This window comes from Amblyomma mixtum, chromosome 6 (assembly GCF_055824585.1).
Source record: "Amblyomma mixtum isolate Tamu chromosome 6, ASM5582458v1, whole genome shotgun sequence".
In the NCBI taxonomy this organism is placed as follows: Eukaryota; Metazoa; Arthropoda; class Arachnida; order Ixodida; family Ixodidae; genus Amblyomma; species Amblyomma mixtum.
Genome location: NC_143017.1, coordinates 65,341,432 through 65,485,610, shown reverse-complemented (window position 1 = coordinate 65,485,610; position 144,179 = coordinate 65,341,432). Strand labels below are relative to the sequence as shown.

General features: G+C 47.8%; 2 protein-coding genes and 1 long non-coding RNA gene across 4 annotated transcripts in view; 2 read left to right on the top strand and 1 right to left on the bottom strand.

The window, feature by feature from the left end:
• Positions 1–7,353, top strand: part of LOC149339256 (phospholipid-transporting ATPase ABCA3-like) — a 22,192-nt gene extending 14,839 nt beyond the window's left edge. Inside the window, exons 9-11 of the mRNA XM_089550904.1 lie at positions 3,554–3,736; positions 5,403–5,843; positions 6,266–7,353. Of these exons, the coding sequence (XP_089407030.1) occupies positions 3,554–3,736; positions 5,403–5,843; positions 6,266–6,866 (1,225 nt within the window). The 3' untranslated portion in view covers positions 6,867–7,353. The remainder of the gene's footprint in view (positions 1–3,553; positions 3,737–5,402; positions 5,844–6,265) is intronic.
• Positions 7,354–48,351: 40,998 nt separating this feature from the next.
• LOC149339254 (uncharacterized) lies at positions 48,352–135,680 on the bottom strand. Of its 2 annotated transcripts, XM_089548002.1 has the most exons (25): positions 135,453–135,673; positions 134,701–134,752; positions 133,229–133,329; positions 132,385–132,446; positions 130,444–130,516; positions 128,762–128,806; positions 126,172–126,233; positions 124,325–124,486; positions 122,084–122,234; positions 117,396–117,530; positions 110,756–111,508; positions 104,308–104,546; positions 100,110–100,382; positions 97,197–97,344; positions 95,371–95,504; positions 94,447–94,661; positions 89,947–90,156; positions 87,740–87,827; positions 75,765–75,965; positions 72,155–72,362; positions 67,525–67,601; positions 61,242–61,366; positions 59,927–60,015; positions 54,169–54,316; positions 48,352–48,514 (listed from the first exon to the last, which is right to left on the bottom strand). In XM_089548002.1, exons 4-25 carry the CDS (start codon positions 132,388–132,390, stop codon positions 48,472–48,474), a joined length of 3,585 nt encoding a protein of 1,194 aa, XP_089404128.1. In that variant the 5' UTR covers positions 132,391–132,446; positions 133,229–133,329; positions 134,701–134,752; positions 135,453–135,673; the 3' UTR covers positions 48,352–48,471. The 2 variants fall into 2 exon arrangements, with proteins under 2 accessions (XP_089404128.1, XP_089404127.1); XM_089548001.1 differs by lacking the exon at positions 134,701–134,752 and having other exon boundaries at positions 135,453–135,680.
• On the top strand, positions 82,205–83,290 carry LOC149339255 (uncharacterized). The gene is made up of 2 exons (XR_016283499.1): positions 82,205–82,529; positions 83,147–83,290. It is a non-coding gene; the product is annotated as an uncharacterized LOC149339255 (long non-coding RNA).
• Positions 135,681–144,179: the final 8,499 nt, after the last annotated feature.

Genomic DNA, 144,179 nt, shown 5'->3' with positions numbered 1-144,179 from the left:
ATCTTCTGGCGGGCTAGTTGGTCTGAATCGTTCATATTTAAAACTGCGCGAACAAAACAAGGACCGAGCAAGAACACAGAAACACACACAAGCGCAGTTTTTTTTTTTTTTACCGGACTTGTCTCCAGCATTCTGATTTCAAAACCTTGCTCACCCGCCTGGTGTGACCCCAAGAAGGTTCAGGTGTGCCGAAAATGGCCAACACTTGCGGCGGGACGATCTTCTTTCTCAAGCAGTAGCTAAGAACGCGGGACTTGCACGTGGAGGCAGCAATGAGGGATGCACACAATGGTTGCTGCTTTGTCATTCGGCATGTTACATAGAAAAGAGCCCAGGGTAGGAGAAATATAGTTCAAAAGTATCTTCTGGCGGGCTAGTTGGTCTGAATCGTTAATATTTAAACACAACACACACTGCGCTTGTGTGTGTTTTTGTGTTCTTGCTCGGTCCTTGTTTTGTTCGCGCAGGTTTAAATATGAACGATCTTCGAATCTGGTGCTTTTTCGACTGCATAAAAAGTGTGCGGAAGCTCCGTACTTCAGCTGTTTGCAGTTTTACGAGCAGGAAGGTGCCTCCCATAGCACAGCGTCTAATATGTGGTGACCTTCAGTCTTTGTGAAACCATCGCTTGTTGCAGAGTTAGTATGACACTTCCATGCCTACAGGCAACAAGCACTGCTGAAGAAAACAACGTAGCTCTCTCTTGTGTCCTCTTTGCTTCGGACAGATCCGCTGCGATATGTAACTACGGCCACTGTAGTCTATAACTGAATACCAGTTCAAACGAGCTTCGATCCGAACCGTAGTGTGAGCAAGAATGTAAGATATAGCTTGCCTTGCAAGGTTTTCGCATTTCCTGCTGAGAGCAAGCTGCAGGCCTCCACTCCAATACGGTCGGTTCAGTTAAAAAGTGAATGTAACTGCCTTGGAGCCTCTTAGGATGCCTGTATACCTACCCTGCTAATAAATGCGGACCTTGCAGATCGGCGGTAAATTTTATAGCGGCAGCGCGAAGGGCAGGCAGGCGACGCCCGAAGTCTGTAGAAGGATGTTTATAAGCGTGCGAAGAGTGTCACATAAGAATAGCACAACTCATGTTGTGGGAACTCAACGTATACATGCAACTCATCGTCTTTACATCAGCAGCTATAGAAACATCCTCTGACTGGCTGAAGGGTGTTATATTAGTCGTGTCTAGTATACCTAAAAATAATTCAAGATAATTACGTATTTTTCAGGCGGCCAGCTTTAAGACGCTCCCGTGCTCTCACCCTTATTTCCATCTCCATTTTTTTCTATAACGTGTACCAGTTACGATAGTGAGACGAAATTTATTTCAATAAACGTTTCAGGTGTCGCTATACTTTTTTAATCGAGAGTGGAGAACAGTTATATTAACGCTTAGAAGTGCCATAAAATTGACGTATCTTTTGTTGGACTGACTGATCTGTAATGCATGCAGCGATAACCTAGTGGCAAGGCATCCGCTTCACATACTGTGTGTTTCAAATTATTCAACATCGATTTTTGTCGAAAAGCTGTGAAAGATACGGCAGTGGCGTTCGCGCAGGTGGATACTACAATATGGCAGACATTATGTACCTGATACAGCTCGATAATTAATCTATTGATTAAATAAATTTACCTTATCAACCTTTTCTTTTTGATTTAAGGGGCAAGATTATAATGCTTTATTGAAGGCCGTCAACATTGAATGTGAACCCGGTTTTAAATTTTTTTCATTCGGCAGTGTGGTTGTTCAAAATATCAAGCCTAAAAAATACATATTTTAAAGCTCGTTGGCTTCCCCAAATTTCGCACATAAAACGGCGTCGCTCACATTTTTAATGCAGCAAATACAGACGCTGTTTTTTTTTTCATTTTGTAACGCCAAATCAATTAAAGGGAGTTCCTCGACAATACTAACGCAGCAACCCCATTTTATAACATTGCAATGTGGGAAAGCCAACTGAACCAGCTTTTAAATGCGCATTTTTGATGCTCGATATTTCGTGCCACATTGCCAATTTAAAAAAAAAATTAAAAACCGGCTCACCTTCGATGCTCACAACCTTCAATTTCGCAATATAATTTTTTCCCCTAAAATCAAAAACTAAAGAAAGTTGATAACCTAAATTTTGCGAATTATTTTTTAGATTACGGAGCTTCAACAGGTACATTTCTGCCTTGCTGTGGTATACACTTGTACAAACCGCGTTGTCGTGTCTCTGATTGTTTTTGAATTAAACATTTTGTATTGAATAATTTAAAACATCAGGCATACTTATACTAAGTTCGAATCCTGGCCGAAGCAGCTCAGTTTGAGCACAGCCGAAGATTCATCGGCTTTATAGGGGGCTTCCTCAGTGATGAAAAGATCGAGAAATGCGCTACATGCATACCGCTGACATTCTGCACTTAGAACCGCGAAGCCTACTGGTAAGCACCTGAGATTGTAGCGCTTGTTGTGACTTTGGGCATCCCACCGCTGTCACCAATGTTGTGACTTTGGGTATCCCACCGCTGTCACCAATGTTGTGCCATAGAGGTGGTCCCGTAGCGCTCGCCACCCGTTTCGTGGCTGTGCGCTGCCAGCTCTCTTGGCGGTAGCGAAGACTCCGAGTCCGGCGTCGGTGAGATCAAGAAAACGCTTTATACACTATGTACAGGGCATAATATAGTTCAACATCGGCACGGGGGCCGAGAGCTATACAACGCGACTGTTCTCGCACAGCGACGATCGGCGAGACACCAGCACGTCACACCATCCGACTCCACTCGTGAGCAGCACTCGACTCACGGTGGGTCGGTCACTCGGTCAGTTGTAGCTGCTATCCAAGCGGCAGCGGTGGCGCTTATATAGCCTCAGGAACGGTGGCCCCTCAGAACTGGCCAATCCAAAGGCAGCACTCGACGGCAGTCCGAAAGGACCAATCAGCGATCGCGCGGGCCAACCGCTTCAAATTTTGCCGCGCGCGGTGGCGTCCGGGAGAGAAGAAATCTGGCGCCTCGCTGTCTGGCACCCAGCGACGTGTCCAGGCACGTTGCTCGCCGATGCTTCTCCTTAGACACCGCTGACTTACGGCGCAGCATCGTGGCTTGTCAAGGGAGCGTTAGGGCGCGTTGCCTTGCGGCGCAGCACCAGGGCTTGTCAAAGGGACGTTCGCAGCAGAAAGTTTGCGACCTGCAGAATTGGAATCCGGGCGGGTTTCCCGGCATAACACGCTCCCGCTTGGCCACATTTGCGGCTACGGAGGCGGTGGCCTGTAAGCTTTACACCAAAATGCCTCTACTATTTTGGTTTCTCGTTAAGCGTTTGACCAGCGCAGCTGTTCGTGCTTTCGCGATTAAATGAAGAGACTCCGCCAAGACATGTGCTTAGCGCGCTTGGACGGCTCCTCGCTGTCGGTGACGTCACCTGTAACTTCACAGTGCTGGTCACGTGATGTTACGCCAACACACACAAGCCGATGTTCACGCCACAAGTGAGCCGCTAACGGCTTCGCTGTAGAACTTCACGGCTCATTCACCGCACTCTCGGTGGTCCGCGCAGAGACGGCATACTGGCCGAGCTGCTGGTGATGGTGGCCGAAGGGTGCATCCTGCTCCTGCTGTTGGCGCTGTTCGAGAAAGGCTTATTCCGTTTCTGGGCCCCTGGCAAGGCGGTTGACGCGCCGGCAGTGGCCACTCCACTGGACGAGAAAGAAATGGCCCCAGACGTGGTCGCTGAAGCTAGGTGAGTCGCTGCTTTGGCAGATGGATGGTTGTTCCTCCGCAAGAGCAATTTCCGTGAAAGAACGTTCTGAGTGTTCGGACCCATTCAGCTCGCCACAGCAGTAAACTCTAGTTTTCAGGTTAACCAGTTCAGTAGACGATGTGATCAATGTGACTTCTTTAGCAGCTATTGCTTGTGCCCTATCTGCTCTCCTCGTGCCTCTTATTGAGAGCAAATATTGAAACAATTAATATTTCGTTGGCGTTAAAGAACCCCAGGTGGTCGAAATTTCCGGAGCCCTCCACTACGGCGTCCCTCATAGCCTCAGTCGCTTTGGGACGTTAAACCCCATAAACCAAACCAAACCTAATATTCCGTTGGAAGAGGCTCGACTCCCCCTCCCTTTATTTCGGAACAATAGCTAAAAGTGCTGCCTGGCCGCAAGGACTCCGCGCGTTGAATGGACAGTTAGTTTTGGCACAATGAAATTGTGGGTGAGGAAAACCGAAACATAGAGCGCCCTGTCTAATGTTCCAGAACACAGTGGACGTGCTTGTTTTGTTACTGTATACGTACCGCGTTCTGCGTTGCTCCATAACCACTTCCAAGTACCGGCGCATTCAGCTAGCGCGTTTTAACTTTTGCGCGTTTTGGGAAGAACGTCAGAAGGCGGCGTTCTGCCTGGCGCACATGATTTTTAAACGCCACTAAAATGATAGGCTGACATACACTCTGTTCAGTGCCCTGGAGCGATATGCGTTCTTCCTTCTCATGATTAAGGTTTCTAAGTTTGTTTCATGTGTTCACTAGAACCCTGTACTGTTGTTTTGTATGCCTACCTACAAACATTTCTCCGATTTGACAGGATGGAAAACCGGTTTTCAAACAAAACTTGCAATCAACATAACTATTAAAATTGGCATCATCATGTTATGCTCTACTTAGAAATAAAGCCCATTTGATATATTTGTTCTCAAAATCATTTACTAGACGATTTCCCACTGCCATCCCACTTATTGTTGCAACTCTTGGGCTTCTACATTCAGAACACACTATACGCCTTCAAAAACGAGCACTACGCATTACGACATCTCCAACAGGTACCATCCAAGCCGTCCACTTTTTCAAGAAATTCGAATACTTCCATTCATGCTTGTGTTTCAAGTCAAGGTGTCAAATACAGTCTACAACATTGTGTCCAATAACCACCCACTCACAATCCATAATTTTGCTCTGCCTACCAGTAACACGAGGAATGGAAGCCATTTAAACTTTATCCCTTGAACACACACCCTTTATGGTCAGAGATTGCTACTGTTCTACGGTAACTCGGAATGACATCCCGCTTGGGAACAAATTATCTAGCAACTTTTAACACTCCTTAAAAAGATTTTTCCCCAGTATTATGTAGTAGTTACAAGCTGTATTTCTCATTTTGTTTGTTTTCTCTTTTTCGTGTTGTGAATGACATGCTTTTGCACTGTTTCAATTTCTAGTTTATTACTGTGCTGTCTTGAATGCGTGACTATGGGCCCAAACTAGCTCTGGCTATGGGCCCATCAAATTTTCATGTATGATTTATGTGTTCAAAATAGCAAAAATAAAAAAATTCAGCCAGGTAAACAACGGCAGCGGAAAAGCGGTAGCGGTATACATTGCCTTCCCGCCCGTTGTTCGGTTGATGCAGGCAAGTGGAGAAAGCAATCGCAGCACACGATCTAGCCAAGCCTGCGCTGTTGGTGCTGGACCTGAAAAAGAAGGTGTCGTCGCTTGACGTGCTGCGGGGCCTCTCCTTCCACGTGGAGCCCGGTGAGGCGTTCGCGGTGGCCGGTCTGCGCGGCTGCGGGAAGACCACGCTGCTCAACGTGCTCTCGGGCAGCACGATGCCCACCTCAGGCACGGCCCTCATCGGCGACGTGCCGCTGCAGAACCTGGCCGCGTGGGAGCAGCGCATCGGCGTCTGCCCCACGCACGACAGCGTGCTGGGTCGCCTCACGGTGCACCAGACGCTGCGGCTGTACGCCAACATTAGGGGCATCCGGCCGGAGGACATCGACCGGCTCCTCGAGCACCTGATCCTCCTCCTGAACCTCACGCAATCCGTGGAGAACACGGTGGATGAGTGCGGGTGAGCTGGAGTGCACGTAGACCCTGAAATTACAATCTTACCTGACGCCTTCCTATTTAGTATCCCGTCCAACTTTCAAGCTTGTAGCTATAATTTCTGGACCCCGGAAGAGCTCGCCCGCAGGGCACTTCTGTGTCAAGCCACGACGTGATGCAAGCTTCTATGAAATTGTTAGGACACCGACCATGTTCAGGCTGCAGTCATTGCTGACGCATTGCGCATGACTGTAAGGACGAACGTTTCGTGGTTGTTCAAATTAGTCATTAATTCTAAAGTTTCGAAGGGGAACGTTGCCATTGGGCTGGAATGGGACAGGCATCAGATATATACTTCTCTGCAGAGGCCTCGCCAGCGCAGTACCATATGGTGCCTGAAGCGCGTTTTTAGATGAACCTGTCTTTTCTGGAACCGTGTCGTCGCAGTGCCGTGACACGCCGCAAGCTGGCCGTGGCCATCGCCATCATCGGGCTCCCCCCTGTGGTCCTGATGGACGATCCAGCCACGGGGCTAGACCTGATGTCCAAGCGCAAGATCTACCGCACCATCTCCATGCTGCGGCAGCTCGTCAAGTCGGCCGTGTTCATCGTGACCCACAGCCTGAGCGACTGCGTCGTCATGTCGGACCGCATGGCGATCATGCTCGAAGGCCAGTTCCAGTGCGTGGGCACCGTGGCCGAGCTCCGAGATCGTCTTTGCGTCGGCACTGTGCTCCTCGTCAAGCTCAACCTGAGCAGCGCCTACGACGCGGAGGCGCTCAAGCTGCTGCACATGCTCGTCCTGAAGGCGTTCCCCAGCGCCGTCTACAACGGCAGACTGGGCCACTCGATCGAGTACACGGTGACGCCCTCCGCCCCCTGGAGCCAGCTAGTGCCCAGGGTACAGGAGCTGCAAGTGCAAATGGCCGCGTACGCCAGCGACGTCATCCTCACCGACATGACGCTTGAGCATGCACTGCTCAAGATCGTAAAGTACCAGAAGCCAAAGGCCGCCCCCACACCGGCCGCCGACGCCATCGCCTTGTAGCGCGTGATATGATCGAGCGCGACGCGATAGGCATGCCGCCCTGGGCTCCACCTAAGTACGCCATAAGTAGCAAAGGTACGCGTGCACCCATGCAGAATAAAATCAAACCGGCACGCTTAAAAACGAAATTTATGCTTTCTGACTCGTCACATGATCATGCTATTGCCTTCTTTATTTCCAATGTTTTCTTTGAGATAATCTCTTGTCTCATTTGTATTCCCAAAAGAAAATGGCAACAATACTGTACCATGCATAGCGTATTTATATCACAAACGCACAACGCAGATGATTTCTCGCCTTTTTTCGCATTATTTTCTTAAAGACCGCGCGTCAACCGTCCCGGCTTTCCCGAGTCTGTACGGCGGCTACACCGCAGAATTAAAAACAAACTCGAGAAACATGACAGTGCGATTACCGGCACTTCTGTGTACAATGTGATGGTATATCCGCGTGATAAATTTGTCCAGCAACGAAGTCTTTCGCATATCTTTGTACTGACCATGTGCTCCTGATATAAAAATGGCCTATACAAGAGTTTCGCCTCGCCAAGGTTGATTTCCTGCCCCTGGCACACATCTTTCAGCTGAGTGAAACTTTCATCACTGATGAAAAGACAGTGATCGAGTAAACACAAATACAGGTGTCAATCAGCCCACGCCACTGCATGAACTCGTTCTCTATTGCATTCTGTATGGAATACAAAGCGATCTCATTGATTCTCTTACATTCCTTTCCTTTCCCTCACTTTGCCTCCAGACCAAAGTTCCATGTTCCCCTTTCCTTGCTTGCAGACCGGCACGCTAAACAAAAAGTAAAAACTTTTAGAACACTGCAGTCTGCTGCATTGGAGAAATGCGAAAACCTTTGCGTTTGAACGTCAGCAACTTTTTGCAAGTCATCGTTGTCACGTGACACTTATCACGGTACCCTTGGTCGAGTTAAGCAACTTTTTTTGAAAGTTTTTTTTTTTTTGTCTAACGCCAGTACACATCCCCAACACACACTACCATCGCACACACAACAACTCGAGTAATGTTCAACATCTCGCAAGGGAACAGCATGGGATGCGTCTAATTAGGACAGGTAGTGGCCGCTGATCTGGATCATGCGAGGCTTAATAACTAAAATAAGAATGGGGTGGAGCGCATATGACAGGTTATCTCAGATCATGAGTGGCAGTTTTCCCTCAAGGGAAAAGTATACAACTGCAATGGGTCGGAACCGTGGAGGCTAGCTAAAAGAGTTCAGCTTAAGGACAAGGCAGCGTGCTATGGAAAGAAAACTGGTAGGTGTAACGTTAGGAGACCGGAAGCGGGAAGAGTGGGTGAGCGAACAAACGCGGGTTTGACATCCTAGTCGAAATCAAGGGGAAGAAATGGGCTTGGGCAGGGCATGTAATGTAATTCGGTAGCAAGGTAAGTGTTGGTCCTTAAGGGTAACGGAGTGGATTCCAAGAGAAGGCAAGCGTAGCAGGGGGCGGCAGAAAGTTAGGTGGGTGGATGAGGTTAAGAAGTTTGTCGGGATACGGTGGCCGCAGCGGGAAAAAAACAGGGTTAATTGGGTCGAGACATGGGAGACGCGTGAGCGTAGTCAGGCTGATGATGACACCACAAAGCGGTCACTTCGTGCCCCTCTAACACGCTTGAACCAACGACGCTTCGAAACAGGCAATAAAGAACGAAAAAAAAAAAACCTTCGTAGCATCCGCGTTCTGCACTCGCCTACCACTTACAGGGCCTGGTTTCGAACCCCTATGCCGGCGAATTTCGTTTTCGAACGTAGTCACGTGAGAGGTGACACATTTCCTGTGGACACATTTTGCGGACAACTTGCAGTGAAGCGTTTTCCTTTTCATGAGGCATATAATATTTCCGTACTAAAAAGCGTAACTATAATCTAGTCAAGCTGGTAGCCGCGCTGACCATTGCTGCTGTCGCGCGTTACGCAGCTTCTCCAAGCGCATATGTGAGTATTGAGATTTCGTCTTACGCAACTACAGTGCTTTAGCAAGACGGCGATAATATATTATAAATGCATGTCCACAAACACAGCTTTCAAAGCTGTGTGAGCATGTATGTGCGTTCGGTGGAGTTAGTGGCCTTTGACGGCAAGCCGAAAGAACCCACGCTGCCGCCACCTGTTGCGTGTGTTATGTCACGGGCTCGGAAAGTAAGGCCGTTCACTGTTTTGGATTGGTGGATGACTGCGGCCGTGTACCATCCCCCGTGGTGGGGGCCGGAGGCATCCACGTAGAATACGCCGGGTTTCGATCCATAGTGGCGGGCCAGGGCTTCCGCCCGCGCCAGGCGCCGGCCATTGTGGTCTTCACGGTTCATGTTCGCGGGAAGAGGGCGCACGTGGAGGGCGCATCTCCACTGGGATGGAATACGTACGCGCTCTTCCATAAGAGTGGTGTGTTGGATGTGCAGTCGGGCAAGCAGGCGGCGACCCGACGATGTCTTTGAGAGACGTGTGTATTGGTTGGTCAAGTGGGCTTCCCGGAGCTCCCGAAATGTGTTCACCATGCCCAGCCCCAGGAGGCGCTTGTTGGAGGTGTTCACGGGGAGGCCCAGAGCTCGCTTAATAATTTTGCGGAGGATGACTTCGAGTGAATCCTCGTCTTGCTTCCGCAGGTGGAGGTGACATAACACACGCGGAGGAGGTCGCCATTGCGTTGGCTGCATCTGATTCCAATTCAAAAACAATTATTTCCGACTCGCGAGGGGCATGTCGGAACGTCGAGCAGGGCTGGGTACCATATCTATCCTACCGCATTCTCCAAAACAGCGTCTACACCGGGGACCCCGCGCACCGGCGTATCGTTTGGGCTCCTGCTCACATGGGCCTTGAGGGAAATGAGGCAGCTGACGCCGCCGCCCGCGCGCTCTCTCACCGGACATTTCCCTCCGACCCCGACGATCAGGAACTCGAATTCACTCCCGCTTACTCCTTTAAAGACATTGTTTTACATTATCAATCTGGCCATGGTCTTTATCCCCGCCCGTGTAAAGGTCTCTCAAAGGCGGAGGAGCGGCTTTTGCTTCGCCTGTATACCAATACTTTGCTGTGCCCGGCAGCTCTCAAACACTTCGACCCTTCTTTCTCGGGCAGCTGTCCGCACTGTGCGGAGAAGTCTTCGGACATTTACCACATGGTGTGGGCCTGCCCCTCCAACCCCGCTATCCCCCCTCACCCCAACCCAACCCGGGAGGACTGGGAGGCGACCCTGCTCGGCTGCTCTGACCTGCAGGCCCAACGGGCCTTGGTCGCGCGAGCCCGGGCGGCGTCCGACGCCACTGGGGTCCCGAACTAGGGACCTCCACCTAGTACTTGTAAGGGCTGGCCCCCTCTGGGTCAGCTCATGCAATACCTCCAGTAGTGCATGTGTAAATAAATGTTTTCCACCACCACCACCACCACCTGTTGCGATACACAGTGAACCTGCTTCGGAGCAATAGCGAGCTAAGCGGTGCCTTTGACCCAGATTCCCCAAAGCTGGTCTCTTTACTATGCCGTAACGGCGAAGACGCAGTAATTGCGTACTTAACATCACAGATATTCAGACGCCCCTGTGTTAGCTTGTGGATTAATATAATAAGCAAAGACATCGTATCGACTAAGCAGACACGCCTGTACTGAATCGGGCGACTCCTAGCCCGAGGCTCCTGCCAAATGAAAAGTATTTGGGAGCATCAACTTTCAAAAGGATCGCCGTGGAACTAGCCATACCACGGATGATGTGTCATATGCCAACACGCCAAAAAAAAAAAAGGTGGGCTGAATTGGGTGCGTACTCACTAAATGACTGATAGTTTTAAGCACAACCACTCATTATCAGCTGGGGTGAGTTTAGGTGCATACTCAGTAAACGACTGATAATTTTAAGCACAACCACTCATTATCAGATGAGGTGAATTTTGGTGCGTACTCAGTAAACGAGTGATAATTTTAAGCACAACCGCTCATTATCAGCTGGGGTGAATTTTGGTGCATACTCAGTAAACGACTGATAATTTTGAGCACAACCACTCATTATCAGCTGAGGTGAATTTTGGTGCATACCCAGTAAACGACTGATACTTTTAAGCACAACCACTCATTATCAGCTGAGGTGAATTTTGATGCGTACTCAGTAAACGAGTGATAATTTTAAGCACAACCGCTCATTATCAGCTGGGGTGAATTTGGATGTAGCTGTAAACGACTTATAGTTTTTAGCATAACCGCTCATTATCAGCTACAGTTGCAAACACTGCAACCCTAACAACCCTAGAAGAACATAAAACAACCATGAAACATTAAGACAAACTTGGCCGAAGCATCCAAAAGGCCGCCGTCATCAATGCTAGACCTCAAATGAATACGCCCTACACACCTGCACCACGTGTCGAGCTGACAAAAATAAAGTTGCTTCCTCCACGCACGCTTCATTGTGGAAGGATTTCTACCATTATGAGTGCAACCGACGTAGTTACATTCCTTGAGTTTCTTGGTCCAACCATAAGTAGATCACCTAGCTTTTCTCTTTCAAGATGGTCGCACGGTAGCACATCATGCTGGACATTCAAATGTCTCCAGAGTCCAGCTTGTGGATGTAGGCTGTACGGGCAGAGGTTTTTTCGGTAAAGGTTAGGAAGCATCGGGGAATGTTCGGAAAGGACGTCCTTGCTTTTTGTTTGGTTCTGAGACCACGCACGCGGGACGTGCTTCTCTGCCACGACAAGACTATGAGCAAAACTTGCGATCACGAAGCCTGTCGTGTGTAACACTGCGGGTTCACTACCGCGGCTAGTGCGCAGCACTCTTCCTTGAGCCAGATAACAGGATGAAGTTGTCCTTGCATCCATCACATCTCCCACGGTCGCTGTGCTGTGCTGAAAATGGTGTTGTAGTTGCCTGCCTAATTGTCTGATTTGATGCTGCCTTCAGCACACGCCGTATTTTTTTTCCTGTGTTGAAAACGCGGAGAGAGAGAGAGAAACAACTTTATTGCCATAGATTGGTGGGATTTAGGGCAGGTGGGCTTGGTGTGGCCCCCAGGTGGGGGCGACTTCATGGGCCCACGAAATGAGTGCCAGTTGGATGCTCTTGTCTGGCCTTTTGAGGAGTTGGTTCCATCCTTCTTCGGAGGGAGCTGGCAGTAAGGTTCGAGGGGGCGGATTTCCAGCGCAACCCCAGAGGATGTGTGCCTGGGTGGCGATTTCTCCCTGGTAACAATTTTGGCAGACGGGGTCGTATTCCCCGTCTGTGATGAGTGAAAGTCTAGAATGGCTAAGGATGGAGTGCGTCTGCAACCTTCGGAGCAAGCTGGCTTGCGCTTGATTCAAGTCGGGAATGTTTAATGCATACACGAGGACGGTAATTTAGAGAGAACAACCTTGTGACGTGAAAATCGGAGCTCTAGGAGGAGCTGCGCATTCATGGCTTTTTGAAAGGGACCCCTGGCATGGCAGCGCATTCAAACTTTTGAATGTACTTTCAGACGAACAGCTGGCCTTGAAGAGGACATATCATTTAGTCGCCAGGTACGATAGGCAAGCGGCTCAAGTGGTCGCGGTGGAAGCGCATTCTAATGGCGCAGCTGAACTGAAGCTTATCCCCCAAGGGTACCTGCGCTGCTCGTAGTGTAGCTACCGGGCAGTCACACATTCGCTCACTGTATCCCGATTTGCCACGACAAGGGACCCCCTCCCAGCCAATGGCGTCGGCCGATTTCCATGAACCTGCTAGCGTGGCAATACAGGGAGACGACTATCCCCGACCATGGGAGGAGGGGATTGCTTATTCATAACGAACTACACAGCATAGGCCAGAAGCAAACCCCTCGGACTCTATACTTTTGACGAAAGCCGTACATTTAGCGTCATTGCATTTACCTCCCTGCTTTCTTGTCAATATTGTCACGTTGAAGTGACGGCAGTCCAGCGGCCAGAAACACAGCAACAAGGCTTGCAAACGAATCTCTTTATTTGGGCTGACTTGCGCCCGCAAAAGAACTGAATCACTCGGCGGCGGCGTAAGCAACAAACGTGCTCGTCAGTCGTCGAACTATGAATTCCCGCTGCTCGCGGCATCGTTGAATTTAAAGTCGGCAAGGAAACTTCGAGATAACAGGTCGAGATCATCTATATAGAGTAATCTGGAAACATGTAGATGCTGCTCGGCATGGCTCTGATCAATCGAGATTAGTTCGGTCGCTTCTCGCGTCACGAACACAAATGATAACACCCCTTTCCTGCGGCCTTGCGCGAACGAACGGACATTACAATGATACGTGGCAATATCTATTTAGCAGCAATACATTGTATATCCCTAACGTGTCCCTGTGTGCTCGATGCTGTAGCGGCACCCGGTGGGCTTTTTTTAAATTTCAGCGGCGACTATTTCCTCAATGGATGGAAAACTTTATTGAGCAAGTGAGTTTGGACCGTACAAGGTCTCAGGGCCACCGCACAGCCCTCACATTACGCGCATGTGTCCAGGCCACGTAGGGCCATGGCACTGGCACCCCGGTTCACACAGCGAAGTTGCGCGTCCGGGTCCTGCGACGCAAGGAGGGCCTCCCATTCCTCCCATGTACCGATGGCGGGCTGTCCCTGCGGGGGAGGATCGGCAGGGCAGCCGAAGAGGATGTGGTCTAGGGTGGCGTGCGGTTCTCCGCAGAGAGTGCACTCGGGGGAAACATGGCGGAAGTGGGATAGAAGCTGAGGGGTAGGAAGAGTTCGGGTCTGGAGTCGCCTCCAGAGGATTTGTTGGGAGTGGGATAGGCGGGGGTGGGGAGGGGGATATAGTCGACGGGCAAGGCGTGCTTGTTGAGTTAGTTCTGAGAACGTGTGTGCCCGCTCCCTCGAGAAATCCCGGCTGGGGTCGCCATTTGCTCGGCAAATAAGTCCTCGGGCTATGTTATCGGCGGCCTCATTTCCGGGATTGCCAGAGTGAGCCGGCACCCACACGAGCTCAATACGCCTATCGGGATTTAGGGTGCACATTCTCAATATCTGCCACGCAGGGGGATGGACGCGTCCGCGGGCGAAGTTAAGAATGGCTGTTTTGGAATCGCTTAGTATATAAGCCGCATTGGTTTGGGCAATGGCTATTGCTATAGCTGCTTCCTCTGCTTCTTCCGAGGTACAAGGTGGGTCTATGAAATGGGTAAATGGGGGGGCTGCTGGATGATAAGCCACAGCTACTGAACGGTCTGTACCACACGCGGCGTCCACCCAGCGCACATCCTCTAAAGTGCCATATTCTGTATGGAGAGCTTTGGCTCGCGCGACTCGGCGGGATTGATGGTATTCAGGGTGGACATTCTTAGGAAGGGGTTTCAGGATAAGCGCGGAGTGTATGGCGCGAGGGAGAGAGATGAAGTCTGTCGTGTGTGCCGGTATGCGAATTCCCAGAGAATCCAGTATATATCGTCCAGTTTCCGTGCCAGCCAGACGAAGGTACTGTGTGTAGCGATGTGCATCTATAAGTTCTTGTATAGTGTTGTGCATTCCTAATTTTAAGAGTCTGTCCGTGCTAGTGCTCTTTGGTAGGTTTAGCGCTGCTTTGGTAGCCATGCGGATAAGAGCATTGATCTTGTCTTTATCCGAACAGGATAGGTTTAGGTAAGGAGTGGCGTAAAGAATGCGGCTAAGCACAAACGCATGCAGCACCTTGAGTTTTCTGCTTCATCTAGACCGGCTCGTGAATGTGAAACCCTTCTAAGAAGATGGATGACGGAGTAGGTGGACTGTTTTAGTGCTTTCAATGTAAGGTTGTTTTTCCCCGTGTCCTGTAAATGCAGGCCAAGAATGCGGAGGGTAGGTGTTTGCGGTATGGGAGTGTCATGCAGGTAGATAGTGATGGGGGAGGTAGGGACGCGCCGCGGGCGGATTATGAGGAGTGCTGACTTTGTGGGGGAGCATTCAAGCCCAATGTTTGCCGCGTGAGTAGCGATAGTTGTAGCGGCTTCCTGAAAGGTCGATTCTATGTCGCCATCCGAGCCGTATGTGGTCCAAACCGTTATATCATCCGCGTAAAGTGTGTGTCCTAAGTGCGGGATGCGGCTGAGAGCCTTGGCCAGGGGGATGAGGGTGAGGTTGAAGAGGAAGGGAGATAACACCGCCCCTTGCGGGGTACCAATGTTACCAAGCGTGAAGGGGGGGGTCTGTATATCATCTATATGCAGTGAGGCTGTGCGACCGTTTAAGAAGGCCCGGATATAGTTGTAGGTCTTAGGCCCCAACTGCAGCTCTTGGATGCCCTGCAGGATGGCGCTGTGCGTAACTTTGTCGAATGCTTTGGTGAGGTCGACTGCCAGGATTGACACTAGTACAATAAAGTTTTTCATTCATTCATTCATTGTTCACCAGTAGCAGCTGCGCTGTTCGTGATGTAGCTACCGGATCGTTACTAAGCCAATCGTTGCATCTCGATAACCGCTTATCTCCAAGACTTGTGACACAATTAAGTGATTACATTCAAGTCCACTTGAGTTTAAAGCCTCTCTTTTCGTTGGATACCACGCGTTCGAATTCTGTAAAACAGGTTTCCTGCTATATATTAGCGTTTTCAATATACTTGGAAAGAACGAGCATTGTTCGCATGTTGGCTGCAGTGGCATCTTCTCCGTGTAATGCAACGTTGTAAATTGTAATGCAACGTTTATTTTTCCTATCTGCTCAAAAGTAATGGTGCTACTTTGCTCGGCCTGTGTTCCAATTTTCGTTCGACACTCCTACCTTCCTCCCTTCCCTTACGGCGCAGTTCAGGTGTACGCCGAGATATGTGAGACAGATACTGCGCCATTTGCTTTCCTCAAAAACCAATTTACCTAGCTGGAGCAGAGACTCTGACAACGATCACAAAGCCGTCTCCCACCAAAAAGCTAGACACCAGCAGAGCACGTCTCCTGAGCAACAAACCAGCAGCTGTAAAGTTGGGAATGCCCCTCGGCGCCGGGACATGGCTGGGGGGCTTGCTGGACTGCCACGGAGCTGCTGATATGTTACACATTGCTACTCCGCAAGCAACTTTGCTTTAATTTGTTTAAATGTTTTATGGGATTGAGAGTGTCTGGAGCAGGCTTTATTGCCACCCACAACAATGACGTTAGCAACGAAGACGATGGGAGATGATGAATACAGACAAATGAAGATGAGGGACGGATGGAAACAACTTTATTACACACAAACAAAAATCTTCCAGGGTGGTCCCCTACTGGTCCAGGAGTCCACGGGCTTGTGCTTCACGTAAAGCCCGATCCACTAGCCATTTCTGGCCGTTGGGCTGAGCAGGTCCGTAAAGCAGCCTCCCAGGAAGAATGAGTGGGATTGGGGATGGAGGGTACTGCCTTTGGGGAAGGACATTCCCAAAGGTAGTGGAAAAGCGTGGATCTGGGCACACCACAGGTGTTACAATCAGGAGGAAAGGTGGGGTGGAAACATGAGAGACGGTGGGGGGAAATAAAGCAGCCTGTCTGTAATTGTCGCCATGTGGCGCTGGATAAGGGCGACAAGGTACTGTGGGGTGGTGGCAGTGTCATGCGGCTGAATTTGTAAAATGTGGTGATTTGGTGATATGTAGAAAGGACCGATGGGGCTTCTTGTGCAAGGTTGGGTGCCTGATCATCCGTCACACACAATGCTTAGTTTTAGTAATTTTAGATCCAAAATCAACTGAGTTTACCTTTCTCTCTTCTTGCGATGTCAGTGCACGTTAAAGAATCCCAGGTAATCGAAATTTCCGGAGCCCTTTACTACGGCGTCTCTCATAGCCTAAGTCGCTTTGGGAAGTTAAACCCCATAAACCAACCAAACCAACCAAACCAACCATCTTCTTTCACTCCCACCTTCCTCCCTTCTCTTAAGGTAGTTTCAGGTGTCCATCGAGATATGAGAGACAGATATTGCGCCATTTCATTTCCTTTCCTCAAAAAATAAGTTGTCTCCTTTATCCCTTTCCTTAAGGCGCTGTTCAGGTGTCCACCAAGATGCGAGAGAGATACTGGACCTGTAAAGAGGAAGATGAGCAGCGGCGGCCGCCGGTCCGCTAGCGCGCGGCGCGAGATCGCTGGCTGGATGACCGAAGCTCGGACCGGCATTTTGGCTAGCTGTCGCTAAGTTACTTTCCCCGGAAATCCTGCTACAGACCATTTTCTTTCCCCCAAAACCAAGAATTTTTTTTTTCTAAAAATAAGAAGGTTAGTTTAGTTTAGTTTATGGGGTTTAACGTCCCAAAGCGACTAAGGCTATGAGAGACGCCGTAGTGGAGGGCTCCGGAAATTTCGACCACCTGGGGTTCTTTAACGTGCACTGACATCGCACAGTACACGGGATAACGGGGAGTGAGACAAGACACCATGAAAGAAATGCCGCAGGGGAGGGCTCCGGAATAATTTCGACCACTGACATCGCACAGCACATAATAATAATAATAATTGGTTGTTTGGGAAGGAAAACGGCGCAGTATCTGTCTCATATATCTCGATGGACACCTGAACCGCGCCTTAAGGGAAGGGACTGACAGAAAAATATTAGGCAGTGGCTTAGCTCTGGTTAAGCCTGGATATACAAGCGAAAAGCTGCAGTTGTGTTTGGTTTGACGTCATGGCTTTCGCAGTTGGCGCACAATGCACTGGGAGCACCACGATAACGGTGGAGGCGTTCGGCCGCCAACACACTGCCTGTACGGAGGCGGAGGAGGAGACGCGCGTGTAGTGAATACGGTGCTGTCTTAGAAGGTTGCTTTAGACACATGTACTGTGATGTCCATTCCTTTCGGGTGTGCACGAAGATATGAGAGACAGGCATTTCCTTTCTTTAAAACCAATTTTCATTTAATTTCACATCCCTCAAGGCCCTTACGGTGCGGTTCGGGTATCCACCCAGATATGAGAGAGACGTTTCCTTTCCTTAAAAGCAATTTTCTTTTCATTTTTCTTTCCTTACGGCGCAGTTCGGGTGTCCACCGAGATAGAGTTGCCTGGCGCACAGTTTGTCTTTTATTAATTTTTATTTGTGCCGCGTGTGATGTCACTCGGTTTAGCGCATGCGCAGCCTTGGCAAATCTTGGCTCCGACGGCTCACGAGAAGCGCGTCTGTAGTGCGGATAGTGAAGCTTTTCGCTTCAAAAAGGAAGGAAGAGGTGCCGTAGTGGAGGGCTCCCGAATAACTTCGACCACCTGGGGATTTTTAACGTGCACTGACATCGCACAGCACACGGGCGCCTTCTGCCTTTCGCCTACATCGAAACGCTACAGCATATGATCGCCATTTCCGTTTCGAGCGCCCCGCCGAAACATGGCTGTGTTCGAACCCAGGAGCTCCGGCTCAGTCGCCCAACGGCCCTGAGAAAAGGAAATTCGCCTAATCTCTTCAATGGGCGTACGCCACCGCGCCTACTCACAGCGCGACTGCCCATAAGAGAAGTTTATTTGGACCCTCGATCAAAAAGGGACCTCCGTCCCTCTACAAAAACAAAGATACATTGCGGCGACTGATGTCGTACTATGCACACACACTCTCACAGGGAACGTAAGTGTCCAAAAAAAAGTGTCCAAGAAAGTTCTAGTGGGTCCATACGCAGGGATGGTGGTGAAAACTTTTAATTACTGAAATTGAGTTTGGGAGCCACAGAGTGGCCCCGCTACATGGTCGGCGTCCCTAGTCCGGGACACCGCATGACAATGTCCCGTCTCTCGCCCGTTTCACCAGAGCCCTTTGGGACTCAAGCGAGGAGCAGTTGAGGAGGGCAGTCTCCCATGCCTCTCTGGAAGGGTAGGGGAAGGGGGGAGGTGGTGATTTTGAGTACATGCCCACCCATGTGGAAGATATCACAGGTCTCCCCACAGTGCGGGCATCGCCCATCCGCGTTAGGATCGTAATGCTTTAATATTGCAGGACAGAGTAGAGTACCTGTCTGCAGGCGCCTTAAAGTTCGCTCCTCCGTCTTACTCAGCCCCTTTGCAGGGGCCGGGAAAAGGCGGTGGATGTCGCTATAATGCGTTATAATTTCCCTGAATCGCAGCAGCGGCTGGTTAGTCTCCGAGCCAGAAGAGCTGGGATGAGGAGCCCGGTGAGTAAGCGCTCGGGCAGCCGCGTCAGCGGCCTCATTACCTCGTAAGCCCTGGTGGCCAGGAGCCCAAATGATTCTTTTGGGTGTTGGATCAGTGGCAGTCCGTCTTAGAATACAAGCAGCTAAGGGGGAGATCTCCCCTGCCAAGTAATGATCACATTCTTTTCGGGAGTCCGTAATGATGATTCTCGAATTGGCGTGGGCGGCAGCAAGCGCTATCGCTACTTCCTCGGTTCGCATTGAATTCGGGGCTCGAAAAGAGAGTCCATCAACGTGCATTTCCTGGTGAACGACAGCGGCCGTGTAAAATCCCGTGGGCGATGGCCCTGCTACGTTTACATAATATACACCAGGTCGGGAGCCGTGTTGTCTCTCAAGAGCCCGAGCCCGCGCTTGTCGCCTGTTTACGTGCATGTCGGTGTCCATGTTACGGGGGAGCGGGGAGACCCAGAGCATATGGCGCCACAGTACTGGGATACGCTCCGCCTCCTCTGGAGTGCAGTCGTGTTGGATGTGTAAGCGGTTTAGCAGGCGGCGCCCAGAAGCCGTCTGCATGAGCCGCGTATATTGGTTCACGAGGTGGGCCTCCCGCAGCTCCTGGTAGGAGTTTAGCACCCCCAATGCCTTGAATTTCGCATTAGAGGTAGCCACCGGGAGATCCAGGGCTCGCTTAGTTGCCTTGCGGATGATGGCGTCTATTCGCGCCTCGTCTTGCTTAGTAGTGCGGAGATATGGCACGGCGTAGAGGATCCGGCTAGTCACGAAGGCATAGACGAGCCGAAGCACGTCCCTGCCCCGCAGACCGCCCCACTTGTTGGAAACGCGGCGGATCATGCGCCCTACCTGTTCGCCTACTCTCTTGAGTTTCACAATGATGGAGTCCGGTCTGAGTCTGTGGTGAATGAAAAGGCCCAGAATACGGAGCACCTCCACCTCTCTAATAGGACCTCCAGACAGAGAGCTGTGAATTGCTGTCCTATCCTTTGGGTTCGCTCTGACATGCAGAAGCTCTGATTTCGCTGGAGCACATTGGAGCCCACAGTCAATAGCATACGCATCGATTATGGAAGCGGCCTGCTGAAGGCGGGCCTCCATGTCCCCAAGGCTCCCCTGAGTGATCCAAATTGTAATGTCATCTACATATAACGCGTGTTGAATGCCTTCCACCCGGGCCAGTTGGCTTGGGAGGCGCATCAAACGAGAGGGGAGACGCATACGCAGGGGAAGCACGCCGGGTTGAAAACTGCGCCCAAACAACGCGCACGAACAACCCACACGAAAGATCGTGCACGAACAACGCGCACGAAAGATCGCGCACGAACAACGCGCACCACACACGCGCGCCACACTTAATAGGCTGGGGCCGCACCGTAACACGGCCGCTGCCTACGACGATGAAGCGGGCAGACCAGCGCCGAAGGAACTGGTGCTCCTCCAGCGACGCGAGGTCCACGCACGCCTGGGCGAACATGCGCGCACGCACCCGCCGCAACATGGGGTACATGGCCCTCTGCGACCATCCTTGTAGACCCGCTGCACCTCTCTGGCGCCACAGTACGAACGCCCCGACACAAAGAAGCATATGCACAAAACGGTCGCGGAACCTTGAATTGGGGCCAAAGGTCGCCCCGAACATTCGTGAAGATTCCTGTGCAAGCTACTGCAAAAGGAGTTCGCTACTGCCGCTGACGCCCACCAAGCTACTGCATTCAGCGCAATAAATACTAACGGTCTAGCAAAGCTAGCTGCCAAAGTGACTTCAAAAGCAATTTGCAAACCTTGCCTGCAGCCATCGACGACGCTGTACTGCATGCGATGCTTCAAAGTGTTATTGAAAGAAACATTCTCTTCCAATGTCAGTGCTCATAACGCCGAAAGCACGCTTAACACGAACGCTCCAGTGCGTGTCCTGCACTGACAGATGGTTTATCGGGTTTAACGTCCCCCAGCTACTCGGAGGTGGTGGAGAAAACATTTATTAAGACGGGACAGGAGGTATGTTTGGATCCGCACATAAGGGACCGATCCTTACAAACACTAGGTGGGGTCCCTAGTACGGGACCCCAGTGGGTGGTGGTGGTGGTGGTGAAAACATTTATTCAGAAGTGAAAGGAGGTGTTTCGATCAGCCCGTATGGGACCGATCCTTACAAACACTAGCTGGAGGTCTATAGTTTGGGACCCCAGTGGCGGCAGACGCCGCCCGGGTGCGCCCGACTAAGGCTTGTTGGGCCTGTAGGTCATGGCAGCCGAACAGGGTCGCCTCCCAGTCCTCCCGAGTTGGGTTGGGGATGGCGGGAATGGCCGGGTTGGAGGGGCAGGCCCACACCATGTGATAGGTGTCCGAAGACACCGCACTACAGTGCGGGCAGTTGCCGCTAAAGGAGGGGTCGAAATGTTTCAGTGCTGCCGGGCACAGCAATGTATTGGTGAAAAGGCGGAGAAGGAGCCGCTCATCCGCCTTTTTGAGGCCTTTACATGGGCTAGGGTAAATGCGATGGCTGTCTTTATAGTAGGTTGTAATATCTTTGACCATATAGAACGGATTAAAATTAGGTTCCTGATCAGGTGGAGAGGAAAAAAAGCCCGGAGAGAGCGCGCGGGCGGCTCCGTGTGCTGACTTGTTGCCTGCCAACCCCTGATGATCAGGGGCCCATATAAGGTAATGGTGTGCGGGGTCCGTATCCCGTATGCAATGTTGGTAGATTCGAAAGGCTAGGAAGGGAGTGCAGCCTTGTTTGACGTTCCGACAGGCCCCTCGCGAGTCAGTGATTATGTATTTTGAATCGGAATGTGAGGCCGCGAGAGCAATCGTGACCTCTTCTGCTTGGGTTGCACTGCGGGCTCTGAAGGTGAGGCCGTTAACTGTGTTACTGTTGTGAACCACCGCGGCCATGTACCATCCCCCGTGGTGAGGACCGGAGGCGTCCACGTAGTATACACCTGTTTTGCTGCCATAATGTCGGGCTAGCGCTTCCCCTCGTGCCAGGCGCCGACCATTCTGGTCTTCATGTGACATGTTTGCTGGAAGAGGCCGCACGTGGAGGGCACGTCTCCACAGTTCAGGGATGCGAAACCTGTCTTCCATTGGAGGGGTGTGTTAAATATGGAGTCGAGCAAGAAGGCGGCGACCCGACTCCGTTAGCGACAAGCGCGTGTACTGGTTTCTAAGGTGCGCCTCCCGGAGCTCCCGAAAGTATTCACCACCCCTAGGGCCATAAGCCGACTGTTTGAAGTAGTGATGGGGAGGTCAAGGGCACGCTTAATAATTTTGCGAAGGAAGCCCTCAAGCGCATCCTCCTCTTGTTTCCGTAGGTGGAGGTAAGGAGTCGAATAGAGAATTCGACTGGTTACAAAGGCGCTTGCCAGCCGCAAGGCATCCTTACTTCGCAACCCCCCGCGTTTGTTGGAAACCCGGCGGATCATGCGGCCCACCTGGCCCCCCACCTTACGGAGTTTGGCCAATGTTGTGTCTGGCCGCCTGTGGTTGTGGAAGTAGAGTCCTAGTACCCGTATCTCGTCACTTTCGCGTATGGTACCACTCTCATGAGAAAGAGAGATTTTAGTTGTGCACTTCTGTGAGGGGCGGAGGTGAACAAATTCCGATTTTTGAGGGGAACATTGAAGACCGCAGAGACGGGCGTAGCGGTCTACTATCGTCGCCGCTGTTTGCAGGCTGGTTTCAATGTCCCCTGTGCTGCCCTGCGTGGCCCACAGAGTGATGTCATCGGCGTACAGGGCGTGCTGCACGCCGGCAACACACTCCAGCTGTGCCGGCAGGTGCATCATAGCCAGATTGAAGAGCAGCGGGGAAAGTACCGCCCCTTGGGGGTTCCGCGCGTGCCGAGTCGGTAGGGACCGTGCTCTGTATCTTGTATTCGGATGTAGGATAGACGATACATTAAAAATTGGCTTATGTATCGGAATGTGTTGAGACCACAGTCGGTCCGGCTTAGGTTAGTGAGTATGATCTCGTGTGTTACATTGTCAAATGCCCCTTTAAGATCCAAAGCGAGTACTACCCGGTCATTATGGGGGCATTCGAGGGGGTCAACGATTTCCCGATTAAGTTGCAGGAGGACATCCTGTGCGGATCTGTGTGGGCGGAATCCGAACATGGTGCTCGCAAAAACATATTTGTGTTCAAGATATGCAGATAACCTATCCCGCACCATCGACTCCATTAGTTTGCCCACACAAGAGGTGAGAGAGATGGGGCGAAGGTTATCTGTGTCAATTGGTTTGCCTGCTTTATGAATAAATGTGACCAGATCCGTTTTCCAGTCAATTGGCAGGGCGGGGCTGACGGCATCGACCATAAAACGTCATCATCTTCATCCTCGGTGAAGTCACCGCCCGGGAACAAGACTGCGCCCCCACCGCCAGCGCCCAGCGGCAGGGACGCTGGCCACTTCCCGGCCCTCAAGACAAATGGCGCTGCCGGCGCCCGGGCATCAGCGTCTCAACACGGCAAACAACAGGTGAGCAGCTGGGCAGAGATCGCCTCCTCCTCCTCCCATCCCCCCTCCTCCCCAGTTACAGTCTCCACACTCGACGCGGAATACAAAAAACAGATCGACGTGCTCCGGGCACAGAATGAGCTTTTGCTCAACAAAATTCAAAATTTAGAATCAAAATTGGCGTCCGCCGCTCCGAGCCCGCAGAACTCGGACGCAATGGAGAGCGACGCGGAGGTCTCGCCTGCCCTCGTGACAGCCATCTCCGCGATGGAGGAGAGCTTAACCTCTAAATTGCGATCTATGATCGAGACCGCCATGGACCATATCTCGACAAAGGTCAAATCTGCCATCCCCGCAGTGGTCTCAAAACACATCTCGTACAACCCCCGCCTCCTCCGTCGGACGGGGCCCATTAGGGACGTATCCCGTCCTTCAGAATTCAACCATCTGATTATTGATTCGCACAATGAGGACAGCTGCCCCGCTTCTTCCGTCATCACCCCTTTGATGGCGCAAGTAGCTGGCTCTGCGGCAGCCAATCCCTCCTCATCCCCCCAAAAATTTTAAATCATGGCGAGACACCTTAATCAAAGGAGTTCCGCCATCTCCAATTCGGCCGTATCAACTTCCATAACACAATGGAACTGTAGAGTATTTAAAGACCGCACTAAGCGGGCCAATTTCCTCCTCTACCTTGAAACCTTCGAGTCCCTACCGGCCGTGGTTGCCCTCCCAGGAGCCAGGCCTGGGCGCCACACTTTCAAATTACGCGACGTTCCAACAGGATGCCGCGTCTTGTCTCCTCGTTCACAAAGCCTACACAGCCAACTTAGTGGATCTCGACCTCCAGCTCGAGTATTCCTATGTAATGGTGACTATCCTACCACTCCGCCGCAGGGACCCGCCGTCGCATATACTCAACGTGTACTGCGCTCCCAAACTCAAGCGAGTGACTTTTGCGGATCTCTTTAGCCGCGCGTTAAGAGTAGCGGGTCGCGATCCCCTGCTGATTGTGGGCGACTTTAACACTCCCAGTAAGCTGGGGGGTATCGCAAGGAGGAGTCGCGCGGACGTATGCTGGCGCAGCTTGTGTCCACGTTGGGCCTCACCCTCCACACGGACCCCGTCCACCCAACACGGCTAGGAAACTCGATGACACGGGATACGTGCCCGGACTTAACCTTCACTCGCAACATACGACACGCAGACTGGCTCAACACCGAGGAGACCCTTGGTAGCGACCATTGCACAACACTACGTACACGCCCCCTCAACCGTCCCAGAACACAAGCCCGTATCCCAGATTGGACGAAATTCAAGCAAAATTTTAACTCACTTGATAATACACCTATTTCCGCGCAAGGATACCTAGCATGGTCCTAACAGCTGCTGACACACCTTTCCTCACATGAAACACACATCCAGCTCTCAGAGGCGGTCACGGACGTGGATAACCACCTTCTACACCTCTGGGAAGCCCGTCGCAGCCTCGTCCGCCGTTGGCGACGCCAGAAACACAATAGAAAGCTTAAAGCTCGAATTGCCGAGCTTACCCAGAAAGCGGCAGAGTACGCGGCCCAACTCGTCGACTCCAACTGGGTAGATAGATGCAACACGGCCGCGCGACAAATGTCCAGCCGAAACACGTGGCGTCTCTTTCGAGCCCTAATCGACCCAACCCAAACACGAACCGAAACACAAGAACATTTGCAGCGAGTCATGCACGCTTTTCCTGGCATCACGACTCAAGCGGCACAGAAACTTCGGGACCAGTATCTGTGTACAGCGCAAGACCCCCGTGGATCTGCCTACTCTTATGCAGGCAGAGAGAACACGGAGCTGGATCAACCCTTCCAGCTCCATGATCTACGGGCGGCTCTCGCCAAAATGAAACGGGGCACTGCGCCAGGACGGGATCAGGACAGCGTCAAGCTTTTGACGAACCTGCCCGACTTGGCATACCAGTCCCTCCTGGAATACGTCAATGCGATTTGGCGCGGGGACACCCCCCTGCCAATCGAATGGAAAACGGCTCTGGTCACTTTTATTCCTAAAGCTGGCAAACCAATTGACACAGATAACCTCCGCCCCATCTCCCTCACCTCCTGTGTGGGCAAACTAATGGAGACGATGGTGCGGGATCGGTTATCTACATATCTTGAACACAAACATGTCTTTGCGAGCACCATGTTCGGATTCCGCTCACACAGATCCGCACAGGCTGTCACCCTGCAACTCAATCGGGAAGTCCTTGACCACCTCGAATGCCCCCATAATGACTGGGTAGTACTCGCCTTGGGCATTTGGCAATGTAACACATGGCATCATACTCACTAACTTCAGCCACACCGTATGTGGCCTCAGCACATTCCGATACATAAGCCAATTTTTAATGGATCGTCAATCCTACATTCGAATACAAGATAGAGAGCATGGTCCTTACCTACTCGGCACGCGGTGGTGGTGGTGGTGAAAACTTTTTAATAAACAACAGGAGAGTTTGCAGAGCAAAAATGGCCCTTTACATAGGTGGAGTCCTTAGTCCAGGACCCCGCTGGACGAGGCCGCTACTCGCGCCCGTTGGACTAGAGCCCTTTGAGACTCCAGCCCCGAGCAGTTGAGCAGGGCTGCCTCCCATGCCTCTCGGGAAGGGGAAGGATTGGGGGGAAGGGAAGGATTCTTTTGACAGGCCCAAACCATGTGGAAGGTATCGGAAACTTCCCCACAGTGAGGGCAGCGCCCATCAATTTTGGGGTCGAAATGTTTTACTATTGCAGGACACAACAGAGTGTTGGTCTGCAAACCCCGCTGCTCTTCAATCTGGCCATGAAGCATCTGCCGGGCCAGCTGAGTGGTGTCGCCGGCGTGCAGCACGCCCCTGTACACCGATGACATCACTCTGCGGGCCACGCAGGGCAGCACAGAGGACATTGAAATCAGCCTGCAAACCGCGGCGACGATAGTAGACCGCTACGCCCGCCACTGCGGTCTTCAATGTTCCCCTCAAAAATCGGAATTTGTGCACCTCCGCCCCTTACAGAAGTGCGTAACTAAAATCTCTATTTCTCTTGAGCGTGGTCCCATAGGCGAAAGTGATGAGATACGGGTACTCGGACTCTACATCCACAAACACAGGCGCCCAGACACTACATTGGCCAAACTCCGTAAGGTGGGGGACCAGGTGGGCCGCATGGTCCGCCGAGTTTCCAACAAACGCGGAGGGTTACGAAGTAAGGATGCCTTGAGGCTGGCTAACGCCTTCGTAACTAGTCGAATTCTCTATTCGACTTCTTATCTCCACCTACGGAAACAAGAGGAGGACGCCCTTGAGGTCATCCTTCGCAATATTGTTAAACGTGCCCTTGACCTCCCCATCACTACTTCAAACAGCCGGCTTATGGCCCTTGGGGTGGTGAATACTTTCCAGGAGCTCCGGGAGGCGCACCTTACAAACCAGTACACGCGCTTGTCGCTAAAGGAGTCCAAAACAGGTGTATACTACGTGGACGCCTCCGGTCCTCACCACGGGGGATGGTACACGGCCGCGGTAGTTCACAACAGTAACACAGTTAACGGCCTCACCTTCAGAGCCCGCAGTGCAACCCAAGCAGAAGAGGTCACGATTGCTCTCGCGGCCTCACATTCCGATTCAAAATACATAATCACCGACTCGCGAGGGGCCTGTCGGAACGTCAAACAAGGCTGCACTCCCTTCCTAGCCTTTCGAATCTACCAACATTGCATACGGGATACGGACCCCGCACACCATTACCTTATATGGGCCCCTAGCTGCTCATCAGGGGTTGCCAGGAAACGAGGGTGGTGGTGGTGAAAACATTTATTACGAATGAACAGGAGGTATGTTTGGATCAGCCCGTAAGGGACCGATCCTTACAAACACTAGGTGGAGGTCCCTAGTATGGGACCCCAGTGGCGGTTGCCGCCGCGCGGGCGCGCCCGACTAATGCTTGTTGGGCCTGTAAGTCGTGGCAGCCGAGCAGGGTCGCCTCCCAGTCCTCCCGGGTTGGGTTGGGGATGGGGGGAATAGCGGGGTTGGAGGGGCAGGCCCACACCATGTGATAGGTGTCAGAAGACACTGCACTACAGTGTGGGCAGCTGCCGCTAAAGGAGGGGTCAAAATGTTTTAGCGCTGCCGGGCACACCAATGTATTTGGTGAGAAGGCGGAGAAGGAGCCGCTCATCTGCCTTCTTCAGGCCTTTACATGGGCTAGGGTAAAGGCGATGACAATTTTGATAATATGTTGTAATATCTTTGAATGTATAGACCGGATTAAAATCGAAATCGGGTTCCTGATCGGATGGGAAGGAGAAAACAGCCCGGTGAGAGAGCGCGCGGGCGGCTGCGTCTGCTGCCTCGTTTCCTGCCAACCCCTGATGAGCAGGGGCCCATGTGAGGTAACGGTGTGCGGGGTCCGTATCCCGTATGCAATTTTGGTATATTCGATAGGCTAGGAAGGGAGTGCAGCCTTGTTCGACGTTCCGACAGGCCCAGCAGACGCAGCCGCCCGCACGCTCTCTCACCGGGCTGTTTTCTCCTCCCCACCTGATCAGGAACCCGATTTTAATCTGGCCTATACGTACAAAGATATCACAACCCACTACCAAGGTAGCCATCGCTTTTACCCTAGCCCATGTAAAGGCCTCAAGAAGGCGGATGAGTGGCTCCTTCTCCGCCTCTTCACCAATATATTGCTGTGCCCGGCAGCACTAAAACATTTCGACCCCTCCTTTAGCGGCAACTGCCTGCGCTGCAGTGCGGTGTCTTCGGACACCTATCATATGGTGTGGGCCTGCCCCTCCAACCCGGCCATTCCCCCATCCCCAACCCAACCCGGGAGGACTGGGAGGTGACCCTGCTCGGCTGTAACGACTTACAGGCCCACAAAGCCTTAGTCGGGTGCGCCCGGACGAGGGCCACCGCCACTGGGGTCCCAAACTAGGGACCTCCACCTAGTGTTTGTAAGGATCGGTCCCTGATCCAAACATACCTCCTGTCCCTTCTGAATAAATGTTTTCACCACCACCCACCAAGACGCGGGATCCTGTTGGAACGTCGTGTAATTTGAAAGTGTGGCGCCCAGGCCTGGCTCCTGGAGGGCAACCACGGCCGGTAGGGACTCGAAGGTTTCAAGGTAGAGGAGGAAATTGGCCCGCTTAGTGCGGTCTTTAAATCCTCTACAGTTCTATTGTGTTATGGAAGTTGATACGGCCGAATTGGAGATGGCGGAACTCCTTTGATTAAGGTGCCTCGCCATGATTTAAATTTTTTAGGGGGGAGGAGGAGCGATTGGGTGCCCCAGAGCCAGCTACTTGTGCCATCAAGGAGGCGATGACGGAAGGAGCGGGGCAGCTGTCCTCATTGTCCGAATCAATAATGAGACGGTTGAATTTTGAAGGACGGGATACGTCCCTAATGGGCCCCGTCCGACGGAGGAGGCGGGGGTTGTACGAGATGTGTTTTGAGACCACTGCGGGGATGGCAGATTTGACCTTTGTCGAGATATGGTCCATGGCGGTCTCGATCATAGATCGCAATTTAGAGGTTAAGCGCTCCTCCATCGCGGAGATGGCTGTCACGAGAGCAGGCGAGATCTCCGCGTCGCTCTCCATTGCTTCCGAGTTCTGCGGCTCGGAACGGCGGACGCCAATTTTAGGGCGAAAGCCTTTAACGGCTCATACTGTCGTGACCAAGACCTGTTAGCAAATTTGTCCGCGTTTCAGATTGGTCGAAGTGGTCGTGACGTCACTGCGCGCGAATTTCGACGGGTGTCCACCGAAATATGTGAGATAGTTCCTGCGCAATTTCCTTTCCTCAAATACAAATTTCGACTGGTGTCCACCGAGATATGTGACAGTTACTGCGTAATTTCCTTTCCTCAAATACAATATTCATTTTCTTCATTACGGGCACTCTTTCTCTTTCTTCTTTCACTCCACTTCTTCCCTTCCTGTGCGGTGAGGTTCAGGTGTCCACCGAGATGACAGAGAATTACAGCGCCATTTCCTTTCCTCAAAAAGCGTTGCGTTCAAAGGGCAACGCATCACGCTGAACGGGTGGTGGTGTTCCGTGGACTCCCTGGTAGCGCGATGACACGCTGCCGCGTTCCACTCCTAAAGGCAAAGATTAAGCGTCATTAATTCGAAGTTAATTAACGCACCAACAGAATGAGAACAATCGCGTAGCAGAATGCAGTACTCAGGCTTTCGACTTTCACCACTTTAGCCGCTAAAGCTCCTCGTAATTTTGGCTCTAAATTTTGAATTTTGTTCAGCAAAAGCTCATTCTGTTGCCGGAGCACGCCTATGTGTTTTTATGCGAAGCATATTACTCGCACAACCGAGCTCTTCCTTGCTGCGCCGCGCACGGCCGCGTAGCTACCACTTGACCTTCATCGGCGCACCGCGTGATATGACGTCACAAGAGCTGTGAAAGCTGGGGCCTCGTGCGCTCGTTTGCGGACGCGAAGCCTCCGCCGGCGGCCTAACTCCCTCTCCTACCGCTAGGAGATACTGACGTCACGCAATTGTATAAAAGGCGACGCCAGGGAGAGGGCGGCTAAAAATATTAGTACGTGGATTTGAGGAGAGACCTGAGCGATTATCTGTTCTCGCTTCGGCGAGTGCGGCTTCGGCCGCTTATCTGTTTCTTTTTTTGAGCAGCGTCCGTTCCGGCGGACGCAGTTGTTGCTGCGACGCGTGTCTTTTCTTTCCTTCTTCTCTTTCCTCTTATCTTTTGACTCTCCTCTATCTGCACGAGGCAGCGGTGGTGGCTCGGCTCGAGCCAGTAGGCAGGCCCGTGCAATTTCCTTTTCATCCTTCTCTCAGTCACAACAACAACAGGACGGCTCGCCAGACCGCAAAGCGCAAGTTACAAAGAGCCACGGGAACGGGAGAAGAACGAGAAGTACGGCTTGCCAAGCGACGTGCACAGTTTGCAGCTAGACGGCAGCGTTCGACAACCGATGCCGAGGTGAAGGATGAAGCTTCGAGTACTTCTACTCGGTTCGAGCGGCGAAATGCTACCAAACGGAAAATGCGTGCTGAAGAAACTCCTGAACAGCGGGAACAGCGCCTTGTAAAGGAGCGTGCTTACCGGAAGAAGAAACGTGAGAAACGAAAGGAGCAGCGCGCAGAAGAAATGGTTTTACTGCAGACTCAAGAATGTCTCACCGATGCCGACTATGCTTCGCATCCTAGGCTTAACCATAAGCTAAGCCAGGCCATTTTTTGTATTCCGCGTCGAGTGTGGAGACGGTAACTGGGGGGGGGGGGGGGGGGGGGGGCGGAGGCGATCTCAGCCCAGCTGCTCACCTGTTGTTTGCGGCGTTGAGGCGCTGATGCCCAGGCGCCGGCAGCTCCATTTGTCTTGAGGACCGGGAAGTGGCCAGTGTCCGCTGGGCGGTGGAGGCGCCGTCTTCTTCCCGGGCGCTGACTTCACCGACGCTGGCATGGGCGTCCGGAGGGGGGGGGCAAGGGGGGGCGGCTGCACCCCCCTGGAAAATCACTCACTCGAACCGTGAGTGATGGCCGCACGCCAGGGGCGGTGGTGCGCTCAGTCAAAAGGGTAAAAGCAGCCCCGCATGGTCACATCTGCGAAATGCCGCGTCCGGGCGTGCGTCGTTCCGCCGTTTTCAAACCACGCCATCGTTAGCTCTACTGAAGGGCGACCTGTTCCAGACATACAGCGGCACCGGCGAGCATGTGTTTCGAGCCGCCTTGAGATGGGTGTCTGTTTCTTTGATCTCTAGAGAGATAGCGACACGGAGCAGACAGTGCACGGGGCATCTTGTTTTCGCCTATCGTTACGCCGGTCACCGATGAATTCTTAAGGAGGGAAGGTAAAATCAGCCGTGTCCACCCCCGCTTTGTCGGGCTGCTCAGGGGCAAGCGGGCGATGAGTTGGCGCCGCCGCCGCTCGCTGTCTCCTCCGATCCACGGGTAGCGCAGTTCGGTAGAAGCGCCGCTTTCAGAATCTCCGGCAAAGGGGATTAGCTGCTTTTGTTCACGGCGACGCAGTCTCCCGAGGCGCCCCCACACCAGCGTTCTTTGCGTCTTCTGCGAAAACCAGCGCCTTTGGTCAACGCAGCCCGATGGCGCCTGCCTGGCTCGCCTGTCACCTCTGGCTGGGCCTCAAATCACAACAGCGCCCATGTACTGTGCGTGTCAGTGCATGGTAAAGAGACCCAGGTGGTCGACATTACCCGGAACTCTGTACTACTCCATCCCTCATAGCCTGAGTCGTTTTGGGGCTCTGAACCCCATAAAAACACAAAAACAAATTTTCCGACTGGAGTGGCGAGTGTCCCTTCCCCTCGGAAGTTGCGCGGCGTTCCTTTCACCCCCAAAGTGCGCATTCGGGGATACTGCGGCAAGTAAGCCCTTGCACGTGTGCGCGCCTCTGTGTTTGTGCTTGGGTGTTTTTAGTGGCCGGTTGTCAGCGAAGCTGAGAACAACCAAGACAGCGGACGAGAAAACGACGAGCGGAGAGCAGTGTGTGTGCGGTTGCTCGACTGTGCGGATGCGCAAGCAAGATGGAGCGAGGTGTATGAAGCTGCGAGCGTGCATTTATCTTGTAAATAAGTTTTCGTTGTATATATAGTCATCTTTTGTTTTCAACGTACGCGTTCAACAGTTTTTCCAATCAATGTGTATGATGAGTGTGCACCGAGAGCGTGTAATGAAGCACAGAAGTGAATTTATCACACGTGTAATTACGCAATTCGCCCAGAAAAATCCGAGGCGCCTACAGTTGCTGTTCAAGGAAGACTGACTGAGTGACTGTAGTTGCGTGTTTGTGAACATATTGTGCTGTGTGCTGGTCATCAATCCGGGTGAGTCGAGAACCCGTATGCAGCAAGACTGAGCACTCTTCTCCACGAAGTGATATAGCATCTTTTTGCATTTTTATTAATTTTAATTGTTTCTTCGTTGATAAACTCCAATGTACCTCTCCTAGCCGCGCTTTAATTTGCTGTTTGTAATTTTTCTTTCATGTGTGCATTTTGTTTAATTTTTATTTATATATAAATAAATAAATTTACTCCGCAAATAGCGCCTTTCTGCTACGAACATACCCCCCCCCCCCCCCCCCCCGGGGCACCAACGGGGCCCCCCCCTGCAAAAAATTCTGCGGACGCCCTTGGACGCTGGAGATGCCGACGACGCTTTGTGGTCGGTGCTGTGAGCACCACGCGGCGTTCCGCCACTGGCACCTGAATTTGGGTGACGGCGGCTGCCAGGTCGCTGGTTTCCCGGGAGCTCTGGGCGTTTAGCCTTGTGGCCGGTCGCCTTGTGCTGCCGGAATTTTCCCGTGCAGTCGTGGGAGTTGGTCGCGTGGGCTTGTCCACAGACTGCACAGGACAGAGTACATTCATGCGGTGTCTTGACTTCGTCGACGGTTGGCCCCGTTTGGCCGCACAGGCCACACTTTCCATCCGGGCAGGGGCATGTGTTTGCCCGGTGGCTCACAGTGCCGCACTGCACGCAGGCCCGGATCGTTTTATTGCGTAAGCAATACTACTCGCACTTTCAAGCCTTCGCGTGACCCGACCGCAGTTACGTTTGACCTTTAGCGGAGTGAATATGGGCGACCAACTCGCTCTTTCAGATAGCCTGGCTGCAGTTACGGTGTGTGTTTGCTGCGCTGCGCACCTGAGGCGCTACTGCCGCTGTGACGTCATACCAGCTGTAGATTATGTTTTCTTTCTCTCAGCCGCAACAACATCAAAAACAAAATATAAAAAAATACCGAAGACGCTTTGAGTCGTCGCGCAGCTGCGGCCGGTAGCCACGCGTGACCTGTAGACGCGGCGCACTGCGTTCCTTCAGTTGGAGGCGCTGCGCTTTGGCTTTCGCAACTTACCAGGCTTAACCAAAGCTAAGCCCCCGCCAATTTTTATTGCGAAAGCAATACTACGCTAGGTTTTGAGCCGTCAGCGTGGTCCCGGCGGTAACCACGTTTGACCTTTAGACGACCCCCGTAGTGACGTCACCGTCACACCGAGCGGAGGAAAAATAGGAGACCAGCTCGGCTCGTCGGCGCGGTCCAGGGTAACCACGGCGCGCCGCGCATCTGCTGCGCGCCGCAGCCGCGAGGAGGCGCACGCTGTGGTGACATCCCACCAAGCGGAGAAAAAACTGGAGACCAGCTCGGCTTGTCGGCGCGGTCGCAGGTATCGCAGGGCACGGCCGGACTGAATGCAGCGGAGCGCGCTCTCTCTTGCGGCCTGCGCATTCGCCTGAAGGGCAAGAGAAAATATTCTCAGCGCCTCGCGCCCCCGCTCGCCGCGTGAGGGCGCGATGGGCCTACCCTCCGTCAGCTCCCCGCGTAGCCATCGGGCCATCGTAGCAACAGCGTGACGAGGCTTCAGCGCACGCTTGTTTGTTGCAAATTTCGAGTTTTTGAGTACTCCGAAAGTGACCGGTTTGTGCGTCACGAGCTTGGTGTACATTGACCCTTTTCCCTTCAGCGGCTATTCGTAGGCTTCTGAAGCGAATGCGTTGTACAGCGGGGGACAGAAGCTTGCGGCACATAGGACGTGATTGACCTATTCTGTATGTGATGCCTCACATACCGTAAACCAGTGCCTCGTTGAACTGTACATCGCGCGATGGGGTACTGCTGTGTTCCTTTTTGTAAGTCTCGGTCCGGTAAGAGTCCCGGAGTTTCTTTTGAACTGTGTGCTAAGTGGCAGAAGAACATTTCGAAGGAAAACCTGGTGATCAATGACAAATCTGCATCTACTGTAGTTTGCAGCAAGCACTTTCGTGAGAGTGACTATGATTCTAGGTGTCGCATTAGGAAACTGCTTCCAGGGGCTGTGCCTACTGTTTTTGAAGGGTACCCCTTGTACAAGGCACCATGCGCGAAGAAAGCTCGGAGAGATCCCACAGATCGAGAACCTGTGCCTCCGCGACGCCCAGTCAAGCGGAAAGCAGACACAGAAGATTCGGAGCATTATGTTCACAGCCCAGCCACCGATGCCCCTGAAAAGCGCACGATGCTCGATATAAGCACACAAACGAGGAACGATGCCACTGAGCGCGCAAGTCGATACCTCGCAATGATCGGGCGACTTCGCTCGCATGTTACTTATTACCGTTCAAGGTACACGAAGGTCTTGCGAGATCTTACAGCTGAAACGAAAGTGGTTGAGTACTACCGTGCCAGCAAAAGCCACTCTTCACTAAAGAAGATAGTGGCGAATGCGCAGGGAGGCGACAAAAAGGCATCATTTCTCCTGCACCAAGTGGAATGTTACGAAATGCAGACGCCATGTTACCCAGAGGAAATCATTCGCGAGTGTGTGATCTGGCGATTTCTTTCGCCAAAAGGCTATGACCACGCCCGAACGTCTGGCTTTTTAACGCTGCCAGCCAAATGCACGCTCCAGCGATACATGGGACCAACCCCAACGTCATCAGGGATAAGCTCTGCGGTTCAAGAGAGGCTGGTGCAGGAAGCTTCGATGCTCAGCAGCAAGCAGCACATGGCGTCTCTAATAATAGACGAGGCTGCTATAAAGCCCAAATGTCTTTATGACAGAAAGTCAGATACAGTCTTTGGCTTCAAAGACAGACCGAACGAAAACGTGCCATCCAACTCGAAGACAACTTTAGCAAACCGAGTATTGTGTTTTGTACTTCACGGTGTCACAAGCAACTATAAAATACCGTGCGCTTACTATTTCACCAGACAGCTCAGCGGAAGGGACTTGTTTGCATGGACTAAAGAGGTGATATCGGCTGTAGAGTCATGTGGATTCACTATTGTCCGCATTGTGACGGACAATTACTCTGCGAACACGACGATGTTCAAGCTATTTGCTATAGCAATGAGCAGTTTAGTGTTATGAAAGCATTATTCGCACTTAATCTGACGGCAAATTTTTGAAGCAGTAAGAGGGTGTTTAGCATTTAAAAACGTTAAAGAGTCGTGATCTTTCGCCAGCAAGCTCGCATGTAATACTAGATTTGTTGTGTCTTGCTGCGAAATTTTTGGTACCGTAAATAAAAGGTATCTTGCATTTTGATCGGTGCACTTTACTGAGTGAAATGTCAGAGCTTATTTTATTTACTATTAATATTGAGCGCACTGCTACCGTTTACCGGTAGCTTTACCGCACAGCGATGCAGTGAAATCCTTCAATGACCGAGAATGAAAAATTAGTTAAACGAACTCGCCAGAAATGCGTGGCGGAGTGGTTCTGTTACTATTTTTCCGCTCGCCAACTGCTCCTGTACGATCCTAGGAAGCGAAAGTCGATTATGGTACATTTCTGCACGCATGCTATCTCATGTCCGGCAATCGTAACGAGCCCGAGAAAGCCGCAGCATACGCGCGCATGCATTCCGAAGCGCGGCGGCGCAAGCGGAGGGGCAGGGCAGCAGCGCCGCCTCCAAGCTGCGGCCGCAGGCGGCAACTGCCCCCATCACGCAGGCCGGAAAGAGAGAGCGCGCTCCGCTGCATTCAGTCCGGCCGTGCGCAGGGTAACCACGCCGCGCCGCGCACCTGTGCTGCGCGCCGCAGCCGCGAGGAGGCGCTCGCTGTGGTGACGTCACACCAAGCGGAGAGAAAACTGGAGACCAGCTCGGCTCGTCGCCGCAGTCCCAGGGTAACCACGCCGCTGCTGCTCTCTCTCTATCCTTCCCTTCGTCTCTCTGAGAGAAGATTACGCGTGGATGTGTATATATAAGGTGTTTCGACCAAGGCCTCGTTTGCTTTCGCAACCTACCGGGCTTAACCAAGCTAAGCCTCTGCCAATTTTATGCGAAGCATATTACTAGAGCTACACTACAGCCCGTCGAGCGCGGCGGTGGAGCTACCATTGACCTTGAGCGTGACCACGTGACACCACGTGACAACATGACGTCACAGCAGAGGAGAGATGGGCTGCCGGCTCGCGCGGTCGGCCGCGGCGGTGGAGGCTCCACACCAGAGGCGCTGCAGCTGACCACGTGACGCTACAGCAGCAGTATAAAGCTGAGCTTGCCTCGCTATCCGGGCACTTACGAGGCGGCCAGGTGTTGGGATGCCGCCTAGAAGCAGGGCTGATTTGAACGAGAAGCAAAAGCTTCAGCGTGCCACAGAGACCGATGAAGAGCGGGATGAACGTCAACCAAGGAAAGCCGTGTATTACCAAGCCTAGCCATCAATATGCTTCGCATCTCACTAGGCTTAACCTTAGCTAAGCCTCAGCGATTTTTTCTTGTACGCACGCACAAGGGTGATTTCCGAGTTATAATGCACGTATCGCGGCACCACTTTGCCCACGAAGGTTAGCGCCGCGACGTCTGACTTGCCAAGCTTGCGGATATCGGCAAGCTCTCCAGCGCGCCACTGGATCTTGATTTTGTAGGGACTCACTGGTCTCGTGCTTGGCCACAGTGATGACGCCGCGGCACACGTCGCCAGTGAGTTTCAGCTGCCCGTTGTTGTGCTGGCGCCCACATTTCGCTGGCTGGCTTGTCTAAACCAGCGCTGCGCGCCCGCCGTCGCTCAAAGCAGGCCCAGACTTTCTCGGACATGTCGCGGCTTGCAGCGTGAATCATCCGCCACGCCGGCGCCGGGCACGGACCTGACCCGAAAGACGCGGGTTCGATCCCGGCCGCGGCGGTTGAATTTCTTTGGAGGAGAAATTCTAGAGGCCCGTGTACTGTGCGATGTCAGTGCACGTTAAAGAACCCCAGGTGGTCGAAATTTCCGGAGCCCTTCACTACGGCGTCCCTCATAGCCTGAGTCGCTTTGGGACGTTAAACCAAACCAAACCTTCCTCCTCCCCGCCCCTCCGTCGGTGCGAACTCCTTACGACGCTTCGCCGGCCGTCGCCTCTCGACCATTGGTCTAATTTGGACGGTGGCCAGTGCCGTGACCTGATTGGAGGATTTCAACTGCTGGCTGCCGCAACCGAGAGAGACAGAGAGAAACAGCTTTATTTGCTCGAGCTAAATACGACGCATGCTTAGACGCCGTCGATGGGAGTGGTTCCCTCTTCACGGGACCCATATGCATCCCTGGCCGCCGAGTTGGTCTTCCACGGCGGGGCTGGTTAGCAAGGTCTCCCATCGCTCGGTAAGGGAGGATGAGGGATGGGGTGGGATAGTGGGACAGGTAAGAGGTGGGGGGATCTCCTTGATGAATTTGCATACTCCAATGACATAAGTACTTTCTTCTGGGCGAGTTGGTTCATAATTTCCAAAGGTAAAACCTTGCGCAAACAGTAGAAGAAATTTTCTTCTACTGTTTGCGCAAGGTTTTACCTTTGGAAATCCAATGACATGTTGGAGCGTGCCTAACTCAGTCTTGCAGAAATCACATTCCTTCTGGTACCTTTCCGGGTACATCTTGTGTTGAAGGTAAGGGTGCGGGAAGGATACTGCCTGTATCTGCCTGTAGATCGCTTGCTAGTTCTCTGGTAAGCGATTTGTGAGGATCGGGGTAACGTCGCCTCTCCGTCTTGTAATAGTTCGTAATTTCCTTATAACTAATAATGGACTGCGGCTCACCTTCCTCTGCCCGGTGTTCCATCTCTCGTGCCGCAACCGACACCGGCGGCTTTAAAAACGGAGCCGCGCTGAGCCCGAGCAGCAGACGGGCAGCAGAAGAGCCATCACGCCGGAGCTACGCTCGCTGCCGGGGCCGCCCTTCTTTGTGCTAGCCCGTGGTGCTCTTGGCCCTTGTATCATGTAAAAGCTCTTGTACATACTGTACATAAAAGTCATTTGACTCACCGTCGCCTCGACCGTTTCCTGGCTCGGACACCCAGTCCCAACACCATGCATGGAGAACCGGCCCTTCGATGTTGTCAGTTCAAATTCGCGCAGAAGCTTGTCCGCGACGTGCGGCTCTCGGGTGCCTGCGACGATCAGGTTTTGCTCCCATTTGGGGAGCAGGCTGAGGGATGCGGCGGCCTTAGTGCCCAGGTAGGCCGCGAACCCTACCCCCAGCTCGCCATTTTGGTATACTCAGAGGTGCCGTTGTAAAGGACTCCGGAAATTTAGACCGCCACGGTTCTTCAACGTGCACTGACATCGCAGAGTACACGGGCCTATAGAATATCGCCTCCATCGAAATTCGACCGCTGCAGCCGGGCTCGCACCCACGTCTTTCAGGTAAGCAGCCAAGCACCATAACCACTGACACAGACATTAGAGCCGCTAAGCGCTGGGTGCAGGGTCCGGGACCATGCTGCGATATACGCTGATCCAAACATACCTCCTGTCCTTTCCTAATAAATTTTTTCACCACCACCGCCACCAGCAATGTAATTTCTTGAAGCGAAGGCTTCGCTACGGTAGGTAATGCCAAGGTCAGTGTATCTATAGAATCCACCTTCATTTGATCTTCAGATAAAGAAAATTTGAGGTGCATAACTGGCCTCCCTGGGACAGTGGACATATGTAATTTTTTGAAGCGAAGGCTTCGCTAGGGTAGGTAAAGCCAAGGTCAGCGTATCTGGAGAATCCACCTTCATTTGATCTTCAGACAAAGAATATTTGAGGTGCATAACTGGCCCCCCTGGGACTGTGGACATATGTAATTTTTTGAAGCGAAGGCTTCGCTACGGTAGGTAAAGCCAAGGTCAGCGTATCTGGAGAATCCACCTTCATTTAATCTTCAGATAAAGAAAATTTAAGGCGCATAACTGGCCCCCCTGGGACTGTGGACATATGTAATTTTTTGAAGCGAAGGCTTCGCTACGGTAGGTAAAGCCATGGTCAGCGTATCTGCAGAATCCACCTTCATTTGATCTTCAGATAAAGAAAATTTAAGGCGCATAACTGGCCCCCCTGGGACTGTGGACATATGTAATTTTTTGAAGCGAAGGCTTCGCTACGGTAGGTAAAGCCAAGGTCAGCGTATCTGGAGAATCCACCTTCATTTGATCTTTAGATAAAGAAAATTTAAGGCGCATAACTGGCCCCCCTGGGACTGTGGACATATGTAATTTTTTGAAGCGAAGGCTTCGCTACGGTAGGTAAAGCCAAGGTCAGCGTATCTGGAGAATCCACCTTCATTTGATCTTCAGATAAAGAAAATTTAAGGCGCATAACTGGCCCCCCTGGGACTGTGGACATATGTAATTTTTTGAAGCGAAGGCTTCGCTACGGTAGGTAAAGCCAAGGTCAGCGTATCTGGAGAATCCACCTTCATTTGATCTTCAGATAAAGAAAATTTAAGGCGCATAACTGGCCCCCCTGGGACTGTGGACATATGTAATTTTTTGAAGCGAAGGCTTCGCTACGGTAGGTAAAGCCAAGGTCAGCGTATCTGGAGAATCCACCTTCATTTGATCTTCAGATAAAGAAAATTTAAGGCGCATAACTGGCCCCCTGGGACAGTGGACACCTTAGTGGCGCTTTAAGCTACGAAACGATGAGGAGCGGGAGCTTCGAAAGCAGAGGAAAGGAGCATAACTGGCCCCTGGGACAGCGGACACCGCTTTTTTGTGGCGGTAGTGACAGATGTGCGCTGCATGCGTTGGCATTGACAGCGTTGTGCCAGAGGAGGAGGAGGATAAACTTTATTTTCGTCGACAAATGTATCTGATGGTGTGGGGTTACAGCCCCATCAAGTGGCCATGAGCCCGTGGCTTTCGGCGACTTCTAGGGCTTTTGTCACAACCCGGATCTGCGTGTCCGAGTCGGCACTGAGCAATGCGGCCTCCCACTGGTCTGGATTCGAGAGCTGCAAGCCTCGAGGGGGGGAGTCCCGATGTGGGATAGAGTGGCATGTTGGCCACACAGTGGACAGGAAGGGGAGTAGACCCCAGGGTATCTGCGGGCATATATCGCGAGGTTAGGGAAGGTGTTCGTTTGGAGTGGCCTCCACGCAACTTCTTGGGGTTTGGAGAGAACTATGTGCGGGGGGATATAGCTAGAAGTCTACCTAAGCGGTAGTGCATGGTTATGTCATGAAATGTAACCATAGACGGGCGACACCACATCCCGGTCGACGAATTCTCGGGCATAATTGTGGGCCGCCTCGTTCCCTGGATGCGATGAGTGCGCAGGGACCCAGATAAATTGGATTGGGCGGAGTTAAAGTTTGGTGGAGTGGAGGAGAGAGAGGGTGATAGGGGAGACCCGGCCTTTGGCGAAATTACGAATCGCAGATTTAGAATCGCTGAAGATGGTTTCTGCAGAGGTGGAGACCATCGCCAAGGCTATGGCCGCCTCCTCGGCCTCTTCAGGCGATCTGACGGGAATGGAGCACGCAACTAGCGGCCGTCCACAGCAGTTTACAACCGCAAGCGAAAAAGCTTCGTGGTCGGAATATTCGGCAACACCGCGCTTCGCGTGAGCCACCGCTTGGCGCCGCCGCGGCGCGCCCTTCCTCCTCCTCAGCACCCCTCCCTTCTCCTCCTCGCCACCTGTTTACCCTTCGCCGCTGCTAGCGGTTCTTATCGCGTTATCGCAAAACGTTGCGATAACGCCCCAGCGGCGGTGGCGGACATAAAAGAGGCCGCGCGCCGCGGCGCGCGCTCCATCGTCCTCTTTTCCTCCTCGCCACAGGCTTACCCCTTGCCGCTGCTGCGCGGTCTCCGCCGCCGTCGCAAGAGAAGGTTCTTTCGCAAGGCGTTGCGAGAACGCACGTGTGAGCGGCGGCGGCGGTCGTAGAAGAGGCGCAGACATTCGCCATGGAAGGAAGAAAAGAAGACCCAGAAGCGGTAGCGAGGGACTTGGCTCAAAATCTACACCGCTCTCGTGGTACTCCCAGTGGATTGTGCGCGAACTGCGACAGCCATGACGTCAAACAGAGCATAACTGCAGCTTTTCGCTTGTATATCCAGGCTTAACCAGAGCTAAGCCACTGCCAATTTTTTTGTGCAGAGATTTAGCCCTGTCCTTGCGGCGAGCGACATGATACTCTGGGTGCATATCTTTAGGAAGAGGGGTAACGATAAGGTTACTGCGGATATGGTGTGGAAGCTGGACCCTGTCGGGTGTGGTTGTTTCGAAGCGTATTCCAAGCTTGTCGAGTATGTGACGTCCCGCGGAGGTGTGAGTGAGACGCTCGTACTGAGAAGTGAGATGAGCTTCCGAGAGCTCCGTCACAGTGTTGTAGACCCCTAATGCCAGTAGTTTATACGTGGGGGTCCGGTGGGGGAGATGAAGAGCCGCCTTGTATGGCTGTCGGCAGCTAAGGTAGAGGTAAGGGAGGGTATATGTGAGGCGACTGATAACAAACGCCTGAACAAGACGTCGGAGGTATGCCTCTCGCATGCCTTTGTTTATTAGCAATGCGACGAATTAGACGAATGGTCTGCGATACAGAGACTGTAAGTTTAGCTATAGAGTGTCGGTGTTTTTCCGATTGCTCTGGATGAGGAGCCCCAATACCCTAATGGTGGATACTTCGCGTATGGGCTGACCACTAGCAGTAATGCAGATGGGAGGATGGCCGTGGAGGCCGGGTTGACCTCGGATGAGCAGCAGCTCGGACTTCTAAGGGGAGCACGAGAGGTCGGCTGCGGCTACATGGCGCTTAATGACATCGACCGCTTGTTGAAGTGCGGATTCAACCTCAGCATCGTTGCCTGTTGAAACCCAGAGGGTAATGTCGTCTGCGTATAAGGTATGGCATAGCCGCGGGATAGCGTCTAATTTAGAAGGTAGCGTGAGCAAGGCGACATTGAAGAGAAATTTCTCCAAGCCAGCACTAATTTGTTGCTTCTAATTTTTGTTTCATGTGCGCAGTTTAGACCGCAAATGGTTCCTTCTTGGCGCCAACCTACCGCCTACCCCATACCCGGCCATCGGGTGCACCCCCCTGGAAAAAGTTCTGCGGATGCGCTCGATTATACCCACATTAATCCACCATAACTTATAATTAATTCACTCTAATGCACCTTAATTCATCATAATTTACGTTGCTATAATTTGTTATTATTGTTTAGATTTCGATTAACTCCAAAGCCCCCATCGTTTCACCTCTGTATTCATTTCGGACATTCAAATTGTGCGCCGCGTGTAAACTCCACTTTTTCGGTCACGTGAGGGCGAGACGCGGTACACTTCCGGCGATTCAAATTTTGCGCTCGACTACGCCCACTTTTGGCCGTTTTTTTTTTGTTCTAACTAACTAATGATCTAATTGGCACAAAATATTTAGCCTGGCATCCTCCCACCCCCCTCAGATTATAACCACTTTTTAGACTGTATCTATTTATAGTTCTCCGCCACTACTGCTGACACGTTTTGCAGACATGAAATCGTTGACATAGCCAGGAAAGGTGTTCGTCCGCCTTAATAATTTCTACCAACTGGGGATCTTTTAATGTGCACTGACATCGCACAGCACACGGACACCTTTGCGTTTCACTTCCTTTGAAATGCAGCCAGGCTCGAACCCAGAACTCCGACTCAGTAGCCGTGCGCCCTTACCACTGAGCCACCACGGCGGGTTAGCCATCTTACCTACTGTGTGACCCCGTACGTGCCGCATGGAGTCGATGCCCCTTGAAATATAGGGACAGTGACACACTGGTTGGACGGATGGAAGATAGGAGCGTCCATTTTGAAAGGGGTGGTGGTAGTTGCCATGCTCGGATTTTTTATTTTTGTTTAATTGTTCTGTAAATTATTAAAATTCATTATTTTCTTTCAATACGGTTTCCTACACTTCTAACATAATGTTAACAAGGGCTTCCGAGTTCCCTATGGCCAGAGGATAATCAGTGTATAAACTTGACAGGTGTTGCTGAAAGTACTTGCCCAATGGGCACTGAAAGTCTCTTGGACGTCCTGAAGACATCCTGAACGTCCCCAGGACATCCAGGGGAGGTTCAATGGCCATTGGGTTGGAATGTTAAGTTGCCATGCACACTTTTAAGAGACAATGGCTTGAAAAGGGACTTGACCTTTATGTGTCTTGGCTGCAAAGAAAATTTCAAGGTGAAGATAGCTGGACCCGCTAACTTGCGCACGCAGCTTTTGCAGATTTAGTTTTGATAGAAGTGCAATTGCTTGTTTTTTAACCACTGTCTCTCTGACCGGATACTGCTCTGAAATTAAGAGGGCTACTGCTGGGGCTGGTTGGAAATACATTATTGAGGGTATTGGTGAGCACTTCGTCCTGTTTGTTCGTCCCAGGATATTAAAAAGAAAAAAATACCCCGGATATCACATGCATAACCACTGTCACATGGGACCCAGTCCTGCAAAAGTGGAAGGTAGCACTTTATGGCACTGTTCTCATGAAGACCTCCTGACTTCAGCATGTCTTCAGGACTGTAACCTGCTTGCATTATTTACAGCTATTCATCCTCTGGCACTCTCAATATCGCGTGTTGCGGAAATAAACGCGCCCCGTAAAATGCTTCTTCCAGCTAAACGGGCGCATAGTTCGAGCTCAAATTTCGCATAGAAATGGCATTTGATCGGCAGAATTGTTTAATATCACGTTTGCTTGGGGTACTTACCTGATTCGAACAGAATAAGTCGGATATTCACATCGTCTGCGGCGACGACGAAGGAAATTAAGCTGCTCTGTTAGCTATCGCACCGGTGGCGCCATCTTGTTTGTCGGTCGTGAAGAATCAGCAAAGGAGGGGGATTCGGAGGTTTGAAGACGCTCTTTCAACTGTTTTTTTAATGCTCACAAAAAACTTAACTTGCTGAAAACTTAGTTTTGCCAAGCTAAGTTTTCTGTGACCATTAAAAAACCAGTGACCATTAAAAAACCAGAGCGTCTTCAACCCCCCGAATCCCCCTCCTTTGCTGATTCTTCACGACCAACAAACGAGATGGCGCCACCGGTGCGATAGCTGACAGAGCAGCTTAATTTCCTTCGTCGTCGCCGCAGACGATGTGAATATCGGACTTATTCTGTTCGAATCAGGTAAGTACCCCAAGCAAACGTGGTATTAAACAATTCTGCCGACCAAATGCCATTTCTATGCGAAATTTGAGCTCGAACAATGCGCCCGTTTAGCTGAAAGAAGCATTTTACGGGGCGCATTTATTTCCACAAAAAACTTAACTTGCTGAAAACTTAGTTTTGCCAAGCTAAGTTTTCTGTGACCATTAAAAAACCAGTTGAAAGAGCATCTTCAAACCCCCGAATCCCCCTGCTTTGCTGATTCTTCACGATCAACTAACGAGATGGCGCCACCAGTGCGATAGCTGACAGAGCAGCTTAATTTCCTTCGTCGTCGCCGCAGATGATGTGAATATCCGACTTATTCTGTTCAAATCAGGTAAGTACCCCAAGCAAACGTGGTATTAAACAATTCTGCCGACCAAATGCCATTTCTATGCGAAATTTGAGCTCGAACAATGCGCCCGTTTAGCTGAGAGAAGCATTTTACGGGGCGCATTTATTTCCACAACACGCGATACAAACTGGCAGAAGATGGACGTGCTGCATCTACAGTATGTGCCCCACGCAGAACCGGATCTTGGTATGTGTACTAGAACTATTACGCATCTCATGAACCAGTGATGAGCTGCCTAATCACTGAATGAACACCAGCCCAAGTTTATACCACAAAAAGACATGCATTCCCTTCTATTCATATTGACCACAACACAACCTTGACAAAATCTCGTGAGCTTTATTAGCACGGAAGCACTGGAGTCACAGCCTTGAACTGTAACAGGTTGTCAGGGTGATTAAATAGTCAGACTAAACAGTTGTGTACAAAAACATGGAGCATCGAAGAATGTAAGCAAAACAATAAAATTTAAAAAGTTAAAAGCACATTACAAGTGGCAGTGATGCAGAATTACTGAAACACATAGGTAAGCATCTTCCAGCTAATACAGGAAGAAATAGAGATGAGTGAAAACTCAATCAAGAGCAGACACTGGTCTTGAAAAGAAAATTTTATTAATTTAGTCATAGCTATGAAATTTTCAGGGCACGTATTTTCGTGCGCTGATTCTAGATATGTCATTTAATTTCATGTAAAACAATTTATGCACTTTTTATGCAAGTATTTTGCAGAGAGTTTTGAAGAAAATTTGCTGCAGGAAACTCGCTGAAATGTATGCCATTGGGTTCTCTTGACACCAAGGAATACAATAAGAGTAAAATTATCATTCTGGCTCTCATAGAACTTGAGTAATAGGGTACTGAAGCTGCCACTTCAGAAACAGGAATACACACTTTCCTTCTCATTCCTGAAGTGACAACTTCAAAACTCTATAACTTAAGCTCTATGATGGCCAGGATGATAATTTTACCCTTATTGTATTCCTTGGTGTCAAGAGAACCCAATGGCATACATTTCAGCAAGTTTCCCGCAGCAAATTTTCTTCAAAACTCTCCGCAAAATACTAGCATAAAAAGTGCATAAGCACTCAATGAATTGTTTTAAATTAAATTAAATGACATATTTAGAATCGGCACACAAAAATACATATTCCCTGAAGATTTTGTAACTGTGACTTCATTAATAAAAATTTTTTTTAAGACCAGTGTCCCCCCTTAACTATGCTCCAAACAGCATGGAAAGATGCTGTTTGAAAGACACTAAGCACACCACGAGCACTTGTAGTGTCTTTTCCGTTTTGCTCCTCGTCTTTCCGCGCTGTTTGCACCACGGATCATGACCGACTCACCCAGCTATCAGTTCTTCAATTATAAACTTGTACAGTTGTACAGAGTCTCAAGAAAGCACCAACGGCAAACTTTTCTTTATGACCGCATTGCATCAGTGTGTTTCCCATGATCGCGCATACATAAGTAGGAACAGTGGCTACACAAACTTTGATGCCTTATCTTGGCAGAAAGTCAAGTGCTTGCCAGGCATGGGATGTCCAAAATGCACAACTGCCACTAACATTGTGATTTCACACATTTAGAAAAAGCACGAAAAATCGCGCAAAATACTTGTACCATTTCTTGTTCTTGGGCTTCAGCAGCATCAAAATAAAAACTTTTTGCTCACCCCCATGCATAGGTAAATTCATCAGGATAATTTTAGCAAACTGGCATAATATGAAGTAAAAACATTACCTACACCAGTTGTTAATAGCCACATGTCAACAATATTGTTCCAGCCCCAAATCCATTCATGGGCTATATTTTTTTTTTACCTTAGGCTATAGACTCACCAATTTTACTGCAAAATATAACATAAAACATTTACCTGCAAAATGCCAAATTACAGTACGCATCACCGGGCACAAGTGCAGTATTGAAGACCAAACTATAGGTGCATAGACAAAGCAATGCTCAACACCTGCTGCAGTATGCAGGGTGTCTCCCCTAAGACTTGACAGAATTTTTATAAATAGGCTTCTCGAGTTGGAAGAGCGTTTTTTTCGGCTTCGCGTTGTCAATGGTGTTAGTACGTCAGAATACAGCTAAGGCATGCTAAATATAGCAGGTTGGTTAACTAATATTGAATAGTTAACTTTTTAACTACTACTGTTAGGAACAATTAACTTCTTAACTATTTCTGTTAGGCTCCTTAATTACTGGGAGGCGCATAGCCCACCGTAAGTAATATCCATATCAGTTTTTAACCCTTGGTGCTGTGGCCCAATAAATTTTGTCTATTTCGACGGGATGCATGTACCGGTGAGGTTGCACTGCCTGCAAGCTTCTCCAAAGCGCATGTATATATTGGCGCGATACAGCCAAAATTTGTTGGGCCAAAGCACAGAGGGTAACGGCTTTTTTTCGAAATTCTAAAAACTGATATGGATAACGTGAGGAGCAAAGCCACAAAACAGGACGAGACAGAGGCAGGCGACAACAAAGGGCCCTGTGTTGTCGCCTGCCTCTGTCTCGTCTTGTTTTGTGGCTTTGCTCCTCAAGATGTACTACCAATTGGCCTATAACCACCTATAACCCCGTCCTTCTAAGTCGGATGTGGATAATACTTACGGTAGGTAGTCTGCACGACTCTCAATAATTAAGGAGCCTAACAGTAATAGTTAAAGGGACACTGAGGAGAAATTGAAGTTGACTTGCATCGACAGAATACCAGCTCCTGATTACAAAAACGCCATTCATACTGACAACAAAGCTCCTGTAACATAGAAAAGAGCAAGAACCAAAATACAGGTATCGCCGCCACAGGCCAAACTCGCAAGTACAAGCTTCATGGCGTCATAGCACAAAACAGTGTTGCTAGAACCAATAGTTCTAGCAACACTAGGACACGAGAAGCTACGAATCACTGAGGCGCAGCAAATGCATGCGCAAATCTCCTTGACGTCGCCAGATGGCGCCACGTACCGAATAGCTACGCGCGCTCCTGCAGCGCCGGGACCAATCAGCGCTTGCTCTCAGCGGTATGGCGGCTCCCGGTATTCCGCTAACGGTAACAAGGTACACGTACGGTATGCTAAAGGCGTCTATTTGCGAGAACTTCGTTGACGACTTCGAGAACGGGATCCATTGTAACGCTGGCAAAACGCCGGTGCAAATGCAAACGAAGCGACGGCCGCAATAGCCGATAGATGCCTTCAACGTGCGACCGGCGGTAGCTTTCTTGTCGGCTGCTGCTGGGCCGCACTGCTGGCCGCCAGAAATCACGGAGTCTGCGTTACGTCATGTGAATGTCATGTTTCACGTCACTTAGTTCTGTGTCGTCATAGCAGAATCCCAAGTTTGAATCAGAGCGGCGGGAAAAACTATTTCAACTTCGAATCCAAATTTCTTAGAAATAAATGCATCTTTCGCTGCCGGCCAAGGGGCAACAAAGGCATGAAATGCCGAACTATCGGATTTTGCTATAAAAAAAATATTAATAGAGCTCTCCTCAGTGTCCCTTTAAAGTTAACTACTCAACATTGATTAACCAGCCTGCTAGCTAACACGTCTTGGGTGTATTCTGATGTTCTAAACCGCTGACAATGGTATGCTGGCAAAAGCCCTTTTATTCAAAAACAAAAAGCCTATTTTTAAAAACTATGTAAAGTCTTAGGTGAAACACCCTCTGTGTGTGCTTTTGCTTTTTTGAGAACATTTAAGCACCAGAGAACAAATGACATAAAAAAAGTATTGTTTAATACAGGTGTTAAAACTTCCTGTAGCACTACACACCGCTGCGCTGCTTAGGACGATGACAAAGAATGTGGTCCCATAGCTGATTCTGGAGGAGCACACTATTCAGACATATCCAGCCAGCTAAGTCGGCCCAGTAGGGTCCTGCAAAGAACAAGAGAAAAAAAAAAGCAAACAAATTACAGGAAGAACAGTTGCTGGGCTACTTGGTATGTGGTTAGGAAAAAGATTGTGCCACAAAGTTGCCAAATTTGCATGTTGTCTCTTAATCTGGCTTGCCTAGGTTATGAAAGGGAGTCAAAGTAGACTGCATCAAGAAACAAGCCAAGCCCTATGATGATTGTGCTATGCAGGTGATCTGCGTGATTCCATTCAAAAGTCTTACAAAGGAAAAACTTTGATTCGATTCTAACAAGTACATTTTTTCCAGAAAAAATCCCCTCGTAATGATGTGTGCGTTAGAATTGAGTCAGAAAATGAAACTATGCCAGCAACATCAAATTGTCATCGACATCACAAATATGATGGCTGGGTATTCTTTGCAAATTGATATCACTACCTAGAAAAATTCGTTTCTGAGCTAGTTGGTGGAACAAGACCAGAAATACAGCCGACAAACAAATACCACACAGGAAGGACGTACACGAAGCTAACAACTGAGCTTTATGGATGCGAAATAGGTGCATGTATAGCACGATGAGGGGAAGAAGGAAAACAGAGGGAAAGGTATGCTGCGTAACGGTAGACGAACAGAAGTAGTCATGTCATCATGTCACAGGAAAATTCCGAAAGATATAAACCAACCAAAAAACCAACTAAAGACCAGCAATGTAAGGGCCGCTCCTTGAAAATACAGTAATCCCTCGTTATACCAAAATCGCTTTACTCGAAATATCGCTTTATTCGAAATTTCTTTCGGTCCCGACCCAAACGCATGCATTTTAAGCCGCATTACTCGAAGCGCACGAATAGCTTGACCCGCTTAAAGCGAAGTGGCAAGCGGAGGCATCGCCGCCGCCGTGTTGAGGAATCGCTGCCGTGGCGGCGACCCTTTGCGCATGCAGTGCCAAATTAATACCGCCGACGAATTAGACTCATACAGGCATAAAACAGGCCACAAAAGTACCAAACCCACGATCGATGACCTGCCTAGTAATGTGCACCAAGAGAGTGCCGAGTGTCCCCTGCTCAGCGAGGCCGAATTCCATGGTGCAGCGCGCCCGAACCGTTAATCTCGGTCGGAAGCGCATTCCTGGTGTTCCCCGTGACAGAATCCACACAAAAATAAAGTTCTCCTCGCGCTTTGCGATGCCAGAAAGCCGCGGTGTCTTGGATGCGGAAAAGTGACCAGTCATACTCGATTCGCGCCAATCAACAAGACAAACGGTCTAAATGCGTGGTAGGGTCACTGAATTTGGTTGTTACGGCGGGGACACATGTGCGAAAAGCGAGTGCGATTCACCGCGGCGAAGTTGCGAACGGCATCGCAGCGTCCGGTCGCATCTCGCCGCCTGCGCCATGTCATCGACGGGCCGCCCGCGGCAAATACAACGACGGAGCGGGAGCCAACGCAAGCGCGGAGAGCCGCAACGTCATGATGACGTAGGGCGCGCTCCTTTGAGCCGGGCCGTCCTGCCCACGGCCGATCTCGACGCGCTCGCTCGAGCGTGCGCGCCGAGACCGGCCGTGGCCTGCCAGCCTTGATGCTGGCCGCCGGCGTCTGAAAACGCGATAGTATTGTTTGTTCAAGTTCATAGCAAGCCCTGGGGGTAAAGGTGATGACTGCGATACAAGCAAATTTCATCCGCTTTGGTGCTGCTCCTGCCTGATGCGGTTCGCCTGCCGTCTGCTAGCTAGCTCCGTTGCTGAAGGCGTCGCGGAAATCTAAAGTTTCTTTTATTATGGGGCCGGTTGACAGTAAAGGGGTGCCGGGTGTAGCGCCTTTATTTGAGTGCTGGCAGGTCCCGAAGCACTAACAGCTGCGGCATCGATGCAAAACCGGCTAGGCTTAGCGGCGATAGGGCAGTCAGGGAGCAGCGCGCAGTTTGTCTGCCTGCGTTCCTGCAGGCGGCGTCGTTGCCGAAAGCTTCACTCTTGCACAGGCATGCTGTCGCTGCTCGAATTTAGGAGGCAGACTTTATGGCAGCATGGCTGCTTTGTATTTTTCTTGTGTGAAGTAAGCCGAGCCTGCCGGCCTGTCGATCAGCCTGGATCCCGTCTGGATCACAAAAATGAGCTAAAGCTTGTTCTTGATATAGATAATAAACTCTGGTATAAGAAATTTGAACTGTATCATCTTTGAGGATCGCTGACCAATACTGAGTTGCTGGGAGAAGTAACAAATGTGCTACGCGCAAGATTTGCAGCGAAAGCTACACTGGCCACGAACTTGCGATTTCGCTGTGGCAGTGCTCCGAGGAGGCACAGAGACCGACCTTGAGCCGTTGCCTAGCAACCGCCGCAGCTGGCGGACGCCGCGCGGCGTCATCCGCCAGCTTCCTCGCAGTTGTGGCGCAATTAAATCTCGACTGTTTTAGCTTTCTTTCGAGCGGTCACTTATATCGAATTATCGTTTATAACGAATTTTTTCGCCGTCCCGCTGACTTCGTTATAACGAGGGATTACTGTATACGAGCTAAAAACGTGTAAAAAGGCGAGAGCTAAAACCAGAGATTGACGTCAAAAAGTTAAAAACGCTCAACTGCAAGCACATGTCTGGGGGGTACAATGTACTGAATTAAAAATGGTAAAATTGGCCACGATAGAACTCTTTATCGGTAAGTGCAACAGACAGGGTGCTAACGCAAGCCTCCTTATGACTGGCAATGGCCACAGCTTCCAATACTGTGTGGTGTTTATTTGTTGGCTGTATTTCTGACCACTACCTAGCCTACTGAGGTCATGGATACTGAGAGGCCTCATGAGCATTTCAAGTGTCTTGCAAGCAAGGTTTCGAACTTGACTTGAGCCAACAGTGAAGCCAACAGTAAAGGTTGTTTTAAGCGAGAAGATTCATTTTTTTTTTGCCGAAGCATGAAAAAAGGGTGTGCATCACAATAAAGGGCGCCTAGAAATGAGCAAATATAGAAAGTCGCTTCATGAATGACTTGCATTGGAGTGTGCACTGACACTTAAAAATAAAAATGACAAACATCTGCCAGTCCACTGTACCGCCTGCGGTTGTGAGCCACTGTTTACTGTAGGCTATTGAGTTCTGCGTTTTAGCAAAATGCGAAAATATGCTATGTTGCGATCTTTCCCAAAGCATTTCTTAAGAGAGAAAAGAAGCTTGTAAAAAAACATTAACTTTTTACGATATGCAAAAAAGCTTTTCCCAAATCCTTGATGGCAGATAAACATGGATGAATGCCAATGTTTTCTACGTGCGCACGTTGTTAGGGTTTATGCTTATGAATGGTTTGCTGGCAAAGAATAACAGCTGGTACTAGTGCGTTCATTCTGTGTAGTCTTAAAAAGTATGCGTGTTATCCCTCTGCCAGAATCTTATCCCTGAACAGTATGGAACAAAGCACATGCCTCACAGTCTTCCACAGAGTGCACAAGATTTAGCTGCTTTTCACGACTTGCAGATTACATCTAGAGAGAAGGCTTTGACTACAGTAAAATCAAGATCTTAGAAATGTCCTTTGGTTCAGTGAACAAGACCCAGCATTCACCTGACAAGAAGTTAGTCGTTTTAATGTGACATCAAAAAACAAATGACAGAACATGGCCCAATAAAAGTGTGGCAGATGCAGAGAGGATAAACATTGCAGATTGAAAATGACCCAGACTAAAGCTCTCGTGCTCCGTGACACAGTATACACTGTGTGAGTGTATGGCACACTTAGCAAGCAATCAATCACACCACGGTTCAGAAAAAGTAAACACTGGGTGAGTGTATGGCACATTTAGCAAGCAATCAGTCACACCATGGTTGAGAGAGAGAGAGAGACTTCAATGAATAGAGGAGAGGTCAGTTGATCCTCAAACTATGCGAGCCAGATATGACTTGCAGGCAATTCTAAACAGTGGGGAGCCCTCGACCTGCCTTTGGCGTTCTGCGCAATGTCATCATCATCATTATCATCAGCCTGACTACGCCCACTGCAGGGCAAAGGCCTCTCCCATGTCTCTCCAATTAACTCTGTCCTTAGCCAGCTGCGTCCACCATATTCCCGCAAATTTCTTAATCTCATCCACCCACCTAATTTTCTGCCGCCCCCTGCTACGTTTGCCTTCTCTTGAAATCCACTCCTTTACCCTTAAAGACCAGTGGTTATATTGCCTTCGCATTACATGCCCTGTCCAAGCCCACTTCTTCCTCTTGATTTCAACTAGGATATCATTAACACGCGTTTGTTCTCTCACCCACTCCACCCGCTTCCGATCTCTTAACGCTACACCTATCATCTTTTTTTCCATAGCTCGCTGCGTAGTCCTTAACTTAAGCTGAACCCTCTTTGTTAGCCTCCACGTTTCTGCCCCATAGGTGAGTACCGGTCTTGAATGCTAAATGCATAGTATCCCCTCCCTTCCCTCTTTTCTCCTATTGCACTTTAGGCCAGTGAGCAATCCTTTCCATCCATCCATCCATTTATCAACTCAAGCCATTTGAAGGCCTAACATATGTTTCAAGGTCTCCTATCATTCAGGGAGCCCCAGAGGACAGAGTGAACATCAGCCCAGACAAGAGAGATTCAAAAGAAACGACAAGAGGTCTGTCTGGTAAGGAATGCAAATTCAATTCAAGCGAGAAATGAATGCCAACCAAGTTCTTGCAAGAAAACATGACATCTCGAAACCTACTCGGTTTCTTCATCAAGGTGAGAGTGCAGGCAAGCTGCAGCTTGGCTTTAAGCTAATGAATAGTAGTTGACCACTGGCTCAGCGAACTTAAACGGTGTGAGTAGGAAGAGGGGAGGGTTCCGAGGGAGCGATCGTTGCGTTTTCTAACTCGAACTAGCTTGGCGTTCATTTCTCACTAAAATTAAGGGGAGATGAGGGGATCGAAGGCAACTTTTTTGTTTTTCGACTTAGAGTGATGAAATTTTGCAGACGGGCTTAAAAAAGCATCAAACAAACAGATATAAAGTTTCACAATGACAGCTTTAGTAGTTTCCCTTTTATCATTGTTTACATGTTGTCCCCATGTTGCTTGCTTGTGGAAAGCCTAACATGAAAAAAAGAACAAGCTACAGGTCTGTAAATGCTTTTAATATTTACTAAGAAGTGTGGTGTAAATCAAGACTCTTAATTTATTTTTTTAATTTCTCTGCTCTTTTTTATAAAGGACACAATATGCACCTTCTTTTATGTTTAGAATGTATCATGCTCTAATTATCATGCAATAAAAACATGTGAGCCTAAATGGTAAATCTGAGACTGTCTTGACGCAGACCATAGTATTTGAGTGATCACAACAAAACAAACGGGGTAAAAATCCATGCACCCATTGCTGTGCTACGCTTTCCACAAACAAGGTATTAAGCTCAAATCAAACTTTTGAGAAAACAAGCCTGAAAGTTCTGAGCTGGCATGCACTGTCTATGTGTAGATGCCAACAAATATATTTATTTGTAGCGCTTAAAGTTTATTTTTGGGTAAAATATTTCAGTACAACATAGAAACAGTGTTGGAGATGCCAAAAAGTGTACTTTTCAAAAATCAACGTTTTTCGTGATTTTTGTGATCTGATCCCCACATCCCCCCTTAAAGACGAGAGAGATAACTCGAACTAGCTTGGCGTTCATTTCTCGCTAAAATCAAAGACGAGAGAGAGATGTTGGTCGGCTTACGGATCTTCCAGGGGTGCAAACGAGCAGGCAGAGGTGGACGCCTGGAGGAGTGTTGCTGCGCCCCCGGCGCTCACAATGACGGCCACGGCTGCTTGCGAAACAGTCTTCAGGAAGACCTCTTCAGCCAGGCTTCCCGACACTGGTAGGGCTGCCAGCAAACAAACGAGGTGCACAGCGATGAAAAAGGGGCACACAAGAGAAATGTGTGCGTGCTTTGGATTTGTGTGTTCATCCCTCCTTAAATGGCAAGTGATGATTGCGGCTAATTAGTTAACCACTTTCCCAGCCCAGCCAAGCTTCTCAAAATTTGTGCCTTTGTCTGCAAGTACGAACTATACAAAGAAATAACCAGCCCTTGAAGAAAGTGAAACTGTGAGCTGACCTTCACCTTTGTGATGTTATGATTGGATAGGGAAAATTTAAACCGCAGTTACCAAATGTCAAGGACTGATTGAAAAAAAAAAAAAATACAATAGACTTCATTCGATAGAAACTTTGAATAAAAAATTTTGAATAAGCAATAAGAAAAGGTCCAGTATACATGATTTTAGTTTCGATACCTGGGCGCCGCCATGTTTGTTTTACTCGAGCGCCGCCTACCGCCGACGCCATCTTGGGCTGATAATTTGCAGCCGGTGGGCTGCAGCCGAAGCAGCGTGCGATCTCTGAAAGTGTCATTCGCCCGTTTTATTCCTGCCAAGCCTAGAAATTTTGGATGAGCGTTCGCCTCGTGTCAATCCTCGTGTGTGCTATGCCATTAGCTCCTGCAATAACCAACTGGGAGCAAGCGACCATTCCTCGACGCAGCGAACGATCAGCATCGGTGAGTGCCATGCTCGCAGTTCACGCGTGCTTTTTTGTCGCCGGTTGCCTGTAGGGCAAACGTGGCACAGTGTTGCATGTTAGAAAAACGAAAGCAAAATGTGTTGAAACACAAGGTCGCGGAGGGCAATGATTATCTAGTTTTTCGTGGAGCGCAGTTTTTCATGAACGCTTTCGCTGCCTGCTCGGACATGGCGAGTGTGACAGTTTAGATGCTAGGCTTGCGACAGAGTACCCCGTTTACAAACTGAACATTTTGGAAACAGCGAGTACATGACCGAAACGAAACCACTTTGATGATTAGAATGCTTGTTTGCGGAGATACGCGCTATGAAATTGAAATTCGGCCCCTCCTGCCGCTTGCGTAGGGCTGTTCGTACTATGAAGCGATACAAGCCAGTTGACTGAAAGCGATTCGCATTCTCGCCTTCTCCGCTCCCGCCAGCACTTACTGGTGCACAAATACCAGAAAATGTGCAGTTACACGATCTAATAGGTTGGTACGCTAAGGAACGCTATTACCACTTACTGACAGGCAGAATCGCCGACCTGTGTTGAGAATTCCAATCTCAATCGGGTCGGGGCACTGCTCAAGTCGCTGCGTTTGTTGTATCTCTGGCACGGCTATGCATAGTGTGGATTTTTTTTTTTTACAGTGCATTCGATGCGATTTCAGGCGAATAATTTATTACAATGCATGGCAGAGTTTACCGTCCTGTGCATGCCGTGTATTTTTTAATCTTACGTTGCCATGGCTGCATTTTTTCTCACTTTGCAGTTGGGTAAAAGTTCATGTCGCCGCTTCTATTCATGCCATGCTGTGCAAATTAAATTAGTATTTTTGCACTAACGACATGTTTATTTTTTTCAGGTGGCGATCCCCACACCCTCCCGATATTGACGATCATGTGGGGCGGCGAAAAGAAGTTGTGGCCAAATTTGTGAAGTCCTCACATAGTGTACTACTGAATTAAAAAATAGCTCTGACAAGGCCGTCCAAATACTTGATCTCTTAAAATTATGCACAGATTATAGTTTGGTAACCCAGGCGCTGCGCTTCGTTCCGCGCCCGACATTAGGCACAGGCAGTGGGTTTGTTTTTGTCTGCATTTCGTTCACAAACTGCGCTAACGTTTAGCTTTTTGTTGGCGCAAGTATTTTTTGTTCACCAACTACGTCCACTGCCAATGCAACTCGGGACCGGCGGAAAAGCGGTGAAGAAATGGACACCGCAGATGTGATGAGACCTTCGCATAACATGATGCGCGTGCATACTGGCGGCGTTTGTTTTTTTCTACTTTCGTCGACTATTTCCGCAACCGACAATAAAACAGTGATGTCTAGAAGACGTTCGTGTTCCGTACAACATTGCTGCTTTTGTTGTACAGACGCAAACACGCTAAGCAGCCGCGGACGTTGCTCCGCGCGCCGGATTATCAGCCCAGGGGAGGACGGCAACCGTGGGGTGTCGCGCAGCGCACGTGTTTGAGAGTATTTCTCCCTCTCCTGCCCGCTCCTCGTAAAATGGTGTATACCAAAATTTTTACCATTAGTAATATTATTTCAGTGCATAGGTAAAATACAAAATGTATCACAAAATCCACCAATCTTTTCGATTATTAAGAGCCATTTTTTTTTTCTCTTGAGTGCCTGCCTGTTTGCAAGTGCATGGATTGCACAGCCCAATTCACAACGCAGCCCATGTGCACTAAAATCCCTTCGCAGAGCTCATTAGATAGCCTCTTCTGTCTAGTATACACCAGACAAGACATGCCACGTTTTGCTGTTTAGAATTACCTTTCTCTAAAATTTTCTCCGAAAACTGCCCCGCAGATTCTGTGTGGAACTATTGAGACTGAACAATTTCTCAATGCACCTAGTACAAAAATATAAGACTTCAAATTTAAAAAGCATTGAAATAATGTAATCCTCTATTTTCTTTCAGCAGTATCTGGGAACAAATCCTGCTGGTTTTAAAAGTGGTGTTGCACTCAATACGTAAAAATAACACTGGTCGGCGTCATGTAAACTGCTCAAATATGCACTCAAATATAAATTTAAAAATGCATTCAATAGCTTACGACTTCAAGCTAAGACAATTAAAAATACTAAAACTGATTTTCACCAATATGAGAGTGCAGCGCAGTAATTTTGCACGCTCCTTAGCACTTCCTCACAGCACATTTTGACTGTCAATGTTTCAAACAAGCCTTGCAATAGGAGAAGGCTTTAGCTGAATACACACACTAGGCAACGGCACTGATGAAGGAAAACCGTTGCCTACAAAGTATCAAGTCAGTAATACCGTATTTACTCGCATAATAGGCGCACTTTTTTTCCAGAAAATCCGGCTCAAAGTTCGGGGTGCGCCTATTACGCGGGGTAAAATGTCCGGATATTTTTCGACTCGCAAAATTGCGCACACCACGTAAACGCACTCGTGCACGCGCTGCACCCCGTTTTCGCGAAGAAAATGTAAAAAAAAAAAGGTCCGTGTAAGGGCCGCACCGAAACTTTCGGAATGCACGCGCCGAGGCCTCCGCGATCGGCTCCGGCTGCGCGCAACGGGCGCTTGATCGCGGAGGCCACACACGCGCACAGGAGCTTCCAGACACCGCCCAAGGCCAAGCTCATCATCATCATCATCGTTTTCCTCCGCCGCGAGCTTTCGCTATCTATATCGCCATCAGCATCTCCAGCTCATTTTTTTTTTTTTTTTGCTGTCAAGTGCCGGGATTTGCGGTAGCGCGATAGTTATCGTGGTTTATGGCTTTGCCGCGGAGCGTTGATGTTTTCGCTCGACGGGCAAGCACCTTAACAGCTACACGGCTGGGAGTTTGCTCTCGAACGCGGCAAGCGTGCGGCAGGTCGGAAAATACGACGTGGCCGAGAAGTGCGGCAGTTGCGACTGCGGCGTCCTAAATTTTTGTACGCGACTCCAAGCGCCGAGGTTTTCGCGGGCCTAAGTCGGGAACGTTTCCGGCTGGAGATGAAGCTTTCCGAACAGACGTTTAAAGTGAGCATCCCTGAAAACTGTGTGCGGCTGTTCTACGCGATGTCGTTGTACGCGCTGTGGGTCCGCAGCAGCTGCAACGGCAGCAGCACTAGTTGGGACTAGTAGTCAGTTCAGCAAAAACTTCGTTAAAATAAAGATTGGGAAACGGGGGGTGGCGAGGCGTCGGCTTGCAATCGTGTAAATACAGTATTGATCACAGTGCCAAGTTCGGGGTGCGCCTATTATGCGCGGAAATAAAAAAATCTGATTTTTCGTGCCCTAACTAGGGGTGCGCCTATTATGCGAGTGCGCCTATTACGCGAGTAAATACGGTATGTTTGACACCCTCTGATAACCTGAACCAAGCAAGCACTGAGAGAGAACATCACAGTAAAAGTAGTAAACAACCGGGCACGAAGGAGAGCCAGATTGGTGGGAAGTTCACGCCATAAGTGTGACAGCCCTAACTAAGCCATTCGGTTTTAAATATGCACAGGCCACTACAATCTCAAGCTGCAATAATGCTTTGGCATGATCTGAAGATTTCGAGAGTTGGGCAGAGAGTCACCAACGCACATCATGTACTTTGCATGTGTCAATGCATAGAATGCCCTGCAGTACTGATCCTGGCAAGCAAAACAGATGTGCAAATGGTACACATTAAAAAATTTCGTGCTGATTACATCGATGGTATTGCGGATGATCAGTGCTAGCTTGTGCACCTTGCACTTCTGCAATTGTGTTTTAGTTTTAGCACAGTTACAAGAGCTTTGTGGAGTAAAAATGTGTTGGCATGGACTGAGCATCTTGTCGTGCTGCCCGTTTACGCTCAGTCTTCCAATGTACTATCGCGCTCAATATGAGTTGCAACGCGCGGTCATCGACCGGGGCTCGTTCCGTGGTGTGCCTCCTCCAAACAGTCGCTCGGAATTCTGCGAGAAACCTTTTCCTTAGCGGGGGTGCTGTTGTTTCCTGGAACAGCAGTTTCTTCCAGAATTCCGAGCGACTGTTTGGAGGAGGCACACCACGGAACGAGCCCAGGTCGATGACCGCGCGTTGCAACTCATATTGAGCGCGATAGTACATGTGCCATGTTTCTGGCTCTTGCCTCCTGTTTACATGCAGCATTTTTTACGTTTTGTGCACTAACTTTCAAGTACATAATAAAATTGTCATATTTGGATAAAATTTTGCACACAGTCTCTTCAAAGTGTGTAGAATGTTGATATCTATTTTAATTTTCAATATCTGTTCTACATTTTTTTGAAAATATTCAGAATGTTAGACTCATAGTGCTCAAAATATACACTTTGGTGTTCCTGAATTTTTTTTACAATTATGGGATAATATGAATAAATTTGAAGTAGATATTGACATACCACATTACTACAGCAGCAAAATGAGCTACTGCAAGCTGCTGTAAACATATATTTACTTATAAAAAAGTGTGCACAAAAAGCCCTATATTGTAGTTTTGAGGACTCTCCTAAACAAAAACTAATAAAGCTACATATAAACTAAAAGCATATTTGGAATCAGCATCAAAAACTCTATCAGAGACCACAGTTTCATAACCTTGGTTATAGTATTAAAGAGAAAGTGTTTTCGAGGAGCATCTCCCCTTACGGTCAGTCTTCCAATGTACATGTGCCATGTTGCTGGCTCTTGCCTCCTGTTTACATGCAGTGTGCAGAGCAGTCCTTTCAGGATGTTACCTTGAGCGGCATTTCAGGGTGTCTGCTGAAATCTTGCTAGCATCACATACCTCATCTCATTAAAATTAAGTTATCGCGAGGCACAAGGTCCGGCTATGTGCATGGGGTGATTACGCTATTGTAGATGCCTTTAAGTGAGGAGCACAACAAACATATCGCTCTGCAAAAAAGATTGTGCCATAGAATGATGCACTTTATCATGACACAAATGACGCGAACAGCTCACCATCAATTTGGCCTTCATCTTCGAATGCTCCAAGAAACGGCTGCAGCTCTTTGCACGGCTGCCTCTTGCCTCCAGCCTTTGCAAATGACCTGCATGCAAGCACTCGTTAAATATGCTTCTACCTGTTGCAGCTTAGTGCTCGAATGACTGTACGCTGTACCATGCGTTATGGTGCGTTGTGCATACCATATTTTGCGGTGTATCAGACGCGGCTTTTTTTTCAAATATCTTGCTGGTGCGTCCTATACAAGGGAGCGTCTTATACGCAAATTTTTTTTTTGCGAGTTCAGAAATTACTGAGGTTCATGTTCAAGCTTTTTTCACCCAAATAATATCACTACCAATGACGCGGTTGTAACACGGTTAATACTTCAATATGGGGACTGCCATGCGCAACTTTTTTTAGGTGAACTTAATCATGAAACGGCGGGGATGACGACTTCCGGGATCACAAATACGCGACCGCTTCGGAGGCCCCAAGCAAAAGTAATGTGAAATGCCAAAAGATGGCAACAATCCCACATCTCGCCATTGTCAAGCCAAGACAATCCGGTGTTCTTTTTTAGCCACCCTTTGCAACTTTGCTCTGTGTACGTAGTACTTATGTATGTAGTATGAAGAGAATTTTTCAGCCGTGTTGCCTCAGAAATGGGCGAACTTTTTGATAGGGCATTAGAAGATGAAGACTTCGCAGCTTTTAAGTAGAAATAAAATGTTGTTATGGACATATGGGAGAGTTTTCATTTTTTTCTTTCGTTTTTTCTAAAACATGGGCGGGTATGGCATGAGTGTTGCCTTTTTCGATCACTTAGCATTGTTTAAGAATTTCTCACAAGTACGGTGAATGACAGCCAGCATATATGGCGGGTGTGTGTTATACACCGGAAAATACGGTAATAGCATTATACATAGCCTCGTCACACATTTACTGTCAAACGCATATCCAGTTGTCAGCAAAAGTTTACAGGATGCATGCATTCGGAAAAAAATTTCTCGTAGCGTTACTTCACGAAGCAGTCCCCCAAATATTAATCTTGCTTCATTCAGTATGTTACAACATGCAACCAGATAGAGCATGCACGTCTCCCTGTACTCATATGCATTTCAGGTGATCAGTTTGAGTGACGGCACCAAAACAATGCTTTCCTGCACGCCCGCATCTAGCAAACTTTTGTGTCCAAAAATAAGTACCCGACGTGACGAAAATGTATCTGAGCACAAAATTGCAGTACTTTCTAGTGCGCTGTCCAATCAAAAAATAACAAACACTGTTAAGCAGTACAAATGCAGGGGAGATAGGGGTAGAGAGACTTGCCTCTTGGCTGCTTGCCGGAGTGCCTCGAAGCCATGAAGCACTCTCATGTTCGCCACTGTTTTGATCTGATCTTCATCAAGTAGTTGAGAGCTGGTGGCCCCGAATCGGTACGTCAGTGTCACCACCTGCACCAAGCAAGCACAACATCCATGGCTCAATAGGTTCACATCTGATGATGAGAAGGTACTGCATGCGCCTTGAATCAACCTAAAATGTGTATTTACAGTTATTCTCTTATGAATATCCACAATAAAACCCACAAACTGCTGAGGGTGCCTATGCTCAATTCAAGAAACATACAAACAAGTACTAGAAAAAATATTAATATATTAGCACAAACCAGTGACTTAAATCCATGCAAATTTCAGGGAGGTACAGTCGGGGACAAAAGTCTCCGGACCACGTGTGCCTCAAACGAAGCTTATAGCTCTAACTATCAGACATCAGCTGGAGACTGCACTTGTGGAGATGAAAGAACAAAAATTTAACTTTTACCTCCACAAGTGTGGTCTCCAGCCGCCGACTAATAGCAGAGCTATCGGCTTCGTTAGAGGAACACGTGGTCCGGAGACTTTTGTCCCTGACTGTACATGGCGTTGTGCCACTTAAGCCTTCCAGTTCAGTGGTTGTGCTACCATAACAGCATTTAACCAGAATCTCTTTCTCACTCTGTAATCACAGCCTCCACGTTCCTTTATTTTTGGCTCCCAGGAAACGTGGGCCCAAGAAGAGACATTCACAATTTTCTAACCACACCGGCAGTTTTAAGAAATTGAATGGTGGCAGTAGACATTACTCAAAGTGTTGAACAAAGATGGCCAGCTGATATGAAGTAGCTTTATGCATGCCGCCAAGACAACAGTCACGTCTGCCAGCACCTGTCTCATGCACTGCTGAAATGTTTGCCAGGTCCGAACAAGAGAAAGACCCCACAGAAAGCTTTGAGGGTTTGTCCGGTGCAGACCCTTGAAAGCGCAGGACTACCCTTTAAAGGTGCAGTGAAGTGGAATCTGAACTCGTTTTTTTGCCGTGGGAACTCGATCTACACGGTCCGAGCATTCTTAGAAACTTCGATTTATTGCCCTGTGTGGCCGATTTTCCTAATTAAATCGAATTAACATCCGGCTCCCGCCTTCTTTTTTTTTTAATTCTCCCCGTACGGTGGGTGGAGCCGACAAACGTGTGGAGTGCCTTTCACCCAGTCCCGTGGTGGCTTGCCGCTCTGCCATTGGCGGAGTTATACGTAGTAATCCGTAGAAGCAAATAGTCCGCGCGTATTTTTATTTCTACGGGCTTATTTTGCGACTCTATTTATCTGCGAATGAAACAATTTATTCACGGAAACCTAAAAAACAAAATAAAGCGAAAGCAAAGCCTCAGAGGAGCTGGCTGAAAGGCACTCGATGCGTTGGTTGACTCCGCCCACCGTACGGGGAGAATTCAAAGAACAAAGACGGGAGCCGGACGTTAATTCGATTTAATTAGGGAAATCAGCCACACAGGGCAATAAGTCGCAGTTTCTAAGAGTGCTCGGGACGTGTAGATCGAGTTCCCGCGGCAAAAAGACGAGTTCAGATTCCTCTTCACTGCACCTTTAACATCTGTCTCACTCACAGATTGACTTGATGCCAGAAAAGCGGAGGCTTGAAGTTAAATTAAACACAACCACAGGACAGCACTGTTTTTGAACATCTGATTCTGCTGAGCCATTATGTGGAAGGGAAGAGGCCTCCTCGCTCCCCCGGCTTCTCCGCGTTGCGTGTGCTGCTCTAATCATTCAATACCGACCGAGTAGTCCGGGAAAGAATTTCACCTCCCCGTGCGCGATTTATGCCACTGGAACAAACAAACAACTGGGCTGTCATTGCAGGAGCCAGAAGATGGCGTGAAGTTCTTTCACATCAAAGAAGGTAAAAAATCATGAAGCTCTTCTTATTCAACCTTAATCTTTTTGCATGTAACGTAATTAAAGCTATACGGTATTTATTCGCATAATAGGCGCACTTTTTTTCCAGAAAATCTGGCTCAAAGTTTGGGGTGCGCCTATTACGTGGGATAAAATTTCCGGAAATTTTCGACTTGCAAAATTGAAGATCGCATAAACGCACCTGTGTACAGGCTGCACCCTGTTTTCCCGAAGGAAATATTAAAAAAAAAAAGATCCGAGTAAGGGCCGTACCGAAACTTTCCATGACCCACGCGGGAATAGCCTTCAAAATGCACGCGCCGAGGCCTCCGCGATCAGCTCCGGCTGTGCGCAACGGGCACTTGATAGCGGAGGCCACACACGCGCACAGGAGCTTATAGGTGCCGCCCAAGGAGGGCGCCCGAGGCCAAGCCTATCATCATCATCAACTTTTTCCTGCGCCGCGAGCTTTCGCTATCCATATCGGCATCAGCATCACCAGCTCCAATTTTTTTGTGGCTGCTAAAGTGCCATTATCTGTGATACGTGTTAGTTCATCGTAGTTGTGTCGTTGCCGTCGAGTTTTGGTGTTTTTGCACGATGGGCAAGCACCTTAATAGCTACACTGCTGGGAGTTTGCTCTCAAACACGGCAAGCGTGTGGCAGGCCTGAAATCCGACGTGGCCGAGAAGTGCGGCAGTTGAGACTGTGGCGTGCCTAAATTTTCGTAGGAGATTCCAAGCGCCGAGGTTTTTGCGGGCCTAAGTCGGGAACGTTTCCGGCTGGAGATGAAGCTTTCCAAACAGACGTTTAAAGTGAGCATCCCTGAAAACTGTGTGCGGCTGTTCCGTGCGATGTCGTTGTACGTGCTGTGGGTCCGCAGCAGCTGCAACGGCAGCAACACAAGTGAGGACTAGTAGTCAGTTCAGCAAAAACTTAAGATAAAGATTGGGGGGTGGGGGGAGGCATTGGCTTGCAATCGTGTAAATACAGTATTGATAACAGTGCCGAGTTCGAGGTGTGCCCATCATGCGCGGAAATAAAAAAAAATCAGATTTTTCGTGACAAAACTGGGGGTGCACATATTATGCAAGCAAATACGGTATGTACATGATGGAAGTTGCGCAGTCAAGATTATGCATTCACTACTTCGTGCAGTGTTCCAGCAATGCCAGGGGCTGTCTTGCCTTCTACTTTTGAAGGATGTAGTTACCCGCAGCGTAACTTTGACAGTGTTCCCCAGTGCCCTGTTCTTGTCTGCTCATAGAATAGTTCTTTGTTCTGGTAGTCTTGAGGCACACGACATGTAGAGGTCGTAGGTTCAACTCCCAGTGGTGGCATGCAGATGTCCTTTCTTCTAGTTTCCGCAAAATTATCTTCTGTTGGAGATTACTACTCAATGTGCTTCTCCAAAAAAATTACCACAAAGAACTGCAGTAACAATGCCTTGTGCTTCCCCTGGCTTCAGTTAACAAGCCCTTCATGCGTCCTACTCTTGTCTGCTAAAGCAAAGCTCTAGTTGTTGCTGCTCAGAACATTTATCAAAGCAAGCAAAACTTGAAAAAAAAAAAACAATACACAAATGCATAAAGGACACTTGAAGACACTCCTTTGGACAAAATATGAGCAAAAAGCAGTGCAGAAAACCATGCTGCAGTACTTACCTTCCACAAGACTCACATGAAAATAATACAGTGACCAGAGTGGGTACCTGCTTATATATGCGTTTCTTTTAAAAACCATCACAGTATATACGGTTGGTTCTCAATAATTTAAACTAATTTGTTCAAGTTAAGCATAGTTCGAAATAAAGCGAGCTACACTTGGGACAATAGTATAAGTTCCAATAAACCTGAATGTTCCAGTTAATGAGATTCACGCGCAAATAGCAAGCACTCGAATTAACAAATAATTTCCTCAGAGCCATTCAATCAACAAGAACAGATGCAGTGAAGGCTCCGATATAGGATATTTTAGATGGTCCAAGCTGCTTTACAAAGGTAGTTCGATAAGTGCAATAAAACTACAAGAGATGGCATCACAATTCACTTTTCTCCCAGGTGGCATGCACGGAATGGCCTTTATATGACGTCAGACCTTGTTTCTGCTGGCACTGACCGTTAGCAAGCTTTTGACATACATCTGAAATGAGCTCTGTCGTGATTCCCACCAAAATAAAAAAAGATGAATTTTGCGCAGGGATAAATTTTTATTTTAAACACTGAACGGTTGGCTGCTCACATTGAAGCCGAGTCGAATGGAGATATTGCACCATCGTTAGGGACCATTTACTGCTGGATTAATGAATTTGAATGTGGCCAAACATAGATTCAAGATGAAACATGTCCTGGACGTCCAGTGGAGGTCACTGTGCCAGAAATGCTATCAAAAATTCATGGTACTATTACGGAAGACCGTCAAGTGAAAGTGTGTGAGACAGCTGAGATTATAGACATTTTGTTTGACAAAGTACACAATACCCTTCATAAAAAATTAAACATGAAGAAGCTGTGTGCACAATGGGTGCAGCAATTTCTGACGATCGCACATAAGACAGACATTTCTGAGCGTTATTTACTGATGCCTGCTCATAATACACAGGACCATTAGTATGGATCTGTGACAGGACACGAGATGTGGATACATCATTACACACCGCAATCTAAACAGCAGTCAAAGCAGTGGACAAGGCTTGGTGAAAGTGCTCCAAAAAAGGCAAAGACTGCTTTGTTGGCTTCAAAGCTGATGGCCACTGTCTTATTGGATTCCCACGGAACAATTTTAAGACTGATTGAAAAATGTGAAATAATAACAGGACCATATTGCGCAACACTTCTGGATCAACGGAAAGAAGAATTGCATACTTAACGGCCAAGATTAACATAGAAAAAAATTCTTCACCACGACAGTGCTTTACCACATATACGTCGATTGTTGCACTGGCCAAAACACAAGAATCATGCTTCTAATTGTTGCCTCATCCAGTTTATTCTTTGGATTTGGCCCCATGAGACTTCTTACTGTTCCCAAAACAAAAGAATTGGCTGAGTGGGAACAAATTGTCAGCATATGAAGAGGCATTGTGAATGACTGCTTTGAGGGCTTCGAGACAGCCTTCTTTTGCGAGGGATAAGAAAGACAGAGGATTATGCTGAAAAAACAAACAATTTTCCCAAACCAAGGTATCTTAATGGGGTCGTAGCTTTGAAATCCAAAAATTGAACAAAAAATTGGCTTTTTGAAAACTGTTGTATATCTACTTGTGCGCCTCGTTATGCTCTCCCAAAGTTTCACAGCTGAAATCGACTGGGAAGTAGTCTAAAAAAATTGTTCTGGTTAAACGTGTTTTTTGAATGCGTTTTTTGAACTCTGCTTTGTGGGGAAACGCTTGATTAATGGGCGTTTTTCTCTGTTAAAATTTTTTGCATAGACACCAACCTTGCGCAGTAGATTTCATCCTGTCTAATTTATCTAATATTGATTCCGTCTGTCTCACTGCACTTTTAGGACCATACTGCAGTTGAAGACATTCTTTATTTTTCAAATTTGTGAATTTTAAATTTCTTGTATGAAATTTTCTCACTGCGAATATGTCAACCGCCCCTGGATTGGAAAAATTCAAAACTAAAATTTTTTGTGGAAAAAAAATTTAGGTTTTGAATTTTTCCAATCCAGGGGCGGTTCACATAACCGGAGTGAGAAAATTTCATGAAAAAAAAATTTAAAGAATGTTTTTATCATTAGCATGTCGGTAGGAATGTAACAAATGTTGAACCAGTCTTATGATGCATTTTCTTAGCTCTGCAGCCTTTTCATATTTAGAAAATAATTATCTGGAGATAAAACAATGAAAGTCTCAGAGTAGCAATAATTTGATTTTTAATATGCTCGAGATATTTCCCGTAAATATAAATGGTGAAATACAAAAATTCCTGCTGCAAGCCATGTCCCCTCTCAATTCTTTCTACGATAATTATTGAACGATCCTCAAACTAATTAGGGAAGTTGCTTTACTAAACTTTTTATTTTCACAACACACAAGGCAATATGCTCTTTTTTTCTTTTTCTGGCGATAACAAAACAATCCCTGCACCCCCAAAAAAAATACAAAGCAAGTTTCAGAATTTGTTTAACGAAGAGCATGATAGCAACTGGGGGCACCATTTGATGAGGAAGGCAGCTTGAGGTGCAAGCATGGTGCATGAATAAATGAGACTAGCCTTAAACAAGCTGTAATTGCATAAGTCTTCCCTCTTCTGCAACAGACATTTATAGAGCTCATTTACAGAGCATTTTCTAGAAAGGTTACAACATTTGCAAGTGCCTTCCATTCTGGCAAAAGCAACATTCCTTGAGATTAATGGAAGTGTGGCAAACCTTGGTCTGCTTCCGACGTAGCACCATGCTGGATGGAGACACCTGGAGCTCACCGTAGCCTGCTTCTTTTGTGGTTTCTGCATACAACAATAAATCAACTTCGGTCAGAAAGCATGGCAGTTATACGCAGCCAAACAACGTTTTATGAGCAGGGGAATTTTATGATGTGTGGACAGCCGCAATGGTAAAAAAAAACACGCACGACTACTAAACCATCACTAGATCTGTTTGCCTACAACCAGCATGCTAATTAGAATTTCACAATTAGCTATGAAATGACTTACAAGTCAGAAACATTAATGAGCATTGCCTGCAAGCGGCATCCGACTAGTTAACCAAAAAAAACACACAAAAATACCTAGGATTCGAGAGTGGAAAAAGTTGCTCATGGAAGTTTGCAGCTGATGTGTTTCTACCAAATGCTAAGGTAGTCCTGTTGTCTTTTAAAGACATCACAAGTGCACAAAAAATGGTATGGTACGGTGCGGAATATTATGTGAAGTTATAGATTTTTGATTTTATGGGGGTTTAACGTCCCGGAGAGACTCAGGCTATGAGGGATGCCGTAGTGGAGGGCTACGGAAATTTCGACCATCTGGAGTTCTTTAAAGGGGCTTTAAAAGGGGCTCTAATAAGGTTGCCTGGGATGTTAAAGCACTCTGCTTCAAGAATATTGTCCAGCAAGAATTTTTTTGAATGCGCTTTGCAGAGGCTCAGTTATCTGCAGCCAAAATTTGGATTTCTGTGTCTTCGCGTCTTTCCCTCTGCTCTCGTCACTTTTAGCACGCTGGAAGGTCGGCGCTCCTTGATCGGCCCCACCTCCGGGAGCGGATCTTCCTTACCCGCCGGAGCTACGCGGCTTATTGGCTGCAGCCATGGAAGCTGCCTGACGTCTAAAATAATCTAACCAATAGCCGCCTCTCAACTGGTATACACAGGTGCGAGTGACAGAGGAGGATGCGAGCATGAAAAGGTCGCCATGGAGGACTTGCCAACTTTCGCACCTGATTATGGGTCCTCTGCTGCATGTAGAGGTGTATTATTTGGCTCAGGCTTTCATGGCAACACAATGCAGTGATTGAACGATTTGATGTGCTCTCCTGGAGGGTATTTCAGAGCCCCTTTAACGTGCACTGACAGCGCACAGTACACGGGCCTCTAGCATTTAGTGAGCATTTTAACATCCAAGTAGACAGAAATCGTTGCTGGACATGCCTTGAAGCTTGCATCGCAGTGCACTGACAGTGGGTGTTGTTTATAACCCAATGCAAACACCGAGGAAAAGGAACCGTCTTTGACATGCCAGCATTGAAATGTATGAGGAGTGGTCAGTGCAGCCCCCCCCCCCCCCCCCTTTCCGATATGTACAGTCAAACCCGAATATAACGAACTCAGATAGAGCGAATTATTCCTTATAAAGAACACTCGAAGTTGTGCTATCGTTATCCATATGAAATGTATTTTTTATAGCGAATTACACACTAGATACAGCGAACTCTCAGCGCGTGCGATCGCTCGCCAAACGCCCGCCAACGCGCCTTTGTGCCCGCATCCAGTATCTCTAGGCAGCCATTTCCAGGCCGCAATCGGTGCCGCAATCGGTGCCGCAATCGCCGCGATCGCCACTATCGCTGGCAATCGGTCGTCAAACGACCGCCAACGCACTACTGCGCCGGTTCCATGTCGCGATGCCCCGCTGCCTGCCCCCGCGCCGCGCTTTCGTGAAATGCAGGGCAATCGGCCCGGGAGGCTCTTTCTGCAGTAGCTTAGGGGCTCCCTCCACTGCGCATGCGCGGCCTCGCGACGCTTTCCCGCTTCTTCTCAGCTTTCTTTGCTCGCGTTTGCAAGTCGTGCTGCTCGCTTCCGGACGTCCCTACTTTGTCGACACATTCCGCCGCTACATCCTGCAAGATGACGACGAAGCAGCGGTGTGCCGTGCCGCTTTCCGACAAACTTGAGATGATTCGCCGCGTTGAGCGCGGCGAAAAAAAGGCTGACGTTGCCGCGCACTTCAAGATTCCGAGGAGCACGTTAAGCACCATCTTGAAAAACAAGTCGGCCATCAGAGGAAATGTGCAGGAGCACCCAAACGCTGACGGCTATCTTCTTCGCAAGCCGGCTTACGAACAAGTAGAAAAGGCGCTGTACCAGTGGTTCTTGGACGTTCACGCGCGAAATCTGCCTGTATCTGGCCCCATGCTGCAACGAAAGGCAAAAGATTTCGCCTGCATCCTGGATGTCGAGGGGTTTACGGCGGGCTGTGGTTGGCTTCAGCGCTTCAAGGACCGCTACTCCATCACCGGAAAGGTGGTTGCAGGTGAGAGCCAAGCAGTGGACGCAAAAAGCGCTGAGAAGTGGGTGCAAGACGTGTGGCGTGCTGTGGCGGAGAAATACGAGCCGCGCAACATTTTTAACACTGACGAGACTGCCTTGTTTTGGCAGCTGCTGCCGAGTAGAACCTTGGCACTAAAAAGTGAAAAGTGCCATGGCGGTAAATTGAACAAGACCCGTGTCACCGTTCTTCTCACGACAAACATGGACGGATCATCGAAGCTCCGACCGCTTGTCATTGGCAAGTTCAAATCTCCTCTGTGCCTGCGAGGGTGCGCCTCGCTCCCGGTCACGTACAACTCCAACTCCAAGGCCTGGATGACTAGGGCGTTGTTTGAGCGCTGGCTGCTTGACTGGGACGAGGAACTTGCAACGAGCGGGCGCAAAATTTGCCTCCCCCTCGATAACTGTTCTGCGCACCACTGCGGCGTCTCGCTGAAGAACATCGACCTTTGCTTCCTGCCACCCAACGCAACAGCGGTTTTGCAGCCGCTCGATCAAGGGATCATCCGCGCTTTCAAGATGGGCTACAGGAAGCGCGTCGTTGAGCGGTTGTTGGTGAAATTGCGGGTTAACGAAGAGCTCAAGATTAATTTGCTGGCTGCAATAGAAATGATCAGCCGTGCCTGGCAAGACGTGACGCAATCCACAATCCGCAACTGCTTCCACCATGCTGGACTGTGTCGAGAGGATGCAGAAGTTGCCAGTACAGTGCACGCTGTGCAAGACGACAGTGACATTGCCACGCTGTGGGGAGAACTTGCTGATGTTCCGGACGCGGTGCCTGAAAACGTTGACCTCGAGGATTTTTTGGCTGTTGACGACAACGTAGCAGTGACAGCGAACCCATCGGACTCTGAAATTGTTGCTGACTTGCTGGCGCCTGGTCCCAACGAGGAGCCGCCGCCGGAAGACGATCGCCCCCGCCCGACGTTGCACGAAGCCCTCGCTGCTACCAATGTACTGCGCCGATACTGCTCCGGAATACAAGGAAGCGGACTGGAGTTCGTGGAAATGATGTCGCGCGTCGAAAATGTGATTCTCACTGATGCAGCTAAATGCAGTGTTCAGGCAAAAATCACTGCCTACTGCAACTAAGTGTCCATTCCTCTGCAATAAATTTCTTAATACCTTACTCATGGTGAGTGACGTTTTTTTTTCGTTAGCGCGTTTTCGCTCTGCCGTTCGGGACTTCGTGTATAACGAATTTGGTACTGAGGTTCGTTAAAGGTTCGTTAAAAGCGGGTTCGGTTATAGCGAAATACTTCATATAACGAACTATTCGCGTTAAATCACGCTATTCGTTATAACCGGGTTTGACTGTACTTGCCAATCTTGCCACCAGCGACATGGCCGTCACTGTGCTCAGCACCTAAAGAGATTTCTACAAAGACACTGCAGACAATATCATCCCTCTCCCCAAGGGTGCAGGAAATATGCACAGCCTCATTAATTCATTCCTGAGAAATGCCTTGAAGGCGATGGGCCACATTACGAACAATGTCATATAAAGAGATGCCCCCTAAATGCACAACAGCGGTGAAGAAACTGAATGTAAAATAATATTCAGCTTTCGATGTTTCACTCAACATGCATTCACTGCTCCATTTTTCCTCGACTCAGCCCCCAGGATTATCGCCCGCCTAGCCAAAACCGCAGCCACAGTCAGCACCCATGGTGACCCGATGCCTACACCTGTGTTCAGTGCAGTGGCACCCAAATAAGTGCAAGGTGGAGGGGGGGGGGGGGGGGGGGGGGAGTGGCTGCCAACTTCATTATTACACCATGACGACATGACAGAGAAGCTGAAAGGAAGAAATAAGCTCTCAGTTTAGCTCTCTGTAAGCACTGTGTGCTGTGTAACTAAGCTGAGATGTTTCGCAGCTGTGCAGTTGACCCTTTGAATGTGATAACATGTAAGATCAAGAGGGGATTGCAAGGGCCTCTTTAAGTTGTGTTTCTTGTAAAAATATAAGCCTAAGAAAAGAATGGAAATATACATCTAAGAATATGCCTAGGAATAAGAAAATATACGGCTAATGATAAGTATTTAGTACTGTAAAAAGAAATATGGTGAAATTGGACAAGGAGCTACACTCCTGGGATGCTAATAGACAAGACACCAAATCTAATATCTTTAGAGCCCGTTTGACACTTGGACCCAAAAAGCCAGGACTAAGCTGCAAAAACAGGACTGCTTTGGCCAAGACACGGCGCTTGGTTGCACCTGACCAGTCACAGAAGATAGCAAGCAAGAAACAGTATGATCTGCCAAGACCATCTCCAAAGGAGTCATCACCTGGTGAGTTGCCCAGGAATATGCTTCCGGGTGTGGCAATGTGCACACATGCGTCCCACTCGCTGCCATTGAACAGGGTGAGATTCCTTATCACTGTGCTCCCTTCGGGAAGGAGGGGACCAATGTCGGCCAGGTGGCGATGTGGGCCAAGTGGAAGTGTGTCATGCAGGTCCACCTGCAGCCTGCCGCTGAAAGCGTACAGCGCCACCTGCAGAAAAAAAAAAAAGAAAAAAAGAAGCGTGTCCTAACACAAGGAAGGCACAAAGCACAGAAACAGCCACAGGTGCATTACTTAGTTTATTTACATACCGTATTTTCCGGTGTATAAGATGCACTCGCCATATATGCAGGCTGTCATTGAAAAAGTTGGTATATAAGACGCACCCCAATTTACCCAGTTAGGCTAGTGAGGCTTAATTAAACATGCTTATGCGACCATCGCAAAATGCACCGTACGTGTGAGAAGTTCTTAAGCAACGCTACGTGATCGAAAAAGGCAACACTCACGCCATACCTGCCCACGTTTTAGCACAAAAGAAAAAAAAGCGAAATAACTCTCTTCATATCCATAACATTTTATTTTTACATAAAACCTTCAAAGTCTTCCTCTTCGGATGCGCTATCGAAAAGGCGACGTGCTGAAGCATTCTCTTCGCATTATACAACACTTCGCACTGTTTCTACAACAGGAGTTGTAGAAACAAATTATAGTATAAAACCTCGACAATTCAATATCGGATGATTTGAAATCCCAGAAAATTCTTAGAATTGCTGTGGTCCATCAATTCTAATGCAAATTTTGCACGATAGTTGGAGCCGGCAGCTTGCACCGGCTCAGTTAATTCAAAGCTCCGGGGTGTTATGCAGGGACGTTCAGATTTAACTGATAGTGCAGCGTTGCCCTGTTGCAATCTAGTGCAACAGATCGGTATAGGTCTTTGTGGGTATTCAGGTCAAATTTGAAAGCTCTGTGTGGGCGCTATAATTTAGAAATAATTTTTACAAAATCACTGCTCACAGTAGTTCACAACCAATTAGGGTGACACCTCACGGTGTGGCGTCCCCTACCCTGATGACGTCAGTGGGCACACTGGGCAAACAAAGCCCACAAACAGCTTTCAAATTTGACTCCAATACCAACAAAGACTGCCCATAGTGATCTGCTACACAAGAATATGCTTGTCGAAATAATTTCAGGGTCCCTTTAATAGAGCGACAAAGAAGACAAAGCTGGCAGTAGTGGGAGGCTGAGCTCTTGCCCTAGGCCAGTGGCCATTAAAATCATCTCTTGTCCATCATGGCAGCCAGCATTACACCAGCTTTCCATCTCTGTTGTACTGTCATCTCCAGCCCATCATCCTTTCGCGAACATCTTTGTCAGTGTCTTTCATTCACGATCGGGATGATCGCTCGGTCACTCCGGGTAATGTGACGAAGAAGAAGACGCTGGCAGTGGTACGAGAAGGAGCGCTCGCGCTAGGCCAGCAACTATTAAAAGCATCTTTTGTCCATCATTTATTGCACCTCGTTCTTCGGCTGACTGCCACGTAGCAACAGCAATAACTTCTGCATTTAAGTTTATTAAAGCAACACATTCCTTGTTAAGCTTCTAATACACGAATCTCTTTCCATGATCAAGGTTTCTTTCATCATACAATGATGCGTGCCACCCTCTAATCGAAGCTGGCAACTCTATGCAACTTCACCTCATAAGTAGTTTCAGTACTGTAGATACTACGGTGACCTGAGCGAATCAGGACGGTGCGTGCTCCATAAATGTGTTTCTCTGTGCTTGTATTCACCGACTGGTGGCTCCATCTCTGGGGAGGAAGGAGTACCAGTAGTCTGCTGCTCTATCTTCTGCACAAGTGGTGCTTGGCGTCCCTTAAGCTTTATTTTTCTTTTTGATGCGAAAGCGATTTCAGGACTTTCCAAGGCTAGATGCATCGCTTACTTGGGGAAACTGCACTTTTGATGTAGGGCACGCAGGAAACACGATCAAGTCAGAGGAATTCATGTTTGCAAAAATTCAGGGGGGCAATTTGTTGACCTAAAGTGCGGTGAGGCAAAAGCCTTATCCGCGTTGTTGCTGCTTGTGTCACTGATGTGTTGTTAAGATGTTAAGCTTCGCCTCTAAGAGTGAAACGCGACAGCGTCTTGACACGCCGCCAAGGAGTCCACAGAACGCCATCACCCGTTAGGTTCTACGCCTTGCTCATCAGTAAATTGGTTTTTGATGAAAGGAAATGTATCTGTCTCACATGTCTTGGTGGGCACCTGAACCTTGCCGTAATGGAAGGGAGGAAGATGGGAGTGAACGAAGACACCTATTCACTAGACGCGCCTTTGTTCATTCCAAACCATCGAGCTGGCATGGCGGAGTGGTTAGCATGCTGGTCTCGCACTCCGGAGACCGGGGTTCGATTCCCGAACTCAACCAATTTCCTGCTCGGTTTTATTTATTTATCTGGCCTGACTAGAAAGGTTAATCAGGCTAATTGGGTAATTAAGCAAGTAACTAATCTCAGTCCCACTTACATGGAGCATCCCTATACGATCCCTTTAATTGGTTGCATGGTTAGTAGCCAAAGTATAATTGGCCCCGTTTGAAATTCGCGCACTGTGACGTCACGACCGTTTCGACCAATTGAAAAGCGTGACATTTTCTGTCGACAGCTGCTGCTTACAACGATGAGGCATTAAAGGCTTCCGCCTTAATAGCAGTGCACCAGTTCACAGCAGGCTCCTGTAGAGCTGTGTCAGTGCGGGCTTTCTCTGTTCATTTAACCAGTGAATGAAACGCTCGCTGTATTGATCAAAAATAGTTCTACACTGTTCAGATATTCAGGGGACTATTTGTTGCCTTCCTGCAGCCTTGACAGTGCGAAAGAGCTGCAGGCTGCCAACCTACAGCAAACACTGCTGCAAACTACATCTGAGATGGATTATAGTATTGACTGGTTTCGTCCCAGTACCAGGGGAAAGTTTGCACCCAGTAAAGCTATCAAAAGAGCCTAAATCCACATTTGCAGTGACCTGAGCAAAGAGACACTAGCCACGCTAAACATAGGACAACATTGAAAACCAATGGAAAGAGTCCTTAAAATGAGTTGTGCACGACAGCTGAAAGTATAGCTATGAGATGAAAGTACGACAGCTGACAGTATAACTGTGGGCATGGCTGCCCCAAGCGTTATTCTTCCGTGGCATTTTTCTGGCAGTACAGAAGAAGCTATAGAACCGAAACACACACTCTCTTCCTACAAATTAGAATATAGTCCCTGCTCGCAGTTAATAGTTTTCCCTTAAATGCTGTCAATATTCGTTACTGAAGACACATTTCTAACACAACTGCCATCTTTCAATGTTGACACTCAAGGAAAAAAATTTTATTGATTATAACAAATTTTCTAGGCACGTCTAGTTCCACAAAGCTTCAACAGATGGTGCCAGCTGCTCCAGCGATGAAATGAAGCCACTGCAGGGAGAGCAACGCAGCAAGCTGCCAAACTAGCCAGGAGCACAGCCATTCGGCCTTAGAGGAATGGCCACTACTCCCCTGCAGCCTTTCTTTCACTGCGAGGAAAAGTTGCAGCCGAGAGCAACTCACACTTTTGGTGTCGGCGGCACGGCCGCAGCGACTCTTGATGATGAGCTTCGAGTGAATGAAATGGGCGGCTCCCTGTGCTGTTGTCCCTGCTGCCAGGCTAGCACGGCTGCTGTGTGTGACCTTCACCTCGACGCTCCCTCCAGCTTCCAGCAGTGTGCTGGCTGATGCGCCCTTGGTGTCCCTCGCTCCTGCCACCCTCGCCTGGAAGAAACACAAAGAGAACAAATGCTACAATGTTCCGAACAGCACCGCAGCACACGGTGCACAAAAGATGCTGCAGCGAGGAACCGTTTGCAAGTGTCCACAAATCTTGCTCCCGCTGTCAAATAAAGAAAAAAAGAACAAACCTTCACTAGAAGGGGCATGATGTAAACAAATATTGTACGGGTCTATATGCTTAAAAATAGCTCGATAAATAGATGGGAACAGCAAACTGCCATCAGAATAATGGATCTGGGCTGAACATGTTGCAACTTTGCACCATATGTGTCAGCCACATGAACATAATGGACAGAGCCTTGCTCATATGCTACTATAAGTATCAAATGAAACACAGACAAGACAACTAAAACGCGGACAAGAAGACAAGGTATTAAGTGAGAGAGACTGAATACTAGCACAGCTGATTCTCACTCTGACAGCATTACGCTCCTTACCTGGAAGTTGCAATGAACGCTGCCTATATTTCCTGTTTCGCAGCAATTTTTTTTGCATTTTATTGCTCACATTTCAGTTGCCCTGTTGTGGGAATCCTGGCTTTCCGCCGTTGCCTTTGCGCGGCTGCCGGCTTCCCGCGTTGTTTCTCCTCTTTCCCTTGCTCCCGCCTCAGGCGGTGGAGAGGCGGCTGGGTGACTAATCACTGTCATTTAGCCACAGCTCCGCCCCGGCTCCCCAAGGGCCTTTGCCATTGGCGCCTTTTGGCGGGAATTCGGGACCCCGCTTTGGGCGGCCGCGCGCCGCGCGACCGTCCGAGCGGGGCCCAGAGAGAGAGAGATCCCTCCGAGACAGCGTAAGGTGCGTACGTTACTGTTTGTCCGTGCCGGCCTTTGCCGTTCGGACCAGTGCTTACTCGAGCTCGCCCGCACGTGTCCTCTGACCTGCAGCGGCTCGAGCCTGTCCAGCGGGGTCCAGCGACCTCTGACAGGCGTACCTTGCGTTGAATGCCCACTCTCTCTCGCAACCGGCCCAACGGTCGACACGAGAGAGAGATCACAGCACTGCCGCGGGGACATTCTCCTGCAGCGGCGTGTTAGCGGCGCGCATTACTCTGGTCGCTTCGTGCGCGCAGCGGAGCCTTGCTCCTCGCGCGCCCCCGGGACGGGGTGACTATTGAGTGTTTGTGTACCTGCTGAAGGACGACGTGAATAAACGTCTCCTTTGTGAACTTGGAGGCCTATTTCTTTGCGGCGAATCGCTCTCCTCCCAGCGGAGGTTGAGTGCGCCGCATCAGTGTCCCAGTGTGTGTGGTGACGGCTGATCGGGGCCCTTGGCTCGCGCGAAGCTCGAACCTGCGGTGGGTGGTGGCCTGTGTCCACTTAGAAACCCACAACTGGCGCCCAACGTGCTAAGTCATTGGCGCTTACGCCTTTGATGACATATTAGCCGAGCAGGTCGCCTTGCCGATCACGCTTGCGCACCATGTCTACCCCCAGCGGGGCACTCGGAAGCTACATGTCGGCTCCCTACGGAGTTGTAGCGTCGTTTGATCCGCTGGCTGCTGTTCCTTCGAATAGCCAGACACCGTGGTTGGCCGCGGCCCCCATTGGGGTTTACGGCGACACAACCCAAAATGTCGACCACGCGGCTCCCATCGGAGCTGTATCGGAAGCACCCTGCGGTGCATCCGCTGGTCACATGCCTCAGCTGTGCACGCTTTCCGCCCAGTGCGAAAGCAGTTCGTGTCACGCTGCTGCAACCGGCAGTTTCGAACAGCAGCAGCCGTGCCCCGCGAGCAGTCAATTCTGCTCTGGGAACGGCGAGGCGCTGGCCCGGTTCCCTGCGGAAACCGCGCCGCTCATCGAACTAGGAGCCTTGCCTCCCTCGTTCGTGCAGCCCGCCCAAGCCTCCACTGAGGCCGGAGCGCAGGCTGTCAGTCGCTGATCCAGTCGCTGTCAGGGGCTGTTGGGACGCTTTTGGCCACGCCGAAGTTGTCTCACCCCACGGTCAAGTTGCCCATGCCAACATACCGCGGGTATGATGACCTACTCAGTGCCCGGGATTTCCTTGAGTCCCTCACCCATTATCAGAGAACTATGGGTCTTACTGAGCAGGTGGTGCTTGCACACATCATCCCCGCAGCGCTGAATGACACGGCAGCTCGGTGGCATCGGCTTTCCGGCCACCGGGCAGCGACTCTCGAGGAGTTCCGTGCAGCATTCCTGCGCGAATTCCTGCCCGCTGACTACGAGCGTAGGATGCGGCGAGAGCTGGAGCTCCGTACTCAGGCTCCGGATGAGTCGCTGCAAGAGTATGTTCGTGCGATGGAAGACCTTTTCTCAATCGCCGAGCCCAGAGCCTCGAACGAGGAGCGTGTCGAAAGGACGATCAGGCAGGCACATCCGACCTTTTCGGCTTACCTGCGCGGCGGCCGATTCCGAGATTTGGAGGAGCTGGCCGCCGAGGCAAAGCGCATTCAAGGCGACATTCTCGCCGCGCGCGCCTATCGTCCGCCACCGCCGGCAAGCGAGGCCCTTGAGCCACGTTGTGCATGGAGAGGGGCCTTGCCCTTACCCAACCGGCGACCACCCGCACAACCTGCCTTTGCAGCTGTTAGCGGGCAAAACGAGGCATGGGAGTTGAGCGACAGAGCTCTCGATCCCTACTCGTACGGGAGACGGGCAGCCTGCGCTGCACCGTTTTCTGAAGCGCGTGCTGAGGGGCGCCAAGCGCTCCAACGCACAGCGGAGGGGGAAACCCGACTCGGCCGACCCTTTGGTCGTGCAGCGGGCGGATCCAGGCAGGGAGAGGCGCCATTGTCCCGCGACCAAGCTCGCGGCGGTGTGCGCTGCTTCCGCTGCCAAGAGAGGGGCCACTTAGCAAGAGAATGCACCGTAGCCAGGCCTCCTGCGAGGCAGGGAAACGGCGGCGGGGGTTGGTCGTAAAGGGACCACCGGCCCAATCTCTGCTAATGCCCTCTGCGTACAGAGCAAGCTGCCTTGCTAATGCGCACGCGCCGTTTATTCCGGTCACCATTGCTGGCCGCGAATTTTCGGCGTTACTGGATACGGGAGCCAGCGCTTCCTTGTTCGGTGAAGAGGTGTTGTCCCACTTGCAAAAGCACTCTGTGTGCTTGCGGGACTGCCGTACGGCATTCAACCTTGCGAAAGGCGTAGCCCATTCGGCTGGCGCCGCGAGGCTGACTGTCAGGTGGGGAGAGCGGACGAGACGCACGCGTTTCATCCATCTCCCAGGGCTCAGTGTGCCCATGATTCTCGGACGGGACTTTCTCCTGAAAACCGGGATCGTGGTGGACATTGCGAATGGCGGCTATCGCGACGGACCATTTTCCCAGCTTAAGCCGTTCATTAGCCCACCGGCGTCAGTATCTGCCTGCGCAGTGAAGGCGTTCGGAGAGTGCCACGCTCAGCGGACAGGGCCACGCCCTTGTGTCGAGCGTTCCGTCGTTCAGCCTCCCCATTGGGACCGAGCGGCGCGGCACGACCAGGCACCACATCCGCTGGCTGCCAGTGCGGTAACGTTGGATGACACACAGAAGGCTCGTTTGACAGCGCTATTGCGTCAGTACGATGAGCTCTTCACGGATCAACCTGGCTGTACCACTTTAGTGAGCCACAAGATCCACACTGGAGACGCGCTTCCTTTGAAGTGCAACCCTAGACCCGTCAGCCTTGCGAAAAGGCAGGTGATTGATGGGTTGCTGGATGAGATGCTGTCGGCGGACATTATCCGCCGCTCGTCCAGCGCCTGGGCGTCTCCGGTGGTGTTGGTGCCTAAGAAAGATGGCAGCCACCGTTTGTGTGTGGATTATCGCCGTCTAAATGCGCTGACTCGCAAGGATGCCTATCCGCTCCCGACGATCAGCTCAATCGTAGGAAACCTGGGCAGCGCGCGGTACTTTTCCACGCTAGATGCCTCCAAAGGTTACCTACAGGTCCAGATGGCTGACACTGACCGGTCTAAGACCGCGTTCACGTGTCACAGAGGGCTGTTTGAGTTCACTCGTATGCCCTTTGGTCTCTGCAATGGTCCTGCGACTTTTCAGAGGCTCATGGACCGCGTCCTGGGGGAAGCGAAATGGTCCCACGCCATGTGCTACCTGGACGATATCGTGATTTATTCACGAACCTTCGATGAGCACTTAGGCCACATTGCCGACGTGCTCGAGAGGGTACGGGCTGCTGGGATGACTTTGAATCCTGCGAAAGCCCAAATAGCGCGGACCCGGGTTCAGTTACTAGGGTTCACGCTGGGCGAGGGCTCCATTGAGCCTGATGCGGAGAAACTTCGAGCCATACTCGAATTTCCCGCGCCCAAGGACGTACGCGGCCTCCGCCGCTTTCTGGGAATGGCCAATTTTTATCGGTCGTTCATCCCGTCCTGTGCCCGCGTGCAGGCACCCTTGACCAAGCTCTTGGGAAAGACTGCAGCGTGGCGATGGGGGCCCGAGCAAGAGCGATCCTTTCGCCTCCTGTCTAGTGCCATTGCCGAGACAGCGCAGCTCAGGCTACCCGACCTGACCAGACAGTTCGTAGTCCAGACTGACGCGAGCGATCTGGGTTTAGGAGCAGTTCTCCTACAGGAATTCGATGGCGTGCTGCAACCGCTGGCCTTTGCCAGCCGCTCCTTGCTGCCCTCGGAGAGGAATTATTCCGTGACCGAGAAGGAGTGCCTCGCCATCGTGTTTGCACTGCGTAAATTTGACGTCTACCTTGATGGAACGCAATTCGTGGTGCAGACAGACCACAGTGCGCTCAGTTGGCTGATGCGGCTCCGCGAGCCTGCGGGTCGGCTGGCGCGCTGGGCTCTCCTGATACAGCATTACGACTTTTCCGTGCAGTATCGAAAGGGGAGCACAAACGTGGTAGCTGACGCGCTATCCCTTGCCCCACTCGCCAGCGGCGCCTTGACGCCTGTAGGCGGAGGGGGCGAAACAGCGGACGAGCTGCCGGGTGGCGAGGAGGGAGAGCCCGCGAACGGGTTAACCCATTCCGCTAACCAGGCAAGCAGCGCTTCGCAAAGAGGACGAGAGGCGAAGCTCTTCGTGAGCGCCTCGGAGTTGCCGACGCGAACGGAAATTTTGGCTGCAAACCTGAGTGGGGACGAGACCACGCTCCCCTCTGGGATGACTGGAATCGTTTTCAGCCGTAAAGAGCTACTGAAAGCCCAGCAAAATGACCCCTTTTGTCGCGTAATGAGCGACGGTCTCAGGGAGACGGAGCGCCGTGACGCTACTTGTATTGTAGCGGGCGCAGGGGGGCAGAAGCCAGCGTGTGTCGCGGCGAACCCCGGGGATTCATATTTGCTGGACAATGACGGGCTCGTGCTGAAATACATAGCCACCGATGACGAGTCCATCGACCCGTTCAAGGTGGTTATCCCCAAAAGTCTGAGGGGTGCACTGTTGAGATTCTCTCATGACGAACCACTGGCCGGTCATCTGAGTGGCTCCAAAGTTTTTGCAAAACTGAGTCAATCGGTGACGTGGCCCGGCATGAAGCGTGACATTTTCCGCTATTGCCGTTCCTGCCATGTCTGTCAAGCGGTGAAGTCACGGGGCGGCAAGCCGCCTGGAATGATGAAACCGATTGACAGTGTGCGTCCGTGGCAGATGGCCACCTGCGATTTGATGGGGCCTTTCCCCAGGAGCAAGCAGGGGTTCATTTACCTGATGGTAGTCGCTGACCACTTTTCCAAATGGGTTGAGTTGTACCCCCTTCGGAAAGTGTCAGCACGAGCGGTGCTGGATAAACTCCAGGAACCCAAGCAACCACAGATATCCGTCGGACGTACGAGCTAGATCCGAACGTCCTTTGCCGAGATCGGACGTCCATCGGACGTACGAACGCAATCCGATTTCGGATATCCGTATTCGTACATCAGCCGGACGTACGGACAGTGTCCACTTTTGTATATCCGCATGAGAGACGAGGTGTACGTCCGAAGGATGTAAGGCTGAGTATTTTCCCAGGCCATGAGTATGGACGTTTTTTATTTCACAGAAAATTCGCGTCTTCCGTATATGTATACTGTTTTATTTACATCAGTTGGATGGTTTGACGCGAAGATGTTTGTAAATTGGTACGATTCCACTCCTACCTGCAGTGCAAGAGCCGCCAACGAGCTAAATTTATCTAAGAGGAGAAGCAGGTGCTGCAGAATTTTGCAAGAACTAATGACTAGTTTTATATTTATAAAACTTCTCCAAATTAGTGGAGTTGTGCGTATTGTCCACCGTTTTGCTAGCTAAACTTGCCATTGAAACCATTCGTAAGTATCAAAACTCCCGTGCATTCTGCTATCACCATCATCATAGATGTCAGTTCGCGGTCAGTCCAATCCAATCCATCAGTACGGCTCCGTAGCGCTGCGCTGTTGTTGATTTGCTGCGTAGTGCTGTCGCGCAGAGCTTTATAGCTCTGTTATTATAATGTGTGGCTTTGTTCGGTCTGTGGACGAAAGTAGCATGTAACTTAAGCAATTCGAAAGATACGGGAAGCGCCTGAAGCTCTTGTGGAACACCGGAATCCCGTACTGCGTCGACCTTGGTTTAAAGAAGGCTTAGTGCACATGGGATTGCCTACCAAAGTATGTATCCAGTACACTTCTTGGAACTTGCTTCTAGGACAATGCATGCTCATATAAAATTCGTTCACAGGACAGTGGGAGCAGTAAGCGCGAGGAGATGGCTTCCACAAGTGTGTGCTGTTCTCACACATTCGGGAGCCTACATCACACAGCTGCGGGAGCCCTCAACTCGCGCGGCTAATTCCCACTCCTCTTCAAAGTTGCGGGACGGAGTATTTTAGCATCTTGTTAATTTTTAGGGCATCGCTAGGTTCACTGTGCCTATATAAAGAGTGACAACGCGCGAAAGGCAGACCATAGGAAGCACGTGTAGTTCGCAGTGGTTCGCAACGGAAGCTTTGCGGCTTTCTGTGCACAGTCGCGTACAGTGCTGCGCAGGTTAGTGCCCTAAGGCCCATGACAATAAATAAAGAACAGATACATTGTCAAATATGGTGTGGAAAAGTGAGAGCTGTTACTGCCTTACACTTATTGAGGTGTTTGTTAAAGTGCATTGTCTTTTATACTAGCAGCATTAAACACTTCTATTAATTGGTTCCAATATGTTTTTACTTCGGCTGCTGCATTGTGCCATTTATTTCACATGACTGATGTTTGCCGCGTTCTTTTTATTTCAGAAATCATGTGGGTGGGAAGATTACGGATGTGTGTCCCAAGCTTGCCACATTTGAAGAGTCACATTTAAGAAATTTTCCGAATATAACCCATTGCTCTGCTGATGTATCATCAGCCACAATAAAATATGCGTGCTATGCATCAAATTTTTTTTGGTTTCATTGCATCGCGCGGAGTGAAAAAAGCACGCATGCACCATATATGCGAATATTCGAGGAAGATCCGCCAATGAACGTACTCAACTGGACGTCCGTCGGCGGGCGAACCGTATACCTTTGGCCACCTTTCGGACGGCCGACGGACGTCTACCGGCTGTTTGCGGATATTCAGCGGACGTACAGAACATCCGAAACAGACCTCTGTCGGCCGTCCGAAGGATATCGGTGGTTGCTTGGGAAGTGTTCTGTCGGTTCGGCTTTCCAGAAAAACTGATCACGGACAATGCGTCCTATTTCACCGCTCGGGTGTTCGGTAACACGTGCCGTTCCCTCGGAATCGAGCACTACACCACTTCACCCTACCACCCCCAGTCCAATTTGACCGAGCGAATCAACCGAACGCTCAAGCCAATGCTTGCGGCCTTTGCCGAGTGTCAAAAGGATTGGGCAGACCATTTGAGCGAGTTTGCGTTCGCCATCCGAACAGCTGAGAATTGCTCAACTGGTTTCTCTCCCGCCTTCCTCAATTTCGGGAAGGAGCTGGCGAATCCGATGTCAAACGTCGTGCAGAGCCAGCTCGGGGATGAGCAGACGCGGGCAGACTGCTCTGCTTATGCGTCGGCGCTTCGGGACCGGCTTGATCGGGCTCTCAACAGAGCAAGGCAGAGTTTGGCGGCAGCCAGAGCCCAACAGAAGGCTCAATATGACCGCAAGCACCGCCGCCTGACTTTTCAGGTGGGTGATCTTGTCCTGAAGCGCAACCACGTTCTTAGCGATGCGAGCAAGGGGTTCTCAGCCTCGCTCGCTCCTAAGTGGCTTGGTCCGTACCGAGTGGTCAGAGTCTGGTCGCCACTCGCGTACCTGCTGGAGGATTCCCTTACGGGGAAAACCAGCCGTGCCCACATCGTAGACCTGAAGGCCTACGCGTCACGGTCTGACGAGCTTGCGCCGGTACCCATTGGTATCAAAGGCAAGCGCAAAGGCACAACTGGTGCTGCGGAACGCAAGCGTACGGAGCACCGGTACAATCTGAGGCGACAGTCACCGGTGTGATTTATGCCAGACGGCGGACTTTTCCGCAACCGAAGGCACGCAGCCTCAGCTAGCTGGCGAGCTTTCTCGTCAGGCCCTACCCAGGTGAAGCACGGTGTGTTATTTTTTGTTGTTTTGGCAGCATGCTCAGTTCCAGCCTTGTGTGTTTATCTATTTATTTATTTGTTTTGTTTTAGTCAGTTTCTAGCCACTTTCGTTTCCCCGCTTGTTCGTCTGTTTTCGTTCTAACGTACCAGACTTGTACATAGGCAAACTTCAGCCAGCTCGTGCTTGCTCTTATCTTCAAGAAGAAAACGATGGGTGTCGTTTGTACAGCGCGCCTTTTCTCATTTCCGGCCCGACTGTGGGTGGTTGGCTCGTTAAGGAGCCGTGTGTCGTGGTGCGAGTATTGTGTGGCCCGTATGGACGGGAAGTTGGCGGGGCGTTTGGGGCGATGGGTTGCGATGGGGGGCGGAAAGTGCACCCTTTGACCCTCGCCGCGGCGCCTCTGGACGCTTCTGATGAGGGGATCGTTGTCGCCGACCAGCGTCCGCGCACGTGCCGGTGTATGCGTGTTTGTGGCTGTGACTGTGTGCGCGCGTAAACATGAGCCAAGGCGACGCCTGTGAGTTGTGCCGTTGTGTGCTTCTGCGTGAGCGCGAGGATGAGAAGGACCCCTCGCTGTGGCCAAGGTTACACATCAGGACGCCGCCGAACGTCCTCGCCCGTTTCAGCCGGCATGAAGGGGGTGCACTAACTCTCTTGTGCCGAACGTGATGTCGTGTCCAAGGGCGCGAGGTCAGTGCTCTGCCGCGGCCCCGTCGTCATCAACGCACCCTACATCGACGGAAAGAAGACCGCCATCAGTCGTTGGCCCTCCCAACCCGTTCAACTTGAAGTCTGCGAGCGGTGAGTCGCCGACCGGCCTACTGGGCCGCGCCATCGAACTTTGAGGCTGACATCCACCTGTCACATAGTTGTACAGTGGAATTCACATCTTGTGTACCGTGTATATAATCTGCAAGCTGTTTAGTGTTCCTGAAGCGTATGGCAGTGTTTGTTTGTTTGCCTTGTTTTCCTTTGTTTGTGTTGTTTTTTTCTTACGTTGTTGTGGCTGGAACTGAAGTGTATCTAGTTTTTTTTTGTGTATTCATTTCTTTATTTTGGAACTGAAGTGTAGCTTATTTTTTTGTGTATTGATTTCTTTATTTTGGCCGCGTGCTTTGCCGATGGGTAGGAGGGCATTTAAGGTGAGGGGGATGTGGGAATCCTGGCTTTCCGCCGTTGCCTTTGCGCGGCTGCCGGCTTCCCGCGTTGTTTCTCCTCTTTCCCTTGCTCCCGCCTCAGGCGGTGGAGAGGCGGCTGGGTGACTAATCACTGTCATGTAGCCACAGCTCCGCCCCGGCTCCCCAAGGGCCTTTGCCATTGGCGCCTTTTGGCGGGAATTCGGGACCCCGCTTTGGGCGGCCGCGCGCCGCGCGACCGTCCGAGCGGGGCCCAGAGAGAGAGAGATCCCTCCGAGACAGCGTAAGGTGCGTACGTTACTGTTTGTCCGTGCCGGCCTTTGCCGTTCGGACCAGTGCTTACTCGAGCTCGCCCGCACGTGTCCTCTGACCTGCAGCGGCTCGAGCCTGTCCAGCGGGGTCCAGCGACCTCTGACAGGCGTACCTTGCGTTGAATGCCCACTCTCTCTCGCAACCGGCCCAACGGTCGACACGAGAGAGAGATCACAGCACTGCTGCGGGGACATTCTCCTGCAGCGGCGTGTTAGCGGCGCGCATTACTCTGGTCGCTTCGTGCGCGCAGCGGAGCCTTGCTCCTCGCGCGCCCCCGGGACGGGGTGACTATTGAGTGTTTGTGTACCTGCTGAAGGACGACGTGAATAAACGTCTCCTTTGTGAACTTGGAGGCCTATTTCTTTGCGGCGAATCGCTCTCCTCCCAGCGGAGGTTGAGTGCGCCGCATCAGTGTCCCAGTGTGTGTGGTGACGGCTGATCGGGGCCCTTGGCTCGCGCGAAGCTCGAACCCGCGGTGGGTGGTGGCCTGTGTCCACTTGGAAACCCACACTGTTCATGCTTCATTTGAAACTGATTGCACGCAACTTTTGGTGCTGCACACACAAGTCTGAGTGGAATTCCATGCCAGGGTCGACAAACTTGCAAGAACTTCCCTTGAATAAATTAATGCTACTCAGATGTGTTAGTGTAATGGTTAACTTTAGGCTTGCGCAAGTATTCGACAATTTCAAATACTAATTCGGGCAGAAAAGCATCTGATATTCGAACTGGCCACAGTCTGTGCACACGCTGTGCCCGCCTTGCTGACATCTGTATGCCAATATCCACATCCGATATCTGAAGATCCATCTTCAAATCATTTTAAAAAGAATAAAAAGAATGCAACCCAGACAGCAAAGCTGAGCTTCTTAACATGCGTGCACAAATTTTTTCAAAATGAGCATTTTGCAGAACAGTCAGGCCTCGTTAATATGGACACTTGGGTTACCAAGCAAAAGTGTCCATAAAGTGAGCCAACCGAATAACAAAATCATGAAGAATATTCTGAAAGAAACGCTTCATGATTATGGACTGCTTCTGTGCACATTTGTGGGTAGTGAAGTGGAAATCAGGCAATCTTGGAACCTTGAACTGCATTATTCTGGTCGCCGGTATCTTTAAAATCATGTGCTGTACGTTGAAGCATGTCTGAAGTGACTATAGTGGTAAATGAGACGCATGATAGGGCTTCTTGGTGTGATGAACTGTTCACATCCCAAGAACTCTACTCACTTGGCTGACAGATGCTGAATGTGGTTTCAAAATTAGCGCATAGAAAGAATTTTCCCAGGCATTCATGCAATACTGCAAATGCTAAGGGGCATCGATCAAGCATCTTGCCACTGCAACCCGATACGGGCACGACATTAAGTATCTTGCTTTCATGCTTACACTAAAAGGTATATCCTGGTTGAAGCATATCAATTTCATTACCTAAAGGAGTAAAAACTACGGTTACTTGAGGCATACATTAATGGTCAAAAAGGAACAGGACTGTGAATGAACAAAACCTTAAGACACCCAGTACATGATTAACTTGAACCTGAATACTCACAAACATAGTGACATTAGTGCAATAAAGAGCTCCCACTCCCCCCCTTCGGGGAGATGCAGTTCATACCATCGATACAATTTGCAACTTTCGTCTTCCTGTGTCCGGTCTTTGCTAAAGTTGACCTCTCTGAATAATCAGTACATCACATTATGGTTTCATATTGTTGCCTAACTACCCGATTTTCACCGATCCGCACTCATCGAGAAGTCACATGACACTGAACTACCCATGGCAGTTTCAATGATTACAAGTTCCAACAAGTTTACCAGAGTAAATGCCAAACAGAAAACCCACCCGAAACAGCTTGCTGTACTGGCCAGCCACCTCGAGCTCCACACTGACAGGGCTTGAATTCGGGTTCCTTATTGTCAGGCACTTTGACCTGCAAAAAGTAGTAACAAAAAATACAGGTTCCTTGCTGTACACTTAAAACTACAGCAGACTATACTACATGCAATCACATTTCTCGAGCACATCCACAAGCATCTCTCAAAGATTGTCGCCCACAACACAAATAATAGATTACCCCCATACAAAAGTTCTTGGTCACAAGACATGGATTTCCAGGTAAGCTCCAGAAATCTAAGATGGCTGGCCCTCCTACAATGTGTGCATGCATGCATGCATGCAAGTACATAGCAATGTGCACGTGTAGTAGCCTCATTCCCATCATCATCATCATCAGCCTGACTAAGCCCATTGAAGGGCAAAGGCCTCTCCTATGTCTCTCCAATTAACCCTGTTCTTTGCCAACTGCAGCCATCGTATCCTCGCAAGCTTCTTAATCTCACCCGTCCACCTAACTTTCTGTCACCCCTTGCTACGCTTGCCTTCTCTTGGAATCCACTCCATTAACCTTAAGGACCAGCTCCAAAATAGCAGTATGCTAATGAAAGCCTTCTCACATTCTTTGTCGTTTCTCTCAGTCCTTATGAGGTGTGTTGGATGTCTAAAGGTTCCTCTGAACATCGTTACACTCGCATATTGTCATGTGGTGGAAACCAGGTCTGTGAAAATTCAAGCGATTTGTGGGGTGAACTTGTTGAAATGGTTTTCTGAGTATTCATCAAGACTGAAGGATTCCACTGTATGAAGCTTCTAGGTAACGCATGCCAAGTATTTTTGCACTAGCTTTTAAAATGATGACATAATCGTCGATTAAAACCGTGACAATCTTTAGGCTTCCAAGAGTCAAAAATATTGGATTGGTTTTGAATATGTACAAGTTCCTACGAAGTGCACAACAGTTGCTCAACAAAGTCTCAAAATATTGTGCAAGTCCGAGTTATTGGAGTCCCAAAAATCGGTCGGCTACATATGACAAAATGGCATACTTTGAACATACATAGAATCTCAATGATACAATTACAGTCTGTTTCCGCGAGTAACAAGGGTTGCGAAGACCGTGACTCTCGTCACGTCATCCCAGGACTGGAATGATCTACCACAGGACGCTGTACAGCATATCAATGCCATCCTTTTTAAGAACGCTATAAAGAGCATTGTTGTTTAACTGCCGCGCCCATCCCTCATGTAATGCCCCATACCAGAGGCTTTTGACATACCAAAAAAAAAAAAAAGAGAGAACCTGCAGGAAAAAGCGAGTGCCTTCAACTGCAACACTGTTGCCATGTCCCCCCAACTGTCTGTATCACAGGTGGCGTCTAAGCTGTGGTGGCCACTGCATCTGGCTGATTTCCAATGCGACTGATTGCACCCTGGCTCATGTGCTCTTCCTTGTAGGCAACCTCTCTGTGACAACGAAGACCATGCTATTAACTTAAGTGGCAACAATGAGGAATTATATCCCAGCCTATCAAAACCAGTTCCTCCAATTGACTCCATTTAAATCCAAAATGGCACCTTTCAAAGCGGTGGAGAATGAGTTCATAGTGAAAGTGACGCCCACTCAAGTCCACGGTCAACAAAACAAAGTTTTGGCTGAAGATACAATCTCCCCAGTATTCTAAAAAATCAGATTTTGGACTCCACACGAGTCCAAAATATTGGTTTTGAATTTGTACAAGTTCTTAATTATTGGAGTCCCAAAAATCGGTCAGCTACATATGACAAAATGGCATACTTTGAACATACATAGAATCTCAATGAAACAATCACAGTTCGCAGAAATTTAGGAATAAATACGAATTAGTACAATTCCTTGGTCAAAGTACATTGCGTACAATGTGCAGAATTTGAGGTGTTACTAGCATTCCCCATGCAACTACAAAATATACGAATGTGGGAGCTGAGATCACACCCACGAGCCCTAAGCACGGTCCACAAATCACCACCGAAGACGCAATCTTCAGTTGCACAGTAAACACCGTAAGCAGCGAGCAATATTGTGCAGGCATCAATAGATCGAGTGAGCTTTTTTTATTACACGAATTCTGGGTGATTCTAATACTTTTCCTGACCTTGCCACATTTGTATCATTGAGATTCCACTTCCTAGTCAGCAAAGAAACAGAGAAAAAAAGAGCAGGGTGCACTGCTTACTCAGATGACGAGGCGTGCATTTTTGTCCACAGAAGAACTCGGCGATTGCTTTCAAGAGTGCGAACAGAACGATCGCTGCTGCCACCACCCCTCTGCGAAGAGGCCACACTTGACCCCGTTGTGTCCCGGTCCATGTGTCGCTGGGAAGAGCCCACCAGTCTAGCAAGGGCCACCTTGAAACCCTGGGGCACAAGGACAGCCTCAAGGGCGCTGTGTACAAGAAATAAAAAACAAGAATGATTGCAATTTTTCTTAATTAGGCCAAGTGTGCTAGCACTGTGTGGCCATTGTTTTACATTGTTTATCTTAGTTTACAATCGTTCATTCTGGTTATGCTTTTTTATTCATGATTATGAATAAATTCATGGCTATGTGATTGAAGCCGTATATCAAGCGCATTCTGTGTGTTTGCGGCATGGATAAAGCACAACAGATGTACATGCCACCATGTTCATTCTTTAACGTTCCTTAACGTGCACTGACATTGCACAGTAAACGGGCCTCTAGAATTTCTCCTCCAAAGAAATTCGACTGCCGCAGCCGGGATCGAACCCGCGTCTTTCGGGTCAGCAGCCGAGCACCATAACCACTGAGCCACCGCGGCAGCTCAAGCAGGCTTCAACCAGATAAACATCACCGAAATCAGTAATTGGTGTCTTAGTGCGACAGATTTAGACTAACTTGCAGACCCTTGCATGCTTTACAGCTAGCTGCAAAAATTTCCAAAATAAGCATGTTGTGGACAAAAGATCTTCTCACGGCCTGGTCATGTGGGCAAAACACAGAGGCAGACCACTAATGTGTAGGAACCACAGAACCACATCGGTGTTTTTGTCTGCATCTACCGTTATCGAGTATGGCATGAAACTTACTGGCACGACTGGAATTGGAATTAGCCCCTGGTTGGCTCTCACATCACTGCCTCATTCAGCCATAACACAACTTGCCACTGCACTGCATACATCACCGACTGCAAATCTTTGGGACTGCCTCATGAGTTCTCAAAAGTACAAACTCATGCAGTTTCTACTTCACTCAAAAGAATGTTTTTGAGATTTTTGAGGCAATTAAACGAACGGGTGACGACCCTCTTACAAACTGCATAAAAAAATGTGATCTGGATACCACGAATGATTACTGTTCAGAAGCATGAAATGCACAATCCAGCAGGACATCCAAGCACATAACTGTTGTTATTAATTACCGTATTTTCCGGTGTACAAGACGCACCCTTGTATATAAGACGCAGCCGCCATATATGCAGGCTGTCATTGAAAAAATTGATACCATATTTACTCGCATAATAGGCGCACTTTTTTTCCAGAAAATCCGACTCAAAGTTCGGGGTGCGCCTATTACGCGGGGTAAAATTTCCGAAAATTGTTCGACTCTCAAAATTGAACACACCGCGTAAACGCACTCGTGTAAGGGCCGCACCCCGTTTTCCCGAAGAAAATATTTTTTAAAAAAAAGATCCGTGTAAAAGCCGCACCGAAACTTTCCACGACCCACGCGGGAATAGCCTTCGGAATGCACGCGCCGAGGCCTCTGCGATCGGCTCCGGCTGCGCGCAACGGGCGCTTGATCGTAGAGATCGTAGAGGCTACACACGCGCACAGGAGCTTCCAGACGCCACCCACGGAGGGCGCCCGAGGTAGAGCTTATCATCATCATCGTTTTCCTCCGCCGCGAGCTCTCGCTATCCATATCGCCATCAGCATCTCCAGCTCGGTTTTTTGTTTGTTTTTTTTGTTGCTGTCAAGTGCCGGGATCTGCGGTAGCGCGATAGTTCATCGTGGTTTATGGCTTTGCCGCGGAGCGCTGCTGTTTTAGCTCGACGGCCAAGCACCTTAACAGCTACACGGCTGGGAGTTTGCTCTCGAACACGGCTAGCGTGCGGCAGGTCGGAAAATGGAAAATACGACGTGGCCGAGAAGTGCGGCAGTTGCGACTGCGGCGTCCCTAAATTTTCATACGCGACTCTAAGCGCCGAGGTTTTCGCGGGCCTAAGTCGGGAACGTTTCCAGCTGGAGATGAAGCTTTCCAAACAGACGTTTAAAGTGAGCATCCCTGAAAACTGTGTGCGGCTGTTCTACGCGATGTCGTTGTACGTGCTGTGGGTCCGCAGCAGCACTAGTGAGGACTAGTAGTCAGTTCAGCAAAAACTTTGTTAAAATAAAAATTGGGGAGCGGGGGGTGGCGAGGTGTCGGCTTGCAATCGTGTAAATACAGTATTGATCACAGTTCCAAGTTCGGGGTGCGCCTTTTATGCGCGGAAATAAAAAAAAATCATTTTTCGCGCCCAAACTAGGGGTGCGCCTATTATGCGAGTGCACCTATTATGCGAGTAAATACGGTATATAAGACGCACCCGTGTATAAGACGCACCCCAATTTACCCAGTTAGGCTAGTGAGGCTTAATTAAACATACTTATGCGACCATCGCAAAAAGGCAACACTCACGCCTTACCCGCCCACGTTTTAGCACAAAAGAAAAAAAAGCGAAAGAACTCTCTTTATGTCCATAGCAATTTATTTTTACATAAAACCTTCAAAGTCTTCATCTTCGGATGCGCTATCGAAAAGGCAACGTGGCTGAAGCATTCTCTTCGACGGTTTCTCTTGGCTTGTCTTGACAATGGCGAGAAGCGCGACTGTCGCCATCTTTTGGCATTTCACATTACCTTTGCTTGGGGCCTCCGAAACGGCCGCGTGTTTAAGATCCCGGAAGTGGTCAACCCCGCCGTGTCATGATAAAGTTCACCTAAAAAAGTTGCACACGGTGGTCCCCGTATTGAAGTATTAACCATATTACAACCGTGTTATTGGTAGTAATATTTTTTCGGTGAAAAAAGCTTGAACATGAACCTGACTAATTTCTGAACTCGCAAAAAAAAACGGAAAATTCGCATATAAGACGCACCCTTGTATAGGACGCACCAGCAAGATTTTTGAAAAAAACCCGCGTCTTATACACCGGAAAATACGGTATATAAGGTTTCAAAGCAAAGCTCAACAGTTTAAAAACAGATTTCCAAAGCACAAAAATAAATTTTGTGGCATAGTAATACCAATGGAGGCAGGCGTAAAAAAAAACAGGTGAACCATGCTGACTAGTAAGCTGGTCAACCAACTTTTTAACTATTACAGCTAGGCATATGGTTGTCATTACAGATTTGTAGCAGGGTGTTGGTAAAGTAGCAGCATCAGTTTTTAGAACTTTGAAGATACATTACACTCGGTGCTATGGCACAACAAACTTTTGCCATCCTACACGTCACTCAAAAATCCCCAGCCCGAATTTTACGGCAGACTGTTATAGATTTCAACTTATAACGCAGCTTTGAAGTCCCCCCCCACAGAAAAATGGTGAAAAAAAAACTGATTTTTTTTAAATTGTTGTATTCGCTTGCATGCCTCGTATTTTATGCTGTCCCAAAGTTTTACTGCTGAAATCAAAAGGGAAGTACTATAACAACTGTTTTGTGAACCGCGGTGGCTGTGCACTGCGGGGAAGCGCTTGAACAATGGTCTTTTCTCTCTGTTAAGGTTTTCTGACCAGACACTCACCTTGCAGAGCAAAATTCCTCACAACCGTTTTTTTTATTTTGTCCCAGTTTGTTCTGTAGCATGCCTAGGACCATAGTGCAGACCAAGATTTTTTTTTTTTTTTTTTCGAATTTGGAAAGTTTGGATTTCTTGCATGAAATTTTTTTTCTCATTCTAGAAATGCAATGGACACTGCACTGTGAAAAATGCAAAACCAAAATCTGTGCTCTGCAAAAAAAAAATCTAGCACTGTCTTGACCTATAACGCGCCCATAGGAACACAGTGAATGTTAAACCAGCCTTCTGCCACACTTTCTTAACTGTTCAGCTTTTTCAATATATAGTAGAAAACAACTTTCCAGAGATATAAGTGAAATTTTGTTAGAGTAGTCATAAAATTGTACCTAATGCGCTCAAAAAATTTCATCAAGAAATAAAAATTTTTGTCGAAGCCACATCCCCTTCACAACATTAACCATAAAGAAGTTCCACGGTGATTGCTTGCACCCAACAACTATTTCTTTTAGTAGTGCACACTGCATTGCTTTAGGCTTTGCACTAACAACCAGGGTTAGTTAAATACTCCAGAGAAAGCAGCTAGCTTAGGTCTGTTAATTTTTTTCCGTTTACCTAATATACTGTAGCACACATGTGGTCCAACAATGAAGGGCAAAGAAAAACATTTTTTTATTCAACGTTGCAGCGTTAGCACAATAACATAAATGTGGCCAGTTCTTTTTGGTACTGTACTCCTTGAAATATAAGGTACCACTATAGTACAATACAAAACAGGAAATATTAGGACAAGGTCACTAGAAAAGATGTATTATTGAGACCACGACGAATCACCCCCAAATCATTATTCAGAATTTCGCATCAACATATCAACTAAGGTGTAGGAAGCAAAACCCATCCGCAGGAAGCACTTTTCCCGACAGTTGAAGTCCGCACCTTGTACTGGTCGTAGCCTTTGGTACCGCAGGACTGCCGGCCGACTGTGCGGCACGTATGAACAGCTCGACGGAGTCTTTGGCAGGGATCCTGGCCTTCCGGGGGCTCACACGGAAGAGTGGTCCAGCGGACAGCTCCAGCTCAAGAGAACAGGGTCCGTCATTTCGCAGCAACAGAACGGTAGCCTGACCTTTCCCGCCGCCCACCTCTATGGGCTGCATTGAACAGAGACTGCCATGAACACAACACTCGAGCAAGTGGAAATAATACACTCTGCACTTCGGATGGATTAAAGCACACTGCGGGATGAAATGAACAGTGCCGACAGGCGGAGAAACACAAACTGCTTTTCTTAAGGCGAGCTCTTGTTTCAATGCTAGTTGATATCGTCCAATGAAAATGACCTAAACATGCAGTGTAATGTCGATAATTTGAACTCACTTAATTAGAATTTCTAGTTTATGCAAACATGCACTATGTTCTTGTCAGCATAGAACGTATCTGCAAGGCTCCTCTCAGTACATAATTCAATAGTTGCATAATATGAAGAAATTTTTGGTTCCCTTAATGTCCGAATTATCAGGAGTCAACTGCACCAATTGGCAGCATCTGGCATCAGTAGGCCAGATTAGTTTTCCAGTAAATGAATTTGAACACACATAGTCACTATTTCAGTTATTTAAAAGCATTCCGTTTCTTTTTGAAACTGCAACGTCCAAAAATCATAAGCATGCATCGGATACCTATAATGATTTAGCAGGTACTGAGCATCACAGTCTGCACACAGAAACACTTTGCACAAACCAGAGGAGATGTCGTCAAACATTACATATCAGCATGCCCATTTATTATGGCCACTTTCTCTCACTACAGCGGGAATTGAGGTGATCAATGCATATTAAGAGGATGCATGTCAGCAATTACCTCATCACTGCTGATGCCTTCCAGGCTGAGTGATGGTGCCACAATCGATGCAGAGAGGCCCACTGTCGCCAGAATTTTGCGGAAGAGCAGACAACCGTTCACCTCGATTTCTATCTCTGCATTGATGGCGAGGCCTGAAAACACAAGAATTGAAGGTGCTTTTACTATCCGCATAAATGCCAGTGAAAAATGACAAACCACAATTCTTTTTCCCTGTCACACCCATGAAGCCCGTTGTGTCGTATGACGGTGCGGGCAGGGCAATTTTTTCTTATTTCTTTTTCAAGACCAAACTAATATCTGTCACACCCATGAGCAGGGGCTTATTATTTTTATTTCCTTTTGGTTGCCCCAACCTATCGAATGTCACACCCATGAAAGCCCGTTATACTACTTAGTGGTGCAGGCTGGGACACATTTTTCTTGCTTCTTTTTTTTGGTGCCAATATAATTCATGTCACACCCATGAATCCAAAAACACAGAACATGTTTATGCTTGTGAAAAGCTTTGATAGTGCAAACCTACTCCAAGTGTTGGGGTTCACATAAGTAAAACAGAGGCCTTATGAAGTTTTGGCAGGTTCTCTAGTTGGTTTGGAAGCATCATGAAGTGTGCAGCATGAGACACACAGCGAAGAATGAAGTGAATTCAACGACAATGTATAGGTACTGTCTCCTGTTCTTTGTTCTTCATTGCAAGTCTCATGTTGTGCAGTACGCTTTAAGAGACCCTATGCTTACTACAACCAAATGAGAAGAAACATGGAGTGAACAAAAAAAGGTGGCCCCCAATTTACCTGGGTAACCTAAATGCGACTTGGGTGTGCTAGCACGTTCGCCCTTGTTTAGTGGCGATCAGCTGGACTGATGCAGAAGAAATACGAAAGCATTTGCTTCAGCATCTACTGCTGCACGTCATTGCTTCCCTTCAGCAATTTCAGCCACCCGTTTCAGAAGCATTTAATTCTGCTGAGTCATTCTTAGTATGACTTCTCCCTCTTTTTCTCTACAAGTGGAGATGGGGATTTCCCTCTCTCTACCTTGGCAAGTGGGGCTTCACCAGGACACAATGGCTTTCTAGCTAGTGACCCATCCAGTGCCAGTGCACTAAAAACGGGCGCCTAGCGCTACACATTCATAAATTATGCACACGAGATAACTAAAGGGGTTAAGTCAGATGGCAGGCATGGCTACTAAAGCTAGTGACAGCCAAAAGATATGCCACACTCCATGTGCCACTTGCAGTACAAGTGGACGTAAGACGCCCACTTCTAAGGTTTGGTGTGGCACTAGTGAGCACTCTCAATGCTAGGTCACCATGTCATCCTCAGAACTAGAAGTGGAGAGATGCAGCCACTGCCAGAGCCCAGATAATACAGCACTGCATGCGACAAGTAGAGGTCATGGGTGTGGCTCCCAGCATCAGCTGTTGTCTTTTCTTTCTTTAAGAAAGAAAAGAGAACAGAGAATACAGCACTGCATGCAACAAGCAGAGGTCACGGGTGTGGCTCCCACCATCAGCCGTTCTCTTTTCTTTCTTATCTAAAACAATTATCCTGCTACATTCCCTCTCTAAGCCCTTTAAGCTGAGAAAATCTAAAAACAAATGCTTCCCAAGGCTTCAAGGACTGTTAGCATCATTTGTACACACTAATGATGACTCCTCTATGCTAGTCTTGTCTGGTCATACTTTCAACAGAATTAGAGACAGCGATAAGCTTCAACAAATTTTGTAGACACACACAAAAAAAGAAATCAAATGCTTAGCAACAACATTCTTCAGCTGTATTCTGCAGCTAGGCAGTTTACGGGAATTACAAGCTCACACTGGGCGTCCTTTGTAGAGCACTCAACAAGGAGGCGGGTAGCAGCCTGCTCCCCTTTGCTTGGCAGTACAGCATGCAGCATGGCGGCAGCTTGTCCCAGCTTGTGAGTGGTGGCGTCCTTGAGCCTCAAAGAAAACACTCCGTTGCCCTGTACACCGCACCAGAAAGAACAAAGGAGGAAACTGTAAAAGCATGACAAAACAAAGCAAGTGGCCCAGAACTGGGAACTGTTTCAGAATGGCTGGAAGGTGAGGCAGTGGACCTGGGCAGCCATGAAAAAATTATGCCCTGTACTGTAGATGGAAGCCTAGCCCAGCTGAATTGGCTAGAAATATATACATATTCCATTTATTTCCATCAAAGATGGGGGAGGCGACGCAAAAAGCTGCGATAGCAGCTTGACAAGTCCCTCGTCCCCTACAAAGCAGCAGCAGTACACGCCGACAACCCGACACATCTTACACCGAAGAATCAAAACAGAAAAAAAATCAGAGAAACAAAAACAGATATATATGCAATATATATATATATATATATATATATATACCGCTATATATACCGCTCATACAATAAAAAAAAAGAAGAAAAAAAAACGGTAAAAAAAAATGTACGATACACTTGTTAACAAATTGATAAAAAGGTATGTACACTGAACGCAGTTCTTTTATGCGAAAGAAAAAAAAAAGTGAATACAAGTTTCTAAGTCGGAGGAAGATTAGATACTAAGTCGGAGGAAGATTAGATACTAAGTCGGAGGAAGATTAGATACTAAGTCGGAGGAAGGTTAGATACTAAGTCGGAGGAAGGTTAGATACTAAGTCGGAGGAAGGTTAGATACTAAGTCGGAGGAAGGTTAGATACTAAGTCGGAGGAAGGTTAGATACTAAGTCGGAGGAAGGTTAGATACTAAGTCGGAGGAAGGTTAGATACTAAGTCGGAGGAAGGTTAGATACTAAGTCGGAGGAAGGTTAGATACTAAGTCGGAGGAAGGTTAGATACTAAGTCGGAGGAAGGTTAGATACTAAGTCGGAGGAAGGTTAGATACTAAGTCGGAGGAAGGTTAGATACTAAGTCGGAGGAAGGTTAGATACTAAGTCGGAGGAAGATTAGATACTAAGTCGGAGGAAGATTAGATACTAAGTCGGAGGAAGATTAGATACTAAGTGGGAGGAAGATTAGATACTAAGTGGGAGGAAGATTAGATACTAAGTGGGAGGAAGATTAGATACTAAGTTGGAGGAAGATTAGATACTAAGTCGGAGGAAGATTAGATACTAAGTCGGAGGAAGATTAGATACTAAGTCGGAGGAAGATTAGATACTAAGTCGGAGGAAGATTAGATACTAAGTCGGAGGAAGATTAGATACTAAGTCGGAGGAAGATTAGATACTAAGTCGGAGGAAGATTAGATACTAAGTCGGAGGAAGATTAGATACTAAGTCGGAGGAAGATTAGATACTAAGTCGGAGGAAGATTAGATACTAAGTCGGAGGAAGATTAGATACTAAGTCGGAGGAAGATTAGATACTAAGTCGGAGGAAGATTAGATACTAAGTCGGAGGAAGATTAGATACTAAGTCGGAGGAAGATTAGATACTAATATCAAACAAGGAAGCATTGAACACTATAAGTACACTGTAAAGAAAAATGTAATGGTAAAAAGGAGCGCACAAATGTAATACAGCAACATAAAGGCGACATTGGTTGTTAGTTCATTACAAAGAAAGCATTCACAAATGTATGCATTCATGACAACTGAATTAGGCAAAGCTTAAGTATGAGTAAAAAATATTCAGAACACACAAAGGTAGCAAAAAAGAGAAAAAAAAAATGGTGCATTACAAGAATACAGATTTCAGTTCATGTGGCTTAGGATCAAGAATATCAATGTTATCCTTTAGGTATGTGTTTAGTATATTAGGAATTCGATACTTTAGTGTCTGAAATCCATAATTAGTCCGGAAGGAAGGCAATTTCCAAAACTCGAGATTGCGTGTGGGGTAGCATGATGCACTGCACTTCTTTCCTATGCTCTTATAACCACTGCTAACATGAATCTCAAAGAAGAGAGCATGCATTTTCTTTACCCCATGATAATACACAGCATGCCATGTCAACCTTTCATGCTCCTTAGGAATGTTGGCCCAAGCTTCTGAGATCCAAATACACCGCATGGCTGAAGAAGCCTGTTTCAGCCATCTGCTGCAATAACTGCAGGCTCTCCGCACCTCATCGTCCATGTAGCAGAGCTTGATGCAGTGCTGATGCATTTGGCAGCCATGATAACATTCCCTTTAAAAGCAGCTGAGTATTGTGTTAGCAATCCTGACATCGTGAGAGGTACAGTCGCCCTGCTTCAGACCGCATGAGCATTGTGAGGTCAGCATGGTGAAATGGCATCGAAATCGAAGCCATCAAAACAGTAAAGTGACGCCATCGCTAGATTGTGCCTCCTCTCAGATAGCGACAGCGTTAAATAACAATAAGACCGTAACTATGAATTCGGACTGAAAATTCTTTTGCTTCGCACATAATACGAGGTTTTCTTTTCCAGATTTTAGCATGTCAAATTTCCGTCTCTTATTATGGGTGGGTTTTTTTTAATACTTTTCTTTAATACCAGACTGTTGGACTATACAGCCAGTCCTTATTGGTCAAATTTGGGCCCCAGCTACCCGGTTGTGAATCTGCATGCTCTCTTCTGTACATCAAGCAGGAAGGGCAGAAAGCCAAGACATTCAGAGTCTCTCGGTGCCTTTTAATACCATCAGGGTTCTTATGAAGCTAAAAAGTATGAGAACCCTGGCACAGACCATGCTGCTATCTCTGTGAAACTGCTGCAAAGAAGCTTAGCCACAGTGGAGCTGCGATAATCAAAGGGGACACACGTGCATAAACACACTCCACACTTACCCCACGCACAGAAACAGAGACAGGCACAGGGCACGAGCTTTCGTTGACCACAGTCAGCTCCCGTCTGCACCTGCTGCCATCACCCTGTTCCGCATCGAAGTGGAGCCCTTCAAAGTTGAGGCCCTGGCTTGGCTCTAGGCGGAGATGCGGGTGTTCAACCTGTGCGCTAAGTGACAGCTTGTGCACGTTCTTCGTGCGGTTGCCCGTTTTGTCCTCAACCGCAATGCTGATGTCTATCTCCACTGCACCAGGACATGTGGACACGAAGAAGCCCTAGGAAAAGAGACACACCAAGCATTTATGCCATTTTTTTGGGGAGGCAAGGCTTTGACGTGTACCTTTTAAAGACTTAAACAACGCTCTGAGGGAAAGAAAAACAATTCAACAGATGCCCACACTGCGTGAAGGCTTTGGGATCCCTGCATGTACCTTAGAGAATGCCGCTTTAATATGCTGGGAAAGTTGGAGCAAACATGGGATTACTATTCCGGGCCTCCTTCAGTCACCTGCTGTAATCACGCTGGCAGTGTCATTCACTCCCAGGCCCAGCACATGAGCAGGCCAGTACCAACCAGTGTCCTATTCTCAGTCTTTTAATAAAGAAAGGAATATATTATTTAGGCTTGTTACTCTTGCTTTATTCTTCAGTATTTCAGAGGTTAAAAAGTGCTTCGTTTCAAATTTTGTCGTGTGTTGAGTACATATCAGGTTTGGCTGTAAGTCATTCCGTAATCATGTTTTCCACAGGTTCTTTTCACCAATAAAAACAGTTGCGCATGACCACTTGTTTTGTTGTTGGATTTAGAATGGAACTATTATTTATCACCTTCAAAAACAAATAAAATATGGCCGAATGCACCAAGAAAATGTTTGCGGAAATGCATTCATATTTTTCTCTAAGAAATATTCAAATGCAAAAATTACCATCTCATTATATCAGTGTCAGTGCCTGTGTTAGCATGCAAGCTGCGAAAACATTCTTGCAGCATTGTGACAGTCATTGGAAAGCATAAGTGTTGAGCAGGATGCTAGTAGCATTAGGCAGCATTTATTACAAAGGTGTTCACAAACCAAATGAACTTGACTTTAACAGCTAGGGTTTAAACTAACTCCAATGAAAACAGGCTAAGGAAGCAAAATTTTGAAGAAAAAGGTTTTACCCAAAAGCTGTAATCAAAATATAGCATGATCTGCACTTGTGCATTATGCATAAGCGCGGACTGCAAAAATAATGTTACTTCTACAAGAATTAGTATGGTAAAGAAGCAACACAATATAAAACACATACGTACATAACTGCACGAAGTTTCAAAGAAGTCGTTGTTATTCATGACAAACTCAATGTTCAAGCTACATCACTTATGCTTCTAATTTATTCCAGAATGTTTCATTATGAAAAGTAAACTGAAGTGACCAATGTGGAAAAAGAAAGCTGATGAGGTTCAGGCTACAAGCAACAAATGTTGTGTTTGAGAAGGAACAAAATAAAAAGCCCAAAGTGCCTGTGATTGTTCCTACCCTCCAGAATGCTGGATCAAGACCAACACTCTGAACCTCCCTCCTCCAGCACAACTTCTTGCACAAACTGACAACCTTTAAACCAGGCTGATTTTGGCCTTAAAGGTGCACTGAAGAGGATGCTGAACTTGTCTTTTTGCCGCGGGAACTCGATCTACACGTTCTTAGCAATCTTAGAAACAGTGACTTATTGCCCTGTGTGGCCGATTTCCCCAATTAAATCAAATTAACGTCCGGCTCCCGCCTTTTTTTTTTATTCTCCCTCGTACGGTGGGCAGAGTCGACCAACGCGTGGAGCGCCTTTCATCCAGTCCCGTGGAGGCTTTGCTTTCGCTTTATTTTGTTTTTTAGGTTTCCATGAATAAATAGTTTTATTCGCAGATAATATAGCCACAAAATAAGCCCGAAGAAATAAAAATACGCACGGACTATTTGCTACTACGGACTACTACGTATTACTCCGCCGATGGCAGAGCGGCAAGCCGCCACGGGACTGGGTGAAAGGCACTCCACGCGTTGGTCGACTCCGCCCACCGTACGAGGGAGAATTAAAAAAAAAAGGCGGGAGCCGGACGTTAATTCGATTTAATTAGGGAAATCGGCCACACAGGGCAATAAGTGGAAGTTTCTGAGAATGCTCGGAACGTGTAGATCGAGTTCCCGCGGCAAAAAGGCGAGTTCAGATTCCTCTTCAGTGCACCTTTAACTCGAAAGTTTGCAATGGGTTCATCAAACTCACTCCCTGAAGCCAGGAGACGGCCTTTTTTATGTTTGAAAAAATCGTACATGCAAGAGGTGTTTGCTATAAATTATGGCAATAGTCTTAGCTAAACCATTTTCTTTTTACGGATGGAACTGAATGATGCTGCATTCAAACATAAGTTTGGAATGTCTTCTTTCCCAGGTGTGCATCAGTTCACTACATGAACACTGTAAATGTGCATAATTGTAAATTTTTATATCTATAACTGGTTTGCACATGGAAAAGAAGAGACATGTAGTTACCACCGACAAGAATACACTTCTGCTGGGTGAGGTTGTTTTATCTCACCCACCTCGCAGACAGGGCCCTGTGCCATCAGACTGTTTGCAGAGATGAAACCACATCTGAAGGGCATCCACTCAACATTGGTCAAATTGGATGTCAACAATAAGTGTTGTTTTTGTCAGCTCCTGACTCATTATTTTAAGAGGGCATGCAGAGACTACTGCATCTGTGGTGGAACTGCATTGCTGCTCATGGAGACTGCAGTAAGCCCTTGTCAACTCTTACTTGAAAATCTCAAAAGAACGGTAAAGTTTTTTTAGAAATTTTTTTCATTTCACACAGTCATTCTCGTAGGCACTGAGTTAACAGTAAGTATCAGGTTATCATAAGGTACTTCAACAGGTATTCCTATAAAGCTCTGTTCTATTATAATTGGTTTGGTTTGGTTTATGGGGTTTAACGTCCCAAAGCGACTAAGGCTATGAGAGACACCGTAGTGGAGGGCTCCGGAAATTTCGACCACCTGGGGTTCTTTAACGTGCACTGACATCGCACAGTACACGGGCCTCTAAAATTTCTCCCCCAAAGAAATTCAGCCACCGCGGCCGGGATCGAACCCGCGTCTTTTGGGCCAGCAGCCAAGCACCATAACCACTGAGCCACCGCGCCGGCCTCTATTATAATTAAGTGCTTGGTTTGTGCATTGGATTTTCCAATAATAAATAAAAAAGCTAATATTTAGAAGCATTGTAAATGTTTACAAGTGATCAGTACAATGAAATTTTGAAACTCTGATTACATTCAAATAGTTCTCTCTAATTTCTACAATTAAACATAAAGGATTTACTCCCCTTTAGAATTCTTCATATGAATGAGAACATTCTAACCTTTCATTAGAACGTAACATCTTTCAAATCCCTTATGTAATAAAAAAAAAATTACAGCCAACTAAGCATAACCTCATCACCACTTCTCATTCATATACATGTCATAATGCATGTATCCAAAATTAATCTTGCTGAATGTCGAAAAAATAAAAATGAGCAGCACGTGAAAGCTGCTTTTCTGTGCAGGCTACGTAACCAGGAAGAGACAAAGTGAGCGGTTAATTGTCGTTGTCAACCTCCTAATTAGATAGAATCAATTAATACACGGAGAGAACCATCTTGCACAGCCCCCCCCCCCCCCCCCCCCTAATTTATAACTGAATTTCTCGTTGCTATTTCATTTTCAGTTTCATCAACTGAACGATAGTTGTGACATGTTGGGAGTGTTTAGTTCATGTGAGACATGAAAAAAAGTCCAATATAACTGCTAATATAAAGCTTTTTGTAATTTCAGCTCTTGAAATCCTGGCCTAAGTGTTGCAGTTAACTAAAACTATGCATCAGTGATTATATTTCAGTTACTTTTTTTGCGCAATACGTGACCTAACCACTCCCAACGTGTCACAGCCATCTCCTGCCTGATAAAACCATAACAAAACAGCATTCAATTACAAACAATTTGGCGCAGGCGAATACCATGCGGTGAACCATGCATAATGTCTAACGCATCATTTTAAAGGAGAAAGCATGCAACTAAATGAGTTGTCTACAGTCCTACAACATCCTGTATGCTTGGTAAAGTAAGATGTTAGTTTTCCACTTTATCATAAGCACGCTGCCATGCATACCACTGAAAGGTTTTCACCTGGACTTCGGACACACAGCCAGCGCACACAATGTGCTGATGTGGAAACTCTGCTGTAACCGTTTCATGTTGTCCGGGTGCCTCTCCGGCAACACGAACGCCGCTCTCGTGAAGTTTGTAGCACTCCGTTTTTGCTGTTGGATTGAGCAGCATAATCGTGACGGCGTGTTGTGCCCCAGCACAGACTTTGCCCAGGTTCACCACGGGACACTGAGCAAAGCCCATTGGCAAGAGCAGACCTGCGAAAAAAAAAAGAAGTAGAAAATAAAAGCTTGCACTGAAGGTAATTGTGTCACTAACACAGCTTATCTATGCACTTATACCCACCACGGTGGCTCAGTGACTTTGGCGTATGGGAGCTGATCTTAAAGTCACAAAATTGAATCCGAGCTGAGGCGGCCATATTTTGATGGAAGCGAAGTGTGAAAATGCCTGTGTGCTGTGTTATGTCAGTGCATGCCAAAGATCCCCGGTCGCCTAAATTAATCCGGAGCCCTCCACTGCAGTGTCCCTCATAATCTATGTGTCAATTCGGCACATTAAGCCTCGCTATTTACAATAATTTACAATGATATGAAATTTTGCTTTTGCACTTATAGCTCAGGTTACAAGCTGTCCCTTCTAACTTTCACCCAATGCACAATCCTGAGCACTATGCACTGTGTTGCTCATTCAAGCACTCAAACTAACTTTTATTAGTCATCGCTACAGTTATACACTATGGCAATTTAAGTAGATTTCACTTAAAGGGGTCATAGCTACTACAAGCGTACCATCTTCGTTACGTCTATTCAGTTATACTGCCGCGAACTATGCGGTATACCTTTTACCGAATCTGGCCAGCAACAGACTGTGCATTTAACTCCAGTTCGCGCGAAGACCAAGCTTTGTCAGTGCCAGTTTGCCGATGGTTCACGGAAGAGCGATAAGGCAGGCACAAAATGTGCTCGGCCTACGGCAGTACCATACTGTCCGTGGTGGTCGTCATCTTGGTCTGATCTGAGTGCTGATGCTCTTCCCTATATTCTGGCATTACTTACTGTTGTGAAATCCTCTTGGAATGTCTGCATTCCGCCACCTTCTGAGGCCTCTACAACAGCCTTTGAATAGCTGGCAAGCGGACTTCAAATGCGATTTTCTCAACTTCGTGTTTTTATGCCAGCATGACTACCTCCCGGAACTTGCCAATATGTTTTTATGGTGCAATTTCAACCAATCTTATACCGCTGATTTCAGAAAGAACAGAAAGAACTAAACTATACAGCTACGCTACTTTTTTATGCCTGACACAAACATATCAAATTTGGTGAACAATAGTGTCACCTAATTACATTTCATAATTATCGTGCTTCAACATAATTTAATGTTTTTATATGATGATCTGCTACCTCAATAACAATATAAATAGCATAGCTCTAGATGGCAGGTCTTTTGTTATTTAGCTCTATTTCAATCGGACCTAAAAAATGTTGAGGAAAAGTGTTTTAATGACCCGTCAGAAATTACTCAATTAGGCTTGTCATTTTTCTATATTATGAGAACTCATGAAGATATATTAAAATTAGATATTTGAAAACAGGCAGAAAAAATATATATATACGTACCTAATTTCATTGCGATATCACTATTAATAAAAATTTGTGTTAAGACCCACATCTCCCCTTCAATTAGGATAGCTGGCCAATAAAATGCTGAGCGCTAAACACATCACGTATATTCACCTTTGCAGCCACATGCATCGCCCATTTTAAGGGTGAGTGGGAATGGGCTTTAGTTAACTGTATTTCTTTTAGTGCTTTTTACTTTTACTGCCTTTTGTGATGCACTCCTCTAATATTTTGGAAAGATGGTTGTAACTACCTAACCTATGCATCCCTCGTTTACTAAAAATGACCAAGCCTGGTCAGGCGCCCTTCTTTAAAAATGCGTACACAGTACTCCACCACGTGGGCCACTGATATTATCAACACTAAACTACAGTTCTGTCAAAGCAAACTATGTGCACAAAACACAATGTCCCATAAACACAGCAAAAATTTTGCCGAAACTAGTGCATTCACTGAATACTCTGTCACCATCTCTCATCACACAGCCTACAGGATGGTCCTGGGCCCAATTTCATTCGTTTTAGCATACAATATTTTGGTAGTCCAAAGATGATACACGTAGTTCATATGAACAGCGTTCACTCTGATGTTAAAGGGACAGTGAGGAGAGCTCTATTAATATTTTTTTTCAAGCAAAATCCGATAGTTCGGCATTTCATGGCTTTGTTGCCACTTGGCCGGCAGCGAAAGATGCATTTATTTCTAAGAAATTCGGATTCGAAGTTGAAAAAGTTTTTCCCACCGCTCTGATTCAAACCTGGGATTCTCCTATGACGACACAGGACTAAGTGACGTGAAATATGACGTAACGCAGACTCCGTGATTTCTGGCGGCCAGCAGAGCGGCCTAGCAGCCATGCTAGCAGCAGCCGGAAAGAAGGCTACTGCGGCCGCATGTTGAAGGCATCTATCGGCTATTGCGGCCGTCGCTACAGTCGCTTCGCTTACGTTTGCACTGGCGTTTTGCCAGCGTTACGATGGATCTCATTCTCGAAGTTGTCAACGAAGTTCTCATAAATACTAGACACCTTTAGCATACCGTGTACCTTGTTACCGCTAGCGGAATACCGGGAGCCCCCTTAACGCCGGTGAGCAGGCGCTGATTGGTCCCGATGCTTCAGGCGCGCGTGTAGCTGCCGGGAACGTGGCGCCATCTGGCGACGTCAAGGAGATTTGCGCATGCATTGGCTGCGCCTCAGTGATTTGTGGCTTCTAGGGTCCTAGTCGCTAGAACCATTGGTTCTAGCAACACTGTTTTGTCCTATGACGTCATCACGCTTGTACTTGTGAGTTTGGCCTGTGGCGGCGATACCTGTATTTTGGTTCTTGCTCTTTTCTACGTTACAACAGCTTTGTTGTCAGCATGAGTGGCGTTTTTGTAATCAGGAGCTGATATTCTGCCGATACAAGCCAACTTCAATTTCTCCTCAGCGTCCCTTTAAGTCTTCCATTCATCAACAATCGGAGGATGTTTGGCAAGGTGGCTTGAGGCTGATATATTGTGTCCTATTATCAAATCAAAATATGAATGTACTGAATGCAAACACACTAAACGTATATAGCAGCATCTAAGTACAGCATTCAGAGCTAAAATTAAACACACTCCGCGTGGTTACTGTGGTAGCCACCTTCCGGTTACTAATACAGTAAAAGCTCGTTAATTCGAACTTCACGGGACCGGGAAAAACGTTCGAATTATCCGATGTTCGAATTATCGAATGGCCGCGAAAAAACTGACAAGAACCATTTGCATTACGGTGTATGTAGGGTATTTACTCGCCTAACCAACCCACTCACATAATGAACCCACCCACCCCCGATTTTTGCCTAAGAATCTGAAAAAAAAAAAAAAGCGTCAGTCGTTAAAGGGCAACTCCGGCGATTTTTCGATGTGTATCGATTGAAATGAAATTTTAATTCTGTATTCTTTATGATAGTATGATGCCTCATGTAAAATTTCGCACCTGAAACCGGCGTAGTTTTTCCGCAAGCGAATTTTGAAGACAAGCGCTCCTCGACGCGAGCGGCACCCACTGATCGAGCAACTTCTACAGGCCACCCTGCTCTGTGACGTCACTGGCGGGGCGGCGTGTCAAGCTGGTTGGACGCGCGCTGGCGCTGGCAGTGCAGGGGAAAACTGAGAATTGGTTTTGAAGAAAGTAAATGACGCAGTAATGGACACCCGAACCGCGACGTAAAGGAGGAGTGAAAGAAGAAACAGGTCCGTAGTGGAGCTCTCTGGAATTATTTCGACCACCTGTGCAATTTCGCGTCATCTCAACGTGCCTGATGTGTGTACGCCAGAGTGATGGGTCAAGGCAACTTCTGTTGTGCTGTGGGGTGCACAAATTCTTGATCTGTGACAACGGGCGTGATCTAGCGTAGGTTTCCTAGCGATAAGAACCTTCGCGACAAGTTGGTGAGAGCTGTCCGCCGTGTAAACTGGTCTCCGAGGAAGCATTCCTGCTTGTGCTCGGAACATTTTGCGCCAGATTGCTATGAAGACAGCGTGTACTTCAAAGAGAGCTTTGGACTCGCTAAGGCTTCGTTCAACTGGCGCTTGAAGGCTTATTCTGTGCCAACGTTATTCTAGTACAACCGTCTATCGCAGCGGCCAGCTGAACGAAGCGCGGCCGTCAAGAAGAAGCGGTATGTTGGATTGTAGAACTGTAGCTGGTGTGAACTCACTTCCAAAAGCTCGCCGTCAAGATAAAGCTTCGCAGAGAGGACTGTTGGCGATGTATGCCCTTGTAAGGACGTTGTGCACCGCGGCAACGTTCCGGCAGCAGATTATTTCATAAGGCTTGGTCGGCCGGCACTGGCCACACGAACAGCTGTCGGCGGGAGCATCTCATTCACTTTTGTTCTGACGACTCTGTCAAAAATGCATGCACGAGAAATGACTCAAGTAGTCACTTCTCCGAGTTCAGACCGTCTCCGTGCTGCAGGTGACGCGGCCTGTGGTGTGACTCGGCTGGCTCTCGCGGCGGTGCATCATACCTGAAAGGCGACTCGTCCAGTCCAAAATCGTCGAATGAGTCGTCTTCTAAAGACTCGCTGGTCTCGGAAAAGCTGTCCTCCGCGCTTTCAGTCATGTCGAAGGCGCGGCTCAGGGTAGTTGCGGTATCTTCGGGGACTTCACAGCGCGGCGAACCCGCTCGTGACGTCACAGTCAATACCGCACGCAGGCACCTCCCCGGTTTCGGTTTTGCGGTTTCGGTTTCGAGTTTTGCGTTTTTTGCTGCTTAAAAATTATTTTACGGTTGCTCTTGAAAATCTTGTATCGTACACATTACAGGAGGTTCTTAGGAACACAAAACAGCCATTAACTTAAAATGGCTGAAAAATCGCCGGAGTTGCCCTTTAACGCTTCCCTCCGTTTGGCACCGTCACGGCCCACAACGCATTTCTTGGGGGCGCGCCAAGATGCTGCGCAGCGATAACATCACTTTTGACGTTAGCTCCAGCAAGGGGGAAGCGAACTTTGGCAGAGTGCCAGCGCTTGTTCGGTTGTGCAAGCCTCGTTTTCAGCACCGTCACGGCCCCCAACGCATTTCTTGGCGGCGCGCCAAGATGCTATGCAGCGATAACATCACTTTTGACATTAGCTCCAGCAAGGGGGAAGCGAACTTTGGCAGAGTGCCAGCGCTTGTGCCGGCGTCTTGTTCGCGGCTGAGCGCGTGCTTCCGTCGGCGACCGACCGATGGGTGGAAGCATGGACGACACTCGCAAAGAAAAAAAAGTTTTTCGCTCGTAATTTGTAGCGCCCGCCCGTCCGAAGTCATAGCATTCATGGGCGTTGGCTGGGACCGCGCTGACAGTGCTTATCTATCCGTATTTTCGAATTAACGAGCATTTAGTTGCGAGTTCCGGAGGTTGCGCGGAAAAGAGGGTAGGCAGCCGCCAGCGCGGTCGCCAACCCCTTCCCTCCGGTGCCGCCGGCCACCGCGCCAGTGATGGCGCCATTTAAGCTTTACCTACTCTTCCAAGGTTTTATCTAGTTTCATCTTCTGTCCCCGTTTAGGACCTACGCAGCCTCTAACTATGCGGAGGAGGTGTTTTTTTTTTTTTGGCCACATGCTGTGTGTCAAGCCGCCCAGACGCGGTGGCACGCGCGTAGTTCGAATTATCCGTAACGGAACCGACTCGCTTTCGAATTAACGGGCTTTTTTATACACAGATCTCTATGGAGCTTGGCCGGACCAAGTAGTGTAGTTCGAATTATCCAAAAATTCGAATTATCGAGTTTTGAATTAACGAGCTTTCACTGTACGACAACACCTACACTCAACCCAAGGCATGGGCCTTTAAAAGCTGCACTGTAAAAATGCTGCAACAGTTTGCATACCAAACTCAAAACATGCACTCTCTAGTCTGTAATAAGCACACTCATTACGCTGACATTGCCGATCATTTCATTTTTGCAGCAATAAATATATAACAGACTAGCACTGCCAATGGGTAAAAAATTCTTTTTTAAACATCCATCTCCTATAAATATGGAGTAACTCAACTCAGCATTGTTAGTATGAAACTGACTATGACTGTGCTTTTGGCAGTCGCTTTTCCAAAGTTCACAGCAGCAGCAGTCATTGCAGTCACAGCAGAACATCACAGAAAACATTCCAAACCAACATGTGTGGGCCACACCTGGTACATACCTATTGATGTTCCTGTTCTATGAATGCGAAAATTAAAGGAAAGTTCCAAAATAAGCACTTAGCAGGCAACCAAACTCAAGCACTGACCTAAGCAACAAATCCTTAACAGCTTTGTCACAAACGAATTCTCCAACAAGGCCAAACTTAAAGTAACCAATACACCAAAATGTGAGGCACGCACCTAATGGAGCAGGCCCCGAGCGATCTTCCGCCCTTGTCAAGAGGTGCGTAGGTGACTGCCCAAGGCTGGACGCAGTCAGGAACTTGCTAACTGACATCCCGGAGCTGTCACTGGAAGCACCGCGTGATGTTCCACTTGAGCCCGTGTTCCTGCTTCCCGCACCCTTTTCCCTCTCAGCAATGGTGTCCTTCTCAAAAACAATGAGATTCTCGTCGCTCTTGCTCGAATTAAGCTGTGCCACAGAGTGCCGGTCACTGGCTTGACTCTTGGAGGACCTCAGGTCTGGGCTGCTCAGCGATGACAGCCTCGAAATCTGGCGGGGCATCTCTATACTGTCCACATGTCGGTGCGCAGTGCGGTGGCTGTGGCGTGGTGAGGCCGGTGCTCTTTGAATGCGCTTCGTCACAGACTTCACCGAGGTGCTGTGGTCTGATGAGTCAGTCGACGGCACCCCCTTGTGTTTACTGGGAAGGTGCGACTTGCACTTCCTCGGAGACTGCGCAGTGCGCGAGGAAGCAATGCGCGAGCTTGAGGAGGATGGCAACAGGCTTGTAGCAGAACTTTTGCGAGAAAGAGGGGCACGCACAGCAGAACTGGTTGGCGTGAGCGGCTGCGACGGCCTCGTGCGTGGAGCTGTGGCTAGCGGGCGCTTAAAACAACTGTCTTCCTGCTCCCTGGCTTTGCTGCTGCTGCTAGAAGCTTCCTGCTGTCTGGCTTTGCTGTTGTTGCTGGAAGGCTGTTGCTGTGCAGGCTCTGCACAACAGAAACAAAATGAGATTTTTACACAGCTTTAGGATGAATCTTAGTTACCTAACTTCTGCATGAATGCAAGGTAGATGCAAAGAATAGCTTTTTTCTTTCCTTTCGAAAGTTTGCCCCTTTTTGCCACAGGCAGGTTCTGCAGACCATATATTACATAGCCATCATGGTCATATATCACTTTCAACATTCTTGCAGTTTAGATGTTCCGATGTTATGAAGGAGAATGGGTGGATGAATTAGCAATGGCTCAGAGAACGTACAGAACGAACCAAGGCAAACAGCACAACCTAAACACGACACTCAAACAAGGAACAAGACATCACAGATGCCAACCTGCAAATGAATTTTTGTAACGCATGTTGAAAATTATCTGAGGCTGAGCATGAAGCAAGAGAAAGACAAACAGAAAACAAAAATTCTTCTAGCTGGCACAAGTGCCAATTCAAGGAGAAAGCCCATGCCTACTAGTGTCCAATTAAAGGAGAATTTCTGAACCAGTCAAATGTGTGGATGGACTACTAATGCATGTGCCATCTTTGCACTGGTTAGCATGCGCTTAATAATATAGCTCACAGGTGCACTTCTCATGATAACATTTAGGTATCAGCATGTGCCAAGAACCACGTGACGTATCAGTAACCGGGCCAACCTGGCAAATCGTCTATCAAGCCTGAATACATCGCCGGCATTACTTGTTCACAAGCAAAAAGATCTCCAAAGGTTACCAGGTGAGTAGTATACATGAACACCAGCGACCTGAACATCAGATGCCACGAATTTAACACTGGCGTACAGATGATTAAAGCACTCAAGTAATCTGGTATATGTCAATAAGGGCTGTGGGGACGCCTTCGTCCCCTGCGTTCACTTTCCCGCACTGCACCCCACTGTTGTTAGCTGCCCCCGAAAAGCACTCCCTTTAGTTTGGTTACTCTAGCTAACAGGGGAGGGCGCTCGCGTCGCAGCGACAGCAGCGCCACGGATGGCGTGTTTGGTCGCTCGCGCGCAGGGGAAGGCTAGCTCTTCTGCTCCGCATCGGGAAGCGTGTTGGACGTTCACGCGCAAAGCTCCGCTCTTGGCCGCGGGCGTCCTCGTGTGGAAACTTCTTCCCCTCAGCTCGTTCCGTCGGGCCTCGGAGTTTATCCCTTTGCCCTACCGTGGGCGGACGTTCGCTCGTAGCCGTGCTGGTGAGTCGGACATCCTAGATTCCTCAGTGTATTTTGTTGCTAGCTGGCGTTATTGTTGCTATAGCAATAAATGCCTTGTTTGTGTCAGCCAGTGTGTCGTTCCTTTGTTCCCGCAGAGCAAGGCCCGCCGTGGTCGGCGTGCGCTCGGTAGCGTACGCGACCACGGGGTGGGGTCAGCGCGGTTTTGAACTGTGTCAGCCGCGCTTAAACGGGGAGAACGGATTTATCTCCCCCAGTTTCAACCCCACATCTGGCAGCCCAACGTGGGGCCTGCTCTTGGAACATTGGACGACAGTCTGTTCGGTTCGAGGAACGCTCTTTGTCCGGACTTGACAAGTGCTAGGCCTAGAGTGAATTTTGATCGCTAGGACCTGCGGCATGCTTTCTTGAGTGCGAGGTGTATTGCGCTGCAGCATGTTTGAACTTTTCGACATGCTCAGCATGTTTTTTTGTGAAGTTTTCTTCCTGGAGTTTCTTCAAGAACCACTTGGTCCGCATCGAGGGAGCGCGAGGCCTAGCGCCCGCGGAGTTGCCGAGCCCGAAGCGAGTGAGTACGGAAGCCGCGTGGGTGGTCCGAGTTTTCTGTATATATTTTCTCGCTGTCTCTTTTTCGACTCTGGGAGTCGCGGCTCTGGGAGCCGGGTGGCCTGGGGCCACGGGTGCCTTAACGAGCTCGCTGGTATTGCAGCTCGGCACCGGGCGTTCCGACACCGTCCGATACGGTGGGTGCCGATCGCTCAAGCTGCTTTGTGCAGTGAGCGGGGAGGACCACCCCACAACGCTGATGTCTCCTCGCGGCTGCGCGCACGAAACCCGTTCCGGGTCCTCCTTTTGTTGGGGGTCGTCGACCTTCACAGTGGTAGTGAGGCCTAAGGCTATTCATAGCTGCCTGCGCCATGTCAAAAGTGACACGACCACCGGACCGTGGTATTGAGAGGGGGCGCACTTTGCTGGCCGCCTGTTTTTTTTTAACCTCGCATGAACTGAGCATTCTCGTTCAACTCAAGAAAGGGCTTTGTTCACTCGAACTTTGCGTTGCACAGCCGCCCGACACGTTTTGCTAGCGAGTTGAGCATTGAGCCACCAGGCCTTTGTGTACGCCGTTTCCCCTCCCGTGACCTACGTTAAAGGCATGCGGAGTGTGTTTCGGAAATTTTACAGATCTGGAGCCACTGCGGCTTGCTGTCCTGTGCACATCGTCTCGCTGCCGCCTGCTGCGACGGAGCGGCCTGTATCCTGTTCGCCGCATCCATCCGGGGCAGCCGTGGCGAGACCAGACAGCAGCCACCTCAGGCTGCTGTTGCCCTGGCGACTACTGCGGAATCTTGGACTGCAGTGGTCAACCGGCCCTCCTCTTCGCGGGCCTGCGGGCACATATTCCGCGGGCCATGCGAGTCGTCCCAGCGGAGACCTTCACGCCGCCTTCGGAATACCGCGGAAGACTGCGTGCACTCTGTCGGCGTGACCTCCGCTGCACGACCTGCCTCAAGTGCATGAAGACCAGGAGACTCCTCCATAGCATGTAACTTGCAGGCGCGTGGGTCTATTTAAGGTTGGGGGGATGTGGGGACGCCTTCGTCCCCTGCGTTCACTTTCCCGCACTGCACCCCACTGTTGTTAGCTGCCCCCGAAAAGCACTCCCTTTAGTTTGGTTACTCTAGCTAACAGGGGAGGGCGCTCGCGTCGCAGCGCCACGGATGGCGTGTTTGGTCGCTCGCGCGCAGGGGAAGGCTAGCTCTTCTGCTCCGCATCGGGAAGCGTGTTGGACGTTCACGCGCAAAGCTCCGCTCTTGGCCGCGGGCGTCCTCGTGTGGAAACTTCTTCCCCTCAGCTCGTTCCGTCGGGCCTCGGAGTTTATCCCTTTGCCCTACCGTGGGCGGACGTTCGCTCGTAGCCGTGCTGGTGAGTCGGACATCCTAGATTCCTCAGTGTATTTTGTTGCTAGCTGGCGTTATTGTTGTTATAGCAATAAATGCCTTGTTTGTGTCAGCCAGTGTGTCGTTCCTTTGTTCCCGCAGAGCAAGGCCCGCCGTGGTCGGCGTGCGCTCGGTAGCGTACGCGACCACGGGGTGGGGTCAGCGCGGTTTTGAACTGAGTCAGCCGCGCTTAAACGGGGAATACGCATTTATCCCCCCCCATTTAAACCCCACAGGGCAAAGAACTAAATGCAGAATCACAAGGAAAAAGGCAGGAAAAGAAGCCAAGAGAAAATGCAGGCAGCATGAACCTGTAAAGAAGCAAGAAGTAATTTGCAGAGCACAGTGAAAGAATGGACATAAACATAGGGAAATATAGCGAGGACAACTGGAAATAAGGTAAGATGATAAAGATTACAGTCCCCTCGGACAGCATGTGGAAAAACTGAAAATCACCTGAAAGGCCTTTTGTCACAGAGCAGGTGCACTGTGAAAATTTGCATGATGGGGCAAAGCTTGGTAGTGCAAAGCCTTAAATGAAGGATACACTATAAACCAACTTAAGCCTTGGGATTATAAAAGAAATTACCTAAGGGATGATCAGACATCTGATGCAATAATTCTGCTTTACCCTCGACGATTACTTTGATGGTTTTACTGTAATGAATGCTCTTACTAAAGACGTGGACTTCGCACACGCAATATAATTTTCGTGGAGGGTTGAAGTAGGGCGCGGGTGGTCCAAGGGTGGCAGTGGGTGGATGGATGAGGAAGCCTCCTAGCTAGGGGTGTGGGGTGGGGAGGTGGATGGACTGATGGGTGGTGTTACTGGAGGGTGGAGGTTCCTCGGTTGTGCTGGACGCTCCGTTTTAACAGACGTCAGATTTCCCGGGGAATGACGCTAGCACTGCTTTCGCCGTGAAAAGAACACACACCGATAGAAAAAAAAAAAGCCACTCAAGGTGCTATGGGGGCTGTGAAATGTGAAACAAGGGGGGTTAAAAGATTTTTACAATAAAAAATGGTTCAGGAAAACGGACTGGAACCAATGGAAAGCCAGTTTTCAGGCGCCTGTACCTATACAATCTGGATATATGATGTAAAAGAACTCAAGTAGCTCGTGGAATACAAGAATCATGACACATGAAAGAACAGCAATGCATAGTCTTTGTCAAAAGTAACCAGGCTGCATGGTTTTGCTTCTAGCTTGTATAGTGGAGCCCTTGTGACTTTCCTAAAGATCAAAAGTTGTTGGAAGGTAAGAAGACCCCCAGTCCTTACCTTTAACGACCATTTCAGCTTCAGAGAAGCTGTAAGGGCTCCACTGTGTGAGCTAGAAGCAAACCATGCAGCCTGGTTACTTTTGACAAAGACTGTACCTAAAAGCCTGTGCTTAATACGGACCCACTTATAATACGAGGTGTAATACAATCTAGGGATAGCAGAAACACAAAATAAGTTTTCATCTACCTATAAATAAAGTGAGGAAAGCTCACTGAAAGCACATATTTGCACTGCATTTCGCACATTATTGACCATCGTCGTCAAGTGCAGCGTCCTTCTATACAAACTCCGTCTTCAATACTGTCGAACATGTTCGATATCCCACATTTCTTGAAAGCGTGACTGGCGAGCTCATCAGATTACTACTGCTAGCCCCAAGCATCCACAACCAAACTGCAGAAAGTACTAACTGAAGAGGCCCGTTTCAGCCAACCAGCAGCAGTAACTGCTGGCTCTCCCTACCTCATCCAGTCCATGTAGCAGCGCTTGACCTAGTGCCAACACTTTCGGCAGTTGCAATCATACTTTTCTTTTAAAACAGCCAAGTAAGCTTTAGCCATCCCAACATCCTGCGAGGTACGTTCGCCCTGCTTCTAGAGAGGTCAAAGTGGGGGGGGGGGGGGGGGGGGGGGGGAAATGAGGTCGAAGTCAAAACGGCCAACTGACTCCATTGCTAAGTAGCACCTCCTGTGATAGTGCCGAATAATAATGAAACTGGAACTGTGGATTTGAGCTCAAAATTACTGGAATCCACATAGTAATAACATGAGGCAGAAAAATCTAACATGCTAAAATTTGGAGAAAAAAAAACCTCATATTATTTACGGGTTTTCACGGTAAATAATGTAGTCGACGTTAAAGTTATCAGTGAAAGTATGTAATGCGAAGGCAAGATAACCGCTGGTCCTTAAGGGTAACGGAGTGGATTCCAAGAGAAGGCAAACGTAGCAGGGGGTGGCAGAAAATTAGGTGGGCGGATGAGATTAAGAAATTTGCGGGAATATGGTGGACGCGGCTGGCTAAGAACAGGGTTAATTGGAGAGACATGGGAGAGGCCTTTGTCCTGCAGTGTGCGTAGTCAGGCTGATGATGATGATTATGAAGCTTACGATAGAAATCTAGAAAATAATATTAGAAACCAACAGGAATGCTCACTGTTCAAGCCTTGGGACAAATGCTTCAGGAAATTAGGCTAGATGAATTGAGGTGAAGCCACGAGTTGAGAAATAAATGCTAGCAGCAACAGTTTTAAGACATTTGAAATGTGCGCACATTACAGATGAGCCTCCAACGGCTAGATGATTGACGGAGCAAAAGCAGGGAATTGTCGTGACACTCCTATTACTCAAGTGAGGTGGCAACTGCCATAGCCCTGCCAAGGACAAAAGCTATGCGGGATGCCCTGGAAGAGTTGATAATAAAATTTAGTGAAAGCTGCATGTGTTCAGCGCCTCCATCTACACCTAGTTGGCTTGCAAAGGGGTGGGTTACCTTTGATGTGTTGCCGAGCGACACCAATCAGTTTTCCAACTAGCTGGTTTGAGTCATTGAGGGACACATCTTCCAGAGCTCTGTCTATTTCAGAGACCGATGGTTTGTATAATTTGACTTTCTCTCGTGGCTCATCTGAAAGAATGGGCAACCACAGATGTAACAAGTACATGCAGAATAGAAACCGAAGGCAGCAAAACAAACACAACACAAAAATAACTAAATTAATAGTGTTACTAGTTAGGAATTTCAGTTTTTATATTTTGGAAATTCCACACAACTTTTTTTGGTGCTTATTTGAGAACGCAGTTTTTTGAGCTAATATTACTTCCAGCGGATGAATTAGTTTTTTTTTAGTAATATAATGATATATATTCTTGTGCGAGCAAATGTCCCTCGGAGTTCATCTTGGCTTTTTTTTTATCAGCCTGAGCATTCGACTTAGCATTAATTAATGCATAAATTGTAATTAATTACAGGCAAAGCACTTATAGTATGCTCGCAGAAGGAAATGCTATCATCAGCAAAGAAATTATTGTATCTATTTGTGTAATGAACAGCATAAATTTATGGGGAGGGTTCATTATGTGAGAGAAAAAAGTTTCGAAAAATTTGTTCGTTTTTTTTTCCTGGAGTCAGAATTTCATATCATACGTCTGTCCATCCAACCACCTGCCTGCCCGCTTGTTTGCCCACTTGTTTGCTTGCTTGTTTGTCCGTCCATTCATTATCAACAAAAGCACACAGTCAGCTGCATTCGTGTCGCTGGCAACTAGTGTCATTTGCTTCAGAAAGTGTTTGCTGTATCACGGCGAGATAAAGCAAGCATGCTTAACACAGGCCCTCTAGGTTCATGATGAAATTTGTGGGCGCGAACAAACAAAACACAGAGAAGAAACCACAGGAAGAAACCTGTGGTTTCTTCTCTGTGTTTTGTTTGTTCGCGCTCACAAATTTCATCATGAACAACCTACAGCTAGCCCAGCTTTCCATTCTGTTGACCTCTAGGTTCAGTGCTTATACATGAAGTCCAAAAAAACTCCCAGGACGATTACGAGCGTGTAGTGCGAATGTTTAAGCATTAGCTTTGGTGTAACAGGGGTTAGGCATTTCCGTTCCTGACTTCGAGCTTGCCAAATCGCTTGGGGTTCAGGAGGTCCCGATTCCTCCCTGCTCCTCTCCAGTGCTTGAGCATCTGCCGGGTTTCTAAGCACACACTGGTGCCACCAGGTGCTCAGCAGTGCAATAAGCAAGTCACCGCCACTCCTGCCAAGGGCGCATAGCGTCTTGGCACTCTGCCAAGTTCACCGGGCGTGTCACCCTCGCAGGAGCTTTTGTTAAAAGATAAACACACTGTGATGTTATCAACACGCAGCATCTCAGCTTGCTGCCAAGGTCTGCATTGCACATGGCGCAAAACTGAGGAATGTGCTAAGAGAAGGTAACGCTTAAGGGGGGACACTGGTCTTGAAAAGAAAATGTTATTAATTTAGTCATAGTTATGAAATTTTCAGGGCACATGTATTTTTGTGCGCTGATTCTAGATATGCCATTTAATTTCATGTAAAACAATTTCTTGAGCACTTAAGCACTTTTTATGCTTGTATTTTGTGGAGACTTTTGAAGAAAATTTGCTGCGGGAAACTCGCTGAAATGTATGCCATTGGGTTCTCTTCATACCAAGGAATACAATAAGGGTGAAATTGTCTTCCTGCCTATCATAGAACTCAAGTTATAGAGTTTTGAAGTTGTCGCTTCAGAAATGAGAAGAAAAGTGTGTATTCCTGTTTCTGAAGTGGCAGCTTCAGTACCCTATTACTCAAGTTCTATGAGAGCCAGGATGATAATTTTACCCTTATTGTATTCCTTGGTGTCAAGAGAACCCAGTGGCATACATTTCATCGAGTTTCCTGCAGCAAATTTTCTTCAAAACTCTCCACAAAATACTTGCATAAAAAGTGCATAAGTGCTCAAGGAATTGTTTTACATGAAATTAAATGATATATCTAGAATCAGCGCACAAAAATACATGTGCCCTGAAAATTTCATAACTATGACTAAATTAATAACATTTTCTTTTCAAGACCAGTGTCCCCCCTTAAAAAAGAAAAAAATGTAAGTACTCAACAAAAAATGGGGAGTGTTTCCATTACTTTGAGTAAATATGGTAATGAAAGCTAAATTATCAAAATTGACAGCAACGGAAGTGGAAGTTGATTTCTGAAATGTGGGTTGACATAGTACCGCGGGGTTGTTGTTCTAGATCGAGCGAGAGGGCAGGGTATTAAGCGGTCTGCATGATGACAGCAGTGGAACTGATGCTTGACCATTATGGCAGCCAGAACACGACACTTTTTCGTGACGCTTATGCATGGTTTCGACTGTCCCTACATGCCATCAACAAACCTGCTTGATTTAATTGTGCACAGTCTCATCACGCTCCTGGCTTCAGTGCTTTGTTAGTTTTTTCCTTTGACTCTACTCTTACTCGACAGCCAGCTAGCTATGGCATTCATGTCAAGAATATTGACCTCTTTCATTGACTTCGGCAAGCTTTCACCGCTTTTTCTTTTTTGTTTAAACCAGAAAGTCCAACCCTTAATTATAGTCTACAATGTAATGATATAAGAATGCGCTACTACGAAGATATGAAATGAGAGAGAACAGAACAAACAGTGCCCAAATAGATGCCAGGTAAACATGGAATTTCAAAGCACACCAACAGACTAATTGACTGTCACACAAAACCTGCTGATTAAATTTCATTATGACAGACTGCCACTGACTAAACATGCGTAGACTGTTTCATAAGACATTTCCGAGAATTCTGCATAATAAAATCGATCCCCCTTTTCACATCAAGCAATTATATCTCAGCGTGGTTTCTTCAGCTATTTTTCAGTATCTAGATGGATGACCTCCAAACTGGTTCATTAAAACCGCAGTAAAATTTGAGCTCAGATCACAGTAACTGGACCAAAAGGATACAAGAAAGCCTGAAAAGAGTGCAAATAAGTGAGAAATAACTATATTTCCTGCCACCATTATCGCCAGCCAAATTATGCTCACTGCAGGACAAAGGCCTTTCCAAATGATCGCCAAATCATCGCCAAAGAGCCCCATCCTGCACTAGTTACGGCCACACTACACAAATTTCTTCATCTCATATTTCCACCCAACTCAGCACACCCTATTATGTTTTCCTCCCGATGAGATCCACTCTGTTACCCTAAAGGATTGTTGATTATCTGTTTTATGCCAGGGCCTCATTAGGTTTGTTCTCTAATCCACATTACTCTGCATCTCAACATAAAAAGTAGACTCATGTTGCACATTGGAGAAAACTAATAACCATGCAGTAAAGAGACTGGGAACCGAACCAGGAAACGAAATGTCTGGAAGTAGCTACCATTCCAACACGCAAGAGAGCTCAGCAGTGGAATTAATCATGACGAGCTTAACGGTGCACTGAAGAGGAATCTGAACTCGTCTTTTTGCCGCGGGAACCCAGTCTGCACGCTCCGAGGATTCTTAGAAACTGCGATTTATTGCCCTGTATGGCCGATTTCCCTAATTAAATCGAATTAACGTCCGGCTCCCGCATTTTTTTTTTAATTCTCCCCCATACGATGGGCGGAGTCGACCAACGCGTGGAGTGCCTTTCACCCAGTCCCGTGGCGGCTTGCCGCTCTGCCATCGGCGGAGTAATTCGTAGTAGTCCGTAGAAGCAAATAGTCCGCGCCGATTTTTATTTCTGCGGGCTTATTTTGCGGCTATATTATCTGCGAATGAAACTATTTATTCACGGAAGCCTAAAAAAGAAAATAAAGCGAAAGCAAAGCCTCCACAGAGCTGGCTGAAAGGCACTCCACGCGTTGGTCGACTCCGCCCACCGTACGAGGGAGAATTAAAAAAATAAAGGCGGGAGCCGGATGTTAATTCGATTTAATTGGGGAAATCGGCCACACAGGGCAATAAATCGAGGTTTCTAAGAATGCTAGGAACGTGTAGATCGAGTTCCCACGGCAAAAAGACAAGTTCAGAATCCTCTTCAGTGCACCTTTAACATGTACGATTGCTCTGGACTTGCTCACCATTATTAGGGAGCGCTACATCTGCCGTCTCCGATGTGAAATCTCATAGCAAACTACTTGGGAATGTCAGTCCTAACAGTTTGAGCCAATGCCACCAAAGGTAGCCATTCAATGCTTGAAGCAAAATGCTCTAGGTGTGTGTGCGCGCGTGTGCATGTGTGCGTGCGTGAAGCCTCCACGACAGCACCCCTAGCAAATTAAGTTGATTGCCGAACCATCTGAATACCTATGGGCACTCGCCAGTAAAAATGTGTCTCTTGCCAGAACACTGCCCCAAACAATCCAATTTGCAGCCTTATTCTCCTATCAACTACTTTTACACCCAATTATTTTGTTTCTTTATCATCCAAAGCCGTTTCTGCAACGAAAACTCGGGTATGGTGTTCTTTAGTAATACATTCCACCGCATCAGAGGAGAAAGAAGTAACAACACCAGGCAGCACGCAGCCGCCATTAGTGACTTCATGAAAACAACGCTAGATGCTCTGAGAAAAAATTTTAAAAAGTCGCGTGCACAAATGCAGACGCCGTGCCGCAAAGGGTTAAAGTACAGAGAAGAACATAAATCCCGACGATGATGGGGGCTAATCCTACCAGTCTGTTTCCCATTGCTTGCAGGCTTCTTGCCGAGACCAAGCTCTTCATTGACGAGATCTTGAATCGAGCACGCCATGGATGCTGAGCCGTCCATTCTGGCTTCACTCTCATCCGCCTTCGCCAGGTCTGGAAACAGTGGCGAGTGCTCCTGTACCACACACAGAAGAAATTCCAGATGTCAACATACACCACCGCAGTCACTCACTGAACCACAATCATCTATAAAAGAATGTTTATACATGACTTGTCATCCTCACCAACAGCAGCCATGTAGGGTGAACAGTCATGGGTAATTTTTAGGTGGTAAAGTAGCCTCAAAAATGTGCTTTCCGACAAGTGTCATTAAAAGAAAGACAATGCCAACCAGCTAGCCTTCTTGCTTTATAAATTATAGATTTCACAAGCGTAGCAATGGGCACCATGTTTTGGCGAGCTCAGAGTGCCACCTGTAGCAAGGACAATGCTTTCGTGCAGCCAAACTTACCTAATAAATAATCTGCTATAATGACTACTGGAAGATGATCACTGAGACAGATAGGTTATTGTTTATCAACCAATAGTACATTGAAGCTAATCAATGTGCTGTGTGTTTGGGTAACTCTACATGCAAAACAAGATTAGAAAAGCTTTTGTCAGGCTTAACACCTCTCTTCAAATAGTTGTTTGAGCACTACGTCTTGCCTGCACAATTCAGCCCTGAAGCTTTTTTTTCCCCACATCATAGCTTTCGGTGGGCCTGGATCAAATGGGAAAGGAACCATCCCTGAACCATCCCTGGGATGGTTCAGGGATGGTTCCCCCCCCCCGCCCCCAGCCTTTAAAAGGCATATAGCAGGAAATGAGAGCGGACTATTCTGATTCTGTTTGCTTTTAAAACTGAATCTTTTATTATTGATTTGCATGTCATTAAGCAGCTATTCTCTGAGCATGAGGACTGCTACTTTCTACAACCAATCCCTAACATAAATTCCTCTCTTGCATATCATCATGCAGGCCAATCAACAGCACTAGGTAGTGAGCACTCCCCTAGATTAAACTCCGGTACTTTCCCCAATCCCCTGCAGTGAAGAAATGATGGAGGAACATGATAGCTGTACTGCACTCCCCTGCATCTAGACTGCCCACACCTGAGCCTACCTGCATTGTATATGACCACAGATGGTCCACAGATGGTACATTCTGGAGAGAACAAACACCTCAGCACATGGCCCTTACAACCAAGGTCCCCTTGCACCTTACACAGTCTTGGACTTGCACAACGCCAAGGCCTAGTGCCGCGACTACTGCTGTTAAAGCATTCTTTCATTCGCCCTTGCTCACGACCTCCTAAGGGTGGAAACACATTTCCTCTTTCATTGACTGCACTAAGGACACATACCAACCTTAAATTAAACCATCAACACCAGATTCACGTTGAAGCAACAACCTGCTTATTAACTGAGTGTGAACGCAACGACGACAACATAGTAACTGGTCCTTCCGTCTTTCACCGCTGCCTCGTCTGCTGTCCTCAATGTGAATAAATAACAACCAGCCAAACTTCTCATGTTAGCTCTCCACATTCAAGGCACACTGAGGATGCAATGAAGTTGGCTTAGATTGATGGAACACTTTCAGATAAGAAAGTGGTGGCTACTTTCACAGAAAAATGTCTTCTTCTTACAAGCTCGAAAAGAGCGAAAGAACTTGGGAGCCGTCTTAACCCCATTCTTAAAGAAGAAAATGCAATAGCATTTAGGAACCACTAATCCACATCAATCCATTTTCTGGGGTTGGCCCACTTCCAAAATTTCAGGGGTCCTTAGGAATTTTTAGGGATGGGCCAACTTAAAAACTTGGGGGTCCTGGCATCTTCACCTTTGATGATGTTCACTGATTGATCCACTGATGGTCACGTGATGTTGATGACATCACGGCCCTCTCAGTTACATTCATAGAAGGCAGGGTTTCCTCATACCAATACTGGTGCAGTGGTTCAGCAATGCGCCACTGCCCGGGCAAGTGGCTGTTTCAAACACAGCCATCAGTGGGGCTTGTGAGGTTTAACAGGGTGTAACCTTTTCTCGGGACCATTTTTTCTTACAAAGAATTCGCGTTCCCGTTTCATACCTTACCTCCTATACAATAGTGCTCAGGCCTTAATGCTGAAATAATCAAACAACCAAAGCCAGGTGAAATCAGTGAAGCCTGCTGAGCACATTTGTGCTGCACACACAACGGGCGTTAGAGGGCACTCACAAGCACACGTTCCATGGGAGCTGAACGGCTCCTGAGGTATGCGCTTACGGTGATCTGGTTGTCACCCGCACCTTCAGACCACCACGAAGGTCGGGAAAGGTCACCGGTGGGCTCCAGGCTGTCAGAAAATTTGCTGTCCGAGAACGAGCCCTGCTGAGGTATCTGCACAGGAGACAGCCCAGTCTGTGAGAGCACCTGCAACATCCTTCCCCCTTAAAGGTGCACTGAAGAGGATTCTGAACTTGTCTTTTTGCCGCGGGAACTCGATAAACACGTTCCTAGCATTCTTAGAAACTGCAACTTATTGCCCTGTATGGCCGATTTCCCTAATTAAATAGAATTAACGTCCGGCTCCCGCCCTTTTTTTTTAATTCTGCCTCGTACAATGGGCGGAGCCGACAAACGCGTGAAGTTCCTTTCAGCCAGCTCCGTGGAGGCTTTGCTTTCGCTTTATTTTGTTTTTTTAGGTTTCCATGAATAAATAGTTTCATTCACAGATAATATAGACGCAAAATAAGCCCGCAGAAATAAAAATACGCGCGGACTATTTGCTACTACGGACTACTACGTATTACTCCGCCGATGGCAGAGCGGCAAGCCGCCACGGGACTGGGTGAAAGGCACTCCGCACGTTGGTCGACTCCGCCCACCGTACGAGGCAGAATTAAAAAAAAATGGCGGGAGCCGGCCGTTAATTCGATTTAATTTGGGAAATCGCCCATACAGGGCAATAAGTCGCAGTTTCTAAGAATTCTAGGAACGTGTAGATCGAGTTCCCGCAGCAAAAAGACAAGTTCAGATTCCTCTTCAGTGCACCTTTAATGCACAACCATCATTCTCACTGTTTCTTAAGCAAAATGATGGTGACATGTAACAGTCAAAGTGCAATCTTTCATTTGTTCAAAAGTTCGTTAAAGATAGAGATTAACTTTTACAGTGTCAACTCAGCTGTTTAAAGCCTGACAGTCAACCAATGCCCCTTCTTTCTCAAGAAGTTGTGGTTGTTGTCCACATGAAATTAAATGTCATCCATGTTATCACACAGTGAGGTGTCATGTGACATGTCATGTGACCATTCATTCAGTGATGTGATCGGTGACCTCCAATCTTCCTTCGACGTCGCCCTTACAGAAAAGCTGACGCTGGAACTCATATCACATTACATGATTGCTCTGACTTCTTGTTACTTGAGAGAACAACACAAATCTCCACAAACACTATTAGTGATGCATGGCCGCGTCCTACCGGGGAGCACAAGGAACATAAAGTGGCGCGCATTTTTTTAAAAAATGCAATAGCATTAGAACACCATGTTAGGAAAATCTGTACGCCTGAAGCCTCAATTGGCGGGTGGGAGAAAGAGGGAAATCCCCTCTCCACTCGCAAGGAAGATTTGGAGAGGGAAAGTTGAGAGGGTGGAGTGGAGTACTGCACGTTACACAGCGAGTGATGGACTGGATTACGCCACCCGCTCGCACGATCTGAACCCATCAGCACTAATGCTAATGCATAATGTGAAGCATCCATCACATTGATCACTTAGTTTTTTGTTATCACTTAGTTTTTTGTTATCTAGAGGATATTTATTGAAGCTTAACAGCATCCCAAAGGAAAGAATTGGACATGTGGCGCTCATAAGAACAAATCGAGATCAATATCTACTAAGCTGCCAAGGCTGTTCAGGTTGTAGAGTTCAAGAATAGGCTACTAACACTCCTGGCTCTGGAATGCAAGTTAATCCAAATTATGATCCCCCATGCCCTGAGTGAGAAAGTGCTAGGACACAGACTTTCGCATGGTAAAGGGCATTATTATTCAGCCAACACAGCTAGAAACCACAGACTTACGTTCAAAAAATGCTCCTTTTCAAACTCTTTCTCATCTTCAGCGATCTTCTGTGCCGCACCATCTAAAAAAAAAAGCACACATGACTGAACTGTCGAGTCGCCCAACAGCACCGTTTGTGCAAATAATGCTAAACTTCAGTAACATTCATCTGAGCACCGCCATATATGTAGCTGCAAAAAAAGCTATGCAGCTTTTACAGAAACTCTGCGGTGGAAATAAAAAATTCCTTCAGCTATGGGGCTCAAACTTGGGTTCATCACCCGCCCGGGACAGCCACCCGACTAGTTAAGCTAACCACAACAGCTAGCCGATGGCACGGCAAGGCCAAATCAGTAAATGACTTGAAGGGGGAACAGTGTTAGTGCAATGTGCTCCGGGAATCCTGCAAGAAAAAGTAGATTTTGGGAGTAGTTTACTAATTAACATCCCCCCGAGTACAGCCGTAAAGCTGCGAAAGCTTCAAGCTGTTGTTTAATTCAACCTCACCCTGTCATCTACTAATTGTACTCGTCACCTTCGTAGGTGGAGAAACTGCCCTGGATCCAGGACTTCGTACTCTGGTCCAGGGCTTCATATCCTGGGCCAGGAAAAATTTTTTGCGAGCTGGAAAGTTTCAAGAAAGCTGTACAGCTTTCCCATTGCATGGCTGCACCCAGGTGGACATTAATGAGTATTAATGAGTAATTATGATCCCTTTCTTGAAACCCACTCCACAGTGGGGGACTCCCCTAACAAATTAGACAAATAATTCTCAACTTTCTTTGTGCTTTGTCTTCTATGGTGTACAAGAACACAACATGCAAATGCACAAGGCTGAACATACAAAATGATGCCATTTTATACGTCTCACTATAAAATTAACATGCTTACATTAGTCGGAGATTCGTTCCCACTCAAATCATGTTCCTGTATAGCTACCATATTGCAAGAGACACATTTGTGCAGCTCACCACCTCTGGTGATTCTTGGAGTTTCCCTTCGAAGCAGTACGAAGATACGAAGGTGTAAGTTGATTGAAATAATTTAACAAAATCTCCTAAGCAGCCTAGAGAGTCTATAAAGTCAACAATTTAGAAGCAGCATATGAAGACCACAATGCTAGCCACCTAGTGGCATGTATATACAGTAAAAAAAAAAATTGCTCTCGTGCATTTTTTAAGTACAAAGAAGGCCTGCCAGCATTTTTTTTAGTCACTGCAAGCCAAAGCATGCTAGCTTATGCAGGCATGCAAGGTATGCGGGTGAAGTCACCTAACAGCTTCAGCTGGACTTGACTCTAATGTACCATGCCTTATTTGCTTCACATATCAACTATTGTAACCTTGTCTGGAGCACTACAACCAATAGAAATAAACAAAAAATCTTTACAATCCAGAAAAGAATTACACGACACATCGGCAATCATGGACACTTAGCACATACTGGCCTGCTTTTCGCAACCTATAAGCTCATTCCTGTCTTTTCATTATATGACTTCCGGATTTTGCGTACATACTTCTCTTTGTCTAATTCATTTCGTGACTTTTTAATTGACACCGCTTCACTACAACGCCACGAACCAGTCGTGTCTACACGAAACACAGAAAACTGGCACGTTCCTCGTTTCCGAACAAATTATAAGAAGCAGTCATTGAAACATAACCACCCCTCACTGCTGAACAAGTACAAATTTGATGCTAGGCCCACAAAAAGCGACTTGCGGGAACGATTTCTAAACGCACACTAAAATCCTAAAATGTCGGTCCATCATCACATTGTATTTTGTTATCAAATACTGACGTCCATTGCGTAATTATGTCGTTTACGACGGTCTTTTTGAACATGTATTATGTTTCAGTATATGATATACAGAGTCAGTTTTTATATTGTAACACTAGCCGTGTTTTTCTTTGTACATAATATTGCATATAATATTGTTTTTTCTTTTGTTATTTCAATCATGTGTCTGCGCTGCTCTACCTTGTTACGGTCTCCTGGGCCTCGTCAAGCTGCCCCGAGCAGCTTTTTGCCCAAGAGCTCCAACCATGTAAATATGTGGTGAAATAAATGAATTTAATTGAATTGAATGTGGTGTTGGACTCAAGAAACAAATCTTGAGACAATAAAACCATCATTGTCTCGCCCGCTTCATCTGAGGCACATGGGCTACTAAATAAGAATGATCAGGACCAAGATGAATACTTTTCTATGAAAAAAAAGGGGGAAGAAGGAAAGCTAGCCCTATCAGATCAGACCTACCACCACTTGGATAAAATGGCAGTTTCTGTATTTTTCCATCAACTTTCAGCTTGCCATGTTGCATCCTACAACTTTTCCATCTCCATTCCTGTGTTTTTTTTTTCCTTTAAATAAATTTTCAACTTATTGGTTAATGAGGTTTAACCACGTTTACTTTGTCTGATAGTTATTCTCAAGTACTGCTTCGATGGAACCAAAGAAATTTTTTCCAGAGTTCCTTGTGTTGCCAAGCACGTTTTTTTTTGTTCATCAAATATTTCTTTAAGAATGTTAGGCTATCCTTTAATGTTCAATACTCAGCTATGTACCGCCTTCTGCCTTTTCAGATATGTAGTGAATTAGACCTCTCACCCGTGAAGTTTTCCTCACGTTCCAATGATCTCTGGAGGTGCATATCTGAAAAGACAATGGTCAATGTGGCACACCAACTTTTCTGACTGAACCCAGTAATAAACCACAAAAGGGTCTTCCCGAATAGCAGGACAAGAATATTTTGTTTAAAGAAGGATCCGACAATGTAAAATGCAATATGTTGGTTGGTTGGTTTATGGGGTTTAACGTCCCAAAGCGACTAAGGCTATGAGAGACGCCGTAGTGGAGGGCTCCGGAAATTTCGACCACCTGGGGTTCTTTAACGTGCACTGACATCGCACAGTACACGGGCCTCTAGAATTTCGCCTTCATCGAAATTCAGCCGCCACAGCCGGGATCGAACCTGCGTCTTTCGGGTCAGCAGCCGAGCGCCGTAACCACTGAGCCACTGCGGCGGCAAAATGCAATATGTATTATGGCACCATTGTGAGTTACCAAGATATAATATAACGGTTTTATTCCACTTTCATTCTGTTGCTTTTCCTGCTATTCAAGAAAAAAAAACAGAATCAGAATATAGTTATAATTACCCTGCCTCAGCTAACACACAATAAACCCATTCACATCTGTGCTCATGAAATGTGCGCAAGTGTCAATCATATACAGAGAACTAAAATTTCTTTTAAAAGCCAAAGAAGTTAGCAATCAGAAAAGCATAAATCTGTGTAAAAAAAAAGAAAAAGAAACTGCAGCAAATATTTATTATAGCATTTACTTTGGATTGAAACAGTGAACAATATGCATACAGCTGATACCACAAAGCACGGCTGCAGTGTTCACAGAAACACATAAATGCATTCTAACATAGTAGATTCTGACTACAATATTTGAAATCTTTCTCAAGGGCAATACTAGCATCATACCATGTCATGAGACATTAGTCAGTAGCCTTTCACACCGATTTGGCTAAGTTTTTGGAGAACACCGAATTTACATGTGTAATGAATGTAAACCGTATGAAGGAGTTTACAAAAATTTCACCAATACGGTAATTACATAGGAAAATATACAAGCTGCACCAGGTCTCTCTACCAAGTTGCTGCCAAACTACCACGGATCCTACCGTGTCCTTGAGCGCACTTCTCCCGTCAATTACATCGTTGAGCCCGTGACGCCATCACCCGATCTCCGACGACGTGGGCGCGAGACCGTCCACGTTTCGCGTTTGAAGCCGCACTACGACCTCTGCGTCCTGTTGACCCCCTAAATCGCCAGGATGGCTCTTTTTCCCTCTTGGTAAAATGTAAAGAGGAAGATGATTAGCAGTCGGAGCAGTAGAACCGACACGCAGTGCGAGACGAGAAGAAGACGGCCGGCAGCTGAAGCAGCAGAGGCGCCGCGCGTCGCCTCTTTAGGGGGTCAACAGGACGCAGAGGTCGTACTGAGGTCATAGTGAGGACGCAGAGGCCGGCAGCTGAAGCAGCAGAGGCGACACGCGGCGCAAGACGAGAGCATCAACTGTTCTGGGACCGGACCTGCCCTTGCCCGCTCTAACCGGCCTTCACAACCAGTCTTCTTCTGTTAGTAAAGGCCGTTACAAAGCAAACATTTAGAATACTGCCCTGCCACCACCACATCCAAGTGTTGCATACAAACGCGCCAATGCGTTTGTCACGTACGGAGCTCGACTTGGCAGTCTGTAAACTGATCTAAGTGCTCACCATTTTCAGAAACATCGAACCTCTCCCGGAGGTAGCCGTTGCTCGCCTCTCGACTACCAATAGTGCAATGATCCTGTAAAGTGGCAAAAGTTCAAAACAATGCCACATGATAACGAAGACAAAAAACACTAAATTAACTGTAGCTTTCAGACTTCCTCATGCAGCAAGCATGTCACCAAATGGCAATAGAATTCAGCCCTTGCTAGAACACCGTTGTTATGCGTCACACTAAAGTGGTAATGTGACAATGACACAAAGTCAATGCACGTCAGCATGTATCCATGTCAACTACAACTCAAGAACAAAATGGTTAACACCTGTCGAAGGAGGTTCCTCAAGAAATGGCGCTGGGGAAAAGTCGGGAAAAAAGTTTTTCGACAAACACATTAAAAATACTGCTGGTGCAAAGAAGCAAAAAATATGACAAGCAGTAACACTCAGAGTGAATTTCATGCGCTTCAAATACAGCTCTAGACAAAAAAAAAAAAGCATTTTCTGGGCTACCATTATGCATAGAGAGGAGTTTAGCAATCAACACCGCACATGGCTCAAACAGACAACTATGCTGAGGTTTGGATGGCAAAAAAAAAAGAAAGAAAAAAGGTGTCTTCTGAACACAGTGCGAAGTACCATAAACTAGGCTGTACAGTCAGGCTGGAATGAAACACGAACAGAGCATGTCAAGAAAACAAAATATTTTACCTGCCTACTTTCAGCTGAAGTGTACAACTAGCCTTATTCATGTGCCTGGGTAAAGGGCCTACAGAAATGGATAATCGAAAATAGGTTGTAAAGGAATATCTAGCCGCAAAGCAGAAATGTATGACATATGCGTGTTCGCGTTTCATTCCGGCCTGACTGTACATACACAAAGGGACATTCAGGACACTACATCTAATTTTTTGTACTTAATAAGAATCCATTCCGTGGCTTTTTCTGGCCAAGTTGACGTTTGTCTGGCAGTGAAAGATGCATTCATTGCAGAGATAACTCGAATTGGAAATCAGGCGATGATGGTGACACCCGCTGTTGTGCTCATGAACGCAACATCTCTGGTCAGCAGTCGAGAGACCCCCATGTGAATCCCCTCATCATTATAAGATTAGGTAAGGGGACAGCCCGCAATGGGCAAGTTGAAAGGCCAGCATTTCAACTTGACAGCAAGGGGCACCACTGCGGTGTGCGCCCTTGATGTCGTCACGTCGGACCAGCACCGGTAGCAACGACCCCCGAAAACCTTGGAAACCAGGAGTCACGTGTGACTCGCTGATACACGTTCAGCTGGCCTCGAGACTCAGCTACTATACGGTGTGCATGGTAGCCACTAAGAAAATGCGCGTAACAAGTGATTAGTGGCCCGCTACAGGTGCGAGGGGAAACAATGACGGAGGATGGCATGCTCCGTACCAAGCATGGTCGTGGATGTTATTGGTGCATATTGTTTTGCAAGCCTATTCAATCAAGTGTTGTGGATAGCATGAGAGACCTGATGCAATAAATGAGGTAGAATATCTGCTCCCAAAGTCCCATCTTCATTCAAAGGTGCCCTGCAGGCATGCCATTGCAGGTCACCAGTCTGTCTTATGAGCATGGTAGGTGAGGGCAAAGAACATCTCTTAAGTCCAGCAGTTCAACTGACCCTCACTGCTCTGAACAAGCATGGCTGGCGAGAGCCAGGTGACTGGCTTTGAAAGTTAATTGCTGTTATTTTATTTTTTTCCCTTTTCTATATTATAAAAGCTTTGTTTTAAGTGAAGGTAGCGTCTTTGTTATTAGGATGCCTTAATTTAGCGATAAGGGCCAACTTCAATTTGCCCCCAGAGTCCCCTCAACACAGAAGAGCAGCAATTATGTCCAAGCTGAATCCAAGACACTATTTCTATAGCACAAAAGCAGCAAAGTGCTACCAGGTGGTTAACAAATTTCTATACTAAGCCTTACCTCCATGTCACCTGCTCCAGTGTATTCTCTCTGTCCAAAACTAGAACTCAGAAGACTCGTATCTGAAAGCATAGACCCCAAAAGAGTGTCAGAAATCTAAAGGCGTAGAAGCATTGCATGGCTCTTATAAAAAATGAGACAGCCCTTTGACATTCCTTGAAAGCGCTTCAGACTGCTTTCAATGAAATGTCAGCCCCTGGAAGTCGCCCCTTGGTCCTAAAACATTGGGATTTCATTTTTGAGCCTTGGTAGCTGTCAGAGCCTCCTCTATACTAGCAGACACAATTAAGTGTACATTGTAAAGCCAATCACACAGTTATGCTTTTAATCTGAAAGAGAAAAGTGGCTCTAAAAGGAATCCCTTCTAAGTCAAATAATAAAACACTTTAGGTTAGCATTTAGATATCCTTAAGTAGTATACCGCACACCAATAACACCACCAATATACACTTCCCACCCACTATAAATCTTGCCTCTGTCTAATGTGAAATAGCATCAGCAAAGTTTAACCATCAGTGGCATTATCTGGCTCCACCAGTACTAAACTTGGCACTTAGCATCAAGCATGAAATTCAGGCAACATGGTAGGAGTGCCATTAAAAGCGCCATCATTTTTTGCTTAACGCTTTACAATAATTTTTTTTACTTAAAGAAAAAAAACCCCCGTAACTTCAACACTGTCCTAACCTTTATAGCAGCAGCTGCATAAGGCTAAATAAAATTTTTCTTCAGTTACAATGACAAACAGTACTTTTGCTAAACATGAGGATCCTGCACAACTCTTAGTGAACACAAGAAAATTAGATATTAGCTTGAGCAGCAGTAATATGCAACTAATCCTTACCTAAATAGTTCCCTCTAAGGAGCCGAAGCGACTCTTCACTTGCGCTGTCTTCGAAAAGTGTTCTTGCCAAACCAGAAACTTCCCGTTGTAATGAGCGGGACCTAGTCCACAGTTTTCAAGCAATTCCAAAAAGAATGCAAACAGTTATCAAAGCGATTCAAATCAACAGCAGCAGGATGGTGACTACACAAGACAAATTAATATTATGCCCATTCAAAGACTCAATATTGAACATGATACTATACTGAGACAAGCAGAAGGCAACAGAGTAATTCTGATGACAAGACGATAACAGTTAAGTTTATTAGCAGGTGGTACTTAAGTGGGCCAGTATGAGCTTATGGCATTGAGCTGAGCTTATTCGTGTATATTAGGTGAGGTCTGACAGCTGAACATGTGAACAAGGTCAGAGAAAGGTGACATGGACACTTGATATTCAGTGAGGTGTTTGTGTATGATTTCCTGTATGATAAGCTGGTTACAGCTTGCATGTAAGTTACAATATGGCAAGAGCTCGTCACCACAAGGAAGCTACTTTTATACCAGTACAAAAACATACCACTGATTGAGGTACAGAGCTGTCATCTCATCAAACATTAGACATTGGCTCTGCATCGAAAACTGCAGATATATTGTCTTTATTCTTTAAAAAGTAAACAAAGCAATCAAGAAATTTTCAAAAGCAGCCATCATGTAGGCATTACTAACATGTACAGTACAAGAAAAGATACTGGTTTGATTTATGGGGTTTTAGCGTCCCAAAGCGACTTTGGTGAGGGACGCCGTACTGAAGGGCTCCGGAAACTTCGACCATCTGGGGTTCTTTTATATCACTGATGCTGCACAGCACATAGGCCTCTAGCCTTTCACCCCCATCGAAATGCGATCACCAGAGCCAGGATCAAACCCGCATCTTTCGGGTCAGCAGCCGAGTGCCATAACCACTGAGCCACCGCGGCGGCTCACAAGTGAAGATAATGTCTACCATTTAATTTGAACATTCAGTATGACCAATAACATGCAAACGTAAGGAAAGGTTGAAGTTTCCAAAGTATAACGGGAAGCAATAAAACTTCAGGCCCTGAATGTCAGCAGTGCACTTCAGGTGTCCTCTATCCTACCATCGTAAAGCACGCCAATGAACATATTTTCATGCTCGCAGTCTTCCACGCTACTGCAGTATGGCACCAATTGATTTTCACCACTATGCAAAGGCAATACACACATAACACTATGGCACCAAGCTATCGAAACAATGCAATAGCAACAATTACATAAACAAACTAGGTACAGTTAAGGGCACAATCACATGCACAGCTACAAAGCTGGAAGTGAGGAAGTGCGTTTTGCAGCATTTATAATAAATGCTGCAAAGCGAAGTGCATCACCTAGGGATAGCATTTAAACATGCAAAAAAAACATGACCCCTTCCCAATCCCCGTTGGCATACACATAATCTTAATTATGCTTACCAGCAAAGAGCACTTATTCACATCTTCCTGTCACATCAACGTAAAAACATCCCTGGCAAAGAAAGTCAACGTTAATGTCAACCAACATAACATTACCACCTACGGCAATCATGGCCGCTAATCTGAGCTTCTCCTGTGAAACACACACACAGAGATTACGCCGTCGTAACGATTAATTCCTTCTGACACCCGAACGCTATGCAAAGAAACAAACAAAAAAAATCAGCCGCGAGCTTTCACCTTAAAACTTTCGCCAGGGATGAATTTACAGTCTTGAACCACATTTTTCTTTTCTTTTTAACAAAGAAAGCCTTAGAAATACACGGTTAAAATGGGACATGGATGACCTGTAAATCAGCCCGACTTTCACGGCTTCAGAAGCGCGGTTAAGCATGTCGTGCCGATGCTTTACATCTTTGTGCCCAATGTTCAGAGAACACTCATAATCGGTAATCTTCAAGACATCGCACTGAGCCCCTACCTATTCCTGTCAGGCGCGCGATGCAATCAACACATCTGTCTCAAAAACGGCCGCAGTGCTGCTTGTAAACAACGGGGCTCATTAACAACGGCTTAGCCTCAGTAAATGAAGAGCCTCATCGGTCTGTGCGACCAGTGCCGACGAGCGACTGGAAGCGAACCCGTGAAAGCAACCTGAAATACATTCATTTAGCAATCGCATCCTCTGCTGGGGGCTGCAGAAATACGAGAGCTGGCACGAACGAAATCGGTTCGAACAGTGCCCGTCTTACCGTGATTCTGGCAGCACAGTTGAAGTCGCTTGAGGGGCGGCGCATTCTAGCTCTGACAGGTTTGTGTCATCTAGAAAGTCGCCCATCACCCGTATTCCTTGACTCGAAAGTTGTTCTACATGGGAATTACACAGGTCACCTCAGCGCGAGTTCAAATTTCGAACACAAACGAGCGAGCCTTGCGGCGCGCGCTTGTCTCGGCTATCTCGGCAGGCAGAAGTCAGCGGGATTGGACAAGGGAGTGACACTCTCATAGAGCCAATGGGGACGTTTTTTTCGAAAGCGATGGTGGCGGCACCTGGGAGAGGCGGTAAACGCATCAAAAATCCAATATGGCGGCACGCGTTTAGGCGGCTGGTTGTGGCCGGTTGCTCGCGCTACAGTGCACTGTACTCGCGCGTTCCTGGTGCTGACGGCCGCTAGCTCGATCCAAGCTTTGTAAATACTGGTGATTAACTGATCCCGCGCTGCATTAAAGCTTGATTTCCTAAGTAATTACGGAATCTGCTCACTCGCTTTTGTATTTCGATGTGTCTGTTTATGTAGCATGGTGTATGGTGGCGATCGGCGCGACTGCTTAGCAGCTGCGCTCGATCGAGAACAAAAAGCGTAAATGGTTTTGTACAGAGAACAATTTATTAAAAGAACATCAGCAGTGACAATCGATGTCCAAAAAGAGATTTGAAGTACGAGTGACATTGCAGTATCAGTAACAGGCATCCTAAAAATCAAAATAAAAAAAACGCCATTATGTAAACCTAGAAGACATGAGTGCACAGAGAATATATAGGGGATAAAAAAAGGTATCAAGGTACAGTATACATAATAAAATGCTACATGACTGAATATACGTTTGTACGCGACTTTGTAAGAGATTTACGTAAATAGCAGGGAAGTAAAACATCTGACACGTATTGAAACGCATCAGTCTGTGGCCATGAAAAAACACACGCAGAGAAAGGCAGAGAAAATTTTCAACCTTTGACTCGTGTAGAAGAAATCACTGCGCGTTGGGCTAGGGACAACATAATATGCTGCAGTGCTAGTTCTTAGTATAAAGACTCCAAGGAAAGCTCACTGTGTGACTCGACATGACGCCAATGACGCGGCTGCAGTGCGAATGTCGCCGACGTCGCCGTTTTCGCTTGCGCGGCTGACCGTGCGTCGTCTGCTTGTCGTCTGCTGCCGCGTTACCCGCGTCGTCATCTTCGCAACTAATTTCTTTGATGTCTTATTTTTAATACCTATGGGTGGTTATAATTTAGTTCATAAGCATGTTTTTATTATTGATAGTGGTCGAAAATTTTCACTTTTATTAGGCTTAACTGCAGCCGCGTTTACCGCCGATACCAGGATCGCTGCAATCGTTTCGACCGGGGCGCCACCCTCGGCGCGGACGCGCAACTTGCAACATGCCACAGCCCTGGATTGGATTGCATTGGATTTAAAATTTAACGGTGACGTGGTGGTTCTATTAATCGCCACTAGGGGAACCTAAAAAAAAAAAGTTTTCGTTATGGTTTTTGCGTTTTTGCAGTGAACTTTTGTGCTTGTCCCGAATGTCAGGCGTCTGTTAAGCTTTTCAGTGGTAGAACCTGGTAGAACAGGCAAGGTCAATTGGAACAGGTAGAACCGTAAACCGCATGTAGGACCAAAACCAGGTGCACTAACCGGAACTAACGCTATCGTTCGTTTTCTGTTAAATTTATAACGTTTATGACAGCATTGTTCAAGCCAGTGATTGGGAGAACATAGCGAGAATATTTGACGATGTTGAAAATGTTTGTAGGTGGTATGCTAGAGCAATGCAGCCCAGATTAAGATCGTCTCTCGAACGAAACGCGCGTTGTTGTGTCGCTGAAAGGGGCAGACACCAAATTTCTCTGTGCGTATTTTGCTTGTGCAATGCGCAAAACATCAGTATTATAATTTTAGTAATAGTACTATAATTTTGTAATATTAATTCTAACATAACTTTATACGCTATGAATGGTATTTGGTATGCGTGATGTAATGCTGCTTCTCTCCCTTGTTTCAATAAAACACTTAGCGGGGCAAGTTGGCTGGTGCATAGCTTCCAGACTTCAAGCGGAACAAAGACAGCACACAGAAAGGTTGGTTGGTTGGTTGGTTTATGGGGTTTAACGTCCCAAAGCGATTAAGGCTATGAGAGACGCCGTACGTAGTGGAGGGCTCCGGAAATTTCGACCACCTGGGGTTCTTTAACGTGCACTGACATCGCACAATACACGGGTCTTGAATTTCTCCTCCAAAGAAATTCAGCCGCCGCGGCCGGGATCGAACCCGCGTCTTTCGGGACAGCAGCCGAGCACCATAGCCACTGAGCCACCGCGGCGGCCACACAGAAAGGAGAACGACGGGACATGCGCTACCTAAAGCTCTTCAGAACTCCAGTCTCGTCAAAAGCACCGATAAGGCTTTGTCACCAATTCCCGCAAGGAAAATGATGCACTACCGGTGCCACGCAAGAACCAATACATATTCCGTTCTTCCGCACAAAAACCTGATTACGAAACGAAACAGTCGTTGAACAGAATTGGAAAAGAAAACAAAAACATTTTGATAAACTCGTGGCATTTTGGAAAGCTAGCAACGCACTTCATCTTGTTTCATCCGATTGGGCTCCCCTAATTTATCTCTAACGAATGTTCCGTACCCTCCGAGCGTGAAAAGTAATTATGCGTAACTTTTTTTCAGACAAGTACACAGACAGATATGACTGGACGGGCACCCGTCTCGTCATGTCTGTCTGTGCGCTTACTTGAAAAAAGTTGCGCAGAATTTCTTTTCTACATAAAATACCTAAGCCGTGCACAGTGTTTTATTAATCTGGAGAATGAATTATCAATATTTGGCTAGGAACAAAAATGTGGTCTAAGTACGCCATGGCAGCCAAATGAGACAGACAAAGGATATGTTGCGCTTATGTACATCGTAAATGAAAGCACGGACACGAACACATAATAATATTCATAATAATAATAGTCAAATAGTAGTCATAATGTACTGAATGTGCTGTAAAGAGGAAGATGAGCAGCGGCGGCAGCCGCTCCGCTAGCGCGCGGCGCGAGATCGCTGGCTTGTTAACCGAAGCATAAACATGAGATCCTGGCATAAACATGAGATTTTCGGGAAGCGGTAACAATTGGGAATAGAAATGCAAAAGCAACGGTGATGAAGATCATAAATAAAAGATAAAAACAGCATATATTACAAAATAAGCATTAAATAGAACAAGATAGCACAAAATAGATGACATAGAGGAATGGTACAATGCAAGACTTAAAAAGAACTTTGAGACCGAGTATGAGTTTCTAGCTCTGCTGTTGTTGTTGTCCGCATTCGTAGCTTGCAGAAGTATACGATGAAGTTTCTTCTCAAAAGGAAGGCAGCGAGGAGTGACATTTATCCACGTGTTTTGAATGCGCATTGTCCACTTTCAGAATGCGCATAGTGGAGTTTTTGGTGATATCAGTGGTGGAACTGGCAACTGGCTTCTTGTAGCAGCTTTTGTAGCAGAAGAAATTGCAGTTTGTAGCAGCAATTTTAAGTTTTGTAGCAGGAAAAATGGCATTTTGTAGCAGAATTCGAGCTTTTGTAGCACAAAAAAAAAGCTTCGTACGAAAATTTCATGCCAAAAAACAGTTATTTTAAATAAAGAAGCTTTGTTGTATTTCTGGAACAAGCATTTGCTCAGACGTTTTTAGCAACCACAGCCATGCAAGAGCAAGCTTCAATCCCAAATGCAGTTTAAAGTGCTTGGTTCCTTAAAAAGAACCGAAAATAAGCAAAACAGGAGGTTCTCCTAAAAACACTGCCGTTTTTATTCAGAAGAGCGACATAACGAGATGCTCAACCGAACTATAAAAAATGATACCGTTCTTAAAACAAACTTTCAGGTACTATTTCTTCCCTTTTCTTGATCACTCCAGCTTAGACAGTGCTGCTGCAAGCTTTTCCTGTCCATTCTTCAGAAGGGCTTGTCCACTCTCAACGTCTGCAAAATGTTTAGACTTGACACCTTTTGTGAAAAGCAGCTCAGCATTGGTGATCATATTCCTGGCCAGTCTGATCTCTTCTTGTACCTTCTCTTCATTCCGACCTCTTTTCTGGGTGTCTTTGTCCTGTACATCACAGTCTTGTTTCGTTTGTTTTGCACGGGTCTCTTCTCCTGCATCCGCCTCCAACCGTTGAAGCTGACGCCTCCGCGATCCTTTCGCCGCTCTGATTAATCCTTGTGTCATAGCAATGACAGCTGGATTTTCTGCCCGATATAAGTTAGTCATAAGTTTTGTTGCCTTTCAGCTTTGACAAAGACATCGAAGACGTGAAGTGTCCATCCAAACAGGCAGTGCGCTGACAGTGATCCCTTTGTTCACCTTCGGTTGCAAAGCAGCGATGGCGATGTGGCTGCCGGCAGATGCGTTGCCGGAAGTGTTGCCGGCAGACATCAGTTTTGGTTTCACGGAAATGAGTTTCGGTTTCGTTCTCGGTAGAGTTATTGGAGTTATTCAGAGATATTTCGGCGCAGGCGTGGCGCAAAAGTAGGCAAAAAACCGATTTTGTAGCAGCATGTAGCAGGATTTCCCATTTGGCGCAGTTTGGCGCAATTGGCGCAGCAGTTCCACCACTGTGATATATATGTCTCGGGTCACATGAAACAGCCTGGAGTTTTTGTTGGATGCGAAATTTTAGGTAGCTCAGAAACTCTGCTAAATTAATCTTCAATCCGCTTGACAGAATTTTCACCTCCTGAGCTAGTGTCAGAAGCAAAGCGCGAAGGGACGCGTACGCAGTGGTGCTAGAGTGGGATACAGCTAAAAAAAAAACTGTTGTTGGTGACAGTCCACGCGTCCTGTATTACTCCGCTGACCCATCACAACACTGAACAAAATCATTTTCAATGTGTGTATCAAACAAACCAGAGGCATCCAAATTCTTGAGCATTATAATTTCGATTCCAGACTAACGTTCTTGTTTAGGTAAGAAGAAATAATAAGGGTCTGCTTTTTGCCACTGATGAATTCATCAGTAAGCGGAGCTTCGCAGCAGGCTTGGATTGTATCCTACGATAGTGCAAGTTTTAGCGCAACAATGTGATCGATTTTACTATTAAACCTCAAAAGTAGACGAACATTGACGCGGGACATCGGGAAGAAAGCTCATGAAAACATCTGCGCGGCATATGTTACAAACATTACACACACACACACACACACACACACACACACACACACACACACACACACACACACACACACACACACACACACACACACACACACACACACACACACACACACACACACACACACACACACACACGCGCACACGCACGCACGCACATACGCGCACGCACACACACACACACACACACACACACGCACGCACACGCACTATTTGGTAGCTTACTGGTTCTCATGCGGATGCATTGGTCCCAATATAGGGAGCTGGTTTTCTTTTGGGATGTACTACCTCAGCCGGGACTTCGGCTATGAGCTGGTATCGTCTATTTTCCCCTGAGAGCTTTTTTACAACCTAAAGAACCCCAGGTGGTCGAAATTTCCGGAGCCCTCCACTACGGCGTCTCTCATAGCCGTAGTCGCTTTGGGACGATAAACACCATAAACCAAACCAAACCAAACCAAACCAAACCTTTAGAACTTTTTCACACTGCTCGTGCGATAATGATATTTTTGAACTAACAGAATTTTGCAGTTTTTTCGAATTGTGTTTGAGGGGAGTTTGAGCAGGAGAAGGCGACTACACCCCCCTCTCAAGGGAGAAATTTCGTTCAGGAAAACCGCACTTGCCTGGATTCTTTTGACGAAGAAAGCTCAAAAAGTGCATGGTGCACGCACGGTGGGCATTTCAATTGGATCTAGTTGGAATCAAATAGATTCAAATGTTCAGCCATTTGGATTCATGAGCAAGACAGGGTACCTTGTTTCCAGTTCGTCTGCATCGATAATAGAACACTGCGCAAAAAAAAAAAAAAAACATACAGTGGACAAAGGCAGGCAAGAAAATTGTTTTGCCTTCATTTTTTTACGTTGTGTTTTTTCGATCTGTTTTATCATCGATTGAATGGTGGACCTAATTGGACTGCCCCGCTTGAAGTAGGAAAACCAAATGGGCTTGCCTTCCTTTGTCCGCTGTGTGTTTCCTGAGCTGCGTTCGATAATCGATAAGCAACCAACTAGCTCCAGATGTGTTATTCACTACCACTCTGATTGGATCATCCAAATGGGAGGCCCACTTCAAACGTCCAGTTGGTTCGGCCATTCCAACTCGACATTGCAATTTAAAAGTACAGTTGAAAGCCATTGAATTCCTCGACTGTGACCTGCATATTTCTCTCTAGAAAAAATACCGAACTAATTCAGCTTTTGCAAAAAATATATTAGCAGTTTCATCTGCTGAATTGCTTTCATTTCCACCATAACTGTAGTTGTAATTAAATATAATAATTTTGCTCAACGGACAAGCGTCACTGGCTCCACGAGGTGAGTCCAATGAATGAGGTATATAAGCTCGAATAAAAAGTTTTCAGGGGACATAAATTGAGCACTGTGGCGTCGTGTAGCCTCTTCACGCTTTCAGTGTTCTTGTGGACTCTGTGTCATGCATGCTTGCCTAAGATCCACTTGCAGCTCCCGCTTGAACTTGGAGCCAATAGTTAAAGGGAATTTGAAATAGCTGCTGAAGAGAGTGCATAAACTCGCTCATTCCCTGCTGTGATGGACCGGTTTCTTAAATTGGCCCTGGGTCCACACTGGGCACGAGGAGATTGATACACAGACTCCAAGAATGATTTTAGAATATGATTTAATTAATGGGTCTGGCTTGATGCCGCTTACGGGAAATGCAGTAGGGCTCGTCCGCGTCGGGGCTCAGTCAGCTTGTTGTGGCACGGGCTCGACGAATGGCTGGATGTCTGCTGCGGCCGGGCTGGGGATTCTTCGCGGCTGTGCAGCTCTCGTTCTCGGCCAGGCGTTGGAGGAGCTGCTGGTGGGGAAGGGTGCTGTCGGAGGTCGAACGTGGGCGAAGGCTAGACCCCGGGCTCCCTGGTCGATGCGCGGCCCCGGTCTTCTGCCTTCCTCCGTCTCGTCAGCACGTTCGAATCGTCAGCTCGTTCGAATCGTCCCTCTCTGCCCTTTCCTCCCGTCGGCTCCCCATTTTTAAGCATTTTGCTTCTTTCTTTCTGCAGCCTCCACCTTCGCCGTAGCCGCTGGCTGCTTCACGCCGCCTCCGCGGCGCCGCCCGCTCGCCGCTTCCTTTTGTTCCCTCCGCGCAGATCTCCCTCCTCGTGACAGCGTCGAGCCCCCCTTCGTGGCGACGCGACGCCAGTCTGCCGCTTCCCGGGAAAGTCGCTGACCGGGTCCACTCCGCGCAGCTCTCCCCTGGAATCTTCGTGACAGGCTTAATCCCCACCGTAGGAGTCGTCGACGGCCATCCTATGCGGTATGTGGCCTTGCCCCTCCGTGGAGACACGCCGCCAGGATGGCGCGGTCTGCCGCCTCCCGGGAGTCACTGACCGTGTTTGTGCGGCCACTGGTGTACGCGCACAAATCGTCACACTGCATTGTGTTGCCATGAACACCTGAGACAAATAATACCGTATTTTCCGGTGTATAAGACGCACGCTTGTATAAGACGCACCCGTCATATATGCAGGCTGTCATTGAAAAAGTTGGTATATAAGACGCACCCGTATATAAGACGAACCCCAATTTACCCAGTTAGGCTAGTGAGGATCAATTAAACACGCTTGCGCGACCATCACGAAATTTACGGTGCCTGTGAGAAATTCCTAAGCAATTATAAGTGGTCGAAAAAGGCAACACTCACACCATTCCCACCCACGTTTAAAAAAAAAAAGAAAGAAAAAACGAAAAAACTCTCCCATATGTCCAGAACAACATTTTATTTCTACTTAAAACCTTGGAAGTCTTCAACTTCGGATGCGCTATCAAAAAGTTCCCCCATTTCTGGAGGCAACGCGACTGAAACATTCTCTTCGCACTACGTACATGGAGCAAATAAAGTTGCAAAGGGTGGCTTAAAAAAGAACGCTGGCTTGTCCTGACTTGTCTTGACAATGGCGAGAAGCATGATTGTCGTCATCTTTTGGCATTTCACATTACTTTTGCTTGGGGCTTCCAAAACGGTCGCCTGTTTGTGATCCCGGAAGCCGTCATCCCCGCCGTTTCATGATAAAGTTCATAAAAAAAAAATTGCGCACGGCGGTCCCCGTATTTAAGTATTAACCGTGTTACAACCGCATCATTGGTAGTGATATTTTTCGGTAAAAAAAGCTTGCAAATGAACCTGAGTAATTTCTGAACTCGCAAATAAAACGAAAATTCGCATATAAGACGCACCGTTGTATAGGACGCACCAGCAAGATTTTTGAAAAAAAGTCGCGTCTTATGCACCGGAAAATACAGTACGCTTCGCCACGCAGCAGAGAACCCATAATCACGCGAGAAAGTTGGCGAGTCCTTTCCGGCGACTTTTTCATGCTCGCGCCCTCCTCCGTTTCATGCTCCTGCGTATGCTGGCTAAGAGATGGTTGTTACCTATAGGTTCTTTCAGACGTATGTGGTTCGTGTCAGATTATAGAATTTCTAGTTTATCGATCCGTTGTCACAGTTTACAATTCTACGATCTCTCAACAGAAGTTTCGAAACTCATTCACCCCTT

Coding starts and splice junctions, on each gene's coding strand:
- LOC149339254 (XM_089548001.1), bottom strand. CDS start 135,538: ATGGGCGACTTTCTAGATGACACAAACCTGTCAGAGCTAGAATGCGCC. Junction 124,487..126,171: donor AAAAGGAGCATTTTTTGAAC/GTAAGTCTGTGG, acceptor TCTCCTGTGCAG/ATACCTCAGCAGGGCTCGTT. Junction 75,966..87,739: donor AGTACAGCAAGCTGTTTCGG/GTGGGTTTTCTG, acceptor TGTTTCTTCCAG/GCGAGGGTGGCAGGAGCGAG.